Source organism: Amblyraja radiata, chromosome 28 (genome assembly GCF_010909765.2).
Source record: "Amblyraja radiata isolate CabotCenter1 chromosome 28, sAmbRad1.1.pri, whole genome shotgun sequence".
Taxonomy (NCBI): domain Eukaryota; kingdom Metazoa; phylum Chordata; class Chondrichthyes; order Rajiformes; family Rajidae; genus Amblyraja; species Amblyraja radiata.
The window spans coordinates 28,370,704-28,514,882 of record NC_045983.1 but is presented as its reverse complement, the minus strand read 5'-3'; the positions used below and the strand labels follow the sequence as shown (position 1 = coordinate 28,514,882).

At 45.6% G+C, this 144,179-nt stretch overlaps 2 protein-coding genes, 1 long non-coding RNA gene and 2 other non-coding genes across 9 annotated transcripts; 1 reads left to right on the top strand and 4 right to left on the bottom strand.

Annotated features, from left to right (window-relative positions):
* Positions 1-38,563: 38,563 nt before the first annotated feature.
* On the bottom strand, positions 38,564-44,025 carry LOC116989033. 2 transcript variants are annotated; one of them, XR_004416109.1, is made up of 8 exons: positions 43,681-44,025; positions 43,326-43,387; positions 42,701-42,763; positions 41,476-41,578; positions 41,223-41,249; positions 40,442-40,496; positions 39,427-39,490; positions 38,564-38,774 (listed from the first exon to the last, which is right to left on the bottom strand). It is a non-coding gene; the product is annotated as an uncharacterized LOC116989033 (long non-coding RNA). The 2 variants fall into 2 exon arrangements; XR_004416108.1 differs by having other exon boundaries at positions 41,476-41,602; positions 43,681-43,984.
* Positions 40,567-40,702, bottom strand: LOC116989225. Its single transcript, XR_004416185.1, has one exon. It is a non-coding gene; the product is annotated as a small nucleolar RNA SNORA8 (small nucleolar RNA).
* On the bottom strand, positions 41,727-41,860 carry LOC116989230. The gene has a single exon (XR_004416190.1). It is a non-coding gene; the product is annotated as a small nucleolar RNA SNORA18 (small nucleolar RNA).
* A 2,067-nt stretch (positions 44,026-46,092) lies between the features above and the next one.
* On the top strand, positions 46,093-83,412 carry c28h11orf54 (chromosome 28 C11orf54 homolog). 3 transcript variants are annotated; one of them, XM_033046156.1, is made up of 9 exons: positions 46,093-46,125; positions 63,163-63,334; positions 67,503-67,601; positions 75,383-75,456; positions 76,013-76,114; positions 77,062-77,238; positions 78,120-78,269; positions 80,051-80,164; positions 82,177-83,412. In XM_033046156.1, exons 2-9 carry the CDS (start codon positions 63,274-63,276, stop codon positions 82,330-82,332), a joined length of 933 nt encoding a protein of 310 aa, XP_032902047.1. In that variant the 5' UTR covers positions 46,093-46,125; positions 63,163-63,273; the 3' UTR covers positions 82,333-83,412. The 3 variants fall into 3 exon arrangements, with proteins under 3 accessions (XP_032902047.1, XP_032902048.1, XP_032902046.1); XM_033046157.1 differs by lacking the exon at positions 46,093-46,125 and adding an exon at positions 62,523-62,639; XM_033046155.1 differs by lacking the exon at positions 46,093-46,125 and having other exon boundaries at positions 63,039-63,334.
* taf1d (TATA-box binding protein associated factor, RNA polymerase I subunit D) lies at positions 50,443-60,913 on the bottom strand. Of its 2 annotated transcripts, none has more exons than XM_033046153.1 (6): positions 60,811-60,913; positions 58,665-59,078; positions 57,276-57,666; positions 54,656-54,828; positions 53,236-53,293; positions 50,443-51,456 (listed from the first exon to the last, which is right to left on the bottom strand). In XM_033046153.1, the coding sequence occupies exons 2-6, from the start codon at positions 58,871-58,873 to the stop codon at positions 50,836-50,838; spliced, it is 1,452 nt and encodes a 483-aa protein (XP_032902044.1). In that variant the 5' UTR covers positions 58,874-59,078; positions 60,811-60,913; the 3' UTR covers positions 50,443-50,835. The 2 variants fall into 2 exon arrangements, with proteins under 2 accessions (XP_032902044.1, XP_032902045.1); XM_033046154.1 differs by lacking the exon at positions 60,811-60,913 and adding an exon at positions 59,949-60,243.
* Positions 83,413-144,179: the final 60,767 nt, after the last annotated feature.

Below are 144,179 nucleotides of genomic sequence, written 5' to 3'. Positions count from 1 at the left end.
CCAAATGGAATTTAAACTGGAGGTGGTGGAGGGAGGACCTAAACCAGAAAGGGTTTTTGGGAAGAAAGAGCTACCTTATGTTTTCAACTGTGACCCCTGGTTCTGGACTCCCCCAACTTGGGGAACATTTTTCCTGCATCTACCCTGTCCAATCCCTTAAGAATTTGATATTCCATAAGATCCCCTCTTATCCTTGTGAAGATGTCTCCAAGCGTGAAGTGAAGCAGATGGGCTGCAAACAGCCGCGCCACGCTGATAATAGCCTGAAGTGACCCTGGCGCGTCCAAATTAGTCACTTTGTTTACAAAGTATTGCCGGCGGTTTCAACAGAGTGGGTTTTCAAGTGTTCTGCCCGGGGGTTATCAGACAGTGGCATCATCTGAAGGGGTGTTCAGTTTTTTAAAATAGTTTAGCTTAGAGATACAGTGTGAAAACAGGCCCTTCGGCCCACCGGGTCCGCACCGACCAGCAATCCCCGCACACTAACACTATCCTACACACACTAAGGACAATTTATACCGAGCCAATTAACCTGCAAACCTGCACGTCTTTGGAGTGTGGGGGGGAAAGCGAAGATTTCGGAGAAAACCCACGCAGGTCACGGGGAGAACGTACAAACTCATACCCGAGTCAAGTACCCGTAGTCAGGGTGGAACCCTGGTCTCTGGCGCTGTAAGGGCAGCAGCTCTACCCGCTGTGCCACCGTGCCGTTATTGTTGAAGAAAGCGGTCTGTTTTTGGAAGTGTGGAGTCTTCATATCTCCCTAAACATCAGAGACCCACACCACCCTGGCCACGCACTAATTTCACCATTGCCCAAGGGAAGAAGGTATAGGAGCCTGAAAACTGTAACGTCCAGGTTCAGGAACAGCTTCTTCCCCACAGCCGTCAGGCTATTAAACACCACAACAAATAAGCTCTGAACTACAACAGACTATTATTATTATTATTGCACTAACATTGTTTGTTTGTTCTTTATGTGTACGTAATTGTGTGTATATATATATATATGTGTGTGTGTGTAAACATATACATATATCATGCCGTGGTATATCGTGTTGTTACTAGCGAGCAAAGCACCAAGGCAAATTCCTTGTATGTATACATACTTGGCTAATAAAATGTATTCAATTTAATTCAATTCATATATATATATATACACACATATAAATAAATGTGTGTGTGGATATATACACAGAATTATTTTTTTTCTTGTTTATTATATTGTTTACAGTGATCTATGTTTACATATTCTGCTGTGCCGCTGCAAGTAAGAATGTCATTGTTCTATCTGGGACATATGACAACAAAACACTCTTGACTCTCTGGACACGTTGAGTGCTTGGGTTGAGGGAGGAGTGGGGAGAGCGAGTGGACTCCCATCTACCTTCCTCCACTGCCCTGGTGCTGACATCCCCCCCCCATCCCCCCCCCCCCCCCCCATCCCCCCATCCCCCCATTGAAAGATGCATATCAATACCCTGTGGCCCCATTACAGCATGCACCCAGCAGCGTTGGACTCAACTGGGAAGGGTGTGCTCCAAGATAGACACAAAATGCTGGAGTAACTCAGCGGGACAGGCAGCATCTCTGGTGAGGAGAAATGGGTGACGTTTCTGTTCGAGAACCATTCTTCAGACAATTTGGTTTAGTTTAGATTAGTTTAGTTTAGTTGAGTCTGAAGGACGGTCTCGACACGAAATGTCTCCCATTCTTTCCCTCCAGAGATGCGCCTGTCCCGCTGAGTCACTCCAACATTTTGTGTCTATCTTCGATATAAACCAACATCTGCAGTTCTTTCCTACACAAGGAAGTGCTCCAGCCAGTTTCAGCTGGTAACCCAGGTACAGAGGAGTCTAAAAGTGAGATTCACCTTCCTCTTGTGTTGTAAACCGGACGGTTCGAGAAACACACTTTGGTTGGCGCGTTGATCGTGTGGAAGGAAAATAATCTGTCAAAACCAGACAAAACATCTTGATACGGGATCCATCAAAACTGCTGATTTTCTATGGGTGGGGGTAGGTGGGTTGAGAGGGTTAGAATCAGATATAGCACGGGAGGGCAGTGCAATAAGGGACCACACCGGAGTGTTTTTTTCACAGCGTTGTCTCCCAGGTATCTAGCTGCAGAGTTTTAAATTAACTTTGTGTGTGCACCTGCCTTTGCTCTTTTGAACTTTGAACTTTAGCTGCAACAAAAGCATGTCTTGTTGGCTCAGTGGATCTCTAAATCAATCCGGATAAGACCGTGGATCTTTGCAGTAACATTTGACCACCACTCTCGGCCGCCGGGTTCCGCCAAAATGCGGGGACTATTATCCATGTCTATCGTCTTGGTTTATTTTTAGTTTTTAAGTTGAGAGATACAGCGTGGAAACGGGCCCTTCGGCCCACCGGGTCAGCGCTGACCCACGATCACCAGTACACTAGTTAGGGCGGCACAGTGGCGCAGCGGTAGAGTTGCTGCCTTACAGCCCCAGAGGCCCAGGTTCGATCCTGACTACGGGTGATGTCTGCAACAGAGTTTTTATGTTCTCCCTGTGACCGTGTGGGTTTTCTCCGGGTGCTCCGGTTTCCTCCCGCACTCCAAAGATGTGCAGGTTTGTAGGTTTATTAGCTTCTGTTAAATTGTAAATTGTCGCCAGTGCATAGCATTGTGGAAGCGTATGTGGTGATCGCTGGTCGGTGCAGACCTGGCGGGCCGAAGGACCTGTTCCCGCACTGTATTTCTAAAGTCTATAGCCGAAATTCTATCCTACATACTAGGGACAATTCACCAAAGTCAATTAACCTACTCTGCTCTTTAGAATGCGCGGGGAAAGTGGAGCACCTGGAGAAAACCCACGTGGTCACAAGGAGAACAGGCAAACTCCATACAGACAGCACCCATGGTCAGGATCGAACCCAGGTCTCTTGCACTGTAAGGCAGCAACTCTACCGCTGCGCCACTGTGCCGCACAAATGACAAAAGCACAGGGCAATCAATTAATTTTCAAATGGTACTTTTTTTTAGAAAATTGGATTTGGAAACGTTTAAATTGTGGAACTTCATTTCTTAGAACACCGTTTTCAGAGCTCTGTAAACCACAGACTTCCACAATATAAACCACTCCCAAAGTGAAACTCTGAATTAGGTGAATTGCAGAAGTATAACAGCCCAGGAGTGCCAAGCCAACAGTAGGAAAGATTCCTATTTTAACTAGAAGAAAGCTAACACTTGTAGATATCTAACTGAGTCGGCGGCGCGACTCACCCGTTGCAGCGGCCCCTACAGCCTGTCTGTCTTTTTTTTATTTTTTGTCTAGTTAAATGTAGTGTTGGTGTTTTTTAATACTGGTTTTAAATGTGTATATGTGGGGGGGGGCGGGGGAAACTGTTTAAAACCTCTTCCCTGTCTGGGAGACCCGACCTTTGACCTGTCGGGTCTCCGTTGTCGTTGGGGCCTAGCACCGTGGAGTGGCCTCAAACCTGAACGACCCGGGGGCTCGGGAGACTGCGGAGCTGCGGACTACTCACCATCGTGGGGCTGGCCGGCCTCGGAGCGTGGGGAGCGGTGGTGACTCGCTGCTGCGACTCGACTCCTGGGGCTCGGAGGCTCCAGCAACGCAGCCGCAGGTCCGGTGGACTGGGACATCGGGAGCTCGCGGGTCCGGGGGGGAGAGAGAGACCGCTTCCCGGAGCTCCCGCAACGCGACTTCTCCAGCCCGTGTCGCGGGGTTGGAACGATCCGGAGCGGGGTCATACATCGCCCGGCACGGCTTCATGGCCGTGGGGCATTCCAGCGCCCGCCGGGGGCTCCAACTTCGAGACTTCTAGACCGGGAGCGGGGCCGTAAATCGCCCGGCACGGCCTAAAATGGCCGTGGGACTTATCATCACCCGCCTGGGGCTTGGATATCGGGAGAGTCATGGAGAACAGGGGAGAGAAAAGACTTTGCCTTCCATCACAGTGGGTTCACTGTGATGGATGTTTGTGTGAACTAAATTGTGTGTATGTCTAGGAATTGTCTTTGTTTGTATGGCTGTGGAAACAGAATTTCGTTTGAGCCTCACTGAGGCTCAAATGACAATAAATTGTATTGTATTGTCATAGAGTCACACACATCTAAAAACATGTAGGATCACTTCCAAAGATAGACACAAAAAGCTGGAGTAACTCAGTGGGACAGGCAGCAATCTCTGGATAGAAGGAATGGGTGGCGTTTTGGGTCTGGACCTTTATGAATTCTGAATGGTCGAGGGTCAGGTCTGAAAGGAGACAGTGTGAAGAAGAGTCTCGACCTGAAACGTCATCCATTCCTTCTCTCCAGAGATGTTGCCTGACCCACTGAGTTACTCTGGCAATTTGTGTCTATCTTCAGTGTAAACCAGTATCTGCGGTTCCTCCCTACACCTCAGAACCACTTCCCAAATCATTCAAAGGGAATCATAGGGTGATACAGTGTGGAGACAAGCCCTTTGGCCCAACTTGCCCACGCCGACCAACATGTCCCATCTACACCAGTCCCACCTGCCTACATTTGGCCCAAGTCCCTCTAAACCTATCCGATTTATGTACCTGTAGAAATGTTTGTTAAACGTTGCGATAGTACTTGAACTACCCTCTCTGGCAGCTCGTTCCATGCACCTGCCATCCTTTGTATGGGAAAATTACACCTCATCCTTTACACATCTTCCCCCCCCTCCCCTCACCTTGAATCTATGTCCACTGGTTTATAAAACTCATGTTACAGAACTCAGACCTTGATTTTATAACGCCTAAAAATATTTACAAGTGTACAAACGCCTAAATATTAATTGGCAGTGTACTTTGGACTAAGTAATAGGTTTCTCTAGCAAACTTTAAATCAATGTGTTGGAATGGGTGTGAGTGATAGTGCGTAGGCCAAAGCAGATTGCCAGCTATCAGAGCCACATTGAATCACAGCCTTGTAACAAATGATTATTTATAAACGTTTTAGTGGGTCTTTGTGGCATTTGCCATGGTAGGTCTGAATCCAAGCAGTAACAGCTGGGTGGTCAGTGCATTGAGGAGAGGGTGTAGAGTCAAGGGTAGTTTTAAAGAGGAAGAATCTCCATGGAAAATATTTATTAAGCACAAAAGAGATAGGGAAATGAATGTCCAGGGAAATATTTCCCAGTTGGGCAGCACAGTGGTGCAGCGATAGAGTTGCTGCCTTACATCGCCAGAGATCTGGGTTCGAATCTGACTACGGGTGCTGTCTGTATGGAGATTGTATGTTCTCCCCGCGGATTTTCTCCGGTTTCCTCCCACACTACAAAGACGTGCAGGTTTGGAGATTAATTGACTTCTGTAAATTGTCCCTAATGTATGGGATAGAATTAGTGTACGGGTGATCGCTGGTTGGCGGGCACTCGGTGGGCCGAAGGGCTTCGTTTCCATTCAATTAACCCTACGAACCCGCACGTCTGTGGAATGTAAAGGGCCTGTCCCACCAGCATGCGACTGCATGCGGCGAGCGTGACCTAACGTGGTCGCTTGAGCCGTACGGCCTCGCGGGGCCGTTCCCATTTCGATCACCGGAGCCGTATGGAGTTGTGCGGGGCTGGTCCCGACATCGCGTGGGGCTCCGAAAAACTGACCGTGTTGAAAAATTCCGCGCGGCAGCGGCCTGTCGGCCCGCAGCCGCATTGAGGTTGTACGCAGCGCCTCGACGGGCGTACGCAGCGTCTCGGCGCCGTACGCAGCGTCTTGACGGCGTACGCCTAGCCCGTGGCGTTGCGCGATGACGTCACTGCCCGGCGTGCCGTTGCATGATTACGTAACCGCCCAACGCCATGTGACATCCAAATTCAGTCGGCCCGCCTCCTGCCCAGCTGTTTGGTGAGTATGATGTCGAGACCAGCCCCGCACAACTCCAGACGGCTCCGTGGTTGGAAGTGGGACCGGCCCCGCGAGGCCGTACGCCTCAAGCCACCACGTTTGGTCGCGCTCGCCGCATGCAGTCGCATGCTGGTGGGACAGGTCCTTAAGTCGTTCGTTCATAGTCACGTGCACCAAGGTACAGTGAAAAGCTTTGTGGGAGGAAACCGGAGCACCAGGAAAAATCCCACGCGGTCAGAGGGAGAACATGCAAACACCGTACAGACAGCACCCGTAGTCAGGTTTGAACCCGAGTCTCTGGCGCTGCAAGGCAGCAGCTCTGCCACAGTGCCAAGTGCGAATTGATAAAGTTTGCAACCCTGGGATGGCGGGACTGTCATATGAGGAAAGATTGAAAAGACTAGGCTTGTATTCACTGGAGTTTAGAAGGATGAGGGGATCACATCTTATAGAAACATATAAACTTATAAAAGGACTGGTCAAGCTGGACAAGCAGGAAAAATGTTCCCAATGTTGGGCGAGTCCAGAACCAGGGGCCACAGTCTTAGAATAAAGGGGAGGCCCATTTAAGACTGAGGTGAGAAAAACCCTTTTTACCCAGAGAGTTGTGAATTTGTGGAATTCCCTGCCACAGAGGGCAGTGGAGGCTAAGTCACTGGATGGATTTAAGAGAGAGTTAGATAGAGCTCTAGGGGCTAGTGGAATCAAGGGATATGGGGAGAAGGCAGGCACAGGTTATTGATTGGGAACGATCAGCCATGATCACAAAGAATGGCAGTGCTGGCTCGAAGGGCCGAATGGCCTCCTCCTGCACCTATTTTCTGTTTCTATGGACGTAAAAGGCTCTCGACGCCAGAGTAAAGCCAGATCATGCAAAAACCTAAACATTGTCTTTTCCCATTGACAAACAAAGTGAGTGAGGAACTCTTGGAATGCATAATTCACTGCATCAGTGTGCCCCAGAGCTATTTTACTTCGGAGTCACGTGAGTGACTATGTGAAGAACCCCGCCAGGATGCATGCGTGTCATATCGCTACACGCATTGCAACGAGTCACAGCAGGGGGAACGACGTTCCCTTAGCTGCAGAATTTGAAAGCCGGGAACAGCAGGTAAGGAGACTCTGCGTTCCTTCCACTTACCTTACAGGTGGAGACATGGACCAGATCCACGAAGGCTGCGGAAAAGCTGGCGGGGGAGAACCGCGGAGTTGCGGGCAGCCGGCAGCAGCAGCCAACGGCACGCCAATCTCCCGCAATGGGAACAGCTGTGCCCGACTTCGCCCCCGCACCGGCCACGGCCGGGCGGTAGAGCAAAGCAAAAAACCAACAGAGTCGTTGACTCCGATGAGTCCGACTCTGAATAGCCGCCAGCGGCCAGTGCCCGTGAGCATTGGGGCCTGTTGGAGCGGCTTCAGGAGCAGCCGCGAGCGGCCAGTGCCCGTGCGCATTGGAGCCGGTTGGAGCGGCTGGGAGCGGGGAACAAAAGCAGCCGCGACGGCCAGTGCCCGTGAGCATTGGAGCCGGTTGGAGCGGCTGCTAGAGGAAATACTCCAAGTGGCAGGCTCCGGGAGATGGAGGCTAGCCACAGTGGGCAGTTAGTAAGCCTCACAGCAGTACCTCTTGTGGGGCTGCACAGTGTTTCTCCCTCATCAGAGGGGAGCACGGAGGGTCAATTCTGGGCTGACCCTGAAGCGGGGAGTGATCAACATACCCCTAGTATGCCTGGGGTGAAAGAAAACATGTTGGATATGGTGTCCCAGTTTATCCAACTCGACCAAACTGGCCTAAACCTGGAGCCGAAAATAGCGGCAAGCATTGACTACATGTCTTTTAACCAACTACAGGGACAGGCATTATCGGACACCACAGCACGACACTTACCACCAGGGAACTGCAAGTCGCTAAATGTTCCCAGTGTCAACCAGTGCATCTGGAAACATGTCGGGGCATCAATTAGAACCAGGGACTTAAAAATACAGAAAGTCCTAAATGTCCTAACAGCAGGAATTACGGCTTTTGCCCGCACATTGAATGAGCAAAACATGACCCAAGACCACCAAGATGCACTGGCTTTACTCTGCAACTCACAATACGAGTTAAACAATATTAGGAAAGTGCTAACCGGCTTTAGACCCCAAATTTGCCGGCCTCTGCAAACCTGGAACCTCCAAACCATCAATACTACTATTTGGAGGGGATTTATCAAAACAAGTCAAAGAACTTGACGAAGAGGTGAAAACCCTGGGGCTCATAAAAGCAGCATCCAAAACCTACTACGGCCAAAAACATCACCCCTACGCACCCACCAGTCGGCCAAGACCAACTGGAGAAAGCGCAAAAACCAGGAACACCCAACATCGGTCTCTTTTAGGCCATGGCCCAGACCGATCTTCCTGGAAAATGCGCAAGCCCTCAACACCAACCCAACTACAGACCCAGACAACGGCGCCTCAACGTCCACGGAGGATGCCGAAGAAATAACACACCTACCACTGGTAACCATGGAGGTAGGTGGGTCTGGTTCCTTAAGAATTAAAGGGAGCATGGAAGTTGGTGGGAGATTACGATATTATTTGGATGCATGGAATAAGTTAACTACCGACACTTATATTCTAAGCAGTATCCAGGGTTATACCATAGAATTTATACAAAAACATAACCCTCTAGTTCAGCATGTACCAAAATGAATGTTTGTGCTCACAGGCATAGAAAAATCTAAAGCACATGCTGAACTACAGCGGCTTTATAAAAAAGGAGTAATTGAGAAAACCCAACACAAATCACCGGAATTCGTGTCCAACATCTTTATAAAAAACAAGAAAGATGGTGGTTGCCGCATCATCATCGATTTGACTACCTTGAATACCTTTGTACAATATATTCATTTCAAGATGGAAACCTTTGTTACTGCTAAGCAATTGATTTCCGAAGGCTACTACATGGCAAGCATCGATTTAAAAGATGCTTACTATACAGTACCCACAAGAGGTGACCACAGATGTTATTTAAAATTCAACTGGATGGGTCAGCACTGGAAATACAGGGCACTACCTAATGGGCTAACATCAGCCCCCAGGCTGTTCACAAAAATTTTGAAACCAGCCCTAGCGTTACTGCGGAAATAAAAACACATGGTAATGGCATATCTAGATGACATATTTATTGTTGGCAAAACTTTGGAATTGGCTAAACAAGCGGTAACAGCCACAAAACAATTGTTTGAAAAACTGGGGTTTATCATCCATCCAGTTAAGTCTAAATTAACGCCTTCAACAAAAATGGATTATGTGGGGTTCACCATTAACTCAGTTCTCATGTCAGTGACTTTGCCGAAAGAAAAGGTTACAGCCTTAATAGAGGCTTGTAGCGAAATCATTGACATCACCAAACCATCCATTAGACTGGTAGCTAGAATAATTGGGACGATAGTGGCTGCATTTCCAGCCACACAATTCGGACCTTTTCACTATCGAAATTTACAGAGAGCAAAAATAAGAGCACTCAAAATTAATGGTGGCCATTTTGACAGACCAATGAAGCTACCAACAGAGACCATAATGGAACTAAAATGGTGGGAACATAACATCAGGTATTGTTCCAATCCAATAATTATCAGCAACCCGTCTATGGTACTACAAACTGATGCCAGTGCACTTGGTTGGGGTGCTACCAATTCCATCTCCAGCTGTGGAGGGAGATGGAATGCACAGGAGGCATCATTATTACAAACACTGGGCATAAACTACCTGGAAATGTTAAGTGCATTCCATGGCCTTAAGTCATATTGTTCTGGGTTAAATCACCAGCATGTTAGACTACAAATTGACAACACCACGGTGGTAGCATATATCAACCTTATGGGTGGAAACAAATCGACATCATGTGACAATCTAGCCAACACAATTTGGCAATGGTGTATCCAGAGAGATATTTGGATATCAGCTACCTACTTACCAGGTAAACTAAATTTAGTGGCAGACACCAGGTCACGCAAATTCAATGAAAACACTGAATGGATGTTGGATAAAAATGTATTTGCTGAAATTACAGCATGGTATGGAACACCAGATATCGATCATTTCGCATCCAGGCTCAATCACCAGTTATCAAATTATGTTTCATGGGAACCAGACCTGGGGCAGCGGCAACAGATGCATTTTCGCTGCATTGGGGGGAAATTGTTTATTTATGCATTCCCTCCTTTCTGCCTCTTGAGTCGGGTATTAAGGAAAATACAGCAAGACTCTGCGTCTGGTATTTTGATAGTACCCGATTGGCCTACTCAACCATGGTTCCCGGTGATACTAGACATGGTATTAGAACCATGCATCACCATCCATCATAGACCTAATTTACTGGTCCATCCGGTAACAAAGGAAAGATCACCCACAGATCTATGAACATCCCGTCTGTTCTGGAATTCCTGGCAAGCCTCCATTACGATGAGAGGCTCAGTCATAGTGCCATCAACTGCGTCAGAAGTGCTCTGTCAACATACCTGTGGCAAGGAACAGAGCGGCATTCTGTTGGGACACACCCTGGTAACCAAACTCATGAGGGGCATTTTAATGTTAATCCCCTAAGAACCAGATACTCCCAAATATGGGATGTGAGCATTGTACTGACCATGTTAAGAAACTGGTCTCCAGCTACAGCTCTGTCCCTACAGAAACTGACTATGAAAACAGTCATGCTGATGGCCTTGGTCACGGCACAAAGGGTCCAGTCACTACAGAACCTAAGGCTGGACAACATGACTATTTCATCTGGAAATTTAACTTTTCACATCAATGAATTAGTCAAACAGAACCGACAGGGGTCAGCAGGCCTAAAAACAGAATTCAGGGCATACCCGACAGATGATCGTCTCTGTATTGTAACACACTTACTATTATATATGGAGTATACTAAGATCATCAGAGGGAAAGAAATGTCACTTTTAATCAGCTACAAACAGCCACTCAAAACAGTGACAGTCCAGACCATCTCTAGATGGCTAAAACAGGTCCTAATAAGGCTGGAGTAGACACTAGCATTTTAAATCTCACTCCACCAGGGCTGCAGCTACATCGGCAGCTATGAAGTTGGGTGCTCCTATGGACCAAATCCTCAAGACAGCAGGATGGTCAACGGAGAAAACTTTCCAATGATTTTATAACAAACCAGTCATTGAACCTGGAACATTTGCAGAAACAATTTTAAGTTCTGTAATATAATTTACCCCATAAATAGGGGCTATAATTTGGTGTTAATATATTTATCGTTGGGTTTTCAATATCGTATTGATGTCTAATGATGTTAACACTATTCTCCCGATAATCAAGGCAGATGTGATGCATGGACTCGTTTCCACGGCATGAAATCACAGAGCTTTAAAATCTTCACGTAGTCACTCACGTGACTCCGAAGTAAAATAGTAAGATTAAACGGGAACTTACCAGTTTGAAGTTTGATCGTTATTTTATGAGGAGTAACGTTGAGGGATTACGTGCCCTCCGCTCCCACCCTTGATCATATACTCAACTGGTATCTCTTCTCTAATCTTACTATGTTTAATCATTACAGTTATCTGTGATTTCACACCGCTGCTTTGAAGAATGACACGCATGCGTCCTGGCGGGGTTCTTCACGTAATCCCTCAACGTTACTCCTCATAAAATAACGATCAAACTTCAAACTGGTAAGTTCTCGTTTAATCTTACTATTTAATGTGTCTGTTTCTCCTTTTGCTGGTTGTAGAAGGAAGTTGCCCAGACAAGGAACGTCTTCTCTCAGGAATCATTACTAAAACACTTCAAATAATGCATCTGAAATAAAACTGGGCAAATGTCGTTTGAATGAAAGTTAACCTGCAGCTTTTAAGTAAAACAGAGATAAGAATGTTAGTTTCAAATATGGAAAGGAGAGAGGCAGAAGGCAAGACACCAGAGGGCAGTTAGAGTTAGGGTTAGGGTTGGTTTAACTGCAAAGTAAAATGGCGCCAAGATGGCTCCAAAATGGCGCCTCTTCCATCTGGACTCAGTGGGCTGTTCTGTGTGTACTGCAGTAACTGGGGTGATTGTGCTTATTTTTTTAGTTTAGTTTAGATATACAGCAAGGAAACAGGCCCTTCGGCCCACCGAGTCCGCACTGACCAGCGATCCCCGCACACTAACACACTAGGGACAATGTTACATTCTTACCGAGCCAATTAACCTGCAAACCTGTACATCTTTGGAGCGTGGGAGGAAACCGGAGATCTCGGAGAAAACCCACAAGGATCACGGGGAGAACGTACAAACTGAGTACAGACAGCACCCGTGGTTGGGATCAAACCCAGGTGTCTAACACTGTGAGTGCTGTGAGGCAGCAACTCTACCACTGCGCCACCGTGCCGCACAATGTACGGGGATTGCCTCGCGGACCTGAATGCAAAAAATGTATTTCGCTGTACCTGGTACATGCGACAATAAAGAAACCATTGATATCATTGGGAAGAGGATGAATACTTATTCAAGATGCAACTGCAGAATATTTAGAAAACCATAAGACAATCTTATAACAATACTATAAAAAACTATAACAATACTATAGCAACATTTGGTACTCAGTTCAGTTTAGTTTATTAAGACGTGAAACGTGCTAACCATCCAGCGGAACGACAATACATGATTACAATCGAGCCACCCACAGTGTACAGATACACGATAAGTGAATAACGTTTAGTGTAAGGTAAAGGGCCTGTCCCAATTGGGCGTCATTGGCGTGTCATTTATGCAACATTTACGCGTCACGACGCACGACGCGCACACGTGATGCGCACATGGCATGCATTTACGCTGCGCATGGTGCGTGGTGACGTAGGCAATGATGCGCGGTCGTGCGCGGCGCCCCAGGATTTTGGGATTCACAAAATCTTCGCGTGCCACCTGCGTGACGCGCAATTGACGCCCAAGTGGGACCGGCCCTTAAAGCCACTATAACAACATTTAAAGGTACTAGTAACAACATTTGAAAGACATTTGGACAGGTACATGGATAGGTTGTGAGGGTATGGGCCAAATGTATGTGGGGCATCTTGGTCGGCATGGGCAATTTGGGCCGAAGGGCCTGTTTCTGTGCTGTATGACTCTCTGACAATCAACCAGAATCAACATGGCTTCACGTTCGACAAATTTACCGGTACTCTCCAAGTGTGTATCAAACAGGATGGACAAAGGGGGTATCTATCTGTGAATGTCGTGAGTCTGGGTTGCAAGAAGACAATTGATAAGTTGCTGCATAAAAGGCTACCGTTCAAGATTTCTATGTTTTATGTTCTATGGTCGATGACAATTGTGGATAGATACAGAAAGAGAAAATAAAGTTTGATTTACTGTCAAGGGGAAGTAAAACAACATTGCTGTACATTATAGTTGTATTTAAGTACGACAAGAGACCTGGAAGCATTTGGAAGATTGATGTTATAATGGATAATCTGTCGTGAGACCAGGCAGGTTGAGCGGAATATTCTTTAATAACACAACAAATGCTCGAAACAACGCGTGCCTCGTCTAGAACCAACGATTACAGCTCCTGTCGATGTGATGAGCACTAACTACTAATTACTCTGAAAAGCCCGCGAACGAACCCACGGTCACGTGACAGTCGTGACCAATGACGAGGGTTCTGAATACCCAGCCCCACCACTAGGTGCCGCTACAGATCCAAGATGGCGCCCAACACAGGCGACTCTTTGTGCGCTGGTCACCGAAGTGGATCTGCAATCACGCGTTACAATCGCCCCACTCGTTTAAACCTCTATTCCAACAGCAGCATGTCTTACGCGAACCGTGCTCCCCGGCCCCATAGCAGAAGCGTCCAGGGGCGGAAAACCCGGGGGGGGGGGGGGGGGGCCCAGAAGGGACACTTCCCCCCCGTGTTTTGAGAGGTGGGGGACATCCCCCCCAAGTTTTTGTGATTCCGATTTTAAAATCTCCGTTTTTAGCGCTGGATTGAGCCTCCGAAGCCTCGCGCGCGTGTGCGTGTGTGTGTGTGTGCGTGTGCGTGTGCGTGCGTGTGCGTGTGTGTGTGTGTGCGCATGCGCGCGTGGCCACCAAAAAAAGTGTGTCCCCCGTCCCCTCCATGTTTTGATAGCGAGTTCCGCTCTTGGAAGCATCCACGTCGCGGGGCTGGAAACTGGACGTATCCTGAGCTGATTCTGCTGCCAAGTGATGGCTTCCACTGATTGTCGCCGGAAGCTTGCGTCCTTGTCAGGACAGACGGTGACAGCAAGGTCAACATTTGTCACAAGTTGGACACGAAAAGAAGAAGCGGTCCATGCTCCCGGTATCATGACTCTGCACACTGTGGACGGCTCGATTGTAATCGTGTACGGTCATTCAATCACCTCACTACACGGGTCGGATGGTGCATAGCCCTGATGCAGGAGTCGGGGGCACAACAACAATGATGGGCCAACTGAATGTGACTGCTGGGAGGCAACCCAAACTATGGAGCACTTGCCTACCTGCTCCCTCCTCCCAGAGCCCTGCAAACCAGTAGATCTCAAGCCAGAACCTGCACTATGCAGTGGCTTGGAAAAGTATAGCGACACGACAAGCAGATTCCACTGGCTGGCTAGCCGGAAGCTTGCGTCCTTTTTCGGACAGACGACAACAAAAGCTTTTCACTGTACCTCTGTTCACGTCTCTGTAAACTGTAGTTGGCTCGATTGTAATCGCATGCACACGTGACAAGAAACTAAACTCAAACTCAAACTGCCAACCGAATATTACCAGCATTTTATTTTTCAATTCTAGTAAGGTATATCCCAGTGGTCTTATTGTTCAAGAAGGAACTGCAGATGCTGGAAAATCGAAGGTAGACAAAAGTGCTGGAGAAACTCAGCGGGGCTGAAGAAGGGTTTCGGCCCGAAACGTTGCCTATTTCCTTCGCTCCATAGATGCTGCCGTACCCGCTGAGTTTCTCCAGCACTTTTGTCTAACAGTGGTCTTATTGGTCACTAATTGCCCTACAATTCCATCAGTTTAATCCTGACTCTTTGACATGGATCACAGATCAGATAGTTGACAGGCCCGGGAAAGGTTGCAACAGATTTTTGCCGGGGTGGTAAATCTATGGAATTCATTGCCACAGAAGGCTGTGGAGGCAAAGTCAGTGTATATGGTTAAGGCAGAGGTAGATAGATTCTTGATTAGTGCAGGTGTCAGGGGCTATGGGGAGAAGGCAGGAGAATGGGGTTAGGAGGGAGAGATAGATCAGCCATGATTGAATGGTGGAGTAGACTTGATGGGCCTAATTCTACTCCTATCACTTATGAACTTATGAAACTTTTATATTACTGATCCCAAAGTGCCCAGTATGTGACTACAAAATAAATCATTTTAAAATAAACTTGTTTACAAATCCGACGCTGAATCTGCAAGGAAAATTCTCTGTCTTGCTTTAGTTTAGAGATACAGGTTGGGAGTCCACACCGAGCACCCACTCACTAGTTCTATTCTACACACTAGGGACAATCTACAGAAGCCAATCAACCTACAAACTGCACGTCTTTGGAGTGTGAGAGGGAAACTGGAGCACCCGGAGAAAACCCACGCGGACACAGGGAGAACGTGCAAAACTCCGTACGGGCAGCACCCGTAGTCGGGATCGAACCCTGGTCTCTGGTGATGTTACGCCCCTGTCCCACTTAGGAGACCTAAACAGCGACCTCTGGTGACCTTGCCCACCACCCAAAAAAAATCAAGGTCGAGGTGACCTGCAACCTCCTACCACCTCCCACGCATATGTTGAAAACCTTCCTCGACTATGAAGAAAACCGGCTTCGACCAGACCTGCGACTAAAACATTTTTTTTTAAACAGCAACCTATTTTTAGTCGAGGCCGGTTTTAATCATGATGAAAAAATAGCAGCAACCTAGATGAAGCCTCGACCACGCGGAAACCACTTTCGACCATTAGGGAGAGTGACCAAAACCTCTGGTGGCCTCGTGGAAACCTTGGGTGGCGGGCAAGGTCACCAGAGGTTGCTGTTTAGGTCTCTTAAGTGGGACAGGGGCTGAAGGCAGCAACTCTACCGCTGCGCCACCGCGCCGCTCTGACGTCAGCATTTCAAAATAAGGTCCTCATTGAGTTGGAGGATGAAGTATAACGTGATATTGAAGTTAGACACAAAATGCCACATCGGACGCAAGAAGGGTCTCGACCCAAAAGGTCACCTATTCCTTTTTGCTAAGGGACGCTGCTTGACCCGCTGAGTTACTCCAGCTTTTGTGTCTATCTTCAGTTGAAACCAGCATCTGCGGTTCCTTCCTTGTGTTGGTTTTGAACAATAATTGTTGCTTTAAGGCTTTAACATCTTTGAGGTTTTACGGCATGTGATGTACTGCTCTCTGGGCTGCTAGAGCTTCTATAAATAAAGTAAAGAGAGGCAGTCTGCGAGGAGCATTTGAACAAAGAGGACACATCTTGTCTTGAGATCCTTGTCTCTCAGACATACTTGTCTGGGCACTCTGAAAATTGACCTGTTTGGTGTTTGGAGTCCGCAGACTGTCATATCCCAGTGAGATTATCTGTGAAAGAAAAACATTGCTGGCAGGAACTGGGTAAAAACACAAAATGTTATAAATGCAGCCTAAAGGATTTGGTGGCGGGAATGAATCATCGTCTTGTGAATGCGGGAGAGAGCACAAGGAAGGCTAGTATAATAATTTACAGTTACAATTATCACAAGGCTTGGATGGCAATATGAGACAAGAAGAGGAGACTTTTATATCACACTTCCTCGTCTCTCCGCATCCCAACGGCTGCACGTGAATTCCTTTACAATGTAGCTGTGCAAGAATTATAAACGCATCACTTTATTTTCATAATAAGCATTTATAAGTTGATTTCCCTCCCCACCCCCCAACATTTTTTCTTAAATAATTTTGACTAGGTCAAGCAAAATTGACAAGCAATATAGAAATGTGTGGGAAGGATCAATCGACTACTAGTTATTACTTCACTTCTTTGAGGAATGCTCCACTCTTCTGGTGTAGTTCCCCTATGCAAAGATAAATTGTAAGTTTTTGACATTGAGCATTTCAACTATGTTTTTAATCTTAGGCCCAGAGTAAGCTTTGTGAATCATTGGTTACATTTTTAATATGTTTAAATTTACCTCGAGTAAAATCTTAGATTTAAATAATAGCGAATAGCAGTACTGTGCACCTAATGGATAATTTGTCAATTCTGATTATAGTTTAGTTTAGAGATACTGCACATAAACAGGCCCTTCGGCCCACCGAGTCTGCACCGACCAGAGATCCCCGCACACTAACGCTATCCTACACACACACGGGACAGTTTGTACTTACACCACGCCCATGGAATGAAACTGAAGATCTTGGAGAAAACCCACGGGGAGAACGTACAAACTCCGTACAGACAAGCAAGAGCGGAACTCACTATCAAAACATGGAGGGGACGGGGGACACAATTTTTTGGCGGCCAAGCGCGCATGCGCACACTCACACACACACGCGAGGCTTCGGAGGCTCAATCCAGCGCTAAAAGCGGAAATTTTAAAATCGGGATCACAAAAACTTGGGGGGTATGTCCCCCACCTCTCAAAACATGGGGGGGGACGTGTCCCCTCTGCCCCCCCCCGGGTTTTCCGCCCCTGCAGACAAGCGTCCGTAGTCGGGATCGAACCCGGGTCTCGGGCTCTGTAAGGCAGCAACTCTACCGCTGCGCCATCTTGCCGCCCCTAAGATTGACAGTGTTTTCTTACTAATGGCTTTCTTTGTAAAATAAGGTGTAGTATCTGTATGCAATGATCCCCACACACGTGCACTAGGGACAAGTTACAATTTACAGAGGCCAAATGATACTACAAGCCTGCATGTCTTTGGAGTGTGGGAGGAAACCGGAGCACCTGGAGAAAACCAACGCGGTCATGGAGAGAAGGTACAAACTCCGTACAGACGACACCCGTGGTCAGGATCGAACCCGAATCTCTGGCGCTGTAAGGCAGCAACTCTACTGCTGCGCCATCGTGCCGCCCAAGTCGTATTGATAAAATCTCTACGTCCTTTAATGCAATTGCAATGGTTTTTTTTGGCCTTCCACCTGTTTCATCCAACCTCCTTTACTTTTCTGGACTCTTTTGCCAAGTCACCAGCTTTGAGTCACACACCAGTGAGCCTGACAAACAAATGGAAACAAATAGAAGTACTTTGAAAGCAAAATGAGTGGGAGTGCAAATCCTAGGTAGACAAAAATGCTGGAGAAACTCAGCGGGTGAGGCAGCATCTATGGAGCGAAGGAATAGGTGATGTTTTGTTTTTAGACCCTTCTTCAGACGAGAGTGCAAATCCTGCCGAGTTAGGCACATTGCCAGTTCTACAAGTCAAATGAGTAGTTTGCCGGGTAGTAGGGTTAGGGGATGGTTCGTGGTTGTGGGTTTGGGGCAGGCGGGGGAGGGGGGGCGGGGTGGAGCAGATTGGTTTGATTTTGCACAGACGCATGAGACTGGAATGCTGGAATCTGGAGCACAACACAAAAGTACTGGAGCAACTCCAGTTGTATTTGGATGATGACAATGACGAGGACTTGCCAAAAGGTCATAAGGTAGTAAGTGGTAGGAGCAGTACTAGGCCATTCGGCCCATCTGCTCCGCCATTCAATTATCTCTCCCTCCTAACCCCAATCGCAGACTCGGTGGACCGAAGGGCCTGTTTCCGTGCTGTATCTCTAAACAGATGACATCAGACTGGTTGGTTCCCATAGGCTGATTGGTGGCTAGGGACAGTGTTATCAGTGATAGGAGCAGAATTAGGCCATTCGGCCCATCAAGTCAACTCCACCATTCCATCAAGGCTGATCTATCTCTCCCTCCTAACCCCATTCTCCCCATAACCCCTGACACCTGTCCTAATCAAAAATCTCTGCCTTATAAATATCCATTGACTTGGCCTCCACAGCCTTCTGTGGCAAACAATTCCACAGATTCACCACCCTCTGACTAAAGGAATTTATCCTCATCTCCTTCCTATGGGAACGCCCTTTAATTCTGAGGCTATGATCTCTGGCCCTAGACTTTCCCACTAGGGGAAACATTCTCTTCACATCCACTCTATCCGGGCCGTTCACTATTCAAAGAATCCAGAGTGGTAAAGAGTCCGGAATCCAGAGTTACCTTGCAGTAAACGTTATTCCCATCTCATGTTTAAGAAGGAACTGCAGATGCTGGAGAAATCGAAGGTAGACAAAAATGCTGGAGAAACTCAGCAGGTGAGGCAGCATGGCGGAGCAAGGGAATAGGTGACGTTTCAGGTCGAGGCCCTTCTTCAGACTGACCCCATTCTCCTGCCTTCTCCCCATAACCCCTGACACTGAGATATCAGCATTGTAAAGTGAAAGAAACAATTACTAATATGACGCCTTCGGTACCCGACCAAAGTGATGGAATCATTGAGTCATAGAGTGTGGAAACAGGCCCTTCGGCCCAACTTGCCATAACTGACCAACATGACCCATCTACACTGCGTTTGGCCCATATCCCTCTAAACTCGTCCGACCCACGTGCCAGTCTAATTGCTTCTTAAAATGTTGCTACAGACCCTGCCTCAAGTACGTCCTCCGGCAGCTCGATCCATACACCCACCGCCCTTTGTGTGAAAAAGTTACCCCTCAGGTTCCTATTAAATCTACCCCCCTCACCTTAAACCTATATCCTTTGGTTCCTCATTCCCCTACTCTGGGCAAGAGACTCAGTGAGTCTAGCCGATCTATTGCTCTCATGATTTTATACTTAATGAAACTTCTTGTGTGAACCTGGACTGAAATATCATCAAATTCTGGGAACATTAACTGATACAATGTTCTGTCTGAAGAAGGGTTTCGGCCCGAAACGTTGCCTATTTCCTTCGCTCCATAGATACTGCTGCACCCACTAAGTTTCTCCAGAACTTTTGTCTACCATACAACTGATTCCAGCAGAGGTCACTGGATGGCAAGATATTGATTGATTAGTAGGACTGGATGTTACAATCCCTAAGGTTTTTCACTACAATTGACATTTGGTTTTCTCGGGGATGACCACTAGGTGATTTTGCTATCAATCAGACACATCTTCAGTTGTGTACCTCAACGTCACTGGGTGTTTCGGCCTTTTAACACAAGACACCCTCAGTCGAGGCAGGCCCACCGCAGGGTGATCAGCCCTGGGTATGTGTCTCATGGTTAGCCTCTAGATGGTCATGTGGCAGCCCAGACAGCATCGTTTCTCTTCAGCCACAGCCAGTGACTGCTCGAATTTATTGGAACTTACAAAATCATTATTCTAAATATATCTAATCTTGCCAAAACAGCTGATAATCAAACCTCGTTATTATTGCAGCTAAATCCAATAAATTAATAATTTATTTTATCATGGCCAGGAATGTTTGCCTGGATCAAGGTTCCATTATGATTGGTAAAGAATTGTCCATCAGTCCTACATTGTTCTTGACATGTTTAAATGTTTAGTCAGGAGCTTAATCAAAAGAGTAAAAACCTTGAAACGTTTGAAAATAGATTAAATTATTTAATTGCATTTGCAGGTGAAGGCGATGTATTGAATGTAATTTGTGTTAATGTACCAAGTGGTAAAGACCTCAACGGTAGAACAGGCGGAGGGCGATGGCTGACCTTAGTGGAGCGGCACAACGGCTGGGAAGGCGAATGAAGGCTGCAGTAGAAAAGGGTCTCCAGTCGTCTTAGACTCAATGCCACTGGATCCTGACCCAGATCTGTCAAGGGCCGTGGGGTGGCTGTCTGTGCACCAGTCTCCCCACGTTAAACAAAGTCACGCACAGGCGTCCTCCAACCCTGGAGACACCCATGGTTGGCCATGACCGAAGTGGGCCTAAGAGAAGAGAAAGAGTGCAATTTGGAAATGGTTTGCCCTTGGTTCTGTTTAGTTTAGTTTACTTTAGTTTAGTTCAGAGATACAGCATAGAAACATCCCCCTCAGCTCTAAAGAGTGTTTAATTGTCAAATGTACCAAAAATGGAACAATAAAATTCTTATTTGCAACAGCATAACAGATCTGTAAATACAGTATTCATAGATAAGAACATAATAAATAAAAGAAAGTCCAATAACAATTAAAAATAGTGCTAGATTTCCAGGTAGAAAAGAGATTTAGAAAGTGTAGAACGGCAGGGATGTCACGGTGGCGCAGCGGTAGAGTTGCTGCCTTCCAGTGCCAGAGACCCGGGTTCGATCCTGACAACGGGTGCTGCCCGTACGGAATTGTACATTCTCCCCGTGGGTTTTCTCACACATTCCAAAGACGTACAGGTTTGTAGGTTAATTGGCTTCGGTTAACTAACATTATAAAATGTCCCTAGTGTGTGTAGTATGGTGCTAGTGTATGAGGTGATCGGTGGTCGGCGTGGACTTGGTGGGCCGAAGGGCCTGTTTCCGTACTGTATCTCCGAAATCTCTAGTCTAAAGTAAAGTCTAAAGACTTGATTCTTGAATTATTCTTTTCCCATTTGCTCTACCTATAGTACTGGATTTTGGTTTGATTTGTATTCAGGTACAGTCAACAAATAGGAGCCGGCCTTGGGAAAGCAAGGGTTGCTTGAAGTTAGAGAAGTCAATGTTCATTCCACTGGGGTGTAAGCCGCCCAAGCGAAATGTGAGGTCCCTCCAATTTGTGCAGGGCCTCAATCTTCCTCCAATTGACTTCCGTTTTCCGGGCCTTCACATTCAGGCCTGGGTTGGGGGGCTACAGTTCTCCGATAATGTGATTCAAAATCCGTGTCATATAATTTCAACATCTCGTCTGAAACGAGATAAAAGGAATGAAACACCAAGGGAAACAATTAAGATCTGCCTTTCTCACCACGCTGTTGTTTTCCTCAGAGGCCTGTCAACCCCAATACACACATCTTCACTTTAATAACAGCTTAAGGCTTTTTATTTTCTGCACGACTTTAAAAATGCATGAAAATGGTTCTGAAACTGCTTGATTTAGCACTAATCGGACCCTGGGGTCCAATCCTGGATAAACCTCACCTCACAATCCTTCCATCTCCCTGCCTGCCAGAGACCAAGAGCACAGTGGTGGTTGCGTCTGTGTTATTAATGCCACTTCATGTGAATTAAGTTTATCCACTAGTGTGTGTCATCTCCTCTATACGATACAATAGAACTTTATTTATCCCAGGAGGGAAATTGATCTGCCAACATTCATAAAAACACAAAATACATGAAACATGAAATTAAAGTAACGAGTGGAAAGGATTGGGGATGCGCAAAGATTGGGGGCCGGGGAGGGGGTGGGGGGCGTGGGCGAGGGGAGTCAGTCTCGGTCTACCCCACGGGGGAGTTGTACAGTTTGATAGCCACAGGGAAGAAGGATCTCCTGTGGCGTTCTGTGCTGCATCTTGATGGAACCAGTCTGTTGCTGAAGGTGCTCCTCAGGGTGACCAGTGTGTCATGGATGGGGCGAGCTGTATTGTCCAAGATGCCCTGTGTGTCCCCCCCCTGACAACAAAGCTGTCAGCTCATCTCCATGTCATCTCCCTCGCCCGAAACCCATCACCCCAACACCTAGACAACGAAGACTCTTACGTTAGACTCCTGTTTATCGACCCTAGCTCTGCCATCGACACCATGTTCCCGGCCCAAGCTCATCTCCAGACTCCCGGACCTAGGAATCAACTCCCCCCCTCTGCCACTGGATCCTCTGACCCACACATCTCAATCAGTGAGGATAGGTGACAACACCGGTGTTCGGCAGGGGTGCGTTCTTAGTCTCCGAATATACTCCATCTACACTCACGGCCCTAGGGCTAAATTTGGCTGTAATGCCATTTACAAGTTTGCAAATGACACTCCTGTGGTGGGCCCATTCAAGAACGGCACGGTGAAGCATCACCTAATGCCAAAATAATATGAATGAATGAATACTTTATTGTCACAAATCATAATGAAATTCTTTGCTTGAACACCCAAGGTATGCAAATAGTCGCTATATAAGGGTGCTGATGAAGTTACAAAGTATCCCCGCATCAGGTCCCCCTTTGTTCTCTCCCTCCCCCAACCCCTCCTCTCCCTCATGGCGCCCCCCCCCCCCCACGCCGGGACCTCCATTGTTCCTTCCCCCGGCAGCGACGTCCTCACTTCCTCGTGGTCCGTCCTCATCCGTCGGTCAGCCGCCGCAACGACCTCTTCACTATCGCCGCCGGATCCTCTCCGGACGCCTCCGTGGCTCCTACCGTGGGCCCACGTCGACTCGCGCCGCGCGGGCTCCAACCTCGGCTCACGGGCGCCGCCAACTCCACCGGCCTCGCCGACTGCGCGACGCACCGGGAGGCGTCCATGATAATCTCGCAGGATAAGGCGGGGACTTCTGTTAACAAAGTACTGCTTGCTTGCTGGAAGGGCTGCATTTTGTAATGTTTAGAAGAATCGGCAAGAATTGCAGCAGCCAAAATTAAGGAGATCTCTGTGTGGACTGGAGCAGGTTGAATGCATGTTGTAGGAGACAGAGGTAAAGGAAACCTTTGTACATTTTGAACCCTCACCTTTCCCATGGATGCGTTCAATAAAAAGCTCACGAGAGCAAGTAAATTATCACCCAATCTCACTCTCACTAATATGTCAAAGATGCCCACACTCTTTTGTTTCAAGTGATGCTTTCATTTACAAGTCAAATCCTTGCTCCTTGGTTTGCTTCATGGTGGGTCTATTGTATTGGCAAACATGACCAAGTTCACACTCATCTCAATCAACATACTTCCATTTATAATTTAATCCACACGATAGCACATTATATGTTTTTTATCGTGTGTCTAGTTAATACTTGCATCGGAAGTGCTGCTGTCCCTGAAGTCAACTTTAATCTTATTGTATTTGCTCTACTGTGTTAGTATATACAGCACCACAACTTCACATGTGTCGTTGCAGTTCCTAAGTTGCAGTTGACTAAAGAAATTCCTCCTCATCTCCTTCCTAAAGGAAGGTCATTTAGCGGTGCAGTGGCGACGACCAGTTTCTTTGAACGATATTTTATTAATAACTCGCTCCTTGGTCTACAAGTCTATACACACGCGACTGGCCACAACGGTGGTCAGTCAAACAACAGCCGCGCGAAAATGAAACCGCGCGAAAACCCCGGACCCTCCCGGGTCACGTGCCCGCGGCTTCCGAACGCCGGGTTCAATACTGGCGTGCGCCAGCAGGCGCCGCTACAGCCATTTAATTCTGAGGCTAGGACCTCTGGTCTTGGACTCTCCCACCAGTGGAAACATCCTCTCCACATCCACTCTAGCCAGGCCTTTCACTATTCGACAAGGTATCAGAGCCACCTATTGAATCCTTTCCTCTTTAGGGTATGACATTATGGTCCACATTTAGTGGTTGTCCACTAATGCGCAAAACTTATAGCAACCTCAGGATTTTTGCATATTGTGGCGCCACCTGGAGGTTAGGCCACATACTGGGAGAACCCTCAGCCCTAGGATTGGCGGGGTCACGTGACTGTGTTTGGCGGGAAGAAGTCGTCACGTGGCTTAGGAGTGTGCCCTGATATATATATATATATATATAGAACTCTGGGAGAACCCTCCCCAGTCGCATGTGAGCTGTTCTCTGTTCAACACAATAAAGATCACTTTGTTTCACTACACGTCTCGCTATGATATGCCCAGTTTAACTTGGGCATCCCCATATTGCTGTGACCAGTCTGAAGGGCCAGCGTAGACTGCACTGTGTCCGGCCTCCTCCAGTGTACAGAAGCCGAAGTGTCCTGGACAAAGTTTTTTTGTTTAGTTTAGAGATATAGTGTGGAAACAGGCCCTTCGGCCCGTCGAATCCACACCAACCAGCGATCCCCGCACATTGACACTATCCTACACACACTAGGGACAATTTACATTAATGTCAAGCCAATTTAAACCTACAAACCTGTACGTCTTTGGAGTGTAGCGGTGGGGGGGGGGAACCGAAGATCTCTGAGAAAACCCACGCAGGTCATGAGGCCAACGTACAAACTCCGTACAGACAGCACCCGTAATCAGGATCGAACACGGGTCTCCGGCGCTGTGAGGCAGCAACTCTACTGCTGCGCCACCGTGCCGGCCCAGATGTGAATTTAGGTTATTGAGAAAGACCCTGAAATTCTTACCCTTATTTACTTGAGATCTAGAACATAGAAGAGTACAGCACAAGAACACGCCATCAATGCCTGTGCTGAACATGATGCCAAGACCATCTCTTTATCTACCTGCGCATGTTCCCCATGTTGGGGGAGTCCAGAACCAGGGGCCACAGTTTAAGAATAGGGGGTAAGCCATTTAGAACGGAGACGAGGAAACACTTTTTCTCACAGAGAGTTGTGAGTCTGTGGAATTCTCTGCCTTAGTGGAGGCCGGATCTCTGGATACTTTTAAAAGAGAGCTAGATTGGGCTCTTAAAGATAGCGGAGTCAGGGGAAATGGGGAGAAGGCAGGAACGGGGTACTGATTGGGGATGATCAGCCATGATCACATTGATTGGCGGTGCTGGCTCGAAGGGCTGAATGGCCTACTCCTGCACCTATTGTCTATTGTCATAATCCATCTCCCTCCATTCCCTGCATATCCATAGTTATATGCACATCCATTTCTGCCTCCATCACCACCCCAGGCAGTGCGTTCCAAGCACCCACCACCACTTGTGTAAAAAAGTCGCCCCGCACATCTCCTTTAAGCTTTGCCCCTCTCACCTTAAAGTTATGCCCTCTTAAGTGAATTTAAGTGTATCCACAACAGTCGCCTCATCCACAGCCAACCACTCCAGCCCAGAAAATTCCTATTCAACGCACACACATTTTCATCCGTGGACTTTGAACTTTGAACGTACATTTCAAAATAAAGAGGGATTTTTCATTTTATAAATTACCTATAAGGTTTATTTAGAATATTCCAACTTCAACTTTAATCATGCGTAACCCAGGTTTCATTTAACACCCCGAATAACCTTCAAGAAGTGACTTAAAAAATTAATTTAAAATTATTTCCTTATTCCTGCCACAATGTTTTGGTGTGTTTGACCGCTCAGCTGAATCATAGCTGCTGTTCCCATTGAACCTGACACCTGATGGAAGATAGACATAAAAAGCTGGAGTAACTCAGCGGGACAGGCAGCATCTCTGGCGGGAAGGAATTGGGGTGACGGTTGGGTTCGAGGAAGGAGAGTCTCGACCCGAAACGTCACCCGTTCCTTCTCTCCAGAGTTGCTGCCTGTTCCGCTGAGTTACTCCAGCATTTTGTGTCTTTCGTCGGTTTACGCCGGCACCTGCAGTTCCTTCTTACAACACCTGATCGAAGCACAGATTTGAACAGAAATTCTGCCCCTTTCTTTTGGGGAATTACAGAGGCTTTGCAACATCTATCAAGTTCTGACCTGCGATGGAGAGTTGTGGTATAACATTACAGCACAGGAACGGGTCCCGTCGGCCCTCAATGTTTGTGTTGGACATGATGCCCAGCTGAACTGATCTCATCTGCCGCACTTGCCCTCTATTCCCTGCACTTCCATGCGCCTATCCAAAAGCCTCTTCAACCCCACTATTGTATCTGCCTCCACCACCACCACCGCCCCTGGCAATGCGTTCCAAGTCCCTCACCACTGCGTAAAAAAAAACTTGTCCTGCACATCTCCATTAAACCTTCGCCCTCTCACCTTACAGCTATGCCCTCTAGTGTTGGACATTTCCACGCTGGGATAAAGGTTCTGACTGTCTACCTTATCTCTGTCTCTCATAATTTTATATACTTCAAACAAAACTTCCCTCGACCTCCGACGTTCCAGAGAAAACAATCCAAATCCACGTGCAGAATCGTCATGTCTTACAGCACAAGGTATCCATTAGCTAAACCTTTGAGATGCCGTCCTGTCACACAGCAAACACTGGGGCAGAGAGACATCTAGGGCCAGAGTTTTAAAAGATTTGGGTGAGTGGCATAATTTCTGCTCAAGTGAATTATACTTGGTTCCATGCATAAATTCTTTATAACATTTGTTGTCGTTTGAATCTTCAACTAATGTTTGTTCTCCTGTGTAGGAAGGAACTGCAGATGCTGGTTTAAACCGAAGATAGACACAATATGCTGGAGTAACTCTGCGGGTCAGACAGCGTCTCTGGAGGGAAGGAATGGGTGACGTTTCGGGTCGAGGCCCTTCCTCAGGAAATGATCACCTCGACACAAAACGTCACCTATTCTTTTCTCCAGAGCTGAAGAAAGGTCTCGACCCAAAACGTCACCTATTCCTTTTCTCCAGAGATGCTGCCGGATAGGGTGACGTTTCGGATAGAGACCCTTCTTCAGACTGAGAGTCAGCGGAAAGGGAAACGAGAGATATAGAGGTGATGGAGGGAGATATTGAACAAATGAATGAAAGATATGCAAAAAAGTTACGACGATAAAGGAAACAGGCCTTTTGTTGGATGCTTGCTAGGTGGGAACGAGAAGCTGGTGCAACTTGTGTAGGGGTGGGATGGAGAGAGAGGGAATGCCAGTGGGTTGTAAGCTGCCCAAGCGAAATATGCTGGCTCTTCCCATGTTTTCTCATGAATTTCTCATGCTAGCTATAATCATGTTTTGGAATTGGATGAAAGACATACATCATGATTTAACTGAGGAAGAAAGGCCATATTCATGATTTATTTTTGGACCTGTAACATCAAAGCTTATTAAATCCGGTTCGCAGTTTGGAGAAAAATAACTTGCTCACGGTAAGTTAATTTTATGGAGGGAGAGAGGGAAGAATCAGCAAACAAGGCAGGACTCGCGAGTTCGGATCACAATCTATGCTCATTTTAACATGAATAAAGATTGTGAACATGAAAAAAAATAGTTTTCTGGCGCCCATCATATTAATCACATTTATTCGTCAAAGATTCACATCTTTGTGAAGTGTTTGTAGGCTCACGCTTAGATCAGCCATGATTGAATGGATGAGTAGGCTTGATGGGCCGAATGGCCTAATTCTGCACCTACAACCTATGAACATAAAAAGGTGTTGAATTTCAATCACCTTACAATATAATAGAATATACTTTGCCAGAGATACTAATGCGCAAAAATACACCGTCTTTCAAAGCCACGTCATTACGGAAATTGAACCATGAACCTGACTTGTGAATAGCTGAAGATATCTAATGTGACTGTTTTTTTTTTGAAGAAATAATTTGTTTTATATTTTTAAGTCTCATTTCCCCCCAACCCAGCAGATAACTGATTGAAGCATTTCACAGTGCGTGTGTAATGTCGGTTGGAATTGCACTGAGATACAGTCTGAAACTGTGTTGGCAGCAGTCAACCCCCGTCGATATTAGTCGATAATATAGAAATATTAGCCATTTCCCTCGCTCTAACCGAGGCTGTGTCACTTGCTGGCGATTTGCGGCACTCTGCGTATTTTACTTCAGTTAACCTACAAACCACAGCCTTGCTGAGACAGTGCTGTGTGCAGCGCGGTGATTTATCACACAACATGCCACATGGTGAACGACCCAGCAAATGCAACATAAGCTGGGAAAGGGTACAGAGAAGATTTACGAGGATGTTGCCAGGTCTAGAGGGTCTGAGCTATAGGCAGAAGTTGAGTAGGCTGGGTCTCTATTCCTTGGAGCGCAGGAGGCATGATCTATAGAGGTGCATAAGGTCTTGAGAGGAATAAATCGGGTAGGTGCACAGAGTCTCTTGCCCAGAGTAGGTGAATCGAGGACCAGAGTACATAGGTTCAAGGTGAAGGGGAAAAGATTTAACAGGAATCTGAGGGGTAACATTTTCACACAAAGGGTGGTGGGGGCATGGAACGAGCTGCCAGAGGAGGTAGTTGAGGCTGGGACTATCCCAACATTTAAGAGGCAGTTAGACAGGTGCATGGGTAGGACAGGTTTGGAGGGATATGGACCAAACGCAGGCAGGTGGGACTAGTGTAGCTGGGACATGTTGGCCGGTGTGGGCAAGTTGGGCCGAGGGGCCTGTTTCCACACTGTATCACTCCATGACTCTAACACCTCCACATTGCCTGTGAATGGCTTGCACCTGTATTGTTATTCAGCTGGTTGAAATTCAGGCAGCCGACTTAAAATTCCACACATCCCATCGTCCAAATCACACATAAACATAATTTGTTCTAGGTAGGCACAAAATGGTGGAGAAACTCAGCGGGACAGGCAGCATCTCTGGAGTGAAGGAATGGGCGACGTTTCGGGTGGAGGCCCTTCTTCAGACTGATGTCAGGGGAGTGGGCGGGACAGAGATGGAATGTTGTCGGAGTCTACAGTGAAACAATTTTACTATGTGAAAAATGATTCCGTGGGTCCTCACATTATTCTCATGAACTCCTGGCTTAAGTCAAATTCCATGTTTTTATGAGCCGACAACATGATCTCTCCACCTGTATTCTACATGTGTTATTCTTCCACCAACACAAGGTGAAGCTCTCTTCCTCTTGGTAGCTCTCTGGTTAAGCTTTGGAGCTGCAACACCTACTCTTTTATCTCCCACTGTCACACCACCGTCATAGGAGCAGAATTAGGCCATTCGGCCCATCGAGTCTGCTCCACCATTTGATCATGGCTGATCTATCTTTCCCTCTCAATACCATTCTCCTGCGTTCTCCCCGTTACCTTTGACCCCCCCCCCCCCCTAGTAATCAAGGGCCTATCAATGTTTGCTTTGAAAATACCTAATGTTCATCAATTCATAAGTCATAGGAGCAGAATTAGGCCATTTAGTCCATCAAGTCTACTCCGCCATTCAATCTATCTTTCCCTCAACCCCATTCTCCTGCCTTCTCCACATAACCTCTGTGACATTTATGCCTTGGCCTCCACAGCTGTCCGTGGCAATGAAATCCACAGATTTACCATCCTGTGGCTGAAGAAATTCCTTCTCATCTCCATTCTGGTTTAGTTTAGTCTTAGCTTAGTTACAACAAGGAAACAGGCCCTTCGGCCCTCTGAGTCCACACCGACCAGCTATCCCCGCACAGTAACGCTATCCTAGGGACAGTTTACACTGTATATATAGCAAGCCAATTAACCTACAAACCTGTACGTCTTTGGAGTGTGGGAGGAAACTGAAGATCTCGGAGAAAACCCACCCAGGCCAGGGGGAGAACGTACAAACTCCGTACAGACAGCACCCGTAGTCGGGATCGAACCCGGCTCTAAGGAAGTAACTTTACTGCTGCGCCACTCTGTCGCTGATCAGCGTGGACTTGGTGGGACTGTTTCCACACTGTACCTCTAAACTAAACTCAACTAAACTAAACACATCTAAACTAAACTAAATATACATTATTGCCTCTAATCAATCACATTGTATGGGGAAGTTCCAATCAATAAAATAATAGCTTCATATTGCCATGATAGCAAACATCTCCCTTGTTGATTGATGGCAGGAGAAGAATAAATATAAGGTACATTTACTTTACATTGGAATTTGTCATGCTGACAAATGTGTTTGATTTCCTTTGTGCAGTAACACAGTGCAGTAAAGGAAATTAAACTCATAAATGTCTTCACTAGAAGGTCAAAGCTTAACCACGCAATATTTGTTCTTCAAAGGTCAGAAACCACCCTGAAAGTTGGCAAAAAGCAGCTGGATAGCTACTTTAAGCCAGACTGCTTAATACGAAATTAAAATGTAACATGTGATTGGGCTTGGGCAGCTTACAACCCAGCGGTATGAATACAGACTTCTCTAACTTCAAGTAAGCCCTGTTTTCCCTCTCTCTGCATCCTAGTTCTCCAAAGATAGACACAATATGCTGGAGTAACTCAGCGGGACAGGAAGCATCTCTGGGGAGAAGGAATGGGTGACTTTAACTATAAGTCTGACACATGCCACGTACAGAAATACTCAGATGATACAGTGATTGTGGCATGTGTAAGGAACGGGCAGGAGGAGGAATACAGGAACTTGACCAGTGCCTTTTGTGCCTGGAGTGAAGAGAACTGTCTCATCCTGAACACAACTAAGACTAAAGAGATGGTGGTTAACTTTGGCAGGTCCAAGCTCCCCCTTCAGCCGGTCAACGCTGCAGGGGCTGACATTGAGGTGGTGCAGACCTATAAATACCTTGGAGTGCACCTTGACAACAAACTGGACTGGTCTGTCAACTCTGACTCCCTCTACAAAAAAGGCCAGAGCAGACTCTTTTTCCTCAGAAGGCTCAAATCCTTCAATGTGTGTAAGGATATGCTGCACATGTTTTACAACACTGTGGTTGCAAGCGTTATTTTCTACGCTGTTGTCTGCTGGGGCAACAGCATTAGTGCAAAAAACAACAAGAAGCTGGTCAAATTGGTTAAACGAGCTAGCTCAGTGCTGGAGGGGAGAGTAGACTCTGGGATGGTTGGGCTTGAGAGGCGTATGAGGCACAAGGTGCAGGTCATCCTGAAAAACCCCGGGCATCCTCTCCATGTAATTCTGGAGTCAAAAGAGCACCCGGAACTACAACCGGCTCCTCTCCCTGCCCTGTAGAACGGAGCGGTTCAGGAGATCCTTCACCCCTGCAGCCATTAGATTTTATAATTCGGACCGCTAGGCTGTAGGGGGATGCATTCTGCAATTTTTAATTTTTAATTGTTAATTATTGGTCTTTTTAAGTATTTATTGCTCTCAGGTAGTGTCCACATTGTATTCTATGTATTTTCTGTCTGCGTTCGTTTTGAATCTGTGGGTTTGTTTGGTTGGGGGCTTCTGGACATCTGAATTTCCCTGAGGGGATCTATAAAGTATTTATTATTATTATTATTCCTGCACCTGTTTTCTGTTTCTATGTTAACACGTTGGAGTCTGCACTTAGAACGATAAATGGTGCCACACATATAATAATGGCATTATCACATGTAAAACAAATTTAATTGTGTGCTTGCATATGTGGCAATAAATAGCCGTTGATTGATTGAACTTGTCCACTGCCGTTCCCTCCAGCGAGGCAGGTGATAGGAGTCGTCACACCTCGATGGGCCGAATGGCTCAATTCTACTCCTATAACTTGTGAACTTTGGCAAGTGGCCGTTAAAATCGGGAATGGGGAAGCGTTTGATGCAAGGAGAACATGGCGACTGAGGAACGAGGAGGGTTCAGTGGTCTCTGACTGGGTGAAGATGGAGAGGAGGAAGCCCAGTGCAGGGCAGCCCAAATATTTCCTTGTGGGAAAAGAACTTATCCGGAGCTCCCAATACTAATGTGGCTTACGTCCGCTGCTTCAGACAAGTGCATTAGAGAGTTCATTCTTTATGTACACCAACAATTAATATAATTCATAAGTTCATAAGTTGTAGCAGAATTAGGCCATTCTGCCCATCAAGTCTATTTCACCATTTAATCATGGCTGATCTATCTTTTCCTCTCAACCCCTTCCTCCCCGTGACCTGTGTGGGTTTTCTCCTGGATCACCGGTTTCCTCCCACACTCCAAAGGGAAAGACGTAAAGTTTGCAGCTAATTGGCTTGGTATAATTGTAATTTATCTCTAGTGTGTGTGTGTAGGATAGTATTAATGTACAGGGAACTCTTGTCGGTGTGGACTGAGTGGGCCGGAGGCCTGTTTCCGCGCTGTATCTCTAAACTAAACTAAACTTCTCCCCATAACCCCCCGACACAAATGAGTGGTGGCGCCATAGAGTGTGGCAGCCTCGCCTGCAGCTGTTCGTTTTTCACCCTTTTTGTTATTTTTAGTTTGTTAAAAGTTTTGTTTTGGAGGTCTTTTAGTCTTTTGATGTGGGGGGATGGGGGGGAAACCGTTTTTTTTCCAGTCCCTACCTGGGCGAGGATGCGTCCTTCCTCCGAACTGCATCTTCGTCCCCTCCTCGCGGCCTACCACCTGGATTGGCGCGGTCTTTCCTGCCGGAGACCGCCCAGAGCTTCGAGCTGCAGCTCCAGCGTCAGCGCACACCGAGGTACCGTCGCGGAGCAGGGCGATGGCTTACCCGGGTCCAGAGTCCTGGGACTGCCGACTTTAACATCGTGGAGCTGTGGTCTGCGGAGGTTCCAGCCGCAGTGGCGCTGACTTTAAACACCACGGAGCCTGAGATCTTTCGCCGAGATCGCCAGTGTTGGAGCTCCGCCCAGCTCGGCCTGTGGACTTCGGGAGCCGCGGTCTCCGGTAGCCGTTTCGGAACTCCAAGCCGCTGAGAGCGTTCTTCCGACGCCGGAATTCCATCATCCCGACGAGAGGGCCTGAAACATCGGGCTGCCATAGCGGCGACTGCGGAGGCCTCAATAGGCCCTGATCACGGGTGAACATAGAGGAAGTAGACTGAACTTTGCTGCCTTCCCTCACAGTGGGAAACGTATATCCTGCTGTGGGGGGATGTTTTTATGTTTAATATTAAATTCTACAATGTTGTGTTTCTTTTATTGGTGTGCTGCAATGGCAACTCAAATTTCACTGCACCAATTGGTGTATGTGACAACAAACGTCCATCGACCTTTGTCCACCTGTACTAAACTGTCGTTGTGTCCTTGGGCAAGACACTTCACCCACCTTTGCCTGTGTGTGAGCGATTGGTGGTGGTCGGAGGGGCCGTAGGCGCAGATTAGCAGCCACGCTTCCGTCAGTCTGCCCCAGGGCAGCTGTGGCTACAGAAGTAGCTCATCACCACCGAGTGTGACTGAGGAGTGAATGAATAATGCGATGTAAAGCGCCTTGAGTATTCTAGAAAGGCGCTATATAAATCCCATCCATTATTATTATTATTATTATTAATCAGTCTGTCAATCTCCACCTTAAAAAGATTAAATGACTTGGCCTCCACAGTCCTCAGTGGCAATTAGTTCCACAGGTTCCCCATCCCCTGACTAAAGAAATTCCTCCTTGTCTCCTTTCTAAAGGTACGTCCTTTCATTCTGAGGCTATGGCGTCTAGTTCTCTGCTGCAGCTAATGACAATGGGATTCAACTTTGACATTTAAATTGCAGTCTGTTTTTCTTAAAGACTGAGGGCTTCCCGTTCCAGATTTCAGGCTATTATAAACTGGAAAGCACAAGAATGCTACTAACGCCCACTCCACCACCATAACCCCGTAACTCCATTTGCATCTGCTTTGTTTCCTGCCCGGATGGGAGGATGTTAAATTGCTTCCTTCAGTTACCGGATGGGGGAATAGCTGAAGGTAGCAATGGACAGGTGGGTGGAGGTAAGGGCCATATTACAACATTTAACTGCATTAAAATTTGCGATGCAGAATGTGCTGTTTATTGACTTTGAGAACTGTGTTGCACTTCATAAATCACAGCAGGAACTCTGTGCTTGCAGCGGGTAAAGGCACATCAGTCAAGGACTGTTATCACCTTGTTAATGGCAAATGGGGATTTGATACTAGCTTACAAACTAATTAGCTTCTTCTGCCTTGTTTGGCTCCGTTTAGAGATACAGCGCAGAAACAGGCCCTTCGGCCCACCGAGTCCGCACCGACCAGCGATCCCTGCACATTAAAGGGCCTGTCCCACTTTCACAACCTAATTCACAACCTCTGCCAAGTTTGCCCTTGACCCCTACTCGCAGCATGGTCGTCACGAGGTCGTAGGTAAGTCGTAATGCTCGTTGTAGCATCAAGTAGGTCGGGGCGTTTTTCTAGCCTGATGAAAAATGTCCACGAGTAAAAAAGGTCGTGAATTAGGTCTTGAAAGTGGGACAGACCCTTTACACTACCACACCAATTAGCCTACAAACCTGTGGAGTGTGGGAGGAAACTGAAGATCTCAGAGAAAAACCACGCAGGTCACGGGGAGAACGTACAAACTCCGTAGACAGCACCCGTAGTCGGGATCGACCCCGGATCTCTGGCGCTGTAAGCTCTGTAAGGCAGCAACTCTACCACTGCGCCACCCTAACATGTTGGCTCAGGGATAAATCTTAGCTCCGAGATAATGGAATGGAAGATGGCCCGTGAACAGTCAGATATGGAATATATTGTAAAATTACAGGGGTATATTTTAACATAACTCTGCAGGATGCCCAGGGAATCAGGTGGTATACCGGGGCTGAAGAGGGTTCCAACCCAAAACACCATTCATCCTTTTTCCCCCAGAGATGCTGCCTGACCCGCTGAGTTACTCAAGCCCTTGCTTTCCCTCTCTCCATCTCCTCCCCTTCCCAGTTCCCCGACCAGTCAAACGAATAAAGGACGATGGGTGCTATCTGCAAGGAGTTTGTACGTTCTCCCCATGCTTTTCCCCGGGTGACCCAGTTTCCTCTCACACTCCACCAAAGATGTACAGGTTTGTCGGTTAATTGACTTCAGTAAAGATTGTAAATTCTCCCTAAAGTGTCGGATAGTGCTAGTGCACACTATGCGGGGATGTGCTAGTGCAGTGTGCAGGGATCGCTGGTCAGCACGGTCTCGGTGGGCCAAAGGGCCTGCTCTAACCTAAACAAAACATTGTTAAACAAAGACAGAGACTGTATCTGAACAGGAGTTTGTTAATATGTGTTGAGATAATTTAGTCTCAATTATTTGCATCGGTTTTCATTGAGTTGAAAGCTCAATTGGTGTTAAATCCATGAGTCTCTTGGGGAGGTGCCTCTGTCCAAATGTATCCCTCATTCACCATCAGTAGAACAGAGGATCACATAGCTATCTCTGAGAACATGCTGTGTACAATTTGGCTGCTTGGCTTCACACGTTGTAATAGAAGATGCATTTCCGACGTATTCCTTCGGCAGTAACGTTGCTTGGAATGTCCAAACAAGTGTGACTCTCATTAAGTATTTTATGTTTCACTTTACATAACAGATCAAGCAATTACCAGTCTGACTGAATGCCCAGCTAATTATTTCATCTCTTCATAAGTTCTAGCAGAATTAGGCCATTCGACCCATCAAGTCTACTCCACCATTCAATCATGGCTGATCTAACTCTCCCCCTCAACCCCATTCTCCCCTTAACACCAGACACTCGTACTAATTAAGAATCTATCTATTTCTGCCTTATCTCTACCCATTGATAGCCTCCACAGCTGTCTGTGGCAATGAATTCCAGATTCACCACCCTGACTTGAATAAGCTTTCCCGGGATTTGATAAAGTCCGTAATTTCAAAAAAACTGAATTTAAACCAAAAGACATGATTTTTTTAATTGATTTTTTTAAAATTCAGTTTCACCTGATGTCATCAAAATCTTCATAGCATGATCTCAAAGCTGCAAAATGACCTGTTATTATATTAATACAACATTCACAAACTCTATTTGATAAAGCAACAACCAAAAACTAAGGAATAACTACAATTTATTTTCAAACACCAAGTTGACCAATACGATTATCATGCAGCACCAACTAAATTCCTTGAAGAATAAAGAGTTTTGGTATAAACTACCATTTCAGATTGCTGCTGGTTTTGCACTGATTGCTTCGAGATGGTCTTTGTTGGTTGTGGAGCACCGGGCCCAGATAGTGCCATCTACTGTGAACATGCTGTAACATTTTCTAAACAGCATGTTCCATCTTCTCTGTAACTTGGTGACAAAAGCCGAATGCACCACTCCACCATTGTGGCATTCTGAAATGTGGCTTCACCAACTGCAACATGACCTCCCAACTTCTATACTCACTCATGACTGATGAAGAACTCCAATATGCCAAAAGCCTCGTTGATCAAATCTACCTACCTGTGATGCCACTTACAATTAATTATTTGTTTATATATTTAAGACTCTTATAAGCTGTTCATGTCACCAAGCTGTGTTCTCCAGCTAGATCATTGCTGCCCTCCAGTGGCACAATTGATTGCTGTGCCTGACATTACTAACCAAATTACTAGAGAAAAGGAATAGGCGAAGTTTCGGGTCGAAACTCTTCTCAAGACTGAGTCAGGGGAGAGGGAAACCAGTAACCTCTAGTTTCCCTCGCCCCAGATTCTCCGTCTGAAGAAGGGCGTTGACCCAAAACCTTAGCTATTCTTTTTCTCCAGAGATGCTGCCTACCAACTGAGTTACACAGCATTGTGTGTCCATCTTCAGTGCAAACCAGCATCTGCAGTTCAATTGCTATCCAAAGTACTGGTCAGAACTTGCACATGGGCAGTTCAATTACATTAAATATGCAGTTTGAATTTCACTATGCAATTTTATTCCACACAAAACTAAGCATTTCAACAAGTTTTCATAAAAGTAACAATTCGATGTTGCTAAATTCTGTGACTGGCCCCACTGCTGAATTAGCCCCTCAAATTCTAATTTTGTATTAATCGCCCCAAAGACCAAGGAGCTCATTGTAGACTTCATGATGTCTAGGGGCGGCACACACACCCCCATCCACATCAACGGGACGGAGGTGGAACGTGTTTCCAGCTTCAGGTTCCTGGGGGTCAACATCTCCGATGACCTCTCTTGGACCCACAATACCTCAACTCTGGTCAAGAAGGCTCACCAGCGTCTCTTCTTCCTGAGGAGACTGAAGAAGGTCCATCTGTCTCCTCAGATCCTGGTGAACTTTTACCACTGCACCATCGAGAGCATCCTTACCAACTGTATCACAGTATGGTATGGCAACTGCTGTCTCCGACCGGAAAGCACTAGAGGGTGGTGAAAATTGCCCAACGCATCACCGGTTCCTCGCTCCCCTCCATTGAGTCTGTCCAAAGCAAGCGTTGTCTGCGGAGGGCGCTCAGCATCGCCAAGGACTGCTCTCACCCCAGCCATGGACTGTTTACCCTCCTGCCATCCGGGAGGCGCTACAGGTCTCTCCGTTGCCGGACCAGCATCTTCCCTGCGACTGTCACACTACTCAACAGTGTACCTCGGTGACTGCCAATCACCCCCCCCCCCTGGACACTCCTCCCACAGGAAAAATACTATGTCTGTATACATGTAAATAGATTTATTTATTGAAATCATATTCTATGTCGCTTCCAGGGAGATGCTAACTGCATTTCGTTGTCTCTGTACTGTACACTGACAATTAAAGTTGAATCTGAAAATTTGTTTTGCAATTCTCTGCACAAAATAGCCAAACACAGGACTAAAGGGCCAGAACTACAGGAAGAGGTACTCCTGAACAGGGTAGGACTTTATTCCTTGGAGCGGTCACCACCATTGACTCAATTCACACTTCATGCTGCCCCAGAAGAGCAGCCAACATAATCAAAGACATGTGCCATCCCAGTCGTCCCTTCTTCCTGCTCATGCCAGGCAGAAGTTATAGAAGCATGTACCACCAGACTCAGGACCAGCTTATTCTCCATACCAGGCACCTGAACACTCCTTCCATGAGCTATGAGTTTGATTCACCCCTACCCCATTGAGGACATTGGACTTGGTTTAAGAAACTGATGCACCTATATTCAGCCTTCTGCATTTCCCTTTTGTACTCTAGTTTCAACTTATTGTATTATGTATGTATATCTGATGTGTTGGGATGGCAAGGACCTCTACTGTGAAGAGAGTGAACGCTGGCGCGCTTTGGCTGCCGCTGCTCTCTCTTCACACTGTTTTTGATTTTCTGTTTTTGGATTGAATTCTGTTTTTAATTTGTGTCTCTGTGATGTCTTTATTACTTGTTATATTCCGATTATATGTTATTCCGATTACTATGTAAGGTGTCCTTGAGATGTCTGAAAGGCGCCCATTAAATAAAATTTTTTATTATTATTATCACTGAACCTCAGTACATGTGACAATAATAAATCCAACCCTCATTTGAATTGAAGCTGGCATTTTGCCCAAGCAATCAATCAAAAAGCCAAAAGCAGTTCAGAAGCAATTCCTTTATTCTTGTTTTAATTTCACACAACAAACCAAAGTTATGAGTTGTATACCTGTACATAAAATAATGCAATTTGTAAACTCAATGGACTTCCACCTTGTTGATCTGGAGTCCAGTAATAGTAAATGTTTAGTTGTTATGATTTGGTGGCTTCAAAATTCATCGAGGTGCAATCTTCTGTGCTTCCAAATCACCTGAAAAGCAGCATAAAGTCATTGAATTGCATTTGGATAAATGTAAGGAGGGTAAAGACATTCACTAATTATCATATTAATAATAAAAAAAATTTAAAGCAGTGATGTCAGGACAATAAACTGAAGTTTCTATGTTGGACAGTAGCCTTTGCACAGCACATTAAGGTTTTGACTAACTGTAATCAATAATACAGACTAGCTTAATGCACATAGACAATAGGGGCACGGAGACACAAGCTAACATTCAGATCAGATGTCAGATTAAGTGGATCAAGAAAGCTTCCACAAATAATCATGAAAATCTGTACCATAGAGCGCAAGATCTAATTGATTACCCATGTTGATAAAACCACCTTAAAATACAGCTGATGCTAATACATTTGGTAGATAACAACATTTAGTGAGCTATTGCATGGCAACAGACATTTTAGAGCTTTAAGCTGCAGCCTGAGCCATCGAGAGCATGCACAATACGTGTTCCCTGTAAGCATAGACTGCAAAACACAAGTCCGCAGTAACTAAAAACAGGATCATACTATTTGGTCTTTGCGTTGAGAGTTGGTGGATTTTTTGCCAGAACACCTCCTTTGAAATGACCAAAAATCAGACTTTTGCTTTAATAAGCAGCCCCATTTAAAATGAAAAAATTTACCATGAGGTTGGTTTTCCTAAATTGAAGACATTTTCCAGACATTATTCATCATGGCTTCTTCAACCTGTCGACAGGGCAAAGTGAAATAAGATATTAAAAACAATTAAGTGGTACATTCATGATCCTAAAATACAGACAAAATGTTTAGCACCCCAGGCAAATAAGTCAGGTAAGTTACAGCCCCCATCTGCTCATTGCACCAGCACAAAATGGACAGCGCATTTTGTCACCGTTATAGGAAGGATGTTGCTAAGACCCGAGCTACAGGGAGAGGTTGAGCAGGCTTCGATTTTATTCCTTGGAGAGCAGGAGGATGAGGGGTGATCTAATAGAGGTGTACAGGATCATGAGAGGAATAGATGAGTAAATGCACCGTCTTTTACCAGAGTAGCGAAATCAAGAACCAGACATAGGTTTAAAGCAAGGGGGAAAGATTTAATAGGAACATGGGCGATTAAAAAAAAAAAACACAAATGGGAGGTAGGTACTATCACAACATTTAAGAAACATTTGGACAGGTACATGGACAGGATAGGTTTAGAGGGATATGGGTTAAATACAAGCAGGTGGGACTAGTGTAGATGGGACATGGTGGGCAGGTTGCGCCAAAGGGCCTGTTTCTATGCAGTATGACTACAATAAAATAAATGAAAACAGGATTTGACCGAGCCAAAGTCTTGTCTGACTAAACAGTTATAGCAAGCTATTAAAAGTACAAGTGCCTTTAGAAAGTAAATGGCGTTGAAAGGTAGTGATTAAGTGTTCCCGACCAATTGCGTTACAGCGCAACTACAACCAGCTGGGTCTGCTTTACTTTATGGTCATCTCCACAGCAGACCAGAAACTGCATCACTGATCGCCTTGGTATGTGACCAGCTGTTTTAAGCACAAATTACTGTCAACCAAAACAGCATATTCACTCTCAGTGACATCTTTAGGTGTTCAACTGGCTGACATGCTTAATGAGCAAATGCTTCTATGAAAATTACAGCAACTTCCACACAAACCCACTCACCTGTTCAAGCAAGATGCAGCAATCCTTGATCAGTTGAGGCACATTATTCAAACACCTATGGATAAAATTCACACTGAGCAATCTTTTTTTATTATACAAGTTAACTAGTATAAAATGGACAGTAGTAGTGTATCAACAAAAATACCAGGTCAACAAACATATTCAGCATGCCAACCAACGATGCCAAATGATGAATTCCTCTAGCACTATTTTATGAACAACCCATCAAGAAGTACTGCTGGGCGCAGATACGATAGTGCAAATTTATAAAGTGCTCCTCAAGCATGCAAATATAAAAGTTCCAAATGCAAATTGCATTTAATATTAAAATGTATGTAATATAATTTAAAAATCACCCCTTTAATTCTTCTAAGTTTACAGTGCCCTCCACAATGTTTGGGACAAAGACCCATCATTTATTTATTTGCCCCTGTACTCCACAATTTGAGATTTGTAATTGAAAAAAATCACGTGGTTAAAGTGCACATTGTCAGATTTTAATAAAGACCATTTTTACATATTTTGGTTTCACCATGTAGAAATTACAGCTGCGTTTATACATAGTGTCCCCTTGTAAAGAATGTGCACTTTAACCACATGTGATGGTTTTCCTATGACAAATCTCAAATTGTGCAGTAGAGGCAAATAAATAAACGACGGGTCTTTGTCCCAAACATTATGGAGGGCACTGTAAATCCTTGACAAAACCAAAGCTACAATAATTTAATGATATGAACAATGCCAACATAAAAGTCTTTCCCAGTCTGCTTTCATAACATACCTTAAAACACATAGGAAGTGATCCAACCTTTAGAGAAAATAAGAACTACATTAGATCCAACTTACTTAACTAATGACATTACAGGCTGGGAGTCAATGAGACCAACTACTGGCCTGTACAGTTCTGTTCAGCACATCAAGATATGCACACGATCTTTCACACAGCAGTTGAACAGAAAAATCATCACAACAGAACTGGTATTCCGAGCTTTAGTCAAATTAGTTTATCCTACAAACCAATGAACACAAGTTACCTCGCTGAAAGGGAAATGACATCATACCCCCATGGTGCACTGAACGTTTGAGTGTGGTTTCAACCTCACTGTTTAGTTGTCAGCAAATGCATCTGTGCTGGTGCTGAGAAGTGAAGATGAAGGAGACCTTTAAAATAAAAAATAAATTTCTTAACCCTTCATCTCATTGTTGAGATTATTTCTCATTACATTCTTTCTGAATTACTGACAAATCTCATCCTATGTTGTTCTATTCTCATGTGTCAACAAGCAATTGTTCTGTAGTTTAATCCCACTGGACAAACATCAAAGGTCCAGCGGGTAAAGCAAAGACTACAAGTTTATCTTTGAGGCATTTCCAACAACACAAATCTATTGTAAAGAAACGGTTGGGATAGACCTCATTTCCAGCCATGTGCCACTTGTCATGCAACAAAGAGCTTTTCACCGGATCTCAGTACACGTGACACTAAACTAATGACTTAAAATTAATCCATATGGCAAATGTAATGCAAAAAATACATCTATCCTGCATTGTAGTTAAGGTAAATGAGCACCTTATGCTTCTAAAACAACGGTAGGTTGCCCAAGGATAGAGCTACATGTGGTGGATGGAATTTAACCCAGGCAAGTGATGTTTGCATTTTGGGTCTTCTAATACTGACTGAACATATATACCAAATGGCTGGGAACATTGATGTATAGGACCTTAGGACACTCGGTGGATAGAGTAGTGTTGATCTCACTTGCCTTCAGAAGCAGCAGTATAGAAGCTGCAGCTATACAGACATTGGGGTTGGCCACATAATTGTGCAGTTATGGTCACACTATGGAAAGGATGTACTAGGGCAGAAAAGCCCTCCAACAACATCTACCAGTGTTGACCTGCACTTCAGAGCTTGCTAATGTCTTAGCAAAAATTGAATTCAATTCCACTTCTTTAATGTTAAATTGACCCCTGGCTTTTCAACCAATGTTGAAATCACTGATGTCAAGCCCACCCCAACGTTCCACTCTTAACAGCAAGCCTTAATGCGCTGCAATTTAGTTTAGGAAAAAAAATATGTAAATGCCCCTCCCATACTCCTCGCTCCCTTTTCATAACCCGTTACTTGCCAAATTCAGTTATTTTTTGTTGAATCTCCACGTGTTGCTACAGACCTTTTTGGAATACACCATTTAGTTATCACAAAGCCATTTCAATTTTGCTGGAGTAGTTCAGTCTGGATCAGTTTGAGAAACTCACCAGAGTAATTAGGCCGCTCTTAGAATCTCAATTCCCAGATTGGAGCGATTTCATCCAGAATATCTAACAAGAGAACATTGAGATAGTATTGTCAGATATCGTAAACTCTTACAATAATCAAGATATTGATTTTGTATCAAGAAACTGGTCAGATAAAAGATAGTCTATGATATGTTCAGAAGGCCTAGTCATTCATTCACTGTCAATCAGAGCAGTTGAACATTTTGGCACTCATCATAACAATTTATAAAAGTGGCAGAGGGAAAGGACGATGAAAATTAAGAGGTCAAATGATTGCAACACAAAGATGCAGCTTAATAATAGTCATCATTTAATTCTAGTTATAAAATCAGGGAAACTCTAAAGTGGGCTCCAATTTCTTACAAGTACACAAAATCAAGGAAAAACACATTGGATGCAGTTCACTTAAAAGTTATACCACACTTCAAGCTCAGTAGATTTGATGCTGTTAAAGGACTGAGCAGTAATCATTAATACTTCAATTTGCCAAAACACTAGAAATTTACATATTTGCATTAAAATTGAATAACATTAGTTTAATTTAGCCACTACCTTAATATCTTCACATACAAATGCCAACCACCTAGGCAGCAAAATAAATTACCATGTAGTCATGTCACCATTCTGCAGCTCCAGTCCCCTTTGTCGATGATTGTGACTATCCATCTTTGAATAGACAAGGAAGAGAAAGAAAATTTAAAATTTCTGCACAATTTCTCTAATCACACCATAAAAGGTTTTAATTCAAAAATCTCAGAAGTGGTCAAATACAATCATGTGGCATTAAAAAAAAAAAGTGTCCTTTCGAGATAGTAACACGACCGGTAAAGTGTAACCGGGCGTGGGTTGCAAAGAAAGTTTACTTTCAGCACTCTGTTCCAGATTTATCTATTTAAAAAGACAAAACTCTGAACAACATGCTGGCCACAAGGGTTCTCTGGATATACTAATTCTCTCACCTGTACACTGCACTTTGTAAAGCGGCCACAATTGATTTTGATTCGTACATCTCGGTCCAACAATCTTGCCTATGATTTATTGAAGATACAATGATTAATTTCATTTCACGAGAGCAAATATAATAATGTCAAATGCTCAAAAACTGGACACTTCAATGCCATTGGAAGTATATAGCATTAGTGATTTGTGGAATAATCTGGCATTCATCCTAAACCCCACTGTCTAATATTACAACATCTAATTTGAGGAAGGACATTCTTGCTATTGAGGGAGTGCAGCGTAGGTTCATGAGGTTAATTCCCGGGATGGCGGGACTGTCAAAAGATGAAAGAATAGAGAGACTGGGCTTGAATCACTGGAGTTTAGAAGGATGAGAGGATATCTTATAGAAACATATAAATTATTAAGGGATTGGACACGCTAGATGCAGGAAACATGTTCCCGGTGTTTTTTCACGGAGTTGTGAATTTGTGGAATTCTCTGCCTCAGAGGAGGCATTCAAAAGTGTGTTAGATAGAGCTCTTGGGGCTAGCGGAATCAAGGGGTATGGGGAGACAGCAGGAATGGGGTAGTGATTTTGGATGATAAGCCATGATCACATTGAATGGCAGTGCTGGCACGAAGGCCTATTGTCTATGTATAGATGAGAATGTACAAGGTATTAGTACATTTGCAGATGACACAAAGGCGAGTAGTTTCATAGACATCAAAAAACAGCGCAGTAGGCAAATGGGCCACAAAATGGCAGAGATTAATGCAGACAAGTGGCATGTCAAACCAGGGAATATTGTAGAGCAGTGGTGTCTCAGCCTAGAGTAATAGTTTTGTGGTGTCACGGTAGAGTGGTAAAGTGGCTTATGGTACAGTACATTGGTTTGCATTAGTAAGGGTATTGAGTATAGAAGCTAGGACTTAGTTACACATGTTTGGAGTATTGTGTTCAGTTTAGGTCACCAGGACTCAAGGGCCTAAGCTAGAGAAAAAGGCTGGGCAGGCTAGGACTTTATTCCTTGGAGGCTGCGGGGCGATTTTGTAGAGGTGTATGAAATCACGAGGGGAAATAAATGAGATGAATGCAGTGTTTTACCCAGCGGAGGGGAATCAAGAATCAAAGGATGCAAGGCAAAGAGAAATGAATAGACAAGGCGAATAAAACAAGGAGAGCGACGTGGCCGGGGAGTAGATGCAGGGTGCAAGCCGGGATCTGTAACAGGCCTCATTATCATCAGTGCAACGGCAAGCCTGCAGAGATGGAAGCAGAGCCTGTGTTTGTGTGGCCGCCGATCCGGGGAGAAGGGAGGCGCGACATTCCTCCCTGCCCCACAGTAAGAGCGGGTCCGCGGCGTGAGGAGGGCCGATCGCGGGAACCGGCATCGTGGCTGAGGGATAAGGGAAAACCGGGGAGCCAAGGATGGGCGTGGACATGGCGGAGGAGGTAGGATCACGGGTCCACGCCACCACCCAGCGATGAGACGAGAGCCTGGGATGAGGATAAGACAGGCCGCATGGACGGAGCGGGAGCGCCTCCACTCCAGCCCGGAGGGGTATTGGGTGGAGGACGAGGGCCAGCCGAGAGCCCGGGGACCGAGCTGAGCGGGACCCCCTCCTGCGCCGAGAAGAGAGACCGGACCGGGCCCCCAGTAGCAGGCCTAATTGAGCGCATCCTCCTTCTCTTCCCCCCCCCCCCCCCCACCACCCTCCCTCCTGCTCCTCATCCAACGCCGGCGACGATGGGAGGAGGGGCCCGGAGTTGGGGCAGCAGACGCGGGCCCCGGGACCAGGCCATGTAGGGCGGACGTTTCCCCCCCACCACCCCCAATCCACCGCCGGCGATGAGAGGGGACCAGGGGGGGTGAGCACGGACTCGGGTCGCGCCACGGGATTAGGCCCGAGGGCTGGAGGACGGACAGACTAGAGTGTGAATAAGAGCGCCCGCACCACCCTCCCCTCCCCCATCCGACGCCCAGAGCCCGGAGGGGTGGGGGCATGAGAACGGACTGGGATTCGGCTGGCGGACTGAACCCCCCACACGACACCGGCAATGAGAGTAGAGACCGGGGAGATGAGGAGGGTGACCGGGCCGGGCCCGAGGGCGGGCGGATAGCGAGACCGACAGAGCGGGGACCACAACAACCATCACCTACCCCATCCGACGGCGACTGAGGGCGAATGGCGCCAACCGCGCTCCTTTTATACCCTCCCCACGCCCCGCCCCTACCCGCCGACAGCCCGACCCGTCCTGCCCCAGATTATTTCTCCCTCCCCTCATTTCTCCTCACCCCTCGGGCCCCACACCCGGTCGCCAGGCTCGTTATTCGTTTTTTTAATTAAAAATAAATATATTTTTTTTTGCTCCTCACGCCCATGAGGCTTTGCGGCAGGTCGTCGCCGCCGCCGTCCCTTCTCCGCGCATGCGCACACCCGGCAGAATTCAAACTCAAGAGGTGGTCAAGTTAAGTTTATTTTTTCTCACCATTTGTGAAAAACAAATTGCTGGAATGACTCAGAGGGCCAGGCAGCATCTGTGGAGGGAGACTAGTGGAGGGGTTTGCTGAATCAACTTTCATCCTCCCCAACTGTATCCACCTATCACTCTCCAAGCTTTGCCCTTCCCCTCCTCCAGCTTTCTCAACCCTTCTACAATCAGTCTGAATGGAGAAGCAAAGAACTGCAGATGCCAAGGCACAAAGTGCTGCTGTAACTCAGCAGGTCAGGCAGCATCTCTGGAGAGCATGGATAGGTGGCATTTCAAAGGATCTGGGCTAAAAATGCCACCGATCTACATTCCCTGCCTGACCCGCTGAGTTATCCAGCACCTTGTGTCTTTCCTACAATCAGGTCTGAAGAAGGGTCCCACCCCAAAACGTCACCTATCCATGTTCTCCGGGAAAGCTGCCTGACCTGCTGAGTTACTCCAGCGCTATGTGTTTTCCCCTGCGCAGGGAATGTTTCCCATCGAAGTAGTATCTAAAACCAATGTAAACATTGAGAAGGAGGAGGTTTAAAGGTAATCTGTCGTGAAAATATTTCACACAAAGAGTAGCTGGTATCTGCAATGAGTTGCCAGATGAGGTGTGGAGGCAGGAACAGGAACATCATTTAATAGGTACCTGGACAAGATCGTGAATGAACAAGGCATAGATGGATATGGATATGGAATTAATGCAGGCGTGGGATTAGCATTCCGGAAGTGGCGGCGCTGTGATACAGCTGCGGCTCGCCTGCAGTCTGTCTGTTTTTACTTTTTATGTTGTTTTTTTTGTCTAGTTTAGTAATTTTTTTGGTTATTAGGTGGTGTTATGTGTGTGGGGGGAGGGTGAAACAGAGCTTTCTGTCTCTCCCTTCGGGGGAATGCGACTTTTTGTCGTATCCCCCTTCTCTTCCCCCGTCTGCGCTGAGGCCTAATGGCGGAGCTGGCGGCCTCCAACTTGCGACTGACCTCGAGGGTCCGGAGGTAGAGCCAGCCAGGACTCACCAACGCGAGGCTGGCCGTCTTCGAGCTGCGGCGGCGTTCGGGCAGCGGCACGACTCGGCGCTCCGGTGAGGGCGGACGGCGCGGGGTTGAGACACTCCCGTGCGGCCGGCACGGCTACTGGCTGGAAGGCGCTCCCGTGCGAGCAGCCCGGTGCGGGGCTGAGACGCTGCCGTGTGGGCGGACCGGCTCCCGGCTGGAAGGTGCTCTCGTGGGGGCAGCCCGGTGCGGGGCTGAGACGCTGCCTTGTGGGCGGCCCGGTGCGGGGCGGAGACGGTGCTCTGGCGGCTGAGGCGGCGGCGACCTGGATCCAGGGCTCGGCCGCGGGCCAGTGGAGGACAATGTCGGGAGCTCGCAGGTCACAGGCTGGTGCCTGTTTTCTGGAGCACCCGTTGCAACAGCTGCGGGCAGCTTCGACCACCCCCGGGCCGCGGAGCTTGAACCGCGGGACTGATGCCATCGCCCGGTGGGGTATCGCCTCGGCGCAGAGGGAGAAGAGGAGGGAAGAGACAGTAACTCTAAGACTTTTGCCTCCATCACAGTGAGGAGGTGTTTGGTGAACTCACTGTGGTGGATGTTAATTTGTGTTTATTGTGTTTTGTTATTATTACATGTATGGCTGCAGGCAACAGCATTTCGTTCAGACCGAAAGGTCTGAATGACAAATAAAGGATTCAATTCAATTCATAGATGTATGAATTGAGGACTATTTTAGTTTGGTTTAGTTTAGTTTAGAGACACAGCACGGAAACAGGCCCTTCGGCCCAAGTCAGCCTCGACCAGCGATCCTTGCACATTAACACTATCTTACACACACTAGGGCCAAATTACATTTAAACCAAGCCAATTTTCTTGTAGAAATCGCTGAGATTTCCAGATGTGGGAGGAAACCTATGGTCATAAAATCTCGGAGAAAATCCACATGGTCACAGCGAGAAAGTACAAACTCCGTACAACAGCACCTGTAGTTGGGATCGAACCCGGGTATCTGGCGCTGTAAGGCAGCAACTGTACCGCTGCGCCACCGTGCCGCCCACCAAAGATCCTATAGCACGAGTATTATGTCTTGTAGAAATCGCTGAGATTTCCAGATCGTGGACCGATCTGCCATTTTGTAAAATTGCTTTGACTATTACTGGAAGGTAGACATAAATGCTGGAGAAATTCAGCGGGTGAGGCAGCATCTATGCAGCAATGGAATGGGTGACGTTTCGGGTCGAGACCCTTCTTCAGACTATTACTGGACGCTCTTTTTTCTGAACTTGATTTTGCATCTGCTGTTTGTCCCCCATTGTGCTTGAGTATGCATTTCAGACTTGTCACATGTAATTAAGATCTCAGATTCACCCTACCAATGCCTTCACGCAGTCACTTGACATCATAGAGTTTTATTACTTTTGCTGATAGTCTTTCATTGCCAGCCCACCAATGTGGGATATGTGTTCTCTGTAGGGCGCACAGATTGAGAGGTGATTAATGATCAATCCTTGTAGGACTAGAGATGAAATGGTACAGACACAGAATCAAGAGAGTTAAGAAGAGTGTTTAATTGTCATATGTACTGAAACAAGCCAATGAAATTAAGATTTGTGAGGATGTTGCCAGGACTTGAGGGCCTGAGCTATAAGGAGAGTTTGGGTGGGGTAGGGCTTTGTTTTTCAGAGTGCAAGAGGCTGTGGGATGATCTTATTGAGGTGTAATTAAATCATGAACTGAAATCAATCACATCACACACACACCCAATAATCCACAATGGTTGCTTAAAGGAATTTATGATTACATTTCTGTGTTGCAATTTTGAATATATTTTAAGATTTTGGGAGACATATTGCGTCAATACTCTAGGGAAAATAGACCTGTACACAATATTCCGGATGTGGTCTCACCAAACCACTCTATAAAGTTGGAGCCAGGCACCTTTAATCTTGTTTACAGATCCTTTTGCTATAAAGGGCAACATATCAAGGGTCCCGACCCGAAACATCATCTATCCGTGTTCATCAGAGATGCTGCCTGATCCGCTGAGTTTGTCCAATACTTTGTGTCCATTTTTGTAAACCAGCAACTGCAGTTCCTTGGAGTGTTACCTTTTAGAAATCTCTGTACAAAGACACCAGGCCATTACACCATTACAAAAAAATCTCTTTCTTTTTCTTTTCATTTCTAAGAGGAGGGTGGTACATTTTGCATATTATGTCCAATCTGCCACATCCTTAGCCTGCCTGTGTTTTCCCGAGGCTCTCACAGCTCACACTGCCATCTAGCTTTGTCACACTACTTATATTTGTGTGATATCCACTGATGCTGCAGACTGCAATTTCTAATGCAAAACACAAAATGGAGGGAATAGACAGGCAATGTTCTGACTCGGGACTTCTTCAGAAGGATCCCCACCTGAAATGTCACCTATTCATTCATTTACAGATGCTGCCTGACCTGCCGAGCTCCCTCAGCACTTTTTGTTCCGAACATCTGCAGTTCCTTGTGTCTATCATTTTTCATGCTTGTGTACAAATATTTGCGCCCATAAAAATTTGTGAATGAAAAAGAAAATTCATAAAACATACAACACAGCTTTGTGGTGTAAATGAAATGTGCACTGCTCTGTGTAAAATAAATGCAAAATAGCTAATTCATGGACAAGATGGAAACAGTGATTTTTCTTAAAAAGCATATACAGTTTATAGCACATTGTGCAAAAATAACCATTTAGCTTTTAACATACGGTTTTAATAATATTCTAATAATGGTATCCCATTTCATAGTTCTCATTACATAGGCAGAAGTTATTTGGCGATATTCAACATTACAATCTCCAGCTTGGAATATTAACATGTACATTCACTGCACGACCTATCAAAAAATTGTAATGAAAAAATAAACAGCTAATACCAGCATTTTCTAGTTTTAAAATAGTTCCTTTCTTAATCCAGTAAAAGCATATTATAAAATTCTGAGGTATAAAATAACAAAATAAGCTATTAAGAATGACATTTGCACAAATAAAAACCTCAATTTAGAGGTCAACAATTCAATTTACTAATTGGTGACAGAGAGTACAAATGCTAGAGACGAGAAGGAGAGGGGTGAAATGTAAAGCCACCCACCGGCCCATCAAACCCTTCGCCAGCATCCATCTATCAATTGCCAGGTGCAGAACTGCAGATACTGGTTAATACACAAAAGGACAGACACATCTCTGGAGAACATGGATAGATGACATTTTGGGTCATCTATTTGATGACATGAAGAAAGGTCCCGACCCGAAAAGTAATCTATCCATGTTCTCCAGAGATGCTGCCTGACTTTCTAAGTCACTCCGGCACTTTTTGTCCTTTTATCAGGCTTTGACCTGCACCACCTCATTTCCAGCTTTCACACCCAGACCACAATCAGTCTGAAGATGGGGCTCGTTCCAAATGGTCAACTATTCAACCCCTCTACGGATGCTGCCTGACACGCTGAGTTACTCCAGCACTTTTTGTATTTCACTCAAGATTCTAGTATCTATAGTTCCTTGTGTCTCCTCCCAATCCAATATTGGCCTGGATAATGAAATAAAAATGTGCCATACATATATAAAACACAGTTGAGATGTTATAGTATTCATTCTTAAATAAAAGCTTTGGATGGGGACCAGGTAAAATTACTACCCTTATTACAAAACCCTAAACTACCCTTGTTACAATGATGAACCAGTGAAATAACCGTTCCCATTATAGAGTTTATGCTTCTTTTTTAGAACTGACTTTGATGATAATTTTGCGCCTTTGTTGGCTTGTTCCGCAGAATTGTTCCTCTCTTGCGAAATATTACTTTGAGGGGTGCCATTGCAAAGGACTTTCTGGCACATTGTTAATGCACTTTCTGGAACATTCTCTTCTTGCGATGCTAAGTGCTTTTTCCTGTGTCCCGTAATCTTTTTTGAGTCTTTATTGGATTTGCTTTTCTTCCGAGAAAGTGTAGTCTCCATTTCTTCATCCGCTTGTTTATCTAATGGCCTGCTGGTGTTCTGTAGGCAGCAAGGATCAACAGCTGTTTGGTCTGCTACTTTTCCCTTCGTGATCTTGCTTGATTTCAACTTAAAAGGCACATGCGGTGGGAGTTTTTGTATCACATGGTTCTTTTCTTCAACAGTTTCCTGTTTATGTTTAACATGGTCTTTACTTTTACCCTTGGCTTCATGCTTGTGTTTATTTTTACTGCTCTTTACATGTCGCCTTTTATTTTTTCCATTGCAATGCATTTTCCTCAAGCGCTTTTTCTTTTTTTCAGGCTTTTCTACTATGAAGCAGCTGTTCTCCTGCAAGTAAAACAAGGATTGTCAACAATGATTGAATAGTAAATTAGCCGTATTATTTTATTCTTATAAATGTGGTATAATAAAAACAATAAAATTGTAGGTGTCAGTGTGACCCAAGGCAGAATAAGAACAGCCTGAGGAAGTCAACATCATCACTGCGCATACTCACATATTCACGAGACTGATAAGATAATGAATGTATCACACAACACAAATCATACCATTCTAGTACTCAGTTCTTTAAGTTATAATTTCCATTATTTTCACTATTATATACACTACAATAATAGACAAACATGGGCTAATAATCTATGACAGGTAGTGACTGATCATAAAGCACAGCAAAATCTAAACCAATATTTTCAACATAAATTCTGTATTCAATGTGGCAAAATAAGCCTTCGGTTACGTTTTAGATACAAAACTCAATTAATTGTCTATTACATAATGCATTCTGTAGTTGCCAAAATATGTCTGAAGTCTTGAACATAGAACAACACAACATAAGGAAAGGGCCTTTGGCCCACAATGTTTGTGCTGAAGGTGATGCCAAGTTAAACGGATCTAATTTATCTGTACATGATCCATATCCCTCTATTCTCTGCACTTCCATGTGCCTATCGAAAAGCATCTTAAACGCCACTACAGTATCTGCCACCACCGCTGCCCGTCAGTGCATTCCAGGTCTCCATTACACTGTGTACAAAAACATGCCCTGCACATCTCCATTAAACCTTCCGCCTTTCACCTTATAGCTCTTTAGTGTTGACATTTCCACCCTGAGAAGTATGGTTCCGACTGTCTACCCTATCTATGCCTCTCCTAATTTTATATACTTCTCTCAAGTCTCCCCTCAACCTCAGATGATCCAAAGAAAACAATTCAAGTTTATCATCTTGTGGCTGAAATCCTCTAATTCAGGCAGCATTCTAGTAAATCTTCTCTGCACCATCTCCAAAGCCTGGATATTTTTCCTGCAATGGGGCGGCCATTTGGCAATACTCCAAAAGCGACCTAACAAGTAGTCTTACAGAGCTGCATCATGAGCTTGCTTTAAAACGACTATGCAGTGAACTCATTTTACATTATGAAAACTCACTATATTTTAGAATTGTATCCATTTGATGTATTTTGTCTTCTTAAATGTGTTTCAACAAGTTGGCAATCATTTTAAGAAGTGAAGACATTATATTCTGATACACTGGTATAATGTACTTCATAAATTTTGTAGGTGTCACCGAGTTCAGAATACTGCCAGATACCCTTGATTTCATTAAACATTAAACAGGGCAGCATGGTGAGGTAATGGTAGAGTTACTGCCTTACAGCATCAGCAACCTGGGTTTGATCCCGACTACGGGTGCGGTCTCTACGGAGTTTGTACATTCTCCCCGTGACCTGCGTGGGTTTTCTCCGAGATCTCCGGTTTCCTCCCACACTCCAAAGACGTACAGGTTTGTAGGTTACTGGGCTTGGCGTAAATTGCCCCTAGTGTGTGTAGCATACTGTTAATGTGCGGGGATCTCTGGTCAGTACAGACTTGGGCCGAAGGGCCTGCTTCTGCGCTGCATCTTTAAACTCAACAAAAAATTATTTTTAAGAAAGCGCGAGGTAGAGTTCTTCTTTAGTGAAACATTTTGCAGATGCAACATTGGGCACTATATCGAGCAGTTATGTCGTGCAGCCAAGGAGTTGCATTTCAGAAGTACAGCATACTATATTGTGTATTAAATCATGCAACGCACAGAAATAACTATGTATCCAATATAATTTACTTACCACAATTTTTACATCAATAGCCTCTTCGATTTCCAAGTTTTCAATACAGGTTTCATCACTAACATTAAGAGAGATGTAAATATTTTATAAAATACACTGCTGTTTTATTGATAGATGTAAGCAGCAACACATTGTGTCAAAATTTGCCCGATAAGAAATTTTGTAAAGCTGAAGCAGTGGTAGCCTTCACTACAATTATGAGGGGGGGGGGGGGACCTCATTGAAACTTACCGAATAGTTTAAGGCCTGGTTCATGGCTGATCTATCTCTCCCTCCTAACCACATTCTCCTGCCTTCTCCCCATAACCTCTGACACCCACACTAATCAAGAATCTTTCTCTGCCTTAAAAATATTCACTTTCAGCCTCCTCTACAGAAATTTCTCCTCATTTCCTTCCCAAAAGAATGTCCTTTAATTCTTAGGCTGTGACCTCTAGTCCTATACTCTCCCACTAGTGGAAACATCCTCTCCACATCCACTCTGTCCAAGCCTTTCACTATTCTGCATGTTTTAATGAGAGATCCCCCCTCATTCTTCTAAACTCCAACGAGTACAGGCCCAGTGGCGTCAAACGCTCATCATAGGTTAACCTACTCATTCGTAGGATCATTCTTGTAAATTTCCTCAGGGCCCTCTCCAGAGCAAGCACATCCTTCCTCAGATCTGACATTTATACATGCACACTGCTTGACAGAAACCTCCAAATAGCCAACAGCTATGCAAATTGTCCGTCCCTGATGCAGAAGCACTGGAAACAATTGTAATGTTTCTATTACCTCCATGATTAAAACAAGTTATTTTAGCATAGTGTAGGGGATAAGACAGAGTTGTGACCTTCCCATTCTGCACGATTCAGTTTTAGAATGTTGTATGCCATATATTGAAACATTACTTTTTAAAACTTTTATATGTACTTTGTAAGCAAAAACATTTTCACTGCACCCAGCCAGGTACAAATGACATCAAATTACATAAATTAAAAATGAAGTCAGAAATAAACATCAAATACTGGAGACATTCCGGTCAGACGGCAACTGTGGAACAGTTGAACATCCTTAGTTTGATGACCTGAAATGTTAACTGTGTTTCTCTTGTTCAGAAACAGGTGACACAGGTGTCAGAGGTTATGGGGAGAAGCCAGATCAGCCATGATTTAATGGCAGTGTAGACTTGATGGGCCGAATGGCCTAATTCTGCTCCTATTCCTTAAAACCTCTTTCCGCAGATGCTACCTGACGTGTAGAGTGTTTTCAGCATTTTCCTCGTTTTATTCATGAAATACTAACACTATTCCACTCACCACAGACGCTCACTGACCAGCTGACAATTTCCAACAATGAAGTTTTTACTTCTTAAATAATGAAGACTACAAACATATGCTCTCATTCACTTTGAAATTTAAATTAAGTGCAAACGTACCTGTTTTCTGATATGGGAGAAAGTGGTCCATTCTCATCCAGGTACTTGTATTGTCTGGTTGGACCACTCTCTCTATCTGTACAGTCCACATCTATATTTTTTAAGGATGTTATGAGGTGGTTTTGACATTTTAGCTCCTTCATGTAATCAAATAATCCACACAATGCCGCTTGCTGTCAAATAAAACCATTCACATTAGAAAGTTTACCAAAGTGATCCATTATATTACATTGTGGTATGTTTGTTATAAGTTAACAATTGTCTGGAACAATTACCATTTAACAACATATTATCTATGCAGATCTATATAGAAACAAGGAACTGCAGAGGCTGGTTTACAAAAAAAACCCCAGTGCTGAAATAACTCAGCAGGTCAGGCAGCATCTCGGGATAACATGGACAGGCGACATTTTGGGTAACCTACGCAAATTAGGGTAACCTCAAACTTCTCCACAGATGCTGCCTGACCCGATGAACTACTCCGGCACTTTGTGTTCTTCTTGGTAAGCCACGAGTCTCTTGACTCATGTCAATGGTCAAAGTCAGGAGCGTGTTTAATTGTCATATGTGCCAAAACGGAACAAGGAAATTATTATTTGCAGCATAACAGGTCTGTAAACATAATACTCAGTAAACAAACAAAAAAAGAACTTTAATAAACTAAGAAAACATTAGTGCAAAACAAAAAGCCTTAAGTCTCCACGTCAAGTCAAGAGAGATTATTGTCATATGTCCAAGATAGGACAATGAAATTCTTGCTTTGCATCAGCACAACGGAACATAGTAGGCACAAATACAGAACATATCATATCAGTGAATCAGTGCAATGAAGACAGTTTGTGGTTCATAGTTTAGGTGGCGTTTGTAGTGTTTAATAGTCTGATGATTGTTGGGAAGAAGCTGTTCCTGAATCTGGAGATCATGGATTTCAATATTTGCAAGTGCACAAGCCAGATCAGCTGGACTACAGAGTACAATGGAATACAGGTTTTTAGTTTAGTAGTTTTTAGTTTAGAGATACAGAGCGGAAACATGCCGTTCGGCCCACCAGGTCTGCCCCGACCAGCGATCCCACTATCCTACACCCACTAGGGACAATTTTTACATTTACCAGGCCAATTAACCTACAAACCTGTACATCTTTGGAGTGTGGAAGGAAACCGGAGATCTCGGAGAAAACCCACGCAGGTCACGGGGAGAATGGTACAAACTCCGTACAGACGGCACCCGTAGTGGGATCAAACCCGGGTGTCCGGCGCTGCATTCGCTGTAAGGCAGCGACTCTACCGCTGCGCCACCGCAATTAGTAGAGGCAGGGCGTCACAAACAAAATAATGTGTGTGAAACATTTGCGGATTGGTGAACGGCAGGATTGGTAGGTAGGCCGGACGTGCTGCGATTTGTGAAGATCTGGGAGTGGGCATTTTGCATCAATTGGGAGTTTAGGAGCAGACCAGCAAGCATCGGAGAAACCTCGAGGGAGGGAGCATGAAGGAAATTTTAAGAGGAGAAAGTGAACATGCTGAAACGGACAAGATGACCGACCCGAGAGAATCAAAGCCCACAAAATGAGACTGTGCTGCACATGGCTCTGCTTGAGGAAATGATTCAGCAGCTTAGTTTAGGAATACAGCGCGGAACCAGGCCTTCGGCCCAATGAGCAATGATCCCCGCACACTAACACTATCCTCCACCCATAAGGGCCAATTTTCCTTTCATTCTCCTTTGCTCCAGTGAAAGCAAGCACAGACCTCATTTAATCTCTCACCAAAACTAAGGCACTCCAAACCATGGAACATGCTACTGAAAATCCTTTGCACTCCGTCTAGCACAATCACATCCTTCAACAAGCATTACATACACATATCTAGTTTCTTCGTACTTCAGCTGTGGCTAAAGATGCAAGGTTCATCACCCTTGCTTTCCCTCTCCATCAGCCTTGCTTTTCCTCTCTATCATCCTTGCTTTCCCTCTCTCTCTCTCTCCATCCCTCCCCTTCCCAATTCTCCGACCAGTCTTACTGACTCCAACTACATTTTATCTGTTTGCTTTGTTGTTACCTTCTTGCAGCTAACAATGATCTATTCTAAATTTCCTTTGTCCTGCTTTCACACCTTACACTTCCTTATCTATGTACCACTCTCTCCCCTGACATCAGTCTGAAGAAGGGTCTCGACCCGAAACATCATCCATTCCTTCTCTCCAGAGATGCTACCTGGCCTGCTGAGTTACCCCAGCATTTTGTGTCTATCTTCGGTTTAAACCAGCATCTGCAGTTCCTTCCTGTGCAAAAATCTTGATCAGGGCCCCAGTTATCTCTTCCTTAGCATTCTTTGGATAGATCCCATCTGGCCTATGGGGCTTATCCACCCTCTGCATTCCAAGATAACTATCTCTTCAATCTTCTTGGAACTCTTCCATCTACTTACATGCTCCGTACTATCAACATCTCTCTCCCTGAACTCACTGTCATTTTCTTGGGGAACAGATGGGAGCTATTCATTTTGGACCTCCCCACATCCTATGGCTCCACAAAGATTGCTCCCCATTTGGTCTTTAATATTCAGTTGCAGATCATGATTCAAACCTTTCCTTGTCGCACTGAGGATTCATTATTTACCTCGTATGCATAAATCATCTTAAATGGCAAATCCTTTGTTCCATATTCTTGTTCCACAAATGAAAACTCAAGCCCCCGGTCCCTCAACTTGTTCCTCTTCCCCGCTGTAGTTGTGGATGATTGGGGCCTTCCTCTTCGCTGGGCAGGTTTCTTAGGGCCATGGCTGCTTGTGGATGCCTTGCACCGTTGCTGTCTTTTTACTTTACCATTTTTCAAGATGCTTGGATACCCTTGATCGTCATCCGAATCAGAGATCTCAGAATCAAGTCGATTTTGACATGTGACATCCAACCTGGTTGAAGGTGTTCTTGTACTTTTCCTCCTCTTATTGGCCACCGGTGCGGATTGAGACTGTGTCTTGAATAAGCTGTTTATTGTATCTGAGCTATCGCTAGAAAGCAAAAGATTACATTCATCCAATAGCGTGGAAACCTACATTTCACAACAGCCTATTATGAAACATAAATAAAGAAATTATCTCAGGAAATCTAACCGTAGTTATTGTTAAAATTCCAATAGTTGAGGACGACATATTCTACCCGCTCACCTCCACGTTCAATTGTTTCTTCCACAAGAAGATGCGCAATCTTCAATAACGCTGATCCTTAAAAGGGGCCGATTCCATGAGGTGTGAAAAGGCACACCTTCAGATTCAGGAACAGTTTCTTCCCAGCTGTGATCAGGCAACTGAATCATCCTCACCACAACCAGAGAGCAGTCCTGAACTACTCTCTACCTCGCTGGTGACCCTCAGGCTGTCCTTGATCGGACTTTGCTGGCTTAACCTTGTATTAAACTTTGTTCCCTTCTCATGTATCATCTGTACACTGTAAATGGCTCGATTGTAATCATGTATTGTCTTTCTGCTGACTGGATAGCACGCAACAAAAGCTTTTCACTGTACCTCGGTACACGTGACAATAATCTAAACCGTGTTACCCATTTGCTCCTAATACAAAGGAAATCTTATGAAGCTAGCAACTATGTTCTTCAGAGAGAACGCTGTCCATCGGGAGGTTACATGTAAACAAGTTTTCTTTTAAGAGAAAATATGTGTGTGTTCCAAGATGGCGTCCAACCCAGGCGACAGAAGCACATCTACAATCACATAGTACAATCACTCCACAATCTTAAATCTCAATTCCTACTGCAACATTTCCTATCTATACACTCTAAATGGTTCCATTGTAATCATGTATTGTCTTTCCGCTGACTGGATAGCATGCAACAAAAGTGTTTCACTGTACCTTGGTGCATGTGACAATAAACTAATCTGTCAACTTTAAACTGTAGAGGAGATACTTTCAAATTATCCAGTCTAAATCAAATTAGATATTAGTAATCCAATAACGTATCTCTTAGTCACTTGGAACCAAGCATGTTGCTTACCTTGAACAAATTTGGATAGCTTGACCAATGTGATCTGTGCTGGAGACGGCTTGTTTAGTAACTGTTTTCACTCGAGCAGTCTTTTGCAAATGTTTAGCCCCATTCTCATTATCTGAAAATAGCAAAACACTATTTCTATCTTCATCTGCATCTGCTTGCACATTGCCAGCACCTCTTGAATGTTCCATTTTCTTTTTAAGTCGATTCATACGAGTCCAGGCAAACAAACCAAATCCAACCAAGGGATTCTTTCCTAAATTACAAATTCTCTATTATCCCATGAGAAGAAAACATCAGGCAACTGAGTAGATGGATGAAGATAACATTCTCACAGGAAAGACTTCATTCTGGTAATGGATGTTTTGTGGAATGACTTGAGTAGTTTTGCAAATGAAGTTCTCTTTGGCGTTACACCTACAGAAATAAAATAAGAATACATTTTATCCGTATCACAGTGGTACAATTCTGTAATTTTAGTTTTTTAGTTCAGTTTAGAGATACAGCGCGGAAACAGGCCCTTCGGCTCACCGAGTCTGCACCAACCAGCGGTCCCAGTACATGAACACTACCCCTAATCACACACTAGGGACAATTTTACATTTACACCGTCAATTAACCTACAAATCTATGTGTCTTTGGAGGGTGGGAGGAAACCGGAGGACCCGGCGAAAACCCTCGCAGGTCACGGGGAGAACGTACAAACTCCGTACAGACAGCACTCATAGTCAGGTCTCTGGCGCTGTGAGGCAGTAGCTCTACCGCTACGCCACCGTACCAATTAATGTGATAGTGTGTTATGTTCACACATTTATACCCAACCTGCTCACCACAATTAGTCTTGCCAAAATTCACTTTCCTGAAGTCTGCTGTAAGTACTTTCCTGAAGTTTACAGCAAATTATAGCGTGTATATAGTATATATTCAATATAAACGTCACCATTGTGAGTTCTTACGGTTGGATCCGCACAGTCTGCCAGTTTCACCGTGGGGAAGTAATTTAAGAGTTACTTCGGACATTGGACGAGCAAGCTATCGCTTCTTATTATACTTGTACAAACCTTTTCACAGAAAGGGTGGTGGGTGTATGGAACAAGCTACCAGAGGAGGTAGTTGAGGCTGGGACTATCGCAATGTTTAGGAAACAGTTGGACAGGTACATGGACAGGACAGGTTTGGAGGGATGTGGACCAAGCGCAGGCAGGTGGGACTAGTGTAGCTGGGACATGTTGGCCGGTGTGGGCAAGTTGGGCCGAAGGGCCTGTTTCCACGCTGTATGATTCTAACCATACTCCATTGAATAATGTAATGTACAGCCGTTATTTTTTTTTTAGCTTGCAGTAACAAAATAGATTCATAGTTATTGAAACTTAGTTATAAACTCTCTCGCCCACAGCCCTCTTTGCCCCTGGAATGACTTAATTGTCTTTATAATGCAAGCTTTCTTAATAACACAACTATTGGGATGCAGCAAAGCCATCTGCAGTTGTAAAATCTCATGACTGGTAGGGTTAAATATAAGATACATATCACTGGGATTTTATCACTCTTTTAGCATATCTCCCCCTCCATCTCTCTCTCCCATTCCACCATCTCTTCTCCCTCTCCCTCCCCATCCTCTTTATCCTCCTTCCCTCCCTCTCCCCTCATCTCTCCCCCTCTATCTATTTCTCACTCCCCCTCCCTCTATCTCTCTCCTCCCTCTATCTCTCCCCCCTCCCTCTCTCTCTCCCCCTCCCTCTCACTCCCTCTATCTCTCCCTCCTTCTATCTCTCTCCCTCCCTCCCTCTATCTCTCCCCCTCCCTCTCTCTCCCCCTCCCTCCCTCTCTCTCTCCTCCCTCTACCGCTCTCCCTCTCTATCTCTCCCTCCTTCTATCTCTCTCCCTCCCTCCCTCTATCTCTCCCTCTCCCGCCTCCCTACCTCCCTCTCCCCCCTCCCTCTCTCCCTCCCTCCCTCTATCTCCCCCTCCCTCTACCTCTCTCCCCCTCCCTCCCTCCATCTCTCCCCCTCCCTCCCTCTATCTCTCCCTCCCTCTATCTCTCCCCCTCTCCCTCCCTCCATCTCCCCCTACCTCCATCTCTCCCCCTCCCTCCCTCTATCTCTCCCTCCTTCTATCTCTCTCCCCCTCTATCCCTCTACCTCCCTACCTGTAGCTCAGTGCCCACCATCCAGCGGAAACGTGCGTTGCCAATGCTGTCCGGCGGCGCTCACAGAGCCGCTCCGCCGGTTCCGCGGCCGGGCAGCGACTGCTGCTGCATCCAACCTGCTGCATTCTCACTTGCTGCCTTTTACAGCATCAACACCTGGTGCAAGAAACATTACACGCTAGTTAAGTTTTAATATTATTAATGTAGACTTTAGAGAGATGGAGGGTGGAAGGGAGGGAAGGAGGGGCGGGGAGAGATCAGGAGGGGGAGAGATATGGAGGGAGAGAGATATGGAGGGAGAGAGATATGGAGGGAGCGAGATATGGAGGGAGAGATATGGAGGGAGAAAAAGTGGAAGGGAGAGGGAGGGAGGGTGAGGGGGGGGGAGAGGGAGTGGAGAGGGGGGGGGGGGGGAGGTAGAGGGAGAGCGAGGAGTAGGAGGGAGGGGAGGGGGCGAGTGTGATGGGGGGGCGAGGGAGGTAGTGGGGATCGCCGTACCTTTCTGTCTCTCTTTTCTTCTGGGTTGTTCTCGCTTTCTGTGGTGTTCGTCTCCTCCTTCTACTCTCTCCTTCGTTTTCTTTCTTTTTGTTGAGAGAGTGGGAGGCAGGCAGATAACCATTATTTTTGTCACCTCCCATAATCATGAGCTTGATTGTGCTCCTAGATCAAGGCATTTTCATCCAGTTAAAAGGTTTGTGTAATGCAAGGAGAAATCAGCTTGTTGAAGTGCCCCAATGTTGCCAAGATCAGGGACTGAGAATGGTCAGAAGATCAGAAGACCAAGATGAGAATGGTCAGCCATGGCTAAATTTGAAGGGTTCTGGGCAGAAGGATATGGGTTCATTTTTTCGACGTCTAGATGGGAACCAAAATTCTAGGCAGACTCTCCAGTGAAACACTGAGGCAGAGATGCACTGTGTGACATACCATCCTTCAGACCAGACACCAAACCGAGTCTAACCCTGTCTTTTGTGAATGATTCTAAAAGGATGACCAAGGAGATCCTTTCTTGTATCATGGACGAATATTTATTCCCCGATTAGTATATCTAAAATAAATGATAAAGAGGTTGTGAAAGCTACACTAAAATTGCAATTTTTAAAATTTGACAACTTTACTTCTTAATTGTATTTTTTACTAATTACTTTGATACCAAATGGCTGTTGATCTGGGCACAGTATCTTCACTTGCAATTGATTCAGGAGTGCTTCTCCTAATGTAATCTAATACAACAGTAATTAAACAGATGACCTGATACTTATGTATGCAGAATAATTTGGACTTGGTTGTAACAAAGGACTCCCTCCTGAATTTCCTCTACTACTAGTGAACCAGCAGTGTTAAAATTGACCATACAATGTATTATTGAAGTTCCACCAATAGTTCATGGTCAATTTGATACCACATAAAAGGATGTTTCCACTAGTGGGAGAGTTTAGGACCAGAGGGCACAGCCTCAGAATAAAAGGATGTAGCTTAGGAAAGGAGACGAGGAGGAATTTCTTTAGTCAGAGGATCTGTGGAACTCATTGCCACAGAGGGCTGTGGAGGCCAAGTCAATGGATATTTTTTAAGGCAGAGAGAATGGGGTAGAGTGAAAGATAGATCAGCCATGATTGAATGTTGGATTAAACTTGATGGGCTGAATGGCCTAATTCTGCACCTAGAATTTATGAAAAGCATTACATTTTTAACAATTTTTTATCAATTTGTTTTGTGCAATTAAGACTTTAGATTGCAACATTGATACCTAACTAACTATTTCTGAGGTACTGTTTGAAAGAACTGCAGATGCTGGAAAAATCGAAGGTAGACAAAAATGCTCTGAGGTACTGTATCCTTTTTGGTTTATTCTCCTCCAAGCTTTAGGAGGAGAATAAGCCAAACGTCCTAGAAGATTTTTACAAAATGCTGGAGTCGCTCAGCGGGACAGGCAGCATCTCTGGATAGAAGGAATGGGTGACACTTCGGGGAGAGCGAGACTTAGAGATATGGAACAGTCAGGTGTGAAAACGACGGATCAAAGCAGATGGTGATTAAGGAAATGTAGAATATTTCATTGATGGCCGAGGGGAAGCTGACAAGGAAGCAAACAACCAATAAAATTAATCAGGACAGTGAAACAAGTCAGAGAACTAGGATGGGGGAGGGACGGAGACAGAGAGAGAGGGAAAGCAAGGGTTACTTGAAGTTAGATAAATCAATATTCATGCCACTGGGTTGAAATGAGTTTGGTGTCTACTTCAGTGCTTTCACTCTAACCCTCTATCAGGGCCAGGTTAATGTGCTACCTCGTTTAACCGCCCACCCCTTGACCAGCCTGGTATGTGACTGAGACTTTGTCCTTTGCAGCTTGTCAAATATTACACCAGTGGCGGTGAGTAACAGCTAGCAACTCCGCTCCGACTGGGAACTCGTCCTCTCTCTCTCTCTCTCTCTCTCGCTTGGATCGGATAGACGGCAATGGCTGCGAGTGTTGAGAAGTCTGCGCTTCATGTCCCAAGTTTAGAAGAGTTTTGCCAAGGTAAAAAAAAAAAACAACCCGTCCTTGCACAGAGCGGGCGAATGCACCGCACGGGACTGCCTGCAATGTCTAATCGTGAGAAGAAAACTCGCTGTGTTGTATTTATGGGGCGATGCAATTTGGATTGTCGAGGGGGTAGAACAGACGCATTAAACGTCCAGGGGGATAAATCTTAGTGTCCTGTGTTAGAAATGCGACCTTTAGACTGTGCTTTTGCAGGCGGCGATGATTGTGGAGTGAGCTATGGTTCTTTCTCTGCTGGTGTCTTTCAAAGACACATAATGTACATACAGGGCGCTATCTGTCAAACCGAGTTGTTTACGAAGTGCTGGAGGAACTCAGCAGGTCAGGCAGCATCTGTGGGAGGGGACAGAGGGTAGATGTGGAGGGAATGGACAGAGCATCTGTGGGAATGGGTAAGGCAAGGCAAGGCAAGGCAACTTTATTTATATAGCACATTTCATACACGAGGCAGACTCAAAGTGCTTCACATAAAGACATGTCATACAATAAATGAAATAATAAAATGAAATAAAATAGAACTAAAAGAAAAGAAAAGCAAAATTAAAAATGCATTATAAAAAGTGCAAAAGTTAAAAGTGCAATGTAGTTAAGATTTAGCTGAAAGCTAAAGTAAACATAAAAGTTTTCAGTCTTGTTTTAAAAGTGGTCAAAGTTGAGGCAAGTCTTAAATCTTCAGGAAGTTTATTCCAGCTATTTGTTGCATAGTAACTAAATCCTGCTTTCCCATGTTTTGTATTTACTCTGGGAATCACTAGCAGATTGGTTTCAGAAGATCTTAGCGGTCTAGAAGGCTTATATAGTGGAAGCATGTCAGTGATATACTTTGGCCCTAAACCATGTAGTGATTTATAGGTGAGCAGCAGGATTTTAAAATCAATTCTCTGACATACAGGAAGCCAATGTAAGGATTTAAGAATTGGTGTAATGTGTTTAAATTTTTTGGTCTTTGTTAGAACTCTAGCAACAGCGTTCTGAACAAGCTGTAGCTGCCTGACAGTTTTTTTCGGAAGACCTGCAAGGAGACCGTTACAGTAATCTAGCCTACTATTAATAAAGGCATGTACAAGTTTTTCTAAGTCTTGAGCTGACATGAGTCCTCTTAAGGCATCTAGTTAAGGGTAAGGCATTTAGTTTAGTAACATCAAAACATAGAAAGCAGGTGCAGGAGTAGGCCATTCGGCCCCCTCGAGCCAGCACCGCCATTCAATATGATCATGGCTGATCATCCAGAATCAGTACCCCTGTTCCTCCTTTTTCCACATATCCCTCAATCCCTTGGTTTGGAGATACAGGGCGGAAAGAGGCCCTTCGGCCCACCGGGTCCGTGCCGACCAGCGATCACACCCGCACTATCCGACACACCAGGGACAGTTTTCAATTTTTAACCAAAGGCCAATCGATCTACAAACCCGTACATCTTGGGAGTGTGGGAAGAAATTGGAGCACCAGGAGAAGACTCAGGCAGGTCACGGGGAGAACGTGCGGACTCCGTACAGACAGGCACCCGTGGTCAGGATCGAACCCGGGTCTCTGGTGCTGAAAGGCAGCAACTCTACCGCTGCGCCACCCTGCCGCCCTGGAATGGACAGGACATCTGTGGGTAGACACAAAATGCTGGGGAAACTCAGCGGGCGAGGCAGCATCTACGGAGAGAGGGAATTGGCGACGGCAATTCCTTCTCTCCATAGATGCTGCCTCACCCGCTGAGTTTCTCCAGCATTTTGTGTCTACCTTCGATTTTACCAGCATCTGCAGTTCTTTCTTAAACACTAGGACATCTGTGGGAATGGACAGGCCCATCCATTCCCAGTACAGGACTTCATTCAGCACTTTGTGTGTTGCTGAAGATCCCGGCATCTGCAGTTCCTTGTATCCCAGGGGGAGTTTAAAGGGTAGTCAGGAATAAACTATAGTGGTGGGTCCCGAGTTCCTAGAAGACCAAATGATGCCAGTGGATCCTTTACCGACCGGGCATTAGCAAGCTAGTTTCTTTTTATTTTTAAATAACATGAATGCTGGCCTCTCAATCGAGGAACTGCAAGTGTGGCATCTGGTAAACTGCAGCACAAGAGACAACTTGCAGGAGATGTGTAAGATTTACTCAGGAATAAAAGAGTATTGAGGTATGGAGGTTCACCAGACTGATTCCTGGGATGTCAGGACTGTCTTATGAAGAAAGACTGGATAGACTTGGTTTATACTCTCTAGAATTTAGGAGATTGAGAGGGGATCTTATAGAAACTTACAAAATTCTTAAGGGGTTGGACAGGCTAGATGCAGGAAGATTGCTCCCGATGTTGGGGAAGTCCAGGACAAGGGGTCACAGCTTAAGGATAAGGGGGAAATCCTTTAAAACCGAGATGAGAAGAACTTTTTTCACACAGAGAGTGGTGAATCTCTGGAACTCTCTGCCACAGAGGGTAGTCGAGGCCAGTTCATTGGCTATATTTAAGAGGGAGTTAGATGTGGCCCTTGTGGCTAAGGGGATCAGAGGGTATGGAGAGAAGGCAGGTACGGGATACTGAGTTGGATGATCAGCCATGATCATATTGAATGGCGGTGCAGGCTCGAAGGGCCGAATGGCCTACTCCTGCACCTAATTTTTATGTTTCTATGTTTCTATGTATGCTTTTGTGGCGACTTCATGCCCACGTGGATTTTCGTACAGCTTGTTACTGCTGGCATCTAGCCAGCAGCCTCACGTGAAGGTCCAGACACAAGAGCTGAATAACAACTCCGAGGTCAGACGCACTAATTAGCCTTATCTGCACATGAGTAGTAATGAGGAGATTTGATGTTAAAAGGCTGTTCTGGAATAAACGTGGCACAAGAGTGTGTTTTCTAGAATTGGGTTTGCATGTAACATCACTTTTTGCTGGGTTCCCGGGCATGCTGGGGTGAGGGGGAATGAGCAGGTGGACCTCATAGCAAAGGAGAGTTTAAGAAGAGAAATAGATATCCATGTATCATTGGGGAGAGTGGAACTGAGAGAAATAATTAAAGAGGGCTTAACAAAAGAATGGCAGAGAGGATGGGAAATGGAAGTCAGGGGTAGACACTACTTTTCTATACAATCTGAAGTTAGGAAAATATGTTTCTGTACATCTCTGTATCAGTTAAACTGTGTAGATTGAGGTTGGGACACTGTGGGTTAAATTACTATTTGTGCATTGTAGGGAAACATGTTTCTGGCTTGTGTGAATGTGGGAGTAATGAGACAGTTAAGCATGTTTTCCTAGAATGTAAAAAGTATAGGGTAGAAAGAAAAGTATTGTTTGTTAGACTGACAGGACTTGGAGTTGAGGCTTTTTCTGTTTTATCTTTGTTTGGACACGGTGAGAAACATCAACTGATATCCAGGGCTGTTCTTCAATTCCTGCAAGTTACAGGACTGTATGTAAGAATTTAGTTCAAACTTTGACCTGTGGAGGGCAGTAATACGCTTAGCAGCGTCTACACTGCCGGAATCCTACAAGAAGAAGAAGCACGTGGCACAAGGTGTTTGGCAAAGCTTGGTGTCGCTAGTCCTTCACTTTGGGTCGGAGAGATTTAGTGGATTCACCTCTTTAGATTGGAAACACACATTTGGTTTGGATACAGCTCCATCCAAGATGGCAAGATAATGTAGAGAATTGTGGATTCGGCCCAGACCAGCATGCAAATCAATCTCTCTTCCATTGGTTCCATCTACACTTCATGCTGCCTCGGCAAGGCCACCAGCATGATCAAGGACGTGTCTCACCCCGGTCACTCCCTCCTCTCCCCTCTCTCAGCTCTTATCAGGCAACTGAACCACCCTACCACCAACTCGAGAGCGGACCGGACCTCCCACCTACCTCATTGGAGACCCTCGGACCAACTTTAATCGGACTTTACTGGACTTTATCTTGCACCATACATTATTCCCTTTATCCTGTATCTGTGCACTGTGGACAACTCGACTGCAATCATGTGTAGTCTCTCTGCTGACTAGATAGCATGTAACCAAAATAATTTCATTGTAACTTGGTACATGTGACGATGAACTAAACTAAACTAAACTAAGTTTGAAGGATGCAAATGCAAATGCAGTGAACTGAACTGAACTGGGAAAGTTGTTTGAGGTAAAATGTGCCTTTTTCACCAACTTCTGTTTGTCTTTCAGTGTTACGGGATGGGTTGAAGAGTAACTTTGCTGAGGTTCAGGTGTCGGTGGTGGACTGTCCCGATCTTACACAGGCACCCTACACATTTGCTGCAGCAGGTTAAGTACTGTTCCTGTCGATAATGTTTAAAAAATAAAATCCTGAACTTTTAACTGCAGGATGCAGATTCAGTAATTGAAACTTAATAAAAAGCCCTGTCCCACGGTACGAGTTCATTCCAAGAGTTCTCCCGAGTTTACCCTGATTCGAACTCAGAGATTTACGGTAATGGCCACTCGTCGGTACTCGGGGCTCTCGTGGACATTTTTCATCATGTTGAAAAATCTTCACGAGTCTTCCCGTGCTTACCGGCCGTTAGCAAGTCTTCCCGAGTACCTTCCGTTAGCGCTAAGAGACGTCCCCGAGCTCCGACGTACCCGCTATGTTCATTCTCCGTGCTTACCATGAGTTTGATTTTTTTTAAACTCGGGAGAGCTCTTGGAATGAACTTGCACTGTGGGACAGGGTTTTAATAATAATAATACACTTTATTGTCACTGTAAATACATGAGATGAGTCCTTTAGTATGCGTGATGCATTCCGCAGGCAACGAGAGCTGTATATCTCTTCCAGGGCAGGCAGGTGTGTGTTGGTGATCTTCTGGGCTGTAGAAGGGTCTCGACCTGAAACGTCGCCTATTTCCTTCGCTCCATAGATGCTGCCTCACCCGCTGAGTTTCTCCAGCATTGTTGTCTCCCTTCTGGGCAGCATTGATGACTCTCTGCAGAATAGTTACTGACTCTCTGCAGAAAACTTACCCGATAGTAAAAGGCTTGGATAGAGTGGATGTGGAGAGGAAGTTTCCAACAGTGGGAGAGTCTAGAACCTGCGGTCTTAGCCTCAGAATTAAAGGACGTTTCTTTAGGATGGAGATAAGGACTTTCTTTACTCAAATCTGTGGAATTCTTTGCCACCGAAGGCTGTGGAGACCTTTTTAAGGCAGAGATAGACAGATTCTTGATTAGTACGGGTGTCAGGGTTATGGGGAGAAGGCAAGAGAATGGGGTTAGGAGGAAGAGAAAGATCAGCCATGATTGAATGGCGGAGTGGACCTGATGGGTGAATGGCCTAATTCTGCTACTATCACTTATGACCTTATGAACAAATTACTGATGAGTCCTACAGTTGATGAGACAACTTTGGTCCGAAGAAGGGTCCCGATCCGAAACCTCACCTATCCAAATTCTGAAATCTGTCGGTATCATCTGTTATCTAACATTCTAAGGTTATGTTATTTGGTGATGTCGTTTAAATTCTGCTCTGCTTAATTTAGTTTACACCGAGTCTGCACCGACCAGCGATCCCCGCGCATTAACACCGTCCTACACACACTCGGGACAATTTTTACAATGATACCAAGCCAATTAACCTACAAACCGGTACGTCTTTGTAGTGTGGGAGGAAACCAAAGATCACGGAGAAACCCAATGCAGTCACGGGGAGAACGTACAAACCCCCTACAGACAAGCACCCTTAGCCAGGATCGAACCTGGGCCTCTGGCGCTGTAGGCACTGTAAGGCAGCAACTCCACTGCTGCACCACCAAATTGCCCCTTTTTCACAATTTGTTGTGTTCTTTTGTACCTGATGTACAGATTTAAAACATAATTCTGCTAACCATGTTTCTCAAAATGATGCATTGTTGCTGCAATACATGCATCAATACATGCGTCACATGCATCAATACACGCATCACATGCTCTTGGATATGTTGAACAGTTGTTGGTTAATCATTGCCACCCGTGTGAGTAAACAGATTTTAATAAGATGAGGAGGAATTTCTGTGGCCAGAGGGTGGTGAATCTTTGGAATTCATTGCCACAGATGGCTGTGGAGGCCGTCAATGGATATTTTTATGGTGGAGAACTGGAGATTGAAAGATTCTTGATTAGTATGGGTGTCAGGGGTCAATGGCAGAATCAATTTTTAAGGCAGAGCTAGATAGATTGTTGATTAGTAAGGGTGTCGGGGGTTACGCGGAGAATGGGGTTGGGAGGGAGAGATAGATCAGCCACGATTGAATGGCGGAGTAGACTTAATGGTCTAATTCTGCTCCTATCACTTATGAACTTATAATTAAATAAAAAAGGCAATATTTTATGTACAATAACACCCTATATAGTACAATGGACAATGGAGGACCTGGCGCGGGGGGAACTTTGTAACTTTGTAAGTGCCCTTTATGGGTGACTATTTGCCTACCTTGCAAAGAATTTGCAAGAAAAGAATTTCACCGTGACTTGCCACATGCGACAACAAAGTATTCATTCATTTATTAATTCATTCATTCAATATGAAAAGAAGAAGTTACCATTTCAGTCCAGCAATTCATTGGAACCGAGAAAAGATGGGGATTAAAATAAGTTTGAAGTTGTATAGACAGACACGGAGGGAGACACGGGAATTCAATTCAATTCAATAGACAGACACGGAGGGAGACACGGGAAGGAGAGAAGACAGAGCGTGGGAGGCATTAAATGGAAAATTGGAGATGTAATTAGGGGAAAGAGAACGCTAAAGACTTTAGTAAGTAACAAAAAATTCTGGAAGAAGTGTGAATATGAGGATGAATCGAATTGGGAATTACTTGGTTTAGTTTAGAGATACAGCGTTGAAATAGGCCTTTTGGCCCACCGGGTCCGCACCTACCAGCAATCTCCGCACACTAACACTATCCTTGGGACAACTAGGACGTTTTTTACACTTACACCCAGCCAATTAACCTACAAACCTGTACGTCTTTGGAGTGTGGGAGGAAACCGAAGAAGCAAGTGGATGACCTCCGGTTCGTCCGAGAAACGGAGTCGTTCCTCGACAAGTCTTACAGTACGATTGTTACACCTAAGGTACTGGAAGAGAGAAGGTGGGAGACAGTGAGAACGGGAGGGAAGCATGGAATGCCAACATCCCCGGGTGTTGTACCTCTTGTGAACAGGTTCACCCACTTAGAAGCTGTCGGGACAGAAGAGGTGTTTACACTGGGCGGCGGACTGGCTTGTGATGCGAATAGGGCTGTTGAGCCAAAACCAAAAAGGCCTAAGGCAGGCAACGCCATTGTAGTAGGAGACTCCATTGTGAGAGGTACGGACAGGGGTTTCTGCGGCAACAGACGGGATGCGAGGATGGTGTGCTGCCTTCCTGGTGCCAGGATCCAGGATGTCACGGACAGAGTGCAGAAAATCCTCAAGGGCGAAGGTGAACATCCGGAAGTGGTAGTGCATGTCGGCACAAACGATGTCGGAAAGAAGGGGATGAATATTCTGCAGCGTGACTTTAGAGAGCTCGGAAAAATGCTGAAAAGCAGGACCTCCAGGGTTGTTATCTCCGGTTTGCTTCCAGTTCCTCGTGCTGGCGAGAGCAGGAACAGGGAGATACGGGACCTGAACGTGTGGCTGAGGAACTGGTGCACGGGGCAGGGATTTAGATTCTTAGATCACTGGGATCTGTTTTGGGGTAAGGGGGAACTGTACAAAAGGGACGGATTGCATCTTAACAGGTGTGGGACCAGCATTCTGGCAGGCAGGTTTGCCACTGCTACACGGGTGGTTTTAAACTGAATAAGGGGGGTGGGGTGTCGAATGGGCTAGTGGAGGAGGGAGTTAAAGGGAAAGGGTTTCTTAAATGTGTGAGCGTAGAGACAGAGGGGTGTAAAATGAGGGTAGAAGCAATAGGTAGCAAGGTGAAAAGTAAAAGTGGCAGGCCGGAAAATCCAGGGCAAAAATCAAAAAAGGCCACTTTTCAACAAAATTGTATAAGGGGTAAGAGTGTTGTAAAAACAAGCCTGAAGGCTTTGTGTCTCAATGCAAGGAGCATTCGTAATAAGGTGGATGAGTTGAATGTGCAGATAGCTATTAATGACTATGATATAGTTGGGATCACGGAGACATGGCTCCAGGGTGACCAAGGCTGGGAGCTGAACATCCAGGGATATTCAATATTCAGGAGGGATAGAGAGAAAGGAAAAGGAGGTGGGGTAGCGTTGCTGATTAGAGAGGAGATTAACGCAATGGAAAGGAAGGACATTAGTTTGCAGGATGTGGAATCGGTATGGGTAGAGCTGCGAAACACTAAGGGGCAGAAAACGCTGGTGGGTGTTGTGTACAGGCCACCTAACAGTAGTAGTGAAGTTGGAGATGGTATCAAACAGGAAATTAGAAATGCGTGCGACAAAGGCAAAACCGTTATAATGGGTGACTTCAATCTACATATAGATTGGGTGAATCAAATTGGCAGGGGTGCTGAGGAAGAGGATTTTTTGGAATGTATGCGGGATAGTTATCTAAATCAACATGTAGAGGAACCAACGAGAGAGCAGGCTATTTTAGACTGGGTATTGAGTAATGAGGAAGGGTTAGTTAACAGTCTTGTTGTACGTGCCCCCTTGGGCAAGAGTGACCATAATATGGTTGAGTTCTTCATTAGGATGGAGAGTGACATTGTTAATTCAGAAACAATGGTTCTGAACTTAAAGAAAGGTAACTTTGAGGGTATGAGACGTGAATTGGCCAAGATTGACTGGCAATTAATTCTAAAAGGGTTGACGGTGGATATGCAATGGAAGACATTTAAAGACTGCATGGATGAACTACAAAAATTGTTCATCCCAGTTTGGCAAAAGAATAAATCAGGGAAGGTAGTACATCCGTGGATAACAAGGGAAATCAGGGATAGTATCAAAGCGAAGGATGATGCGTACAAATTAGCCAGAAAAAGCAGCATACCGGAGGACTGGGAGAAATTCAGAGACCAGCAGAGGAGGACAAAGGGCTTAATTAGGAAAGGAAAAATAGATTATGAAAGAAAACTGGCAGGGAACATAAAAACTGACTGCAAAAGTTTTTATAGATATGTGAAAAGAAAGAGATTAGTTAAAACAAATGTAGGTCCCTTGCAGTCAGAAACGGGTGAGTTGATCATGGGGAACAAGGATATGGCGGACCAATTGAATAACTACTTTGGTTCCGTCTTCACTAAGGAAGACATAAATAATCTGCCGGAAATAGCAGGGGACCGCGGGTCAAAGGAGTTGGAGGAATTGAGTGAAATCCGGGTTAGCCGGGAAGTGGTGTTGGGTAAATTAAATGGATTAAAGGCCGATAAATCCCCAGGGCCAGATAGGCTGCATCCCAGAGTACTTAAGGAAGTAGCTCCAGAAATAGTGGATGCATTAGTAATAATCTTTCAAAACTCTTTAGATTCTGGAGTAGTTCCTGAGGATTGGTGGGTAGCAAACGTAACCCCACTTTTTAAGAAGGGAGGGAGAGAGAAAACGGGGAATTACAGACCAGTTAGTCTAACATCGGTAGTGGGGAAACTGCTAGAGTCAGTTATTAAAGATGGGATAGCAGCACATTTGGAAAGTGGTGAAATCATTGGACAAAGTCAGCATGGATTTACAAAAGGTAAATCATGTCTGACGAATCTTATAGAATTTTTCGAGGATGTAACTAGTAGCGTGGATAGGGGAGAACCAGTGGATGTGGTGTATCTGGACTTCCAGAAGGCTTTCGACAAGGTCCCACATAAGAGATTAGTTTACAAACTTAAAGCACACGGCATTGGGGGTTCAGTATTGATGTGGATAGAGAACTGGCTGGCAAACAGGAAGCAAAGAGTAGGAGTAAACGGGTCCTTTTCACAATGGCAGGCAGTGACTAGTGGGGTACCGCAAGGCTCAGTGCTGGGACCCCAGCTATTTACAATATATATTAATGATCTGGATGAGGGAATTGAAGGCAATATCTCCAAGTTTGCGGATGACACGAAGCTGGGGGGCAGTGTTAGCTGTGAGGAGGATGCTAGGAGACTGCAAGGTGACTTGGATAGGCTGGGTGAGTGGGCAAATGTTTGGCAGATGCAGTATAATGTGGATAAATGTGAGGTTATCCATTTTGGTGGCAAAAACAGGAAAGCAGACTATTATCTAAATGGTGGCCGACTAGGAAAAGGGGAGATGCAGCGAGACCTGGGTGTCATGGTACACCAGTCATTGAAAGTGGGCATGCAGGTGCAGCAGGCAGTGAAGAAAGCGAATGGTATGTTAGCTTTCATAGCAAAAGGATTTGAGTATAGGAGCAGGGAGGTTCTACTGCAGTTGTACAGGGTCTTGGTGAGACCACACCTGGAGTATTGCGTACAGTTTTGGTCTCCAAATCTGAGGAAGGACATTATTGCCATAGAGGGAGTGCAGAGAAGGTTCACCAGACTGATTCCTGGGATGTCAGGACTGTCTTATGAAGAAAGACTGGATAGACTTGGTTTATACTCTCTAGAATTTAGGAGATTGAGAGGGGATCTTATAGAAACGTACAAAATTCTTAAGGGGTTGGACAGGCTAGATGCAGGAAGATTGCTCCCGATGTTGGGGAAGTCCAGGACAAGGGGTCACAGCTTAAGGATAAGGGGGAAATCCTTTAAAACCGAGATGAGAAGAACTTTTTTCACACAGAGAGTGGTGAATCTCTGGAACTCCCTGCCACAGAGGGTAGTCGAGGCCAGTTCATTGGCTATATTTAAGAGGGAGTTAGATGTGGCCCTTGTGGCTAAGGGGATCAGAGGGTATGGAGAGAAGGCAGGTACGGGATACTGAGTTGGATGATCAGCCATGATCATATTGAATGGCGGTGCAGGCTCGAAGGGCCGAATGGCCTACTCCTGCACCTAATTTCTATGTTTCTATGTTTCTATCTCGGAGAAAACCCACGCAGGTCACGGGGAGAACGTACAAACTCCATACAGACAAGCACCCGTAGTCAGGATCGAACCTGGGTCTATGGCGCTGTAAGGCAGCAGCTCTACCGCTGCACCACCGTGCCGCCCTTCAAGTGTTCCCTTTTTAAAAAGCTGGAAAAATGAAATGTACTTTGCTGAGCAAAGGGTAATTGAAAAAGCGATAGAAATGTGCCTTTGATAATGAGCAAAGAAATAAGTAGGATGTTATGTAAAGGAGGTTGTTCCAGAGGATGAGGCAGAGTGGCTGAAAGAGTTGGCACCAATGTAGAGCAGCTGATGAGATATTGATTTATTGAATTAATGGATAATGGTGGAGGATGCAACTCGGGGAGAAGGTCACTTAGCACTTACAGTGGTACGTGTTGGTACCAAATCTAATGAATGTGGGGCTGCAAGTGCAGTGCGAAAGAAATCCACTTTGTGTTTCATGCATTAAATAGATCCCCAGTACTGGTTCCATTGAGGTCACTAATGGACAATGCTGACCTGAGTTGATCTCTTACATCTTTTTTACACATTAACTTTTGCACTGCACTAAAATTATTTCTGTAACTGTTCTTGAACGTTGGAATTAGCAATGTGTTACCGTGAACGATTAACCTGTTGAATTTTTGGATGTAAACCAATAGTTTAGTTTAGTTTAGAGATACAGCTCTGAAACAGGCCCTTTGGCCCACCGAGTCCGCACCGACCAGCGATCCCCGCACATTAACACTATCCTACACACACTAGGGACAATTTACACTTATGCCAAGCCAATTGACCTACACACCTGTACGTCTTTGGAGTGTGGGAGGAAACTGAAGCAGTAGGCCTTTTGGGCCACCGGGTCCGCACCGGCCAGCGATCCCCGCACACAAACACTATCCTTTGGACAACTAGGACACTTTTTACACTTACACCAAGCCTATTAACTTGCAAACCTGTACGTCTTTGGAGTGTGGGAGGAAACTGAAGATCTCGGAGAAAATCCACGCAGGTCACAGGGACAACATACAAAGTCTGTACAGACAGCACCTGTAGTCAGGATCGAACCCGGGTCTCTGGCGCTGTAAGGCAGCAACTCTACCGCTAAGCCACCGTGCTAGAGTGTGTTTCTATTTTGCAGGTCTATGTGGGAATCCCCGAATTGCGGATGTTGGTGGGGTTCCTCACCTCGTACCCCTTCCACAAACCGACAAGGTTCGGATGATTTCATTTTAGTTAACCTTTCTCTAGGACATCGGCAATTGGTGACCCAATCTACTGATTCTAACCACTGTACGGAATACCTTCACCACACTTGCCAAGCAATACACCTTACCCGAAATGTCAGAGTAACTCAGCGGGCCAGGCAGCATCTCTGGAGAAATGGAACAGGTGACGTTTCGGGTCGAGACCCTTTCTTCGCACTGAGAGTCGGGGGAGAGGGAAACGAGAGATATAGAAGGTACATAGAACAAATGAATGAAAGATATGCAACGTTTCGGGTCCGGATCCATCTTCAGGCTGAAGAAGGGCTTCGACCCGAAACGTCTCCTATACCTGTTCTCCAGCGATGCTGCCTGACCCACTGAGTTACTCCAGCATTTTGTTTTCTACCACAAAGCGATTTGATGTACTATAAAAGACATCTCTAGTTGGCGGGATGTAACTGATGGAGGAATAAAGCAACACGTTTGTATTCAGTGTTGAAGTGTATTTATTATAATCGGATCAAGGTGAGGATATATTTATATACTTTTGTTTCTGCTTACAGATCTACAATCTCAATAATATTGCTGAGGAGGTGGAGTTGCCCAGTGCCTTCATCCTTGGAGCAGGAGCTGCATCATTTAAAGCTGTTGGTGTGAATGCTGAGGTACAGATCACAAGCACTGTCCCCGAATCAGATTAGAAACCGCTTGCAGTATCAATATGTGCCACGGAGATCAGTGAATAGAAAGTACAATACGTAAACAGGTTGCTTCGGCCCCCGAAGTATTTTGTGTCTTCAATGTGATTAAATGCTCCAGTGGCTTGGTACTTCATTACATTATATGGTGTGCAACTGTACCAGACAGACCAGAACACTATCGATTACCCATATTAACTTCTGTGGGTATTGGTTTTTGCCTGACTACCTCAGCTACCCAGAATAGGGCGGCACTGTGGCGCAGCGGTAGTCATTGCCTTACAGCATCAGAGACCCGGGTTCGATCCTGACTACGGGTGCTGTCTGTACGGAGTTTATACGTTCTCCCCGCGATCTTTGGTTTTCTCCCACGCTCCAAAGACGTGCAGGTTTCTAGGTTAATTGGCTTGGTATAAATGTAAATTGTCCCTAGTGTGTGTAGGACAGTGTTAATGTGCGGGGATCGCTGGTTGGCATGGACTCAGAGGGCCGAAGGGCATGTTTCCGTGCTTAATCTCTATACTAAACTGAAAACATGAGAAGGTGATAAAAGAATGATTGGCTGAAATGCCAGTTTTTGTGCGATATCTATAAACTAAAAACTAAACTAAAATATAATATGAAGATAGACACAAAATGCTGGAGTAATTCAGCGGGTCAGGCAGCATCTCTGGAGAAAAGGAATAGGTAACGTTTTGGTTCAAGACCCTTCATCGGACTCAGTCTCGATCCGAAACCTCACCGATTCCTTTTCTCCAGAGATGCTGCCTGACCCGCTGAGTTACTCCAGCTTTTTGTGTCTTTCGGTGAAACCAGCATCTGCAGTTCCTTCTTGCACTAAAATGTAACTCTCCTGATGTAACATGAAAGACGTTTTTAATATGTATATGTTTTTTTTGTGTGTTTTGCTCCAGCTTATGCCCAATGTTTTTACCAAAGGAGATGGCAAACCGGAGGTGAATCATAGCTACAGTGCCAAGATAGACCCAGTCACTGGGGGATGTGTCCTGGAGAAATATGGTGAAAAGTATAATAGCTGTGATTTTGCATTGCTGGCCAACTTGTACATCAGTGAGGGGAGGCCTGGAAAGGTGAATGAATCTAACTGAATATAACCCTTACATGGCTTATGTTTCATGTTGATGAATCTTTAACATATTAAAACATGTTACTTTTTATTCACTTGTGGCCTGCGGACACTACTGACAATGCCAGGACTATCCCAGATTCTGGGACGGCAGAACTAACTGTTGAGCCTTCCCGAGGTATCGTGGGTCATAGCCTCAGAATAAAAGGATGTACCGTTAGGTTAGTTTAGTTTAGAGATACATCGTGGAAACAGGCCCTTCGGCCCACCGAGTCCACACCGACCAGCGATCCCAGCACATTAACCACAACCCTACACACTGGGGACAATTTACACTTATACCAAGCCCATTAACCTACAAACCTGTACGTCTCTGGAGTGTGGGAGGAAACCGAAGACCTTGGTGGAGACCAACGCAGTCACGGGGAGAACGCACAAACTCCGTACAGGCAGCACCTGAAGCGAGGATCGAACGCGGGTCTCCGCCTCTGCAAGCACTGTAAGGCAGCAACCTCTACCACTGCGCCACCGTGCCGGCGTTTGTGGCTAATGTTACACAGCACAATCGCAGTGCTTGTATTTAAAATACATTTTAGTGGGTTTATAATGGGACTTTAACAAATTGATTTTTGACTTGTGTAAGAAAGAACTGCAGATGCTGGTTTAAATCGAAGGCAGACACAAAATGCTGGAGTAACTCAGCAGGTGAGGCAGCATCTCTGGAGAGAAGGAATGGGCGACATTTCGGGGTTGAGACCTGAAACGTCGCCCATTCCTACTCTCCAGAGATGCTGCCTCACCCGCTGAGTTACTCCACCATTTTGTGTCTACCTTTGATTTTTTTTCGACTTGTGGAAAGACCAGACTAATATTTCCGTTGATTAGGTTGTTGAGGTAAGGAGCTGCAGACGGACAGGACCGACTAATTTTGTGACCTGCATGAGGGAAGCACTTGGAAAGCACTTTGGAGCCAAACCTGTGGGAGTGGGAGGAACTTTCCTGATCCAGAAAGGAAAAGCCAAGATTCATGTTATGGTGAGTACCACACATTTAGTCTGCCCCACTGAAATTATGTATCGAGATAGAACCTAGAACAGTACAGCGAAAGAACAGGCCCTTCGGCCTACAATGCCTGTGTCGAACATGACTCCAAGACCCTCAATGTCTACCCACGCATTACCCATATCCCTCCATACCCTGCATATTTATATGAAGTACTTTAAATGCCACTTGCGGGCGGAGCACCAAGGCAAATTATTAGTATGTGAATACTTGGCCAATAAACTTATTCATTCACTCATTCATTAACATACCTGCCTCAGTCACCACCCCCACAGCACGTCCCAGGCCTTCAGTTTCAGTTTAGTTTATTGTCACGTGTACAGCGAAAAGCTTTTGTTGCGTGCAAGCCATTCACCTCCCTCTGTATAAGACTGGGGTTCCCAACCTTTTTTGCCCCGTTTGCCCCGTTTGCCCCTGGCAACTTTAATAGCACACAACAATGTTACTTCACTTATTTATGAACAACTAATGATGAACAGATACCGGTATACCAGAACCAAACACAGTCAGTCAATGAGAAAAAATATGTATAAATCCAGAATCAACAAATTTACCCCCTGGGTAGGTGAAATTTACCCCCTGGCGGTAAATTTACCCCAGGTTGGGAACCCTTGGTATAAAAGAACTTGCCACACACATTTCCTTTAAACGTTGCCCCTTTCATCTTAAAGCTACACCATCTAGTATTTAATCTACCTTTTCTATGCCTCTCATAATTTTCTATACTTCTATCATGTCTTCCCGCAACCTCCGACATTCCATTTGAAACAATCAAAGTTTGTCCAACCTCTCCCTGGAGCTAATACCCTCCTAATCCAGGCATCATTCTGGGCTTATATTCACTGGAATTTCGAAGGATGAGAGCGGATCTTATAGAAACATGTAAAATTCTTAAAGGATTGGACAGGCTAGATGTTCCCCATGTTGGGGGAGTCCCGAACTGGGGGGTCACAGTTGAAGAATAAGGGGTAGACAGACTATTTGAGACTCAGACTGAAGAAGGGTTTCAACCCGAAACGTTGCCTATTTCCTTCGCTCCATAGATGTTGCCTCACCCACTGAGCTTCTCCAGCATTTTTGTCTCCCCTTTCATCTGTTGTTTTCACACCTTACCCTTCCAATTCTCAATGTCTCCCTCGTTCCCTGACTCTCAGTGTGAAGAACGGTATTGATGCGACACGTCACCCATTCTTTCTCTCCAGAGATGCTGCCTGTCCTGCAGAGTTACTCCAGCACTTTGTGTCTATCTTCGGTGTAAACCAGCATCTGCAGGGCCTTCCCACACAACCTGTACGTCTTTGGAGTGCCGACCAGAGATCCCCGCACACTAACACTATCCCACACATACTAAGGACAATTTACATTTATACCAAGGCAATGAACCTGCAAACCTGCATGTCTTTGGAGTGTGGGAGGAAACCGAAACTCCCGGAGAAAGCCCACGTGGCCATGGGGAGAACATAGAAACATCGAGAAAAGGTGCAGGAGTAGGCCATTCGGCCCTTCGAGTCAGCACCACCGTTCAATATGATCATGGCTGATCATCCAAAATCAATTTCCGTTAGCCATAAGAGCCAAATCTAAATCTAACTCTCTCTTGAACGTACAAACTCCTTACAGACAGCACCCATGGTCATGATCGATCTCTGGTCTCTGGCGCTGTAAGGTAGCAATTCTACTGCTGTGCCACAGTGCCGCCTGTGGCCATAATTAATATTTATTTGGTTTTAAAGTTCTTGTGTGTTTGTTTTCAGCCCGATTTTTCATCCTGTCCTCTGAACAGTGACGAGGATTTAAACAATTGGCTGAAATTCTTTGACATGAATTCTCCCCTCATTTGCCAATCAGTGTTTGTGTCCCGGGACCTGGTAAGTCATAAAGCCTGTCTATCAATGACAAATGTTACATAGAGTTATAAAGCATGGAAACAGGCCCTTCGGTCCAGCTGCACTTGTCCCACCTGCCTGCGTTTGGTCCATATCCCTCCAAACCTGTCCTATCCATGTACCTGTCTAACTGTTTCTTAAATGGTGGGATAGTCCCAGCCTCAACTACCTCCTCTGGCAGCTTGTTTCATACACCCACCACCCTTTGTGTGAAAAAGTTACCCCTCAGATTCCTGTAAAAAAAAAATTGTTTCCCCTTCACCTTAAACCTATGCCCTCTGGTTCTTGATTCCTCTACTCTGCGCAAGAGACTCTGTGCATCTACCCGACCTATTACTCTCTTGAATGTATACACCTCTGTATGATCTGATCACCCATCGTCCTCCAAGGAATAGTTCCAGCCTGCTCAACCTCGCCCTATAGCTCAGACCCTCTAGTCCTGGCAACATGTTCAAACACTTGCAATGGAAAGCTAATTAATGCTTGATTATCTGATTTCTGTAATTGAGTTAAATATTTTTCACGACATGGTATTGAGGGTCTGTGTTATTTTTGGTGATTACCTTGACCAAAGAATTAACATGATATAAACTTTTATAAATGGATTTTAGATTTCCACATGACCGTTCTTGTTCTTGTTTTAAAGAAAGTCAATATGTGTAGTGTAACAAATAACAAAATGTTGGAGTAACTCAGTGGGTCAGGCAGCATCTGTGAAGGACATGGATAAGTAATTTTTTTGGGGGGGGGGGGGTTCTTTCTCTCCCCTACTACTGCTCTTATTGAGACTTCTCTCCCCTCCCACTCCCCTCCTCCCCCTATAATTAGTCTGAAGAAGGGTCCCGAACCAAAACGTTGCCTCTCCATGTCTGCCACGGGTGCTGCCTGACCTGCTGAGTTACATCTGCACTTTGTGTTTTGCTCAAGATTACTCCACCATTGCACTAGATGTTGTCCCCTTTATCCTTTACATGTGTGTGCTGCATACTAGCTTGATTGTGTTCAGATCTAGTCTTTGCATTTGACCATTTCTTGATTAATAATGGTGTTGGAGTTATGGGGAAAAGGAAGGAGAGTGGGGTTAAGAGGGAGAGATAGATCAGACATGATTAATGGCGGAGTGGAATTGATGGGCCGATTGGCATAATTCTGCTCCTGTCACTTATGAACTTATGACCTTCTTACTTCTTCTCGGGTCCACACACAAGATTAGAAGTTGTTCAGCCAGAGCTGAACACATTTCTCGGCATCCGCATACAATGGTGTCTGTCTTGTCACTTCTTGTGCTTCTTGTGCGTGGTGGTGGAAAGATTGGTGGAAACAGGGCCGCGACGTGAACGCTCTCTCCTTGACCCCAACTTATGACCGAATAGCACACAAACAAAAGCTTTTCACTGTACCTTGGTACACCTGACAATAATAATAAACTAAACTAAAGTAAATCACAGTACCTGTGTCTCCGTGTGTAGTGTGGTGTTGACATTGTCATTTTCCAATACCAGTACAGCAAAGAGCAGCCATAACCTTGACTGGAACCGACAGTATGTTATTTTTACTGCTCTCCTAAACATATTTCGCGTGGGCAGCTTACAACCCAGCGGTATCAATATCAACTTCCCCAACTTCAAGTAACCCTTGTTTTCCCTCTCTCTCTATCCCTCCCCCATCCTAGTTTTCCGACCAGTCTGACTGTCTTCCTGATTAAATTTTACCTCTGTATGCTTCGTTGTCAGCTTCCCCTGGCTAACAATGATCTATTCTACATTTTCCTTGACCTTCGCCCACCGTTTTCACACCTTACTCTTCCTTATCTCTGTGTCACCCTCTCCCCTGACTCTCAGCCTGAAGAAAAAGGGTCTCGCCCCGAATCGTCACCCATTCCTTCTATCCGGAGATGCTGCCTGTCCCGCTGAGTTACTCCGGCATTTTGTGTCTATCTGCTTAAGTGATGAAACCCATTAACTAACGGAATCTGATTTTTATTCCCTCACAAGGGATTTGACCTTCGTGTTGAACATACCCATTGTTTCAGCCATCATGGAGAGGGTGGACACTACCACTATGACACCACCCCGGACATTGTGGAGTACCTTGGTTATTTTCTGCCGGCAGAATACCTTTACCGCATAGACCGACCGAAGAAAACCTAAACCCATGTGACATTTCCAACCAATTGTTTTAAAATTATAAATCTCCAAAAGACGTACAGGTTTGGTGGCTAATTGACTTGGTAAAATTGTAAATTGTCCCTGGTGTGTGTAGGTAAGTGTTAGTGTGCGGGGACCGCTGGTCGGCACGGACTTGGCGGGCCGAAAGGCCTGTTTCCGCGCTATATCAGTAAATTACACTAAACTAAAAAGGTTTTCATTTCCTAGATTGCATTGAATGTCGAATCATCCATGTTATCAGGATTTCCACAGTCTAATGATAAAGTTTGCAGTTGCATGTAAAAAAAAAAACGAGTTTATTAAATTCCCTCACTGTGTCAGCTTGAGTGTGAGAATATAATCATGTCATTTATGGTTCATTTGGCTTGTCTGGTGCGTGGATTTTAAATGCGCGAATCTTGCGTGAAGCATCAGTGATTACAGGGTTTACACTGCCTATGAACCAAATTTGAAGTAGTTATTGTGGCTTTTCTACAGTACTTTCATACTTAATGTATAGGAAGGAACTGTACATGCAGATCAGGACTGCATATTTCGCGTGGGCAGCTTACAACCCAGCGGTATGAATATTGATTTCTCTAACTTCAAGTAATCCTTGCATCGCCTCTCTCTCCCCGTCCCTCCCCCACACTAGTCGTCGAACTAGTTTCACTGTCGTCCTGTCGAGTTTCACTGTCTGTATAACTCGTTATCACCTAGCCCACAGCCAACAATAGACCATTGTGGGCTCTACCTTTCCTAGATCATCATTACTTTTTTTGAATATATTTCCTTCATTTGTTCGAAATCTCGATATCGCAGTCTACATCTCCTGTTTTCCTCTCCCCTGACTCTCAGTCTGAAGCAGGGTCTCGACCCGAAACATCACCTATTCCTTTTCTCCAGAGGTGATGCCTGCCCCGCTGAGTTACTCCAGCTTTTTGTGTCCAACTTTAATAGTTAATGCAGGTTATGTAAGCTTTTGAATCAGAAGGGACCATTGATTGAAGTGATTGACTGTTCTGAATTGTGTAGAAAATTGTAACCGTCTGGAATAAAGTTAACAGCTCCAGCTGAAGCGAAGACTTGAAGACATGTTTTATTATTTATGGCTCATTGTTACAATCCATCTATTTAGAACCTACATGAATCAATACTTGTAGCTAAAAAACCACAGTGGTTACGTTTAATGCTTTACGCTTAATACTTGTTAGTTTTGTTACAAGCCATTTAAAAAGTAATTGTTAAGGAATATCTGAATATTTGATGGTTCAAGATGAGATAATTTGCTGAGATCTTAATAGGCGAATTTAATATTGATTAGTTGTTAATATGTTTTTTACTTAATGAAATAGGAGAAACCTAATTCATCTTCCATTTCACATTTAGAGGTTTGTTGGAATTTTCAAATTAGAAGTCGCACATTAGAAAGTGTGGCACGGTGGAGCAGGGGTGGTGTTGCTGCCATACAGTCACCGCCACGATCCCAGGTTCGATCCAGATTACGGGTGCTGTCTGCACGGAGTTTGGACGTTCTCCCTGCCACCGCCTTGGTTTTCCCCGACTGCTCCGGTTTCCTCCCACACTCCAAAGGCGTACAGGTTTACAGGTTAATTGGTTTCTGTAGAATTGTAAATTGTCCCCAGTGTGTAGGACAGTGTTAGTGTACAGGGTGATCGCTGGTTGGCGGGGACTCGGTGGGCCGAAGGGCCTGTTTCCACACTGTATCAGACAGTAAAGGCGCAAGTGTAAAGACTGAAATTGGACACAAAATGCTGGAGTAACTCAGCGGGACAGGCAGCATCTCGGGAGAGAAGAAATGGGTGACGTTTCGGGTCGAGACCCTTCTTCAGTCTGAAACGTCACTCATTCCTTCTCTCCCGAGATGCTGCATGTCCCGCTGAGTTACTCCAGCATTTTGTGACTACCTTCGATCTGCAGTTCTTTCCCGAGACTGTGAAATCGACAGAAGGATGTAGGGCTGGGTGTTTATGCGTGCTATTTTCATGATATTTATTTTAGTTGTTTATCTTTTTAAAAATATTTTACCTTGTATGTATCGTTAGCTTTTAGAAATGTTTGAATGGTGCACTGACTGGCTGACATTTTACAATTTCGTTGTACATGGTTCATGTTACAATGACAATAAAGAAACTATTCTATTCTAGTTTTTAGTTTCGAGATACAGCGCGGAAACAGGCCCGTCAGCCCACCGAGTCCATGCCGACCAGCGATCACCCCGCACATAACACTATCCTCAACACTACGGACAATTGACAATTTACAGAAACCAATTAACCTACAAACCTTTGGAATGTGGGAGGAAACCGGAGCAGCCGGAGAAAACCCACACGGTCATCGGCAAAATGTACAAACTCCATACAGGCAGCACCCGTAGTCAGGATCGAACCTGGGTCTCTGGCGCTGTAAAGGGCCTGTCCCACTTTCACAAACTAATTCACGACCTTTTTCGTGGACATTTTTCATCATGCTAGAAAAACGCCCCGACCTACTTGATGCCACGAGTACCTACGACTAGCATCACGGCCTGTTACGACCTACGTACGACCTCTTACGATCTCCTACGATCTCCTACGACCTCGTGACGACCATGCTGCGAGTATGAGTCAAGGGCAAACTCGGCAGAGGTCGTGAATTAGGTTGTGAAAGTGGGACAGGCCCTTTAGGCAGCAACTCTACCGCTGCGCCACCGTGCCGCCCGCTTTTGTGATGTAATTTTAAACGTAGGGCAACACAATGACATTGACTAAATCGAAAATAAATACCTGACAACTGAGTTACATAAATGACAATAATACAGAAAATTGAGAACAAAAAGGAATAAACACTGTATTAACAGCAGGGAGAATTTTATCAACACAGAGCTAAAAAAGTTGCAAATTTAAATTTAGTGTAGTTTAGAGATACAGTGCAGAAACAGGCCGTTCAGCCCACCGGGTCCGCACTGGCCAGCAATCCCCGCACACTAACACTACCCTACACGCGCTAGGAATACTTTTCTTTTTACATTTACACCAAACCAATTAACTTACAAACCCGCACGCCTTTGGAGTGTGCGAGGAAACCGAAGATCTCGGAGAAAGCTCACGCGGTCACAGGGAGAACGTACAAACTCTGTACAGACAGCACCTGTAGTCGGGAACTAACTCGCATGCCTGGCGCTGTCAGCGCTGTAAGGCAGCAACTCTACCACTGCGCCACTGTGCTGCCATTCTTGCTACTTGCAGACGTTGCACAGCATAAGTCAAAACTAAGAGGTAATAGAATGATTTTCCACCTTCTGAGAATGCATAGATTTTAGTATTTGGGAATTAAATCATTGTAAAATTGGAATAAACTTGAGCTTGCCTTGAGTTATGCCTGTCTGTGTGTTTTTACTCCAGTAAAACTGCAGCGTTGCTTGATTTCAGCTGGATACTGCACATTTTTATTCAGAAATATATGGACTGAATATTATCCTAAGGAGAGAGTTATGTTGCCTGGAATTTTGCTTTAAAAAAAATATTTCTGTTGAATCAATGACTGAAAAAATGTGGTCTATGCTTATTTTTAAGGTTAATATCAACTTTCTAATTCCAGATACAGTTAGAGGATCTCGTTCAGCACCAATGCCCCATGCTTCAATAATTTGCATCAAAATATTAATCCTTTTCTATCTGTTAGTGCCTGTTTATTTTTTAGTTTAGTTTAATTTAGGGATTCAGCGTGGAAACAGGCCCTCGGGCCCACCGTGTCCGTGCCGCAAAAGCGCTCCCCTCCCACCGCACACGAGCGCTATCCTGCACACACACACACACACACACACACACACACACGTATACACACACACACACGTATACACACACACACACGTATACATACACACACACACACACACACGTATACACACGTACACACACACACACACACACACACACACACACACACACACACGGCACACACACACACACACACACACACACACACACACACACACACACGGCACACACACACACACACACACACACACACGTATGCACACACGCACACGCACACGCACACACACACACACACACACACACACGTATACACACACGCGCACACGCACACACACTAGGGACAATTTACAATTTTACCGAAACCAATTAACCTACAAACCTGTATGTCTCTGGAGTGTGGGAGAAAACTGGAGCACCCGGGGAAAACCCACGCAGGTTATGGGGAGAACGTGCAAACACGGTACAGGCGAGCGCCCGTAGTCGGGATCGAACCCGGGTCTCTGGCGCTGTAAGGCAGCCACTCTACCGCTGCGCCACCGTGCCACCCGAATGTTTATATTGCTTTAAAATATTTTCTGGATAGAAGAAGTTAATCGAATTCATGTGTATTTTTATTTTACCCCGAGAACGTTCAAAGATTAATTGCCAACCTTTCATAAACTGGACTGATTTTTTATTTAATGAAATTTGATGTGTGAGCTTCTCACATTTCAGTACAGTTTCCACAGGCTGATTCATTTTTGATATTAAATGCTACATTTACTCTTTACATGGTTCAGCGCTGTTGGATTGCAGACCGTAATAACCAATTTTTTTGTGGTTATTAAATTGTCACACAACCTGACTTCTATGCCTTGAAAAAATACAGCATTATTTAGTATTCTTCTGAATTATAGATGTGTCAAAGATTTTTGGCCCGAATTTTAAAATCAAATTATTTTCTCGCTTCAATTATTATTGCAGCATATATGTTTTATTTGGACGACTTTAATAATGGAATAGATCCTCCATCACCCTCAATATCACCTAGCCCACAGCCAACAATGAACCATTGTGGGCTCCACCTTCCCTCGATTAGCATTACATTTTGTATATCTTTCATTCATTTGTTCTGTATCTCTCTATATCACCGTCTATATCTCTCGTCTCCCCTTTCCCCTGACTCTCAGTCTAAAGAAGGGACTCGAGCCAAAACGTCACCTATTCCTTTTCTCCAGAGATTCTGCCTGACCCGCTGAGTTACTCCAGCAAGGGGTTGGTCTTTCAGTAATGATTGTGGCTTGAAACAAAATTCTCATTCACTGAGATCAGAAGCTGATGAAATGAAATACTCTGGAATATGAGGGATGTAATGGTTTTTATTGGAAAGAATGCAAACAGAGTTACAGGGTTTGTACCAAAGATAGACACTAAACGCTGGAGTAACCCAGCGGGTCAGGCAGCAGCATCTCTGGAGAGCATGGATAGGTGACATCATTTTGGGTCGGGACCCTTCTACAGACTGATTGTAGGGGGTTAGGAACTGGAAATAAGAAAAGACCTGGACAAACCAGGGCCGGGAACAGACAGGGTGTCGCAGCGGTAGAGTTGCTGCCTTACAGCGCCTGGGGTGCGGGTTCGATCCTGACTACGGGTGCTGTCTGTGCGGAGTTTGTACGTTCTCCCCTTGACCTGCGTGAGTTTTGTACACTCCAAAGGCGTACAGGTTTTTAGGTTAATTGGCTTTGGTAAAAATTGTAAATTGTCCCTCATGGGGATCTTATAGAAACGTACAAAATTCTTAGGGGGTTGGACAGGCTCGATGCAGGAAGATTGTTCCCGATGTTGGGGAAGTCCAGAACAAGGGGACAAAGTTTAAGGTTAAGAGGGAAGTCTTTTAGGACCGAGATGAGAAAATCATTTTTTACACAGAGAGTGGTGAATCTGTGGAATTCTCTGCCACAGAAGGTAGTTGAGGCCAGTTCATTGGCTATATTTAAGAGGGAGTTAGATGTGGCCTTTGTGGCTAAAGGGATCAGGATGTATGGAGAGATGACAGGTATGGGATATTGATTTGGATGATCAGCCATGATCATATTGAATGGCGGTGCAGGCTCGAAGGGCCGAATGGTCTACTCCTGCACCTATTTTCTATGTTTCTATGTGTGTGTAGGATAGTGTTAGCGTGCGGGGATTGCTGGTTGGCACAGACTCGGTGGGCCAAAGGGCCTGTTTCCGTGCTGTATCTCTAAACAGATGACATCAGGCTAGGTGGTTCTGATAGGCTGATTGGTGGCTGGGGACGGTGTCATGTGAAAGAAGCACAATTAGGCCATTCGGCCCATCAAGTCAACTCCACCATTCAATCATGGCTGATCTATCTCCCTCCTAACCCCATTCTCCTGCCTTCTCCCCATGACCCCTGACACCCATACTATCAAGAATCTACCTATCTCTGCCTTAAAAATATACATTGACTGTCTCCACAGCCTTCTGTAGCAATGAATTCCACGGATTCACCCCCCTCTGACTAAAGAAGTTCCTTCTCATCACCTTCCTAAAGGAACATCCCTTAATTCTGTGGTACACAAAAATGCTGGAGAAATTCAGCGGGTGCAGCAGCATCTATGGAGCGAAGGAAATGGGCAACGTTTCGGGCCGAACCCCTTCTTCAGACCTTAATTCTGTAATGCTGAGGCTCTATAAGGCGTTGGTCAGGCCGCATTTGGAGTATTGTGAGCAATTATGGGCACCATATCTGAGGAAGGATGTGCTGGCTCTGGAGAGGGTCCAGAGGAGGTTTACAAGAATGATCCCAGGAATGAGTGGGTTAACATATGATGAGCATTTGACAGCACAGGGCCTATACTCGCTGGAGTTTAGAGGAATGAGGGGTGACCTCATTGAAACGTACTGAATAGTGAAAAGCTTGGATAGAGTGGATGTGGAGAGGACGTTTCCACCAGTGGGAGAGTCTCGGACTAGAGGTCAAAGCCTTAGAATTACAGGCCGTTCTTTTAGGAAGGAGATGGGGAGGAATTTCTTTAGTCAGATGGTGGTGAATCTGTGGAGTTCTTTGTCACAGAAGGCTGTGGAGGCCAAGTCAGCGGATATATTTAAGACAGAGTTAGATAGATTCTTGGTTAGTACGGGTGTGGCTGGGTGAACGATGAGTTGGCCCCCGGGTGACACACTGCACACAAAGCCCAGCCGGCGGGCCAGCTGAGGAGTTTTGGCTCGGGGCGCCGGACTTTGCCCCTCCTTAAAACTCCTCAGCTGGCCCACCGGCTGGGCTTTGTGTTCTGCTGCACGCAAAGTCCGGCACCCCATCCAACTCATGAACCGATGATCGGCCATGAGAAGGAGGGGTGGTGGTGCTGGCGGTAAGCGAAGGTCCGTGCTGCCGACCAACGGGCGAGGCGCTGCTGCTGCTGCTGCTGCACTCCATGCGCTGCACTACGTTGGGACAGGTGAAGCGGGGCCGGACGTGGCGCTCCGACCCGACAGTCCCCACAACCCGAGTAGTAGCAGTCAAATACGGGACGAGGGCGGTCCCGTATGGGACAAACCAATTTAGCCCAATATATGGGAAATCCCGGCTAATACGGGACAGTTGGCAATCCTAGGTCTGTATGGAGTTTGCACGTTCTCCCTGTGACCTGCGTGGCTTTTCTCTGGGGAAACTCTGGTCCTCTCCCAAACTCCGAAGACGTACAGGTTTGTAGGCTAAAATGGTTGGTAAATTGTCCCTAGTGTGTATAGGATAGTGCTAGTGTGCGGGGAATGCTGGTCAGCGCAGACTCGTTGGGCCGAAGGGCCTGTTTCCGTGCTGTATCTCTAAACTAAACTAAACTAAAGACAATTTACATTCTTTTCCATAGCCAATTAACCTACTGACTTGGAATGTGGGAGGAAACCGGAGCACCCTGAGAACGTACAAACTCCGTACAGGCAGGGAGAATGGAGCGGGGAGGGTGTGACTAACCTATAAGAGATTGTCATAATCTGCAGATTTTTAATTTTAATCTTCATGAGTCCATATTGTTATTATGAAAATCACCAGAAGAGGTCAGCCTTACTTCATGAAATAAATTCCTCCCACTCTCTTTTCAACAATAGCCGTAAGGGTGATCATGTTCATTTGCCAGAAAAGAGGAGAATTTGTATGTCTTTGAAACGGATTCTGCTTCACTGACTGCAGAATGAGAGATATATTTGCTGCATTTGGAGATGAAGGCATTGACCTTGGCAACACACTGCAACACACTGCAACACTGATCCTGGTTGTTGAGGCCTGACCCCTGGTCTTCACTGCCACAGATACCTCTTGCCACCACTGCCTCCCGACTAAGTGGCTTGAGGATATCCCAGCTCCCTCGGGTTGAAGACACTTTGCCTGCTCTCTGCAGCCTCACAGAGACAATGGCAGCCAGCATCATCAGACCCACACCTCCATAGCTATGCTCTCATTTCACTCCTGTCATCGGCAACAAGGTTTAAGAAACAGAACACCGTGAGGTCCAGGTGTATTATTCATATATATATATATATATATATATGTATATATATATGTATGTATATATGTATATATATATATATATATATATATATGTATATATATATATATATGTGTGTGTGTGTGTGTGTGTGTGTGTCTGTGTGCGTGTCTGTGTGCGTGTGCGCGCGCGCTTATGTATATGTGTGTGTGTGTGTGTTTGTATATATATATATGAATGCTTGGATGTATATATATATATATATATGTGTGTGCGTGTATATGCGGGTGTTTGTATGTGTCTATGAATGCATAGGAAGGAACTGCAGATGCTGGTTTGAACTGAAGATAGCTCAAAATGCTGGAGTAACTCAGGCCGCTTCTCTGGAGAGAAGGAATGGGTGATGTTTCGGGTCGAGACCGTTCTTCAGACTAACGTCACCCATTCCTTCTCTCCAGAGAAGCGGCCTGTCCCGCTGAATTACTCCAGCGTTTTGTGTCTATTTCTGTACGTCTATACTATATACACATATAATTTCATTGTTCCGTTTCGAAGCACATGACAATAAAACACCCTCGACTCTCTTGACTTGGATGTAGTGCCCTCTTTCCTCTGGTTTGTTAAGAATCATTTGGCCAACGCCTGTTCCGACTCCTTTGAAAGTCAAAAGTGGCTCAGTGGAAGGAATCGGAAGGCGTTACTGGGGGGTTGTTATTCAGTTTGGAGACCTGTGGCCAGTGGTGTGTCACAGGGATTGGTGCTGGGTCCACTGATGCTTGTCATCTATATTACCAATTTGGATGTTGTAAACATCCCTGAGGGCCTGTCCCACTGTACGAGGTAATTCAAGAGTTCTCCCGAGTTTTCCCCTGATTCGAACTCGGAGAATGTCCGCAGCGGGTCCGTAGGAGTTCGTGGATGTCTCGTAGCGGCTCGTACAAGTCCAGAGATGCTGCCTGTCCCGCTGAGTTACTCCAGCTTTTTGTGTCTTTTCTCTCAGAAGGCCATCAGTTTTCTGATGGTGGGACCTTGGTGTCCAGTGATGGAGCGGGATGTTTACCTCCATTCCCTCTCAGCGAGCATTTCAGCCCAAATATTGTATATTTGCCTGCAAAATAATTTGTCTGGTAAGGGTGCCTAATCACTAAAACACTCACGTATTGCATACATCTTACTTTAGTTTACATTAGAGATACAGCGCGGAAACAGGCCCAACGAGTCCGCGCCCACCAGCGATCCCCTCACGTTAACGCTGCCCTACACGCACCAGGGACGATTTACAATCTTTACCAGAGCCAATTAACCTACGAACCTGTACGTGGTTGGAGTGTGGGGGGAAAGCGGAGCTCCCGGAGAAAACCCATGCAGGTCAGCGGGAGAACGAGCGGACTCCATACAGACAGCACCGTCGTCAGGATCAACCCTGAGTCTCTGCCACTGCAAGGCAGCAACTCTACCGCTGCGCCACCGTGCCGCATTATCCAGCCACATGATTTTTCTGCCCGTGACCTTTTATTCAGTTCGTCTCTACAAATCTATTACCTTAAGTGTGCTTGAAGCTGACAGCAGTGGCCTTATAAACTTGACTTGTGTTGCTTTCAACCAGTGACATTTGCTTTCTCTTTGAATCTGTATCTAAACGTAGCTTCAGATGCAGGGACATGAATGTGTAACGATCTTGCCAACTCGGCCCCACAAACTGTGGATTCACTTTTTCACCCCACTGAAGACGTTGATTACAGTGTGGCGATTCCTGTAGAAGGGTCTCGACCCGAAACGTTGCCTATTTCCTTCGCTCTGTAGATGCTGCCTCACCCGCTGAGTTTCTGCAGCATTTTTGTCTACCTGTAAAACAAATGCTTTACAAAGGATGCTTGTTCTTCGAGTAACTTAGCTGCTTATCGGAGACACTAGAGGGATCAGATGCTGGCACCATGAGCAAAAAATAATGAGGACAGGACGTTGGCACAGCTGGTAGAGCTGGTTATGGGGTAGATGCACAAGTGATCCTGGCTGGGACTTTTTCTTTTAAAGATACAGCGCAGAAACAGGCCCTTTGGATCACCAAATCCGCACCGACCAGCGATCCCGGCACATTAAAACTATCCTACACAAACTAGGGACAATTTACACATACACCAAGCCAATTAACCTACAAACCTGTACGTCTTTGGAGTGTCGGAGGAAACCGAACATTTCGGAGAAAACCCACGCGGTCACGGGGAGAACGTACAAACTCTGTACAGACAACACCCATAGTCGGGATTGAACCTGGGTCTCCGGCGCTGCAAGCGCTGTAAGGCAGCAACTCACCCGCTGCACCACTGTGCCGCCCCTAATGAAGGTAATGAAGAAATTAGGTAAACCTCAGACTGAATGAGATTGAGTAATATCCTAATTCAGTTGTTACTGATGGGAATATTCCACTAGATTCGAAACGGGGAGGAAATTCTTTGAGGATAAATTTGAATCATTAGCAGACTGTACTATCTTTTCACTTTTATATCGTCGAGATCTCAAGGAGGGGGAAGAAGATATTTTTCTTTGTGAAATCAAGAACCAGAGGACACAGTGTGTAGGAAGGAACTGCAGATGCTGGTTGAAACCGAAGATAGACATGAAATGGTGAAGTAACTCAGCGGAACATGCAGCATCTCTGGAGAGAAGGAATGGGTGACGTTTCGGTACTGAGACCCTTCTTCACACTCATCAATCCGAAGAAAGGTCTCGACCTGAAACGTCACCCATTCTTTCTCTCCAGAGATGCTGCCTGACCCCGCCGAGTTACTCCAGCATTTTGAGTCTATGGTCAGCTTGTAATGATACTTGGAAGCGCTCCATATTCATCCCACACACCTCTGTAATTATTTAGTTTGAGAAATACAGCAGGGAAACGGGGCCTACGACCCACAGAGTCTATGTCGACCATCGATCACCCGTTCACTCTACTTCTATGTTAGCCCACTTTCTCATCCATTCCCTACACATTAGGGGCAATTTACAGTGGGCCAATTAACCTACAAACCTGCACGTCTTTGGGATGTGGGATGAAACTGGAGCACCTGGAAGAAACTAGTGGCGGCGCCGTGTCACAGCAGTAGAGGGCAGCGCAGTGGCACAGCAGGTAGAGTCGCTGCCTTACAGCGCCACAGACCCAGGGTTCGATCCTGACCATAGGTGCTGTCTGTATGAAGTTTGCATGCCCTCCCTGTGATCACACTCCTAAGATGTGCGGGTTTGTAAGTTAGTTGGCTTTGGTAAAATTGTCCCTAGAGTGCAGGATAGAACTAGTGTTGGTGCGTGCGGACTCAGTGGGCCGAAGGGCCTGTTTCCAGACCATTGGGATACAGAAAATACAAAAGCCTATAGGCACATATTGCCAGCTTTAGGAACACCATGTTGTCAGACTACTGAACAGACCACTCCTATGCTAAGGAAGCATTCCTGATCTCCCAATCTACACGTTCAAGCCTTTACACTTTTTTTAATCTGCGCTATCCCTGTAGTTAATGTTATTTTCTGCAGACAGACACAAAATGCTGGAGTAATTCAGCGAGACAGGCAACATCTCGACCTGAAACGCCACCCATTCCTTCTCTCCAGAGATGCTGCCTGTCCCGCCGAGTTACTCCAGCATTTTGTATCTAACTTTGGTGTAAACCTCCCCGTTGGAATGCAACCTTGTTGTGGTCGGGGAGCTTGTGTGTCTCAGTGACCCCTAGAGCTATGCCAGCGGGAGATTGGTCTCCTGTTAGGGTCTCCCATGCTGGACAGGTCGAAGGGTAGAGGTGAGACGAAGAGCGATCCACTGGTCCTCCAGGTTGGAGCACAGGGTGAACAACCCTGTCTCGTAAAACAAATATGTTACGGAAACAGCAACTGAAGGAATCAACAAGGAGTGGAGGACCTTCGTGGCTGCCCTACATGCCAGGAGGCAGAATAGGCAGTAAGTAAGTAAGCTTGGTGTAAACCAGCATCTGCAGTTCCTTCCTACACATTATATTCTGTACTTTGTTTCCTTTTTCATTTTGCTGAACCTGTTGTAAAGATGTTTGGTTGCTGCTTCTCACTTATAGAATGATTATGGAATTAAAGGATATGGGGGGGCAGGCAGGAACGGGGTACTGATTCTGGATGATCAGCCACGATCACATTGAATGACGGTGCTGGCTCGAAGGGCCGAATGGCCGACTCCTACACATACTTTCTATGTTTTCTATGTTTCTATATCGTCTGGTTAGCAAGCACGTTTTCACTGTATCTCAGTTCACATGACAATAACAAATAAATACACCAATCAAGGCAGAATTTCTACCAGGATGGACATTACAGGTTAATTTGGGAGGATTCTGGGGCAATATTAGGTGGAAATATCAACAAACAGAGAACGGTACAATCACAGGTCAGGCCTTTCGGCCCACTATTTCCATGCCAAACATGTTGCCAAGGGAGACTAATCACTAATTACGAGAAACCTGAGGGGTAACTGTGTCACACGAAGGGTGGTGGGTGTATGGAACGAGCTGCCGGAGGAGGTAGTTGAGGCAGCGACTATGGCAACATTTAAGAAACATTTAGACAGGTACATGGATAGGACGGGTTTAGAGGATTATGGGCCAAACGCAGGCAGATGGGACTAGTGTAGCTGGGACATGTTGGCCGGTGTGGGCGGAAGTTGGGCGGAAAGGCCTGTTTCCACATTGTAGGACCCTCTATGTCACTTAGTTGTTTTGTCAACTGTTCTTCTATCTTTAGATCCAAAAGTGCCACTGTTGGGACCACCCAAGCCCTCACTCTAGATGTGAAGAGGGAAGTTTCAGTTCAGTTTAGTTCATTGTCACGTGTACAGAGGTACAGTGAAAAGCTTTTGTAGCGTGCTAACCAGCCAGCGGAAAGACAACACATGATTACAATCAAACCATTCACAGAGTACAGATACATGATAAGGGAATATTGTTTACTGCTAGGTAAGTCCAGCAGAGTCCGATCGAAGATAGTCCAAGGGTTCCCGAAGAGGTAGATAGTAGTTCAGGACCGCTCTCTGGTTGTGGTCGGATGTTTCAGTTGCTTGATAACAGCTGGGAAGAAACTGTTCTTGAATCTGGAGGTGTGCGTTTTTCACACTTCTACACCTTTTGCACGATGGCAGAGGAGAGAAGAGGGAGTGGCTGGGGTGCGACTGGCCCTTGATGATGCTGCTGGCCTTGTCGAGACAGCGCGAGGTGTAGATGGAGTCAATGGAAGGGAGGGCAGTGTGTGTGATGGTCTGGGCTGCGTCCACAATTTGCTGCAATAACAGGTGATTTAATAATAAAAACATTACTACAGCACTAGAAATTGTGCTCCATCTCCAGGTTGTTAGGGTTAATGGACCATCGAAATTGTCCCTGGTGTATGGGTGAGTGGTAGAATCGAGAGAGAGTTGATGAGAATGAGGGGAGAATAAGTTACAGTGAAAAGCAGAGGGGGGACAGACACATTAGTCAAGTGAACTCCTTCTATGCCATTGAGAAATACAGAATAAGTACAATCTCATTTGCCAACTTGTATTTACAGGGGAATGTTGACCTTTACGTTGATAATTCCCTGAGGAAGGTCACCCACTTAATACTCAACCACTTCTAATATAGTGTTCGTGTAGGAAGGAACTGCAGATGCTGGTTTAAACCGAAGATAGACACAAAAAGCTGGAGTAACTCAGCGGGACAGACAGCATCTCTGGAGAAAAGGAATAGGTGACGTTTCGGGGTCGAGACCCTTCTTCAGATTCCGACTGACCCGAAACGTCACCTATTCCTTTTCTCCAGAGATGCTGTCTGACCCGCTGAGTTACTCCAGCTTTTTGCGTCTATTTTTTATGGTGTTAGTATAGTTGGTGAATGAGCCCAATTCAGATGAATTGGCATCTCTCAAGGAGGCCCTTTCTAATCATCTAACCATCTTTGGAAAATGTAACCTCTTTGGACTCTATGCCTCAAGCTCATTTTTAATGAAGATCTAAGCCTGTAGCTGAGGTCAATAAAATCAGTTCAGCAATCATCAGATGGTGAATAAAAGTGGGCTATTAAAAGAAATATGCCTTGATATTGGATCTTAATAGGATTGTTGTGTGGTTAATACGCATTACCCACAGTATTGGATTATGATGACTGTATAATGTACATGTGGTTTTGAGTGCCCAAGGTTGCCTTTAACTTACTACCACACAGTTCAGGATCACTTGATGTTCAACATTACACACCCACTAACCTATTCTAATGCTAATATACATCAACAGGCCAGCACTTCAAGGACACCCTCCATTGTCACAGCACTTAAGGGCCTGTCCCACCAGCATGCGACCAGAAGCGGATTTCGCGCTAAGTTTGCGCTAAGTACGCGGTAAGTACGCGCAAAGTTCGCGCAAAGTTCGCGCATGACGTAATTTACGTCAAACTCACCAATCAGCTGGGCAGGAGGCAGGCCGACTGAATTTGGACGTCGCACGGCGTCGGGCGGTGACGTCATTGCAAAACGGCACGCCGGGCGGTGACGTTATCGCGCAATGCCACGCGCTAGGCGTACGCAGTCAAGACGCTGCGTACGACGTCGAGACGCTGCGTATGCACTCAACGCGCCTGCGGGCCGACAGGCCATTGGCGCGCGGAATTTACGAACCGTGCAAGATTTTTAGAGCCCCGCGCGATGTCGGGACCAGCCCCGCACAACTCCATACACCTCCACCGATCGGTGGGATCGGCCCCTCGAGGCCGTACGCCTCAAGCGACCACATTAGGTCGCGCTTGCCACATGGAGTCGCATGCTTGTGGGACAGGCCCTTAAGTCACAGCTCGGCACGGTGGCGCAGCGGTAGAGTTGCTGCCTTTGCAGCGCTTACAGCGGCAGAGACCTGGGTTCGATCCCGTCTAAGGGTGCTGTCTGTACGGAGTTTGTACATTCTCCCCGTGACCACGTGGGTTTTCTCCGAGATCTTCAGTTTCCTCCCACACTCCAAAGACTTTGTACAGGTTTGTACAGGCTAATTGGCTTGGTATAAATGTAAATTGTCCCGAGTGTGCGCATGATAGTGATAATGTGTGGGGATCGCTGGTCAGTGCAGACTCAGCGGGCCGAAGGGCCTGTTTTGGTGCTGTTTCTCTAAACTAACTTAAACTAAACGAACGACCACTGCAACAGTCCCTAGTGTGTGTAGGATAGTGTTAATATGCGGGGATAGGATAGTGTTAGTATGCGGGGATGGCATGTTGGCGTGGACTCGGTGTTCCGAAGGGCCTGCTTCCACGCATTATCTCAATACTCTAAACTCCAAACTAAGCTGCAGATGCTGGTTTAGACCGAGGATAGTCACAAAGACCCGGAAGGGTCTCGACCCGAAACGTCACCCATTCCTTTGCTCCATAGATGCTGCCTCACCCGCTGAGTTTCTCCAGCTTTTACAATACATACAATACAATACGGTTTATTTGTCACATTACACATAAAGTGCAAGTGAAATGAATATGTCAGCAGCGGTACAATTATAAAGAACACACACAAAAACACAATAAAAATTTAACATAAACATCCACCACAGCATTCATCACTGTGGTGGAAGGCACACAATTTGGCCAGTCCTCCTCCATTTTCCCCCGTGGTCGGGACCTCAACCCTCCGCAGCCGTTACTGCGGGCGTCCAGATGGTAAAAGGACAAGGTACAAGTCCAGAGTCGTCTCTCCCCACCGGAGACCGCGGCTTTAAGTTGGTGTAGGCCGCAGGCCGGCGGTCGAAGATTTAAAGTTTAAAGTTCCCGCCGCGCCGCAGCCAGAAGCACCGCAGATCGCAGGGCCGGCGGTCGAAGCTCCCCTCCACGGGTGATGGTAAGTCGCCACCGCGCCTGCGGTAGAAGTTGGCCGCGGGCCGGCAGTGATGGCTTCTTCTTCCCCCGGGTCCCCCACGAGGGATCCCGGGCTGCAGACGCCGCACCAGCTGGAGCTGTGCAGACCGCGGCTTCAGGCTGCCGGCTGCCCCGGGCCAGCGAAATGGAGCGCTACCTTCCGGCGAGCCCAAGCGAGGGCTCGCCCGCTCCATGCCGAGAGTCCACGCTGCGCCCGCCGCTGAAGCCCCGGGCGCGTCTCCGGGAAAGGCCGCGCCGATCCTTGCTGTTAGGCCACGGGGGAGGCGACCTGGAAAAAGTCGCCTCTCCATGGAGGAGGCGGCCGAAACAGTTTCCCCCTCACCCCCCCCACACCACCCCCCACACAAAACACACAAAGAAACATTAAAAACATACTTTAAAACATACTAAAAAAATAAAAAATTTGAAAAAACTAACGCGCTGCTGACAGGGCTGCCGCCATTCCAGTGCCCCCACCGATTTGTGTACCTTCGATTTTTCCAGCAACTGCGGTTCTTTCTTAAACAGAGTAACTCAGTGGGTCAGGCAGCATCTCTGGAGCCAAATCATTCACCTTGAGCCAAATGCTACCATTTGTTATGTAAGGTGCTGCCCTTGAAGAATGGAGCAAGCACTCGCGTGAGGTGCAGAGCTGGTACCCTGCACATTACCCATCTTTATTACCTTTCCCCTCGCTGTGAACTCCAAATGTGGGTTGAACCTTTTGTGCAAAAAGAAATACTTTATAAAATAAGAACTCTAACTGCAAAGAACAATCAAAGTCCACGAGAGAACTCAAAGCCATAACTCAATCTGAAGCTCGGCTTTTCTCAGTTCATATAATGTGTGAGCATTGTTTGTGTGATTTATGATCTCATCAAAACCAGTCTGTGAAGTTACAGCTTTATTATTTGACATGTGCGGGGATGGAAGATAATGTTTCTGCCGGCTTATTTTTCACTTGCGCTGTTTGCCATTTCTCGTGATAAAAATGACCACGGCAGAATGGATGGAGAATACAGGGCCACGGCCATTTTGCTGGTTCAAGAGCTACTGGAAAGTCATGCCCCTGTCCCTTCTTCCTGTGGCAGAGAATTCCACAGTCGTATAGTGATACAGCATGGAAACAGCCCCTTCAGCACAACTTGCCCACACCGGCCAACATATCCCATCTACACCAGTCCCACCTGCCTGCGTTTGGCCCATATCCCTCCAAACCTGTCCTATCCATGTACCTGTCTAAATGTTTCCTAAATGTTGAGATAGGCCCTGCCTCAACCACCTCCTCCAGCAGCTCGTTCCATACACCTACCACCCTTTGCGTGAAAAAGTTACCCCTCAGGTTCCTATTAAATCTTTCCCCCCCCTCACCTTAAACCTATGTGCTCTGGTTCTCGATTCTCGTACTCTGGGCGAGAGGCACTGTGCGTCTACCCAATCCATTCCTCTCATGATTTCGGTACATTATGTTATGGGGCATCGGTTCATTGTCAGTATGGTTTGCTGATTTTGACAGCATCCAGTTTCCATTAAGCCCGCCCGTGACCTATTCTGTATTAATTTGGCTCATTTGAAAGCATCTAATTTCTAAGCCAAAGTGATAGCGCTTTGAACCTCAGGCTCGGAGCCTGAACCCATCGTGTAACCTGACACAGTAATGAAGCTCTGAGGAAGGGCAGTAATATCAGATATTCATGTCCTCTGAGTATGATGAGTTAATCCTGCCTGCCAGGTCTTGTGGTTTAAGTGCCCGTTAAAGACCTGGTACACTGTACGAGGAGGAGACAGGAGTCCTTTTGCAGTCTGAACCAACATACATTCTACAGTGCACCTCATCATCATAAAGAGATGTTTCATTGCAGTTTGTAGCACATTGCCTCACGCAGTATGTCCGCTGTGCTTTCCTCTGTTAAGCCCCTGTCCCACTTAGGGAACCTGAACGGAAACCTCTGGAGACTTTGCGCCCCACCCAAGGTTTCCGTGCGGTTCCCGGAGGTTGCAGGTGGTTGCCAGAGGTTGCAGGTAGTGGAAGCAGGTAGGGAGACTGACAAAAACCTCCGGGAACTGCACGGAAACCTTGGGTGGGGCGCAAAGTCTCCAGAGGTTTCCGTTCAGGTTTCCTAAGTGGGACAGGGGCATTACTGGGTAATGTTGCCATAACCTTGAAGTCCATAAGTTCTCGGAGCAGAATTAAGCCATTCGACCCATCAAGTCCACCCCACCATTCAATCATGGCTGATCTATCTTTCCCTCTCAACCTCATTCTCCTGCAATCTCCCCATAACCCCTGACACCCGTATTAATCAAGAATCTATATCTTCGCCTTAAAAATATTCATTGACTTGGCCTCCACAGCCGTCTGTGACAAAGAATTCCACAGATTCACCACCTCTGACCAAATAAATTTCTCCTCATCTCCTTCCTAATAGAACGTCCTATAAAGGCTCTAACCTCTAATCCTAGAATCTTAGACTCTCCCACTAGTGGAAACATCCTTTTCACATCCACTCTATCCAGGTCTTTCACTATTTGGTGAGTTTCAATGAGGTCCTCCCTCATCCTTCTAAACTCCAGAACACTAGTTCCAAATGCTCTCACAAGGAGCACTGTTCTCTCTCTATCCCCTCTGTCCAGACACCCTAGTATCTTAAGTATCATGTGAAAATTTAAAAGATCTTAGAAAGATCCATATTTGGCAGGGCAGCAGGTTCAGATTTATTTTAATGTCAATATGAAACATATAAGATTATTAAGGGTTTGGACACGCTAGAGGCAGGAAACATGTTCCCAATGTTGGGGGAGTCCAGAACCAGGGGCCACAGTTTAAGAATAAGGGGTAAGCCATTTAGAACGGAGACGAGGAAACACTTTTTTTCTCACACAGAGTTGTGAATCTGTGGAATTCACTGCCTCAGAGGGCGGTCGAGGCCGGTTCTCTGGATGCTTTCAAGAGAGAGCTAGATAGGGCTCTTAAAGATAGCGGAGTCAGGGGAAATGGGGAGAAGGCAGGAACGGGGTACTGATTGGGGATGATCAGCCATGATCACATTGAATGGCGGTGCTGGCTCGAAGGGCCGAATGGCCTACTCCTGCACCTATCGTCTATTGTCTATTGAGAACATACAAACTCTGTACAGACAGCACCCGTAGTCAGGGTGGAACCCGGGTCTCTGGCGCTGTTATGCAACAACTCTACCGCTGCGCCACCATGCCGCCCAATTTATTATTATGGAATAAAACTAGTGCGAATTAAAGCTCTGGTCAGCACCATCAATTGAAGAAGATTCTGGACTCTTTCATTGCATTGCAAACATTATATGAACTGTACAAATGAGCCAATCCACATGTGAAATCTTTTGTTAACATTGCATGATAAGATGTTTCATAAGTTCATAAGTTCTTTGAGCAGAGTTAGGCCATTCAGCCCATCAAGTCTCCTCTGCCATTCAATCATGGCTGACCTATCTTTCCCTCTCAACCCCATTCTCCATAACCCCTGACACCCGTACTAATCAAGAATCTATCTATCTCTGACTTAAAAATATCCATTGACGGCCTCCACATCCATGGCAATGGATTCCACAGATTCACTACCCCCGACTAAAGAAATTCCTCTTCATCTCCTTTCTAGAGTGGCGGCATGATGGCGCAGCGGTAGGGTTGCTGACTTACAGCGCCAGAGACCCGGGTCCCAGGTTCGATCCCGACTACGGGCGCTGTCCGTACGGAGCTCGTACGTTCTCCCCGTGACCTGCGTGGGTTTTCTCCGAGATCTTCGGTTTCCTCTCACGTCCTTTAATCCTGAGGCTGTGAACTCTTGTCCTAGACTCTCCCACTAGTGGAAATATCCTCTGCACAACCACTCTCTCCAGGCAGGCCTCATGTAAGAGTCTGCACATGCATCACACTTAATGAAGCCAACACATGTAAACGGTATTTATTTTGTTTTGGTTACCTCCGCACCTTGTTGATGTAGATACTTAATCCATTGGTGTGAGTGCAGAGAGACAGAAAGTTCACAGTCAGATGAAGAATGCCTTGCTTTGTGCACTCACTTCTCTGGACCATCTGGTTCGTATTAAAGCTGTGCAGCTTCGGCCTTAACTTAATTATATGTCGAAAATTAATAGCAGCTTGTCTTTGATAAACCATTAAAACTGGATCTGGGTTCTATTACTTAGATTAAAAGGGACAAGTTATTGAGCTTTTGGGATCTCCAGGACGCGGGTTGGATCAAAATAGATTTTAATCTCATCGAGCGACTGCTCACGTCTAACCAAACGATTCGGGATTTATTTAAACCAAATATTTAATGTTCCAAATAACTGTAAATGTATTGTTTGATATTTAAAGTCATAGAGTCGCACAGCGTGACGACAGGCCCTGCAGCCCATCTTGCCCACACCGACCTACACTAGTCTCATGTTTGGCCCATATCCTTCTAAACCTTTCCAGCCCATGTATCTATCCAAATGCTTCTTGAAATGTTGTGATAGTCCCTGCCTCAACTACCTTCTCCGGCAGCTCGTTCCACACATCCAGCACCCTTTGTGTGAAAACGTTGCCGCTCAGGTTCCTATTAAATCTTAACCTTAAACCCATGACCTCTAGGTCTTGATTCCCCTTCTCTGGATAAAAGACTCTGTGCAATTACCCGAATCTATTCTAACAAATGCTCTCGCCAGGCTTGCCCGCAGTTTTAATTTCGCTTCTACAATTCGCATTGCAAGTCAGTGTTAAAGCCCTGTCCCACTGTACAAGTTCATTCAAGACTTCTCCCGAGTTTGCCCTGAAATCGAACTTGGAGATTTACGGTAATGGCCGCTCGTAGGTACTCGGGGCTCTCGTGGACATTTTTCAACATGTGAAAAACCTTCCCGAGTCTTCCCGAGCTTACCACATTTCCCAAGTACCTGCCGTTAGCGTTACGAGCCGTTAAGAAACGTCCCCGAGCTCCGACGTACCCGCTACGTACATTCTAAGTGCTTACCACGAGTTTGATTTTTTTTTAATCTCGGGAGAGCTCTTGGAATGAACTCGTAGAGTGGGACAGGGCTTTTATCCCGCGCATAGTTATTTTGTATTGCCGCACAACACAATACTGGGTGGCACAGGGGCGCAGCGGTAGAGTTGCTTCCTTACAGCGCCAGAGACCTAGGTTCGGTCTTGACCACGTGTGCTGCCTGCATGGAATTTGTACGTTCTCCCCGTGACCTGCGTGGGTTTTCTCCGAGTGCTCCGGTTTCCTCCCACGCTCCAAAGACATGCAGGTTTGTAGGTTAATTGGCTTTGATAAAGATTGAAAATTGTCCCTAGTGTGCAGGATACTGCTAGTGCATGGGGTGATCGCTGGTCGGTGCGGACTCGATGGGCCGAAGGGCCTGTTTCCGCGCTGTATCTCTAAACTATACTAACCACAATGGACATTGTTTTCAGATTGGCACGTGTCAACTGATTTGTACAAATGATATCAAGTCTATGTTCTGATTAAGATGTTCAGACAACATCAATAACCACAAGAGAAAGCTCGAGAGCTTTTTAACCATCATTTGAGCTTGTCACTGAGATTACAGGCTTAACATGTATTGATATTTATTTTGAAGCACTCACATCATGTGGGATTCATTCCCACTGTTCTGCTCAGACCAAATGTTGTGCTCACACAGATTTAAGCTCAAGGGGTGATTTAACGCATATTGTTCATACCTTATAGTTATAGAGCCATACAGCGTGGAAACAGGCCATTCGGCCCAACCTGCCCATGCCGACCAAGTGTGCAGTTTTCTAATTTTCTATTGAGGGAGTGCAGCGTAGGTTTACCAGGTTAATTCCCGGGATGGCGGGACTGACATATGATGAAGGAGTGGATCGACTGGGCTTATATTCACTGGAATTTAGACGGGTGAGAGGGGGATTTTATAGAAGCATATACAATTCTTAAGGGATTGGACAGGCTAGACGCAGGAAAAATGTTCCCCATGTTGGGGGGAGTCCAGAACCAGGGGTCACAGTTTAAGAATAAGGGGTAGGCCATTTAGGACTGAGATGAGGAAAAACATTTTTCACCCAGAGAGTTATGAATTTGTGGAACTCTCTGCCACAGAAGGCAGTGGAGGCTAATTCGCCGGATGTTTTCAAGAGAGAGTTAGATATAGCTCTTGGGGCTAACAGAATCAAGAGATATGGGGAGAAAGCAGGAAATGGGTACTGATTCTGGCTGATCAGCCATGATCATATTGAATGGCGGTGCTGGATCAAAGGGCCAAATGGCCTACTCCTGCACCTATTTTCTATGTTTCTTTGTTTCTAAGGTGTCCCATCTACACTAGTCGCACCTACTCACGTTTCGCCCATATCCCTCTGAACCATTCCTATCCATGTACCCGTCCAAATGTCTTTCAAACGCAGTTTTAAGACTTGCCTCAGCTACCTCCTCTGGCAGATCATTCCATATATCCACCTCCCTCTGCGTGAAAAGTTGCCCCTCAGGCTCCTATCAAATCTTTTCCCTCTCACATTAAGCCTATGTCCCCTTGTACTTGATTCCCCTACTCTGGGTGAAAGACTCTGCGCATTGACCCATTCTATTCCCTCCATGATCTTATACACCATCGCCCTACCTCCTCCAGTCCTTTTGGAAGATGAGTTCCATGAGCAAATTCCATATGAACACTAAGCTGTTATCAAACAGTGGCGCAGCGGTAAAGTTGCTGCCTTACAGCGCCAGAGACCCAGGTTCAATCCTGACTACGGGTGCTTGTCTGTATGGAGGGTGTACTTCCCCCCCGTGACCCGCGTGGGTTTTCTCTGGGATCTCAGGTTTCCTCCCATACTCCAAACAAAGGCTTACAGGTTTGAAGGCTAATTGGCTGGTAAAATTGTAAATTGTCCCTCGTGTGTGTAGGATGGTGTTAGTGCGCGGGGATCGCTGGTCGGCACGGACTCGCTGGGTCATATAAGGATTCTGTATCCAGTTAACCATCCATAAGCCAATTTTTCTTTAAGTCACAATCATCCAATTTCTGTAGCTGCCGCATATTGCGAATCTTTAAAGATACTTTCAATCATTCTTTCATTTCATTCACTATCCACCCTAGCACCAATTAAACTAATGGAATAACTACTGAATTCAGTGATAAATGAATACCATCAAACATTTTATTATGATCATTAGTTTGAAGATGCTTTAAAAATGTATGAGAGAAGTGGGCAGCACGGTGGCGCAGCGGTAGAGTTGCTGCCTTACACAGCCACCAGAGACCCGGGTTCGATCCTGGCTACGACCGCTTATCTATACACAGTTTGTACGTTCTCCCCGTAGACCTGCGTGGGTTTTCTCCAAGATCTTCGCTTAGCTCCCACGCTCCAAAGATGCACAGGTTTGTAGTCTAATTGGCTTGGTAAAATTGTCCCTAGCGTATGTGGGATAGTGTTAATGTGTGGGGATCGCTGGTCGGTGCGGACCCCGTGGGCCAAGGGGCCTGTTTCCATGCTGTATCCCTGAACTAAACGAAACTAAGAATTTACATCATAGTTAGAGAGTCATCGAACTATCCAGCACAGCATCGGTTCAACTTATTCATGCCATCCATTTGCATGTTGGCCTTTTTTTTGCCTGCACTTGCCCCATGGCCCTGTCAACCCATAAACTCAGATTTCCCTGAGGTTGGTCATTCCAGGCAATACCAACACTACGATTTTAACACGTGGCAACTGCATTTGTGTACATTGAAATGGGTCCAGTTGAGAGAATTTAAATGTCAGATCTTTTACATCAATCTTTGTCCATCTTTTAAATATTAATCTGTCGTCCCCATAAAAATAAAAAATCGACTTGCACTCCACCACCCACCCCAGCGCAGAGAGAGACACATCTGAGATAGGGTGATGTTTGTGTGGAATTTGAATGGTCCATGTTGCTTTCTGCTGGGGGCTTTGGTTTTCTCCCAGTAGTCGGCTAACAGGGTCGAAGATGTCCTGGATGGGTTGCTCCTAGGGCTGGCCAAGCTGGCCATCTGCGAGTCACGGCGCCAGGCAGAAAAGAGCTTTGCCCGAGCCAGATGCTTGCCCCTTTACCTGGGTTACGTCCGCGCCCGGGTGGTGATAGAGAGGGACATCGTTGTATAGCAGTTATTTACTATATTTGTAACATAGTTGTTTGGAAATTGAGTGTCTGAATAATTTGGTGATTTTGTATTATGGTGGTGGGTGGTGGGTGGAATTTTCTGCCTCAGAGGGCGGTGGGGGCCGGTTCTCTGGCGCTGTAAGGCAGCAACTTTCAAGAGAGAGCTAGATAGGGCTCTTTAAGATTGCGGAGTCAGGGGATATGGGAAGAAGGCAGGAATGGGGTACAGATTGATCAGCCATGATCACATTGAATGGCGGTGCTGGCTCAAAGGGCCGAATGGCCTACTCCTGCATCTATTGTCTATTGTCACCACGGTTTTGTTTTGTATCTTGATAGTAATTAAATAAATTATTTTCGATACAAAAAATAAAAATAGTAGGCTAATCGACTCTTGTAAATGGCCCCTGAGTGTCAAACGAACCACAGACCAGTTGATGGACCTGCGAGACAGAAGAGGTTGTAGGGATGTCGCCCCAATGCGGCTGATAGAATGGATCTGTTGGGCTGAATGGCCTTCTTCTGTGGTGTAAAACAAGTAAGCCGAGAGCAATGTAGAAACAAGGAACTGCAGATGCTGGTTTACAATAAAAGACAGACAGCGGACACAAAATGCTGGAGTAACTCAGCGGGACAGGCAGCATCTCTGGAAAGAAGGAATGGGTGACGTTTCGGGTCGAGACCCTTCTTCAGACTGAGAGTCAGGGGGGAGGGAGACTAGAGATATGGAGGGGAAATATACCTGACTCACTGAGTTATTCCAGCACATGGTGTTTTTTAAGCCAAGTACAAGTTCAGTTGTGTCTTTCTAATCATGCCAGATGAAAGGGTCTCAGGTGAGTTACTGAGGGGTTACAATCATGCGTACAACTATAATAAAGCCAATGCTTTCACGAGATACTTTGAGCAAAAAAACAATTTCATTTAGTTTAGTTTGGAGATACAGCGCGGACACAGGCCCTTCAGCCCACCGCATCAGCACCGACCAGCGATCCCCGCACACCAGCAGATATTCTACACACTAGGGACAATTTACAATCTTTACCGAAGTCAAATTAACCTACAAACCTGCACGTCTTTGGAGTGTGAAAGGAAACCGGAGCACCCGGGGAAAACCCACGTGGGCATGGGGAGAACGTACAGACAGCACCCGTAGTCAGGATCAAACCCGGGTCTCCGGCGCTGAAAGGCAGCAACTCTACCGCTGCGCCACCCAACCGCCCCTATTATTTGATGTGAAAATCCCAAACCGTAATATTAACACGAGCATAATATTAACTCGAGCACAAAAGCTCAAACCTAAACGATCACTTAATTTATGTAATTATTCAGGGTCAAGTTAATTTCAATATTAACAAATTCAAACTTGTGTAGGAAATAATTACAATGTGCCTTTACAGAGGAATAATTTTGCTGCAAGCTAAGTAACGGCTCAAATGAATAATGTTATTTATAATTTATAATTCATGGTGTGGCTTTGTGTTCACCACAGGGAATAATTAATTTTTGTCAATGTAACAAAAAAATGATGTTGACTGTTTCTGCACCTTTGCTCACTTATTGATCATAAATAACGTTTCACGGTTAATTAATGATCATAATGGAGCAATCTCACGGATTCATTCTGTTAATTCACCACTATGCCAAGCATCCGTATTTTCTATAAAGTATTGCTAAATTGTGCTTCTAAATCTGTCTGCTACCACCGATAATTTATGTTATAACTTTCCTACTGGTTAGAAAATGAACAGTTTTCTTCGTCCACTGTCCAATGGTTAATAATTCTATTTACGTCCATCTTAATGCCTGGCTAATGGCTTCGCTTGGTTTAGTTTAGAGATGCAGCGCGGAAACAGGCCCTTCGACCCACCGAGTCCGCGCCGACCAGCGATCCCTGCACACTAACACTACCCTACACATGCTAGGGCCAATTTACAAGTATACCAAGTCGATTAATCAACAAACCTGCACGTCTTTGGAGTGTGGGAGGAAACCAAAGATCTTGTAGAAAATACACGCAGGTCACGGGGAGAAAATAGAAGCTCCGTACAGACAGGCGCCCGTAGCCAGGATCGAACCCGGGTCTCTGGCGCTGTAAGGCAGCAGCTCTACCGCTGCTCCACAGTGCTGCCCACGTGTGTTAACTGCAGTGTAACTCTATTGACACAGTCAAAGAGTTCATAGAGTTATACAGCATGGAAACAGGCCCTTCAGCCAACTTACCCATGCCAACCAAGATGCCCCATCTAAACTAGTTCCACCTGCACGCGTTTGGCCCATATCCCTCTAAAGTTTAGAGTCTAAACCTTTCCTATCCATGTACCCATCCAAGTGTTTTTAAATGGTGTTAGCTGCCTACCTCAACGACCTCCTCTGGCAGCTTGTTCCACACACCTATCATCCAGGGCGGCACGGTGATGCAGCACCAGCGCCAGAGACCCGGGTTCGATGCTGACTACGGGTGCTGTCTGTCCGGAGTTTGTACGTTCTCCCCGTGACCTGTGTGTGGGTTTTCTCTGATAGATCAGCCGTGATTGAATGGCGGAGTAACCTCGATGGGCTGAATGGCCTAATGCTGCTCCTGGAACGCATGAACCTATAACTCAAGGAACTCCTCCCGAGAGAAATCCAGTGCAGTAATTGACAATTGAAAGATGACTTGACACCACCTTGTCAAAATGGCTTCTTTGTACTGTAATCTGTCACGAACTATACGGTAAAAATATAAGATGGTTCGAGATAGCAAAAGGCAATTTGGTTCAATGTCCTTGTGCTGACACTTGGAAAGCACTATGCAGTTAGTCCTAATCCCTGGAGCCTTACCTTCATTTCCTTTTCAATTTATTACACCTTTTGTGCACAAATATTTGAGTTATTGTATAAACGCTTGCAAGTGCTTCTCTACCTGCGACTGCTGGCAGGTGTCTGAAAGGTGCAATGGGTCATTTCTGAGTGGGAACAGGTTGAACTTCTTGGCTTCTCACTCACACTGTTATTCAGAAGACTCTCATTGATCAAGTGTGCCTCTCGATGAATTTGTCAAAACTGGACGTTTAATGAGCTGGAAAGCGACGGGATTTGTCCGGCAAATTGTGGGAAGGAAGAGAAAGCTCATGAATGCCACTGGGCTGGTGAAAGTGGTAGAGCTGCTGCCTTACAACGCCAGAGACCCGGGTTCGATCCCGACTACAGGCGCTGTTGTGTACGGAGTTTGTACGTTCTCCCCGTGACCCGCGTGGGTTTTCTCCGAGATCGTCGGTTTCCTCCCACACTCCAAAGACGTACAGGTATGTAGGTTAATTGGCTTGGTGTATGTGTAAATTGTCCCCAGTGTGTGTAGGCAGTGTTAATGTGCGGGGATCACTGGTCGGCGCGGACTCGGTGGGCCGAAGGCGCTGTTTCCACGCGGTTTCTCTAAACTGAACAAAACCATGAGAAGAGTCGCTACGGTTGGTAATGTGTCAGGGTCCATGCTGGTTACACAGAACTTGTTGCTGGGACTCGAGAGCGGATGAATAACTGGCCTCTGAACTGTGTGACAGATGACAAAAAACAAGATGTCTGCAGTAAAGCCCTTCAGTGAAAGGTGGTCCCTGCCACTTGAAGCATGGTTCTACTGGTGCATGGAGACAGGCGAGTGCTACGTCATGCACCATAAAGCACTTTCAGACACTAAAAGATTCAGCAACTCAGTGGGGTCAGGCAGCATCACTGGAGACAAGGAATAGGTGACCTTTCGGGTCAGTCCGCTCTGGTCCGACGAAGGTTCTCGATGTATTCAAGAGAGACTTTCACAGCCAAGAGAGTTGCGAATCTGGGGGAATTCTCTGCCACGGAAGGCAGTGGAGGCCAATCCACTGGATGTTTTCAAGAGATAGTTTGACATAGCACTTAGGGCTAACGGAATCAAGGGATTTGGGGAGTAAGCAGGAATGGGGTACTGATTGTAGATGATCAGCCATGATCATATTGAATGGCGGTGCTGGCTCGAGGGGGCCGAGCGGCCTACTCCTGCACCTGCTTTCTATGTTTCTCTGTTTCTCTGAGAGTCGCACACTCAATCCAGTTTGCCAAATAATTTGTGGCTTGGTTTCTGCGGAGACCAATTACCCCACCATCCACCACCGTAATTCCATGCTGCTCATCTGTCATTTACAGGGGGGAAACAATAACAGCCTCTCCACCTGCTCCAGTTTTGGGGTACGGCTTTATAGCTGACAAGCAGATTAACTACTGCCAGTGGCGAGAGAACAGGAGCATCTAATTACCCGAGGCATAACTTTTTGAAATTGTTTCTTAAGAGGACGGTACAAAGTGCCAGCTGGCAGGACTGCCAGGGGAGTTCACATCTCGACTCGAGTTTTGGTTTTGGAGCTACAGGCACTGACCGGATGCTTTCAGACAAGGCTATCCGCGGGAAAAAAAAAGAACCAAAAAAGAGGAAAAGGAACCTTGTTTGCAATGAAGACAGACGCGGAAAATGAAGAAGTTAATCAGGTGATGCTGTTTCCGTTATTTAGACAGTTTTAATTGAACAAGAGTGCGCTGACTTCATGGAGCGCCATGATTTGAAGGCCTGTTGGAGACGCCTTTTTTTGCATTCATTCAAGAGATCAAGACATTATGGTGGCACAGCGGTAGAGTTGCTGCTTTACAGCGCCAAAGACCCAGGTTCGATCCTGACTATGGGGTGCTGTCGGTACGGAGTTTGCACGTTCTCTCTGTGACCTGGTGGGCTTTCTCCAGGCTTCCTCCCACACACCAAAGACATACAGGTTTGTAGGTTAATTGGCTTGGTATAAGTGTAAATTGTCCCTAGTGTGTATAGGCTAGTGTTAAGGTGCGGGGATTGCTGGTCAGCAGGGACTCGGTGGGCCGAAGGGCCTGTTTCTGTGCTGTGTCTCTAAACTAAACTAAATTAGGGCTTTGCAGCAGGACCACGATTTATTGCTCATCTTTGATGTCGTTCGGCATGAATTTGAATGTCAATGTCAGATTTTTGCCTCCACCACAGTGAGGAGGTGCTTGGAGGATACACTGTGGTGGATGTTAATTTGTGTTTATTGTTGTTTATTATTGTATGATTGTATGTATGACTGCAGGCACGAAATTTTGTTCAGACCGTAAGGTCTGAATGACAATAAAGGTATTCAATTCAATTCAATTCAATTCATCATCATCGTGAACCTCTGACACATTTGGACATTTTTCTCTCTGGGATTAAAATCACCTCGATGAGCATCTGAGGACTCTACACTTTTAGTTAATGCCCTTCATATTTCCTTGCACCGAGACCTCATTGACCAGCGATCCCCGCACACTAACACTATCCTACACACACAATTTGCAATCTTTACCGAATCCAATTAACGTACAAACCTGTACGTCTTTGGAATGTGGGAGGAAAGCGGAGCTCCCGGAGAAAACCCACGCAGGTCATGGGGAGAAGGTACAAATTCCGTACAGACAGCACCCATAGTCAAGATCGAATCTGGGTCTCTGGCGCTGAAAGGCAGCAACACTACCGGCTCACACCACCGTGGAGTAGCAGGTAGTCCATATCACAGCAAAGATGAAACATTTACAAAGAACCTAATGACATTTTACCAAGAGTAGGAGAATCGAGGACCAGAGGACATAGGTTTAAGGCGAAGGGGTAAAGATTTAATAGGAATCTGAGGAGTAACTTTTATGGAACGAGCTGCCAGAGGAGGTAGTTGAGGCAGGGACTATCTCATCATTTAAGAAACAATCAGACAGGTACATGGATAGGACAAGTTTGGAGGGATATGGTCCAAGCGCAGGCAAGTGGGACTAGTGTAGCTGGGACATTGTTGGCTGGTGTGGGCAAGTTGGGCCGAAGGGCCTGTTTTCACACCCTATCACTCCATGACTGTGACTCTAACTGCTACCATTTTTGTAATGCAATGGGGATCAGATAATAAATTCATCCTGCCAGCACAGCTTACATTTGGTGCACAAATTTTAATAAGAGGCTTATCTTTGACATGTAAAGATATACTCTGAGAGCATGAAAATGTCCTTGGACAGAATTTATGCTGTTATTGAGGTGTTATTTTTGTCTTTAACTCCCAACCGGGACAAAATCATTTTTTAAGAAGAAATATTTGGCAGCATTTTCCCTGCGCTTGCCAATTGTTGTGCTGTAGTTGCAGGTCATATTGAAATGTATTATTATTTTTTTCTAGAACCTCATTACATTCAGCAGTGATAGCATTGCAGTAAAAATAAAGGATTGCTATTTTCCTTCCAGGCATAAAAAAAACTCGCATTATTAACTCATATTTAAGAGAATATCAAACTTTGACTGTTTCCCATACAATTTGGTTTCTAGCTGATTTCCGAAACTTAGGATGTCTAAATTACTTTGTCCATTTCATAGTGTTATAGAGAGCCATAGAGTTATAAGGGTGGAAACAGGTCCTTTGGCTCATCTTGCCCACGACGGCCAACATGTCCCAGCTACCAGGTGAGGCAGAGGTTCACCTGCACCTCCTCCAACTTCATCTACTGCATCCGCTGTTCCAGGAGTCAACTTCGCTACATCGGCAAGACCTAGCGCAGGCTCGGCGAACGTTTCGCTGAGCACCTCCGCTCAGTCCATCTTCACCAACCTGATCTCCCGGTGGCCCAGCACTTCAAATCCCCCTCCCATTCCCAATCTGACCTCTCTGCCCTGGGCCTCCTCCATTGTCCGAGTGAGGCCCAGCGCAAATTGGAGGAACAGCACCTCATATTTCGCTTGGGTAGTTTACACCCCAGCGGTATGAACATTGACTTCTCTAATTTTAGATAGCCCTTGCTTTCTCCCTCCTTTCCCTCCCCTTCCCAGTTCTCCCACAGTCCTACTGTCTCTGCCTGCTTCCATTATTTTTCCCACCCCCCCCCGACATCAGTCTGAAGAAGGGTCTCGACCCGAAATGTCGCCTATTCCTTCTCTACATAGATGCTGCATCACCCGCCGAGTTTGTCCAGCATTTTTTGTCTACTTTTGGTTTTCCCAGCATCTGCAGTTCCTTCTTAAACAGTAGAATCATTATTCCCTTTTAAATTAAATTATGCATCAGACACTAAAAGACATTGGATTAAACGACATTTGGACAGGTACTTGGATAGGAAAGGTTTGGATGGATAGATACAAAAAGCCGGAGTAACTCGGTGGGTTAACAGAGATGTTCATGCAAATGTGAGCTGAGGCAAATTAGGATGTTAACAGTAGGTGAGATTGAGTATACAGGGGTAAAGATATTGTTTTGCAAGCAGACAATTTACAGGAGATCGAGATTATACAGAGAATACAGGCAAAGTGACATTGGACAGGTAAACATCGAAAATGGGTGCAGGAGTAGGCCATTCGGCTCTTTGAGCCAGCACCACCATTCAATATGATCATGGCTGATCATCCAAAATCAGTATCCTCATTCCTGCTTTCTCCCCATGTCCCTTGATTCCATTTGCCCTAAGCTATATCTAACTCTCTCTTGAAGACATCCAGTGAATCGGCCTCCACTGTCTTCTGTGACAGAGAATTCTACAGATTCACAACTCTCTGGGTGAAAAAGTGAGTGAGTGTGTGTGTGCGGTCTCAGTGACTGAGCTGCCAGCCCAAGAATCCATTCGGTCCCACAATGACCATACTAGCCCTCTAGAAATCAGTCCCTTCGGCCCACAACTCCATGCTAGCACTCCAGAAAGCCCCCCTCCCCCACTGGCCAGTAATATTGGAATTGATGGAGAGGTGGAAAGTGTTGGGAGACCAGCCCTCCCGTGTGAAGCTGGGACCCAACGGGTCCCACTTAGTCTAGTGTTTCTATAAGATACCCTCTCATCCTTCGAAATTCCCGTGAATATAAGCCCAGTCGATCCAAGGTAAAGGGTGGAAGATGATATTGAAATATTTCTGCTTAGCAACGACTCATACCAAAAGATATATTGAATCCTTATGCTTCAGTTATTCACAGTCTCTTTCCTTTTCCATAATCCACATTTTGATTCCTCCCATTAAAGAAATATGCAATCTCCCGTGGCAATCGGCAATGATCTTCGGTCAAGTGTAGCCATCACGAGGGCAGTGCATGGGAAGGTCATTATTGCAACATTACAGGTAAGATTATATGGTCAGAGCTTACCTCAGGTCGAGACCCTTCTTCAGACTGCAGAAGGATCTTGACCCTAAACGTCACCTCATTCCTTTTCTCCAGAGATGCTGTCTGACCTGCTGAATTACTCCAGCTTTTAGTGTCTATCTTCTGATTAAACCAGCATCTGCAGTTCCTTCCTATATAAGGTTTAGATCAGGGGTGGGGAACCTTTTCATGTTGGAAGGCCTCATTAAGTTAGCAGTAATCTAACAAGGCCGCATCCAAGGAACTTCAAGTAGATACACTTCAAAATGTACATTATTTTGTTAAAATAGCCCTCATGACGTTCTAATGTTTTAATTGTGGCCGTCAGTCGGGGAGGATTATTTTGTTGAATTTTCTTTTACTCTTTAATATTTTAAATACGTTCATTTTAAGATTAAAATAAAAATAATAAAAGACAAACAAAAACAGATTAATAAAAATAAAAGGACTTGTTCTACAAAATTTGGATTCATTCAAAAGGCCGCAATTAATGGCCTAGAAGGCCACATGCGGCCTTAAGGCCACAGGTACCCGACCCCTGGTTTAGATGGTCTGGGCGAAATGGGGGCAGGTGGGACTAACATAGATGGGTCATCTTGGTCGGCATGGGCAAGTTGGGCTGAAGGACCTGTCTCCGTACTCTATGGCTCTTAGACTCTAGGCCTCGATCAGCCGTTTGATTTACCGTTTACTTTTATTTCACAGATAGATACTTGCACAAGATTTTGATTAATCTTGATGTACTGAATTTTCAACTGTCTCTATCAAAAAAAGTCATCATTTTAAGATATTGCAGCACATTTTTCTTCAGCTACATTGTTCCATTTTGGGAGTCAGACTCCCTCATTTAGATGCGCCTGTACCCATCTATTATAGGAATGGCAGACATTTTAATTAACGGAAAGAAAGACAGAAAAAGACTGTCAGCAGGTCTGACATCGGTGGAAAGAGAAACCGAATTAACATTTCAGGTCAAAGACTCGTTGCCAGAACTAGTTATTAAATCTGTTCACTGGTTGAGCGTGTATAGATATTGTTCACACTGAGTTTCACCTTCTCCAGCATTACCCCGGGCCAAATGCAGTCACGTACATAGCCAGCATATGGGCGTATCATGGGCGGCACGGTGGCGCAGCGGTAGAGCTGCTGCCTTACAACGCCAGAGACCCGGGTTCGATCCTGACTATGGGTGCTGTTTCTGTAAACTAAACTAAACTAAGCTCACTTTATCATGGACTCCTATGTCTCCATTTGGGGCCCTATGAACATTTTATTATTAAGACATCTGTAGCATTTTGTTCTAGTGGTATCTTCAGGGTATTAATTTTAATTTGGCTGGATTCTGACTGCAAGTTTAAACCTTTGTGATCTTTACTTTTGATTGGAAACAGGGAGTTTTGTAGAGGGCTGTTATAGAGTCATAAAGTCATAGAAACATAGAAACATTGAAAATAGGTGCAGGAGTAGGCCATTTGGCCCTTCGAGCCTGCACCGCCATTCAATATGATCATGGCTGATCATCCAACTCAGTATCCTGCACCTGCCTTCTCTCCATACCCCCTGATCCCTTTAGCCACAAGGGCCACATCTAACTCCCTCTTAAATATAGCCAATGAACTGGCCTCAACTTCTTTCTGTGGCAGAGAATTCCACAGTCGTATAGTGATAAACAGCCCCTTCAGCACAACTTGCCCACACCGGCCAACATATCCCATCTACACTAGTCCCACCTGCCTGCGCTTGGCCCATATCCCTCCAAACCTGTCCTATCCATGTACCTGTCTAAATGTTTCCTAAATGTTGAGATAGGCCCTGCCTCAACCACCTCCTCCGGCAGCTCGTTCCATACACCTACTACCCTTTGCGTGAAAAAGTTACCCCTCAGGTTCCTATTAAATCTTCCCCCCCCCTCACCTTAAACCTATGTGCTCTGATTCTCGATTCTCGTACTCTGGGCGAGAGGCACTGTGCGTCTACCCAATCCATTCCTCTCATGATTTTGGTACATTATGTTATGGGGCATCGGTTCATTGTCAGTATGGTTTGCTGATTTTGACAGCATCCAGTTTCCATTAAGCCCGCCTGTGACCTATTCTGTATTAATTTGGCTCATTTGAAAGCATCTAATTTCTAAGCCAAAGTGATAGCGCTTTGAACCTCAGGCTCGGAGCCTGAACCCATCGTGTAACCTGACACAGTAATGAAGCTCTGAGGAAGGGCAGTAATATCAGATATTCATGTCCTCTGAGTATGATGAGTTAATCCTGCCTGCCAGGTCTTGTGGTTTAAGTGCCCGTTAAAGACCTGGTACATTGTACGAGGAGGAGACAGGAGTCCTTTTGCAGTCTGAACCAACATACATTCTACAGTGCACCTCATCATCATAAAGAGATGTTTCATTGCAGTTTGTAGCACATTGCTTCACGCAGTATGTCCGCTGTGCTTTCCTCTGTTAAGCCCCTGTCCCACTTAGGAAACCTGAACGGAAACCTCTGGAGACTTTGCGCCCCACCCAAGGTTTCCGTGCGGTTCCCGGAGGTTGCAGGTGGTTGCCGGAGGTTGCAGGTAGTGGAAGCAGGCAGGGAGACTGACAAAGACCTCCGGGAACCGCACGGAAACCTTGGGTGGGGCGCAAAGTCTCCAGAGGTTTCCGTTCAGATTTCCTAAGTGGGACAGGGGCATTATAATGGTGCCTGTATTTGAAAGCGATTCTGGCGCTGGAGAGGGTCCAGAGGAAGTTTACAAGACTGATCCCAGGGATGATTGGGTTAACATTCGATGCACGTTTGAAGGCACTGGGCCTGTACTCGCTAGAGTTTAGAAGAATCTAAAATCACTCTTTAGTCAGAGGGTAGTGAATCTGTTGAATTCATTGCCATGGACGGCTGTAGAGGCCAAATCAATGGATATTTTTAAGGCAGAGAAAGATAGATTCTTGATTAGTACGGGTGTCAGGGGTTATGGGGAGAAGGCAGGGGAATGGGGTTAGGAGGGAGAGATAGATCAGCCATGATTGAATGGTGGAGTAGACTTGATGGGCCGAATGGCTTAATTCTGCTCCCATCACTTATGAACTTACAGTGCATTCAGAAAATATTCAGACCCCTTCACCTTTTCCACGTTTTGTTACGTTACAGCCTTATTTTAAAATGAATTAAATGCATTTTTTTTAAACATCAATCTATGCACAATTCCCCAGAATGAAGAAGCGAAAACAGGTGTTCAGAAATTTTTGCGAAGTAATTAAAAAGAAATAACTGAAATATCACATTTACATAAGTATTCAGATCCTTTGCTATGACACTCAAAATTGAGCTTAGGTTCATCCTGTTTCCTTTGATTATCCTTAGAGAGATACACCAAGGGCTTTGGCCCAAAACGTTGCCTATTTCCTTCGCTCCATAGATGCTGCCGCACCCGCTGAGTTTCTCCAGCATTTTTGGCTACCTTCGATTTTCCAGCATCTGCAGTTCCTTCTTGAACATGGCCTCAAGCCCTTTGGCCCATCGACTTCATGCTGACCATCGATCACGCATTCACACTAGTTGTATGCTATCCCACTTTCACATCCACACCACACACACCAGGGGCACAATTAACCCACAGACCTGCACGTCTTTGGGATGTGTGAGGAAACTGGAACATAGTCATAGACTCACAGAGTCCTGGAGTTACACAACCTGCAACGAAGTCCTTCAGCCAAACCTGCCTACACCAGACCAACATGTCCCATCTACACTAGTCCCACCTGCCTGTGTTTGGCCCATATTCCCCCAAAATCTGTCCTCTCCATGTACCGGTCTAAATATTTCTTAAACGTTGGGATAGGCCCTGACTCAACTACCTCCTCCGGCAGCTCGTTCCATAAATCCTCCACCCTTTGCACCCAGAGAGGGTCTAGAGGGGGTTTACAAGAATGATCCCTGGAGTGAGTTGGTTAACTTAAGATGACTGTTTGTCGGCACTGGGCCTGTACTCGCTGGAGTTTAGAAGGATGAGGGGACACCTCATTGAAACGTGCCATATAGTGACAGGCTTGGATAGAGTGGGTGTGGAGAGGATGTTTCCACTAGTGGGAGAGTCGAGGACTAGAGGTCATAGCCTCAGAATTAAAGGACGTTTCTTTAGGAAGGAGATGAGAAGGAATTTCTTTAGTCGGAGGGTGGTTACTCTGTGGAATTCTTTGCCACTGAAGACTTTGGAGGCCAAGTCAATGGATATTTTTACAGTGGAGATAGATAGATACTTAATTAGTACGGGTGTAACGGGGCTATGGGGAGAAGGCAGGAGAATGGGGTTAGGAGGGAGAGATAGATCAGCCATGATTGAATGGCGGAGTAGACTTGTATGGAGGCCTAATTCTGCTCCTATTACTTATGACCTTGTGAGAACACCCATACGAACACAGGGAGAACGTGCAAACTCCACACAGACCGTACCCGAGGTCAGGATCGGTCTAGGTCAGGTCTCTAGCTCTGCGAGGCAGCAGAGGCTGTGCCACTGTGGTACCTCGTGACCTGCGTGCTGGATGATGTATCTACCCGTACCGAACCTAAAGAAATGCCTGCGATTGCAGTGGTCACATCCCTTGCACATTATATTTAGCGTGAGTTACAGTGCTATTGTTATGTAAGTGTTCCCTGTGGATGATATTGTCTAATGGATTGGCATGATTTGGCTCTGCAGATAAGTGCACTTTAAAGGATGTTGTGCCTCTAGTCTTTTGAAGATTATTTCCTGATACTCTGACATCCTAGTGGCAATTTAGAGATTAGTTCAATTCAGTCAGCGCAGATGCACACAAAGGTTCCTGTTCTGAATATAGACCATCCTTTATCATGTTAAATGGACCCACGGCAATTTCCTTTGCTACATCTCTCTCTATAATTTAGTCCAAACAAATGAGGACTGTCTCTGTTAGTTGCATTTGCCTCTCATTTTCCTAATTAATCTTGGACCTGCTTTACATGTTTTGAGAGTTTCTGTTCTTTCCCTAACCAAAGACCAAACTGCTCATGATAGCAAACAGGAACGCACAGTAAATGCCACACGGTGGCGCAGCGGTAAGGTTAGTGCCTTACAGCGCCAGAGACACAGGTTCGATCCTGACCGCGGGTGCTGTCCGTACGGAGTTTGTACGTCCTCCCCACGACCACATGGTCTTTCCCTGGGTTTCAACCACACTCCAAAGACGTATGGGTTTGTAGGTTAATTGGCTTTGGTAAAGATTGTAAATTGTCCCTATTGTGTGAGATAGCGCTAGTGTACGGGGATCGCTGGTTGGCGCAGATTCAGTGGGAGGGAAAGATAGATCAGCCACGATTGAATGGCAGAGTAGACTGGATGGGCCAAAAGGCCTAATTCTGCTCCTAGGACTCATGACCTTTTATGTACCATTTATTGCCTGTGGACTTTACTTCAATAATTACCCTATGGGAAATTAATCTGTTGCAGTAAGTTTCACACTGAATTATCCACACTCGAAGTCTTACTTTGCTTTCCAGGACTTATCTATTAACCATCAGCTGTTTGGTTTTAAGAATGCAAAGAACCTTTGGGGCAGCACGGTGGCGCAGCGGTAGAGTTGCTGCCTTACAGCGCCAGAGACCCGACTTCGATCCCGACTACGGGTGCTGTCTGTGCGGAGTTTGTACGTTGTCCCCGTGATCTGCGTGGGTTTTCTCCGAGATCTTCGGTTTCCGCCCACACTCCAAAGACGTACAGGTTTGTAGGCTGATTGACTGGGTGTAAATGTAAATTGTCCCTGGTGCGTGTAGGATAGATAGTGTCCGTGTGCGGGGATCGCAGGTCGGTGCGGACTTGGTGCGCCGAAGGGCCTGTTTCCGCGCTGTATCTCTAAACTAGACTAAACTAAACCTGGGAAAATGGATAATGTAGCAATGATTAGCTGAATGGATGGCTGAATGCATTCTGAAAGGTTACTCTCTTCCAGGGAAGAAACCCAAAGGTCATGTTACAGCTCAAACCAACCAGAGCGTGTTTGCTTTCGAACCATTATATCGAGGCCTCTGCATAATACTGATGCATTTATCATCTAAGAATTATTACTCCTGCACTTAACAAGGCATTGCATTTTACTATGGTTGCCAATGGTCTTATATTAAAAGGACCGTCCATACTTAAATAGTAAATGTCCTGCCCTTAAACAGAACAGAATACTATTAGAGTATTTTTTTTCCAGCCATTCGGTTATGCTTCTGGGGCAAGTTTTTTTACACAGAGAGTAAATAGTGGGAGGGGGGAGGGGGGTCGAGGCTCAGGGGAGACTTGAAAGAAGTATATAATGTTATGAGAGGCATAGATAGGGTAGACAGTCAGAATCTTTTACTCAGGGTGGAAGCGTCCAACACTAGAGGGCTTAGCTGTACAGTGAGAGGGGGAAAGTTTAGTGGAGATGTGAACAGAGTGCCTGGAACGCACAGCCAAGGGTGGCGGTGGAGGCAGATACGATAGTGGAGTTTGAGGATTTTGGATAGGCACATGTGGAAATGCAGGGAATAGAGGGATATGGATCATGTCCAGGACAATGAGATCAGTTTAACTTCATCATATTTTTTTAGTTGGTCTATTGCCTATTGTTTAGTTTAGAGATACAGCCAGAAACAGGCCCTTCGGCCCACCGAGTCCGCACCGACCAGCAATTCCCGCACATTAACACTATCCTACACACACTCGGGAAAATGTTACATTTATACCAAGCCAATCAACCTGCAAACCTGTACGTCTTTGGAGTGTGGGAGGAAACAGAAGATCTCGGGGAAAACCCACGCAGGTCACGGGGAGAACGTACGAACCCGGGTCTCCGGGGTTGAAAGGCAGGACGAACATTGTGGGTGCTGCACCATTCTATATTCTACTCTTCCTTCTCCGACATATCACCAGCTCACCTGGGTGAAGGCTCAAGCCGTTCGTTGTTCGTAGATTTTGAAAGTGGCTGCGAATTTCAACGTGACATCCATTAACTGCAAGGCACATTCCAGCCTGCAAGGTGACGGCTGCTTAAAGAGTCAAGGTTTGTGAAGGTCTGGGAATTGTTTCATTTCACCCGTCAAACAAATCTGGCGAAAAGATACCCTTGATGTTCTATAACTTGCCTCTTCCCGCTGGAGTTGCGTTAATCTACAAGATGAAAGGGAACCTATTCAACCTGCATCATCTCCACTCCAGACCCAAGGTCACTCCAGTGCCACAGACGACACTCTTGTGTACATTCACTCAGCCGGTCACTAGTTTCAGTTGAGTTTATTGTCACGTGTACCGAGGTTCAGTGAAAAGCTTTGGTTGCGTGCTGTCCAGTCAGCAGAAAGACAATACGTGATTACAATCGAGCCATTTACAGTGTACAAATACATGATAAGGGGAATAACGTTTAGGGCAAGGTAAAGCCAACAAAGTCCGATCAAGGATAGTCCGCAGGTCACTAAAGAGGTAGATAGCAGTTCGGGACTGCTCTCTGGTTGTTGGTAGGATGGTTCAGTTGTCTGAGAACAGCTGGGGAGAAACTGTCCCTGAATCTGGAGGTGTGCGTTTTCACACTTCCATACCTTTTTCCTGATGGGAGTTCCCTGCGGCATACAGGAGAAGGGATAACGATTCGTGAGATGAGGATCCTCCATCATTCCATCTTGATCCTGGTCCACGACGCAGAGCAATGAAAGGTACTCAATTGCACTGGTGTACAATTTTGGTCGCCTAATTATAGGAAGGATGTCAACAAAATAGAGAGAGTACAGAGGAGATTTACTAGAATGTTGCCTGGGTTTCAGCAACTAAGTTACAGAGAAAGGTTGAACAAGTTAGGGCTTTATTCTTTGGAGCGCAGAAGGTTAAGGGGGGACTTGATAGAGGTTTTTAAAATGATGAGAGGGATAGACAGAGTTGACGTGGAAAAGCTTTTCCCACTGAGAGTAGGGAAGATTCAAACAAGGGGACATGACTTGAGAATTAAGGGACTGAAGTTTAGGGGTAACATGAGGGGGAACTTCTTTACTCAGAGAGTGGTAGCTGTGTGGAATGAGCTTCCAGTGAAGGTGGTGGAGGCAGGTTCGTTTTTATCATTTAAAAATAAATTGGATAGTTATATGGATGGGAAAGGAATGGAGGGTTATGGTCTGAGCGCAGGTATATGGGACTAGGGGAGATTATGTGTTTGGCACGGACTAGAAGGGTCGAGATGGCCTGTTTCCGTGCTGTAATTGTTATATGGTTATATGGTTACTCAAGAAGTATTCAAGGTATCTTGAGCAACGCACAAAGTGCTGGAGGAAGTCCTGTGGTGGGAATGGATAGCCCTATCCTATCCACTCCCACAGATGCCCTGCCCACTCCAGGTGCAGCGGTAGAGTTGCTGCCTTACAGCGCCAGAGACCCGTGTTCGATCCCGGCCACGGGTGCTTGTCTGTGCGGAGTTTCTACGTCCTCCCCGTGACCCGCGCGGGTTTTCTCCAGGTGCTCCGGTTTCCTCCCACGCTCCAAAGGCGTGCAGGTTTGTAGGTTAATTGTCTTCTGCAAATTGTCCCGGGTGTGTTCGAAAGACTGAGTGTACGGGTGATCGCTGGTCGGCGCGGACTCGGTGGGCCAAAGGGCCCGTTTCCACGCCGCATAAACTAAAAAAAAGCTAAAAAGGATCACAACTAATGGAGAGTGGATGAAACAAACACTGCCCTTCCATCACGACCAAACCACAGCAACAGTCTGCCTTCACTACACATACAACTAATTCCCTGTGCCGCCCTTCAATGGGTTATACAATCGTTCATGCAATGGATATGGATATAGAAAAAAAGATATGGACATTAAAAAATCCTCTTTGTTCTGATAAAATCAAGAATAGAGGAAGATGTTATCAGGCGGTACACAAAAATGCTGGAGAAACTCAGCGGGTGCAGCAGCATCTATGGAGCGAAGGAGGTAGGCAACGTTTCGGCCCGAAACGTTGCCTACCTCCTTCGCTCCATAGATGCTGCTGCACCCGCTGAGTTTCTCCAGCATTTTTGTGTACCTTCGATTTTCCAGCATCTGCAGTTCCTTCTTTAACAAGATGTCATCAGGCAACTGAATCATCCTACCACAACCAGTGAGCGGTCCTGAACTACTATCTACCTCTTTGGTGACCCTCGGACTATCCTTGATCGGACTTTGATAGCTTTACTTTGTTCTAAATGTAATGTTCCTTTATCATGCACAATCGGGCCGTCTGAACACGGCTGAACAAAGGAAGGAGACTGACTGAAATTTATTGCCTTCCATGGATATTTATGTTAAGTTCTATCTTTCTTTGAATTGTGTTGTGTTCTTTTAATTGTATGGCTGCATGGTAACTCAAATATCACTGTACTCCCCCTCCCATTCCCCATCTGACCTCTCTGTCCTGGGTCTCCTCCATGGCCAGAGCGAGCAACACCGGAAATTGGAGGAACAGCACCTCATATTCCGCTTGGGGAGTCTGCATCCTGCGGGCGTGAACATTGAATTCTCCCAATTTTGTTAGCCCTTGCTGTCTCCTCCCCTTCCCCAGCCCTCGGGCTGTCTCCTCCTCCTTTGTCCTTTCTTCTCCCCGCCACCCCCCCATCAGTCTGAAGAAGGGTTTCGGCCGAAACGTTGCCTATTTCCTTCGCTCCATAGATGCTGCTGCACCCGCTGAGTTTCACCAGCATTTTTGTGTACCCTATCACTGTACCTAATGGTGCTTGGGACAATAAATGTGAATTTTGAATTTGAATTTGAATTTTGAATTCGATGTATCTATGCACTGTAAATGGCTCGATTGTAATCGTGTATTGTCTTTCCGCTGACTGGTTAGCACGCAACAAAAGCTTTTCACTGTACCTCGGTACACGAGACAATAAACTAAACTGTAACTGCGTATTATCAGTAGTGGTGAATATACTAGAATCCATTGCATTGAAATCCTTGATAAATTGCTGAATGCTTGGTTTAGTTCAGGGATACAGCTTGAAAACCGGCCCACTGAGTCCACGCCAACCATTGGTCACCCGTTCACACAGGGGCGGAAAACCCGGGGGGGGCCAGAGGGGACACGTCCCCCCCATGTTTTGAGAGGTGGGGGACATCCCCCCCAAGTTTTTGTGATCCTGATTTTAAAATCTCCGCTTTTAGCGCTGGATTGAGCTTCCGAAGCCTCGCGGGTGTGTGTGTGAGTGTGCGCATGCGCGCGTGGCCGTCAAAAAATTGTGTCCCCCGTCCCCTCCATGTTTTGATAGCGAGTTCCGCTCTTGCATTCACACTAGTTCTATGCTGCCCCACTTTCAATATCCACTCCCAAAACACTTGGGACAATTTCGCGGAGGCAAATTAACCTACAAAACCTGCACGTCTTTGGGGTTCTTGGAGGAAACCAGAGCATCCGGAGGAAACCTTCGCGGTCACAAGGAGGAGGTACAAACTCCACACAGAACAGCGCCTGAGATGGGGATCGAACCTGGGTCTCTGGTGCTGTGAGGCAGAGGCCCTACCAGCTGTGTCACTGTGCTGCCAAATGTTAGTACACTTGGACCAGCACTTGAAGAACACTTGGCAATAACAAAGAAGAATATTATTTGCAAACAATCTGTTCAAATATGATGATAATCCAACGTAACTACATGGGAATCTCATAGTAGTGAGAAGCTGCTTGACTTTGAAACCAGAGAGCTAAATATTAGTTAGGGAAATTAAGAGGTCAGAGCCTATGAGATGATGTGTAATTTGGCAGGGATGAGTTCATAAGTCCATAAATCCTAGGAACAGAGTTAGGCCATTCGGCCCATCGAGTCTACTTTGCCATTCAATCATGGCTGATCTATCTTTCATAAGGTCATAAGGCCATAAGGGTTAGGAGTAGAATTAGGACATTGGCCCATCAAATCTACTCCGCCATTCAATCAAGGCTGTCTATCTCTGCCTCCCAACCCCATTCTCCTGCCTTCCCCCCCTAACCTCTGACACCCGTATTAATCAATAATCTATCTATCTCATCCTTATAAATATCCACTGACGTGGCCTCTACTGCCTTCTGTGGCAAAGAATTCCACAGATTCACCACCCTCTGACTAAAGACATTTCTCATCATCTCCTTCCTAAAAAAACGCCTTTTAGTTCTGAGGCTGTGACCTCTGGTCCTAGACTCTCCCACTAGTGGAAACATCCTGTCCACATCCACTCTATCCGTGCCTTCCTCTATTCTGTATGTTTCAATGAGGTCTCTCTCAGCCCCATTCTCCTGCCTTCTCCCCATAACCCCTGACACCCGTACTAATCGAAACACAAGCAAGAGATAACGAGCTGCCAGGATCATCTGAAGATTCCTTTCGACGTACTTGCGAATCCATTCCTGTCTTGTCAATATCCTCTTTCCTACTGACGGACATGATGATGGCGTGCAAGTGATTAATGTCGTTCAGTCCTCTCCCTCAAGAAAGGATGCAATTAAGCAGGCATTTTATTTTCAATAACTGACGGACAGAAACGAGCCATCTTGAATGGGAGAACGGCCATTAATCTCAGGCGCATCAATTTCCATATAATCTGAAACATTATTTCACAGTTGTACATTATAAAACTGGGCACTTGTGTCAGCTTTGATGCAGTATAACATGCCAGAACATGAAATGTGGTAATTACTTCTTTGGTCATTAGAATTGCTAACCAGAACCTGACATTTGCAAATCATTCCATTTTCCAAGTGATCCTGAAGTGAGCTCGAACATTACGCGGGCTGCATTTAAATGAGGTCGCTCTGCCTTCAAGTGTGAATTAAAATGTTGCTTGCCTGTAGAAACATTCCTTTTTCATGTGTGTGCTGCCGTTTCATTTCTCATTAACACATTTACAAGAAAGCTGGATAAAACGTCCTCTCTGTGCATTGCGCTGGGACGAATGGTTATTAAAAACACCCGGGGTCAGACCTGTTGGCAAAATAAAAGCGCGTAAGTTAGGCGTAAGTGTTTACGCTTCTTCCTCTGCCGACTGCAAATCCCAACACGCTGACAAGTATGATCATAAGATCATAAGATCGTAAACGATAGGTGCAGAATTAGGCCATTCGGCCCATTTAGTCTACTCCGCCATTCAATCATGGCTGATCTATCTCTCCCTCCTAACCCCATTCTCCTGCCTTCTCCTCACATACTCCGACACCCGCACTAATCACAAATCTATCTATCTCTGCCTTAAATATATCCACTGATGTGGTCTCCGCAGCCTTCTGTGGCAAAGAATTCCACAGATTCACCACCCTCTGATTAAAGAAATTTCTCCTCATCTCCTTCCTAAAGGAACGTCGAAGAATGATATTAAAGCATTTCCTATCAGACCGGGCAACGAGAGCTTCATGCAGCAGAGACAGAGGGTGATAAAGAACAAACAATTATACTTTAGCTGATTCCAGCTCTCACGTTTTTAATTGCGTCTGCCACTCCTCCTGTCTCCTCTCTCAGCTCCGCTCAGTTCAGTGCCTGAGCTGCCCTAACAACTCTCCTAATCTGATGTCCTCCATAGCCATCTCTTGACCTTTAATGGACAGGTCACCCCACAAGCGTAGTGGGGTGGGGTTGCATTATGTATGCATGCATCTGAATGCTGTTGGCCTCTCGAGAAAAGTGGTGCAAAATAGGCAGGTGGGAAAGTTGTAGAGAGTTGTGGACATAGCCCAGACCATCATGCATTTGAGGTTTAGAATCATTTAAAAGCTAATGAAGTTAAGAATGGACCTCATAACAAAAGATTGGACTTTAGATTCTGTGGATTACTTGGAATTCCATGTAGGAGAATGCTCCCAAATTCTTTAGTTTAGATTAGTTTAGTTTAGAGATACAGTGCTGAAATAGGCCCTTCGGCCCACCGAGTCCGTGCCTACCACTCTAATGCTATCTGCTAGTATGCTAACACTATCTTACTAGGGACAATTTTACAATTTGACCAAACCAATTAACCTACAAACCTGTATGTCTTTGGAGTGTGGGAGGAGACCGGAGCACCCGGAGAAAACCCACGCAGGTCACGGGGAGAACGTACAAACCCGTGCAGACGGCACCTGTGGTCAGGATCGAACCTGGGTCTCTGGTGCCGTAAGGCAGCAACTCTACCGCTGTATTTAATGAGTTCAAGTTGCAGTACCCTCCCGATCCTGTGTCACAAATCGCTGCCAACAGAGGCCACTGCTTGTTTCTCTATATGTTACCCTAAATTATAATATGCTAGACTAGCTAGATAATTGATCCAAGTTTCGAAGCAAATATGATATTATTTTCTACTTACTGCTCGTTTGAAAAGCATACATTCAATGCATAACCATTCCTTTAATTGTCATGAAATTGGGATATTGATCAGCTCGCGTTGCTTTCAATCTAGAGCGGCACGGTGGCGTAGTGGAGAAGCAACTGGTTTACAACGCCAGAGACCCGGGTTCGATCCCGACTGCGGGTGCTGGCTGTACGGAGTTTATAATAAAACAATTCCTCCACTTTGATGACCTCGAAAAGATCATCCACACATTTATCTCCTCCAGCCTAGATTACTGCAACTCTCTTTACACTGGCATCAGCCAATCTTCCCTGTCCCGCCTGCAACTGGTCCAAAACGCAGCGAGACTCCTGACGGGCACCCGAAAAAGGGACCACATCACCCCAATCCTGGCCTCTCTCCACTGGCTCCCTGTGCGGTTCCGTATACATTTCAAGACCCTCCTCTATGTCTACAAAGCCCTCAATGGGCTTGCCCCCTTCTACATTAAAAGTCTTCTCACCCACCACTCCACCTCCAGGTCCATCAGATCGTCGGACTTGGGGCAGCTGAATATCCCGCGGTCTAGGCATAAGCTTAGGGGCGACCGCGCCTTTGCGGTTGCAGCTCCTAGACTGTGGAACAGCATCCCCCTTCCCATCAGAACTGCCCCCTCCATCGACTCCTTTAAGTCAAAACTAAAATCTTCTCTATACTCCCAAGCCTTTCCTGACGTCCACTGAGCGAGGGCTATATGTATATATGTATGTAGTTTGTTTGTTTATACTATTCTTATAACAAATGTAAAGCACTTTGCCCAACGAGAGTTGTTTTTTTAAATGTGCTATATAAATAAATGTGACTTGACTTGGCTTATACGTTCTCCCCGTGATCTGCGTGGGTTTTCTCCGAGATCTTCGGGTTTCCTCCCACACTCCAAAGACGTACAGGTTTGTAGTTTAATTGGCTCGGTGTAAATGTAAAAAATGTCCCTGGTGTGTGCAGGATAGAGTAAGTTCAAGTTCAAGTTACATTTATTGTCACGTGCAGCAATCGGTACAGTGAGATTAAGTGTGCTGGTCAGCGTGGACTCGGTGGGCCGAAGGACCTGTTTCCGCACTGTATCTGTGGACTATAACCAATCTAAAGTGAACCATGCGATCAGCCAATGCTTGTTTGCACAGTGACAGACGATACTGCCAAACGCTTCCATTCCCTCGTGACAACCCTCTGGCCTGATGTCAATATTCTAACAACAACATCTGTCAGCAGGGATGACACAAATTGTGCAAGTTAAGCCACGTGTAAAAATAACAAAGGAACGTTGGTACAAATAAGATCTGTCAACTTCATATGGTAGCTTTAAATAACCATCTTGATATTGAATAACATAACTGTTTACTTCACCTCCAAAGACCAGCGTCCCATTACCTGTTATATTGACATAAAGTGCTTGATTATATAACTACCAAACTGAATATGTGTAAGAAAGAACTGCAGATGCTGGTTTAGACCAAAGATTGACACAAAAAGCTGGAGTTGCTCAGCGGGACAGGCAGCATCTCTGGACTGAAGGAATGGGTGACGTTTCGGGTCGAGACCCTTCTCCAGTCTGAGGAAGGGCCTCGACCCAAAATGTCACCCATTCCTTCTCTCCAGAGAGGATGCCTGAACCGCTGAGTTACTCCAGCGTTTTGTGTCTACCTGCCAAACTGAATAGTTTAGTTTAGAGATACAGCACGGAAACAGGCTCTTCGGCCCACCGAGTTTGCGCTGACCAGCGATCCTCGTACATTAACTCTATCTTACACATGCTGGGGCCTGTCAAAGTTTGTTTCTTAAAAAGCAGATGGCAACAAAAATTGTTAAAGGTAAGCCATGGCAATCTTTAATTGATTCGTCAGACGGGAGTGGCGAGATCTACAATGAGCACAAACGTTGCTCAGTGCTTCTCGAGCTCCCACTCACAGAACAAAGGAGAGTTAGCACAATTATTCATTTTTCTTATCAGTAAAACACTCCTACCAAGTCTGAACATGACTGAAAGATTCTGCAGCCTTTCAGGATATAGGAAAGCTGGGTCCAAATCAAGTTATTACTTATCTCTGGAGCGTCAGCTATTTTTTCAATCCTGGTTTCTTTATGGCCTTGAAAAGAAGCACACATTATCACTGCAGGTTGCCATCTTAATGTATTTATTAAAAAGACAACCTGTCCTCTATATTATGTTCCATACAATTTACAAAGTCATTCAGACTTGGCACTGAGCCATTCTTTTGTTCTACTTGATCATGCTTTTGTCGAAGAATGACACCCTTTTAGATTTGACCATTAGATTTGACTATTAGCTCTTTCATTCCATCCTTTTTATCAAACGTGATAACATTCACAGTCCTCGGTAGGTACACATAACGGTCGCAAGTATTAGAGCAATGATTAGCAGAATGATAGAACCATAATGTATCACAAAGTCCACCAAACCAAAGGTATGGCCACCAGTTCAATAGTACCCCAAAGTCCATCAAACCAATGGCATGGCAACCAGTTCTCACTCTCTTCATTGACAACCATCCTGGTGAAGCTTATTTAGGGTCAATGGATCAGGTGCCACCTTTAGGCGGTGTAATCCTTTCAGCGACATTGGAGTTGTGCCATAAAGTTCGCACCTGTCCGAAGGTGTTGCCAGTCTCTTCGTAGATTATTGCACAGGTGAGGTGCTCCCCCCCTCTCGTCCTGTGGTGGGGTTCATCATTTTGATCTAGACGCTAGCGTATCCGTGGGTTTGGTCAGCATCTCCCAGTAGGTTTGGATGGCCTGCTTCCACATCACCACGTAGAAGCGGCTGCTGGACCGGAAGCCAAAGACAAAGCCAGCGTAGATTGCAGTCTGTGTTGATGTAGAAGGTGCCACTGAGGTTGATGGCGTTGAACTCCTCAAATCCGTCAGTAAGGCCAGGGTCAGAGTTGGCAGTCTGTAGTAACTCCCTGCCCTTGTTGCGCACTACCCAGTTAGGATCGATCTGCATCGTTCCGTTTGGAACTTCCTCAGGTCAGTCTTGCTGATGGCGCTGTTCTCGGGGCACACGTCATAAATATCTAGGATGTTGTTGTCAAAGTCCTTGCAGGTGTCTCCTCTGCTGTCACCATCGGCATCGATCTGGCCAGGGTTGGGAACAAAACGGCAATTGTCCTCCTTATGAGAAACGCCATAATTGCCATCCTCATCAATGTCCTGATTGTCATCACACTGATTACCCACCAGGTCTGAGTTATTGTCTTCCTGGATAGGGTGATGCATAATCTCTTTCAAGAGGTCCATCGGTTTCAAATGTTCAGCTTCTCTCTCTCTCTCTAGACCCTTGGTCATACGATAGAGCTCAAAATGCTTCAAAATTGTTGATCAAATGTGGTTTGTCTTTCCGAAGTTGTGACCAAAGCCTTTGCACTTCCTCCTGAACTGTAACGATGTTCTTTGTTCTGTATGGATCATGGTGCTGCGGGTAGCGATCAATCAGAAACACCTTGTTACCTCCTGGGTGGGGGCAAGGTCTTTCACGCACCTCTTCATGCTGCTCTTTTATGTGTTTCTTAAGTCCGTCAACTCCTCTGTAAACAGCACAACAACCCTTATACTGACATCGATACACGATGGGGAAATCTTCTCTTTCCAAGTTTGACTTTGGTTCCCGGCCACGTTTTTGTCCAGATTGTTTCTTCACATCCTTAATATTGCACTTCTTAACTGGTAACTTACTCTTCTTTTTCCAATATGATTGAAAAGACTCATCTGAAGAACCATTCTTAACCTTTATTGGTCTGTCATCTTCACTTGATAAATACCTTTCAGAAAGATCACTGCACTCCAATCCATCCACAACATCATTTCTTATAGAACAAGATGCTTCATTGCAGTTTACTGTTTTTTCCCCCACATTTAATGGTTGAGTCGCATCTTGTACCTGAACCTTTTCCCAAGAGCACTTCAGTATATTCAGGATCTGAGCACATATCCTTCTTCAATGGGGATTCCCAGTTGTCCACACCCACCGACTACGAAGTGGCTCCACTATATGTACAAGACTGAAAGTCTGCTAACACTGGGACAGGTTGATGCTTCACAACATTATCACCCTCACCATTTTCAGTCACTGTTCCATTCCGAGGTGAAAGGGTTATTGAACCATCCAGAACTTCCTCCATTGAGTCCTGATTTCTACTGGATGGGCACTGTCCCTCATTCAAAACAACGCTGTATCTTGAATGCATGTCCAGGATGTAACTGTGGCCCTCTGTTATCAGAGTTCTGAACTGTCCTTCCAATTGCTAGGATTCTGTCTGATGCACCTCCACCCCATTGCAGACATTGGACTTTGTCTCTGGAACTGGTGTGCTATAATGCTCAGAACTATGTTCGCCACACTAACCTTTCCTTTGCTCTACCTATTGTAGGTTAGCCTGAATTGATTGCATTTATTCATGTTAATCCTATGTGTCTTGCTGACACTGAAAAGGGATGCAAGATTCTTTAGACTCACCATTGAGCTGTTGAATAACTATTAACTGGGTTCCTGCTTAATTAATGTTTCCAAACTTAGCTGACTTGATTCAATTTCAATAGGTTTGTTTTTATCTGTATTCTGGGTCAAGGGATGAACCATGGACATATGAACATTCAAATTGTGAGCTTTCTCGAACCGCTACTCACATTGGTCACAAGCAAATTCAAGTTCAGCTTTTGCCTTGTGCTTGATCATATGGTATTTCAAGGATGCTCTTTGCCTGCAATGGTAACCACAAACTTCACACTGTTTGAAAGACTGTCCACATTCATCACAAATGTAGTTTCTTTTCACAAATGTAGTCGTTCTTTCTCCCGAGTTGTCCATCAGCGTGTGAAACCAGCATTTTACTTCGGAGTCACGTGAGTGACTACGTGAAGAAGCCCGCCAGGACGCATGCGTGTCATATCGCTTTCACGCTTGCAAAACGATAGGCGGGGTGGAACGTTCCCCCGCAGCGGTAAGTTTGAAACCGCGACCTGCAGGTAAGTGATTTACTCTGCGCTAGTTTTTGTCCCCGCGCTGTTTTTACACAGGGGGGGAAGCTGGACAAAATAGTGTCCACAAGTGCTGCGAGTGAAGCTGGGTGGGGAGGACCGCGAAGTTGCGGGAGCCAGCAGCAGCTGAAGGCACAAGGCCCGTAAGGGATCAGCTGTGCCGACTTTTTGTCCCGCGCCGGCCAGAACACCATGGCCGGGCGGGAGACTATTCAGATGGGGCCGTCGACTTTTGACAAGTCGAAAACGGCAGGAGGCGGGGTGGAACGACGTTCCCCCGTAGCGACAATTTAAACCAGGACCTGCAGGTAAGAGCTGCGGTCTTTTTGTGTTTTCCCATGCTGATTACCGGTGGAGAAACCAACGGGCTGCGACAAAGCTGGTGAGGGAGGACCGCGGAGCAGCGGGCTGCCAGCAGCAGCCAGCGGCACTCGGATCACCGATAGTGGGATCAGCTGTGCCCGATGTCGCCTCCGCACCGGCCAGATCCACGCGGCCGGGCGGTAAGGCTAGACACAAAACAAACAAGGTCGTGGACTCAGAGGAGTCCGACTTTGAACAACCACGCGCGGCCAGCGACCGAGAGCGCTGGAGCCGGATGGAGCGGTGTGTGGAGCATTTGCTCCAACGTGACAGACTCCGGGAGATGGAGTCGGGTCACTGTGGGCCCTATGATAAACCCACAGCAGTACCTCTTGAAGGGCTGCACAGTGCTTCTACCTCATCAGAGGGGAGCACTGCGGGTCAGTTCTGGGCTGACCCGGGAGAGGGGTCCGCAGAAGGAAAGACAAGTGTGCAAGGGGTGCAGGGACTGTGCAAACCTGGGACCACAAAACCACCAATACTATTGTTTGGAGGCAACCTATCAAAGCAAGTCAAGGAGCTCGATGAGGAAGCAAAAACCCTGGGACTAATAAAAGGGACTCCAACAAAAACCCACTACAGCCAAAGACAGCACCCCTACGCACCCACCAGCAGAACTGGTGAAAGCTCGAACGCATGGTATTCAAAACATGAGTCTTTTTAGGCCATGGTCCAGGCCGGCCTTCTTGGAAGATGCGGGGACCTCCAACGCCAACCAAACCGAAAATCCAGACACCAGCGCAACAACAGCAGCGAAGAACCTACAAAAAAGAAGTAAACCTGCCACTGGTAACTATGGAGGTAGGTGGGTCTGGTTCCCTACAAAATACAGGGAGCATCGAGGTTGGGGGGAGATTACACTCTTTTCTGAATGCATGGAGCATGTTAACAACCGATACTTACATCTTAAGCAGTATCCAGGGATATACAATAGAGTTTATACACAAGTACAGCCCTCCAGTTCAACATATACCGAACCGAATGTTCGTGCTTTCTGATAAAGAAAAATCAAAAGCGCAAGCTGAACTGGAGCGGCTTTACGTAAAAGGTGTAATTGAGAAAACTCAACACGAACCATTAGAATTCGTGTCCAATATATTTACCAAAAACAAAAAAGATGGTGGTTGTCGCATCATCATAGATCTGACAAAATTGAATACATTTGTACAATATATTCACTTCAAAATGGAAACCTTTGTTACTGCTAAACAATTAATTTCCAAAGGTTACTTCATGGCCAGCATCGATTTAAAAGAAGCTTACTATTCAGTGCCTATACGAGGTGACCACAGATGTTACTTAAAATTCAACTGGATGGGACAACGCTGCCAGTATAAAGCACTGCCAAATGGTTTATCATCAGTCCCCAGGCTGTTCACAAAAATTTTGAAACCAGCCCTAGCGTTTCTACGTAAACGTAAACACATGGTCATGGCATATTTAGATGACATACTCATTGTGGGCAAAACTTTGGAATTGGCCAAACAAACTGTAACAGCCACAAAACTGTTATTTGAAAAACTGGGATTTATTATCCATCCAGTTAAATCTAAACTAACGCCTTCCACTACTATGGACTATTTGGGGTTTCACCATTGACTCAGTTCACATGTCGGTGACTCTGCCTAAGGGAAAGGCTAGAGATTTAATAGAGGCTTGCAATAACCTCATTGACATCAGCAAACCATCCATCAGATTGGTAGCAAAAGTAATTGGCAAAATGGTGGCTGCCTTTCCAGCCACACAATTTGGACTTCTACATTACCAAAACTTACAGAGAGCAAAAATACAAGCACTCAAAATTAATGCAGGTCACTTTGACAGACCTATGAAACTACCAATCAAAGCTAAAATGGAACTAAAATGGTGGATAGATCTGGCTTTGTTCCAATCCAATCATTGTCAGTAACCCTTCCATGGTACTACAAACTGATGCCAGTGCACTTGGGTGGGGAGCCACCAATACCATCACCAGCTGTGGAGGTAGATGGACTGCTCAGGAGGCATCATTATTACTCACACTGGGCATAAATTACCTGGAAATGTTGGGTGCATTCCATGGCCTAAAGTCATATTGTACTGGGTCATATCACCAGCATGTTAGACTACAGATAGACAATACCACCGTGGTAGCATACATTAACCACATGGGTGGAAACAAATCGACATCATGTGACAATCTGGCTAATACAATTTGGCAATGGTGTATCCAGAGAGATATTTGGATATCAGCCACTTACCTACCAGGAAGACTAAATTTAGTGGCAGACACCAGGTCACGCAAATTTAATGAAAAAACCAAATGGATGTTGAATAAAAAAGTATTTGATGATATTACAGCAAAATATGGAACACCAGATATCGATCTATTCGCATCCAGACTTAGCCACCAGCTATCAAATTATGTTTCATGGGAACCAGACCCTGGGGCAGCGGCGACAGATGCATTTTCGCTGCATTGGGGGGAAATTGTTTATTTACGCATTCCCTCCTTTCTGCCTCATCAGTCGGGTATTAAGGAAAATACAACAAGACTCTGCGTCTGGTATTGATAGTACCCGATTGGCCTACTCAACCATGGTTCCCAGTGGTATTAAACATGGTATTAGAACCATGTATCACCATCCCACATAGACCAGATTTATTGCTACATCCCTTAACAAGGGATAGCCACCCATGCCATAAACATTTGAACTTATTAATTTGTAGAGTTTAAAAACACCTCTACTACAACTGGGACTGACGGACCGAACAGTGAACATGATCTCGGCGGCCCAAAGACAGTCAACCAAAAAACAGTATCTGGTCTATATCAGGAAGTGGGAGATGTACTGCCATAAAAACAACATCACCTACAGAGACATGAACATCCCGTCTGTTCTGGAATATCTGGCAGGCCTCCACTATGATGAGGGGCTCAGTTACAGTGCCATCAACTGCGCCAGAAGTGCCCTATCGACTTACCTATGGCAGGGGACAGAGCGTTACTCTGTTGGGACTCACCCACTGGTAACAAAACTTATGAGGGGAATTTTTAATACTAATCCCCCAAGAACCAGGTACTCCCAAATATGGGATGTAAGTATTGTCCTGAAGATGCTCAGGAATTGGTCTCCAGCAACAGCTCTGTCCCTACACAGACTGACATTAAAAACAGTCATGCTAATGGCATTGGTCACGGCACAGAGGGTACAGTCACTGCATAAACTAAAACTGGACAACATGACTTCCTCAACAGAAAATATTACGTTTCATATCTATGAGTTAGTAAAGCAGAACAGACAGGGATCAGCAGGCCTCAATATACAATTTAGGTCATACTCAACAGATGACCGTCTCTGTATAGTAAGACATTTGTCGTTATACATGGAGACAACGAAAATCCTAAGAGGCAATGAGAAGGCACTTTTGGTCAGCCACAAGCAACCACACAAAAGAGTGACGGTCCAGACCATCTCAAGATGGCTGAAACAGGTGCTAACACAGGCTGGGGTGGATACTAATATTTTAAAATCTCATTCCACCAGGGCTGCAGCTACATCGGCAGCGATATAGTTGGATGTACCAATGGACCAAATCCTCAAGGCAGCAGGATGGTCTGGGGAAAAAACATTCCAATTATTTTACAACAAACCAGTAATGAAACCTGGAACGTTTGCAGAAACAATTTTAAGTTCTGTAAATTAATTTAAACCCATAAAAAGGGGTTATAATTTTGTGTTAACAAATTTTATGATTTCAATGTCGAATTCATGTCCAAATTATGTTAACACAATTCCTCCTACAGTCATCAAGGCAGACGTGATGCATGGACTCGTTTCCACGGCATGAAATCACAGAGCTTTAAAATCTTCACGTAGTCACTCACGTGACTCCGAAGTAAAATAGTAAGATTAAACGAGAATTTACCAGTTTGAAGTTTGATCTGTATTTTATGAGGAGTTACGTTGAGGGATTACGTGCCCTCCGCTCCCACCCTTGATCATATACTCAACTGGTATCTCTTCTCCAATCTTACTATGTTTAGTCATTACAGTTATCTGTGATTTCACACCGCTGCTTTGAAGAATGACACGCATGCGTCGTGGCGGGGTTCTTCACGTAATCCCTCATCGTAACTCCTCATAAAATAACGATCAAACTTCAAACTGGTAAGTTCTCGTTTAATCTTACTATTCTTCATCCTTCTCCATCAATGCCAACTGGCTGTGTGATCCATCCCAACTCAGCTCCTCACTTTGATCCCGGCTGGGACTTACCTCAATCCAGTTCTGTAACTGAGTTGCACTCCAAAATCAAGGCCTTTCAACTCAACAACCTGATTGCTCTCCTTCAGCTGCTGTGTGATGGAAGCAAGATGGTCATTTTCAGACTGGGCATTGGTGAGCACATTTCTCATTTGTTTCAGCTCAGTCTGTAGCTCCGGGATAAGCTGCCACCTTTTTCTGGTTACTTCAAGAACCTGTGGTAATGGGTCCATCTTGGTCAGTGTTATAAACGTAAGGACAGTTGTCAGCCTTATTCAGGACATCTTGTTGCAGGGGTTGTTCCCCAAGTCCAGCCCATCTGGGCCAACCTCAGGATAAAAAGTAGGGTCAATAACCCCATTGTCCTTTCTTGGTTCTCCTCCATTTACAGTCAATTGTATCAGATGTCTTCAACGGGAGTAATCTTCAACCTTCACAGCGGTTGGTGTCGTAGTACCATCTGGTACAGTCCCCTCCAACATAGTCCCAATTTTGTCCGATCCCAGTAGTATGGACTGTGTCTGTGTTCAACTGGCAGTGGCTTCTGCGTTTTCAACCCCTGTGAATGCAAAACCGACAAGGTTGTGCTTAATTGCTGTGCGTATGTAATTAATTCATTGCTGTGGGCCTGTAGGTCATAACTAACTTCCACACTCTTTAGTGTTCTATTCATTCCCTCCAGGATTCTACTGGTGGTGGGGAATGTGAGATGACTCTTTAACTATCCGTAAGGTAGACCCTATAAAAATCGATCATTATATATAAAAAAAACAATTAAAAACTATTTCCAATTGTTCCAAGTTATCTCCCCAAATTTACAATTTCAAATTAACAGATTTTGTTCTGAGATAAAGGCATCTCCAATCTCATCTAACACATCTACCTGTATGCCACGTGGCCATCGTGGAATTCAGGTCTCTATTTGAACTCAATTCCAAAGGAAAGAAATAGGAAAAAAAACAAAGAATAAACAATTCATTTCATAGATTGCAAGCTCATTCAATGACATCCTATTTCATCTGACATGGACCATTTCATCAAAAGGGGCATATATATGAACATTTAAATATAGCCTGGGACTGGATGTCAAGTATCCTGATAGGCTTTGGGAGAAATGAAACAGACATAGTGAAATTCTGAACACTGGAATATGAAGTTGCCAGTATCTTGGCAGCATAGCTTTGAAAAGAACACCGAGCTCTCTAGTTAGATAAGTAACAGAACTTGGATGAGTGACAACTCAAAAGAACATGAAGATCTGATAAGGGCCAGAACTTGGATGAGTGACAACTTGAAAGAACATTCTAGAATACTTTTATAGAGAGCTTTTCGGTTTTAACAAAAACTAACCTTCTAACATTAAAATAAAACTAGTACAAAAAACAGGCAAAATACACAAATTTAATCCGAGAGAAGTTAGCCAAAATGGCTCAACCCCATCATTTGCAAAAAATCGTGCAAAACATTTGCAGTCAATTGTATCAGATGTCTTCAACGGGAGTAATCTCTGTATTAATTTTACATTCCACTCCCTTATCTGACAAAAGCTTTGTTTCTGTGGGGACCAATTTGCAGAATTTGTGAACTAGGACTGGGAGGTTTAAGGCTTGCAGTGCCTTTAAATTGCAAAAGTCATCTTCTGTTGGAGTGAGAATATAAAATGAACAAAGGGAGTAGTTTCATGGGCGGGCTAATGTTCAAAATGGGAATGGTCTGGTCTGGACAGTGATCCAGATTGTGATTGGCCACCTCCCCCTTCTTCTATAGACAGGGTAGCCATTGCCAGACATAGGGTCTTGAGAGAGTCCATCTTGCCCATGCCAACCAACATGTCCCATCTACACTAGTCCCATCTGCCTGTGTTTGGCCCATAGCCCTCTGGACCTATCCTATCCACGTACCTGTCCAAGTGTTTTTTAAACTTTGTGATAGTACCTGCTATTTCAATTACTGTCCTTTTTATGTTACTTATTCATTTCTCAGGCTCTGGGCATCACTGGCATAGCCAGCATCTATTACCTATCCAGTCAATTGATGGTACTTAGAATTTAGTTACTTGCTATATTCTGGGCAAAGTGCGCTTGTCCCGTTGAAGAACGGGACAAGTTTGGATCTTGCTGGAAAATAATAGTAGTTGAACCATGTAGATATTAATAATGTGCGAATTGATCAGTGAACTAAGGGATTAAGAGATGGATCAGAATTTGTAAGTGATCAGAACTTGTGCTTAATTTGTGTTGGTTTATCAAAAAGGCATCACAGCAGTTGCCAATAAAGCGGGTAATTGAGGGCTGGAAGTTCAATAATCTTGTCACCAACGTTGTTAGTCCATCAACTTTTTCTCGCACTAAAGGGCCTGTCCCACTTACGCGAAATTTTCGGCGACATGCCGGCACCCGTCATAGTTGGCAGCAGGTCGCCGAAATTTTTTGAAAATCCAGCGGCGACCAGAAAAAGGTACGACTCTTTGGGCGTCACCCTACTCACGACTATGCAGGCGTCACCCCGCGACATGTCGACATGTGAAGCCTGTACGGTCGCGAGTAGTCGCCCAAAGAGTCGTACCTTTTTCTGGTCGCCGCTGGATTTTCAACATGTTGAAGATTTTCGCCGACCTGCTGCGACTATGACGGGTGCCGGCAAAATCGCCGAAAAAAAATCGCGTAAGTGGGACAGGCCCTAAAAAACAGAGCAATTTAAACTTTGGTAACCCATTTTGACCAATGAGAGACCATTGTGAGAGTTCTTGATGTTAAAATCTAAAATCTTAGAAGGTTTATGGGCCTGTCCCACTTAGGCGATTTTTTAGGCGACTTCCGGCGACTAGGCAGTCGCCACATGGTCAAGGGGGTGTCGCTTGTATGGTCGTGAGTCGTCTCCTCAGTCGCCCAAAGTGTCTTTCTGGTCGCCGCTGGGTTTCGTGGGTTTGACGCCAATTAGCGTAGCCTGACTACTCCTGATGTAGGCGCTGTCGTAGTTGTCGCTAGGTTAACGCAGGTTGTCGCCGGTGCTGACTTCATTTTTTTGTTGTTAAAGTAATGATTCTATTTCAAATTTTATGTCGAGGGGGGGGGGGGGGGACCAGTCGCCGGTTTTTCGGCGACCTGCTATGACTAAGACATTCGCCGGCAGTCGCCTAAAAATAGCCTCAGTGAAACAGGCCTATTAGGCAGTTTGTCATGTCTCCAACAACTCTCACCAACTCCTACAGATGCGCTGTAGAAAGCATTTAATCGGGATGCATCACAGCACGGCTTGGGGACAGCTCCATCCAGGACCGCAAGAAATTGAGGACGCAGCCCAGACCATCACACAACCAACCACCATTGGCTCCATTTACACATCGCACAGCCTCGGCAAGGCCAGCAGCATAATCAAGGACCAGTCGCACCCTGGCCACTCCCTCTTCTCCCCTCTCCCATCAGGCAAAAGGTATTGAAGTGTGAAAACTCACACCTCCAGAATCAGGAACAGTTTCTTCAACATTTGTTATCAGGCAACTGAATCATCCTACCAAAACCAGAAAGCAGTCTTGAACTACTATCTACCTCATTGGAGAACCTCGGACTATTTTTGATCGGATATTACTGGCTTTAGGCATAGGATTAGGAATACTTTATTGTCACATGTGACTAGGCACAGTGAGATTCTTGCTTGCATACACAATGTATACAAATAGCGGCAACCTACGGCGCTGACAATGTTACGAAGCACGCCGGCTCCTCCATTTGCCCCCAACCCCACCCCCCCCAAACAGTTCCCCCATGCCGGGTCCTCCATTGTTCTTGCCCCTCCTCCCTCACAGTGGTCCTCCAAGCTCTCATCGACCGTCGACCGCGGGTCGACCCGCGAGGCTTCACCACCTTCGAGGCCCCATCATCGCGAGGCTTCACCGCTGCCGCCGCCGAGGCTTCACTTCTGTCGACGCCCCAGTTCACGCCTCCGCGGTACTGACCCGGAACCCAGCCGCAGGCTCCGCCCGACCCGGGCCTCTACCAGTGAGGCCCAGACCGGGCCCTGACCCGGGCTTCTACGCTGAGATCTGGGAGGCATCGAGACCGCGGTAAAGGCTCGATAAAGGCCTCCGGCCGCGTTCCCAGTCCACAGCCACGGCCCCACTGTCAGGAAGCCTTCTGGCCGCGCGGCCCGATGTTTATCTTGAACTAAACATTATTCATGTTTCCCTTTATTGCGTATCTGTAGAATGGGAAAGGCTCGAATTGTAATCATGTATTGTCTTTCAACTGACTGGTTAGCACCGCAACATAAGCTTTAAACTGTACCTCGGTGCATGTTACAATAAACTAAACTGAACTAAATGGCACGGTGACACAGCGGTAGAGTTGCTGCCTTCCAGCGCCACAGATCCCGGTTCGATCCTGACTACAGGTGCTGTCTCTACAGCGTTTGGACGTTCTCCCCGTGACCTCGTGGGTTTTCTCTGGCTGCTCCGGTTTCCTCCCACACTCCAACGACGTATAGGTTTGTAGCTTTGGTCTTGGTATAGATGTAAAACTGTCCCTGGTGTGTGTAGGACAGTGTTAGCGTGCGGGGTACGCTGGCTGGCGCGGCGGCCTCGATGGGCCGAAGGGTATGTTTCCGCGTTGTATCTCTGAACGAAAAACTAAACTAAACTAAACCTTCTTCCTTCATTTCTCGCCCCTCAACGTGGCTCCACTCAGTTTTCCACGACGGTTCACTCTCCTGTCCATTGCTCCTCTGTTCCTTTGTCAATTCTTAGCTCTCATTAGCTAAGGAAACACACATCTGCAGCTGTCACTCACCGCGGTCCCAAGTGACCCGATACACTCGCTGTCTCAGCCAGCAAAAGGATTTTGAGCTGAAAGGAGCAGAAATTTGCCCGACAGCTTCTGCTGTGATATCCTTCACTTCAGTGTGATCCAGCCCCATCTGCTTAGACCAGCTGTTATCACAAGATCGGGATTGATAGCAGCAGAATTAGGCCATTTGGCCCATCGTCTGCTCCGCTAGTGTGTGGGTGAATGATCAGTGGTTGGCACAGACTTGGTGGGCCGAAGGGCCTGTTTTTCTCTTAACTAAACTAAACTAAACTAAACTAAACTAAACTAAACTAAACTAAACTAAACTAAACTAAACTAAACTAAACTAAACTAAACTAAACTAAACTAAACTAAACTAAACTAAATGGGGTGGTTAAGTCAGAAGCCAACTGGTCACAAGGCCATAAGTGAAGGGTCTGTTTCTGTTCTGTATCTTTATACTAAACTAAACTAAAACTAAGTGCAGAGAATAAAAATTAGGTTCTCTTTTGGCAAGATCTCCAAATGTACGATCAAGTAATTAACCGTTTCCCTCCCACATTCAATGCTGTGCAGCCAGGAAGTCCATTATTCACCGTGCTTAAAGTATAAGGTTATTAGGTCATAAGAAATAGGAGTAGAATTAGGCCATTCGGCCTGTCAAGTCTACTCCGCCATTCAATCATGGCTGATCTATCTCTCCCACCTAACCCCATTCACCTGCCTTCTCCCCATAACCTCTGACACCCGTACTCATCAAGAATCTGTCCACTTCCGTAGCCTTCTGTGGCAAAGAATTCCACAGATTCACCACCCTTATCTCCTTGCCTCCGCCCCTCTGCCTTGCTTTTGTACTTAGCCTTCCATGTGCCTATCTAGAAGCCCCTTGGAGCGCAGGAAACTGAGGGGTGATCTTACAGAGGTGTGCAAGATCACGAAGGGGACTAGATAGGGTGAAATCAAGAACCAGAGGACGTTAGTGTGTAGGAAGGGACTGCAGATGCTGGTTTACACCGAAGAAAGGCACAAAATGGTGGAGTAACTCAGCAGGACAGGCAGCATCTCCGGAGAGAAGGAATGTCCACCAGGGGACGTAGGTTTAACGTGAGAAGTGATAGATTCAATAGGAACGTCGGGGACAACCTTTTCCACAAAGGGTGGTGGGTAGATGGAATGATCTGCCAGAGGAGGAAGTTGAGGCCATTTGGACAGGTACATAGGTGGGATAGGGTTAGAAGGATATGGACCAAATGCAGGCAGGTGGGACTAGTGTAGGTGGGGCTAGACACAAAATACTGGAGTAACTCAGCAGGTCAGGCAGCATCTCTAGAGAAAAGGAATAGGTGATGTTTCGGGTTGGAACCCTTCTTCAGACTGGGGAGCAATGGACCATTGTGGGCTCCTCTGATTCGTTTTGTACCTTGCCATGTAGGTTAATCGTCTTCTGTGAATTGTCCCTAGTGTGTATGATGTGTATGTGGGATAACACGGAACCAGTGTACGGGTGATCAATGGGTGGCGAGGACTAATTCCCTCTGCCTGTGTGTGTGATCCATACCCCTCCATTCCCTGCATATCCATGCACATAGCTAAAAGCCTCTGAAACTCCACGTCATGGCCCTCCCTGTACCCCAATATTTCCTATGGCCCTACCATTCATTGTGGGCAACCCTCTCTATAAATCATAATAAGTTCATCAATGATAAGAGCAGAATTAGGCCATTCGGCCCATCAAGTCTACTCCGCCATTCAATCATGGCTG

Excerpts from the sequence above, each read along its gene's own strand:
- taf1d (XM_033046153.1), bottom strand. The coding sequence starts at position 58,873 with ATGAATCGACTTAAAAAGAAAATGGAACATTCAAGAGGTGCTGGCAAT. Across the intron at positions 54,829-57,275 it reads AGATGATTTATGCATACGAG|CAAGCGGCATTGTGTGGATT; the intron begins GTAAATAATGAA and ends TTTATTTGACAG. Across the intron at positions 51,457-53,235 it reads CTATTGATGTAAAAATTGTG|GAGAACAGCTGCTTCATAGT; the intron begins GTAAGTAAATTA and ends TTTTACTTGCAG.
- c28h11orf54 (XM_033046156.1), top strand. The coding sequence starts at position 63,274 with ATGGCTGCGAGTGTTGAGAAGTCTGCGCTTCATGTCCCAAGTTTAGAA. Across the intron at positions 78,270-80,050 it reads AAGCCAAGATTCATGTTATG|CCCGATTTTTCATCCTGTCC; the intron begins GTGAGTACCACA and ends GTTTGTTTTCAG. Across the intron at positions 80,165-82,176 it reads TGTTTGTGTCCCGGGACCTG|GGATTTGACCTTCGTGTTGA; the intron begins GTAAGTCATAAA and ends TTCCCTCACAAG.